Source organism: Psittacula echo (genome assembly GCF_963264785.1).
Source record: "Psittacula echo genome assembly, chromosome: 1".
NCBI lineage: Eukaryota > Metazoa > Chordata > Aves > Psittaciformes > Psittacidae > Psittacula > Psittacula echo.
Window position 1 is genome coordinate 46,652,604 of NC_137735.1, and position 144,179 is coordinate 46,796,782.

General features: G+C 38.6%; 6 protein-coding genes across 6 annotated transcripts in view; 3 read left to right on the forward strand and 3 right to left on the reverse strand.

Annotated features, from left to right (window-relative positions):
* The window catches only part of CTSO (cathepsin O), a gene marked incomplete at its 5' end in the record, with an annotated part of 7,598 nt that extends 1,060 nt beyond the window's left edge, over positions 1-6,538 (forward strand). The window contains 7 exon segments of the mRNA XM_080633652.1: positions 16-121; positions 1,122-1,255; positions 2,081-2,248; positions 2,518-2,639; positions 3,842-4,005; positions 4,459-4,551; positions 6,270-6,538. Coding sequence (XP_080489778.1) covers positions 16-121; positions 1,122-1,255; positions 2,081-2,248; positions 2,518-2,639; positions 3,842-4,005; positions 4,459-4,551; positions 6,270-6,304 — 822 coding nt within the window. The 3' untranslated portion in view covers positions 6,305-6,538.
* A 2,560-nt stretch (positions 6,539-9,098) lies between these two features.
* TDO2 (tryptophan 2,3-dioxygenase) lies at positions 9,099-20,169 on the reverse strand (the record flags this gene model as incomplete). Its single annotated transcript, XM_080626400.1, has 12 exons — positions 9,099-9,252; positions 10,393-10,483; positions 11,210-11,289; positions 11,799-11,856; positions 11,972-12,083; positions 12,961-13,068; positions 14,308-14,494; positions 15,380-15,507; positions 17,246-17,316; positions 18,090-18,180; positions 19,665-19,770; positions 20,135-20,169. 12 exons carry the CDS (start codon positions 20,167-20,169, stop codon positions 9,099-9,101), a joined length of 1,221 nt encoding a protein of 406 aa, XP_080482526.1.
* Positions 20,170-30,671: 10,502 nt separating this feature from the next.
* On the forward strand, positions 30,672-48,503 carry ASIC5 (acid sensing ion channel subunit family member 5; the record flags this gene model as incomplete). Its single annotated transcript, XM_080631761.1, has 10 exons — positions 30,672-30,711; positions 34,126-34,432; positions 35,785-36,016; positions 37,114-37,233; positions 38,225-38,374; positions 38,940-39,087; positions 40,118-40,174; positions 44,940-45,108; positions 47,610-47,701; positions 48,304-48,503. The coding sequence occupies 10 exons, from the start codon at positions 30,672-30,674 to the stop codon at positions 48,501-48,503; spliced, it is 1,515 nt and encodes a 504-aa protein (XP_080487887.1).
* A 10,734-nt stretch (positions 48,504-59,237) lies between these two features.
* Positions 59,238-64,443, forward strand: LOC308229631 (uncharacterized protein; the record flags this gene model as incomplete). The annotated part of the gene is made up of 3 exons (XM_080633779.1): positions 59,238-59,733; positions 61,231-61,374; positions 64,394-64,443. The coding sequence occupies 3 exons, from the start codon at positions 59,238-59,240 to the stop codon at positions 64,441-64,443; spliced, it is 690 nt and encodes a 229-aa protein (XP_080489905.1).
* A 5,383-nt stretch (positions 64,444-69,826) lies between these two features.
* GUCY1B1 (guanylate cyclase 1 soluble subunit beta 1) lies at positions 69,827-92,091 on the reverse strand (the record flags this gene model as incomplete). Its single annotated transcript, XM_080634522.1, has 10 exons — positions 69,827-70,398; positions 70,705-70,859; positions 72,011-72,151; positions 72,933-73,170; positions 74,985-75,182; positions 75,984-76,117; positions 76,946-77,062; positions 79,867-80,097; positions 86,968-87,165; positions 91,999-92,091. The coding sequence occupies 10 exons, from the start codon at positions 92,089-92,091 to the stop codon at positions 70,266-70,268; spliced, it is 1,638 nt and encodes a 545-aa protein (XP_080490648.1). The 3' UTR covers positions 69,827-70,265.
* A 31,431-nt stretch (positions 92,092-123,522) lies between these two features.
* Positions 123,523-137,573, reverse strand: GUCY1A1 (guanylate cyclase 1 soluble subunit alpha 1; the record flags this gene model as incomplete). The annotated part of the gene is made up of 8 exons (XM_080632506.1): positions 123,523-123,724; positions 125,585-125,739; positions 127,881-128,024; positions 128,507-128,992; positions 130,486-131,195; positions 132,261-132,319; positions 133,938-133,999; positions 137,325-137,573. The coding sequence occupies 8 exons, from the start codon at positions 137,571-137,573 to the stop codon at positions 123,523-123,525; spliced, it is 2,067 nt and encodes a 688-aa protein (XP_080488632.1).
* Between the last annotated feature and the right edge of the window lie 6,606 nt (positions 137,574-144,179).

A 144,179-nucleotide genomic window follows, 5' to 3' on the forward strand; every position in this document is an offset into this window, starting at 1 on the left:
TTTGTTTTCCTTCAGGAAAGCGCTAAAAGAATTAGCTTACTGAACTCGTCATCAAAAGATAATACGACCGCTTTCTATGGAATAAACCAGTTTTCTCACCTGTTTCCTGAAGAGTTCAAAGGTACATTTCCTGATTGCTGCTAATGCCTTTTCTGTTATTTTTCTTATTTTTTCCCAGAACCTTGTGTCTTTCATATTTACAGATTCTTCCAGTGCTGGTAGTCAGCTAGTTTACAATGTCTGATACCAAACTGTAAGTACTTCTGAAGGATACAGTGATCCTCTTCATGTTTCACTAGTTTTGCAAGGTTGAATTGCCCAGAGCCTGAATATGATTTAGTCTATAGACTGTCCCTTCTTCCCACTGGGCCTTAAAGCCTTCTTTGATTGCAGCAGTTTTAAAATTGGAACATACACAAGGTTCTTAAGTTCCTATTTCCTACCCCGAAACAAAATTGACTATAATCCAGACAATGCTTGGAAGTCCAAGGCTCTACAATGATAGCTGTGACTTTCAGGAACAATGACACATTTGATTATTGATTATTTTTAAGGGGTTTTTTTACTAAGAAAATTTGTTTCATACATAACCTAATCTCCCCTTCTTGCTGTTCATGTCAGCTGCTATATGTTCTATTCATCAGGGGGTTTCACACCTTTTTTAATCTTTCATAATTAAGGATTTTTTTTTTTTTTTAAGTTAAAAACTAGCAATCTACATGTGTTTCAGAATCTTTACATTATTCTCCTCTTATTTTTCGCCTTCTACCTGGCTAAAATAAAGTAATATTTTCCCAATAAGTGTTGTGAAAATTTTCAAACAAAACTTGGTTTATGGAATGATTATTCATCCGCTTCAGTAAATCTTCACGCATTCTACCCACATTCCCTCATGAAATATTTCTGTTCTTTCCAGAACTAAAGGATTATTTACATTTATTCTGCAATTAAATGAGTATTCTAAAATCTATGAATTTTCTATGGATTTGAAATAGGATATAGTCTCACAATTGTAGCTACAGATCAAAGTTACTTCTTTGCTTGTAGTAAAACATTATTTGTGGTTTGTTTGGGGTCTTTTTTTGTTAGTAAATTGATAGATGTTTGTATTCTGTGTTTAGCTATTTACTTAAGAAGCATACCTCACAAACTTCCCAGATACATAAAAGTGCCAAAGGGAAAGGAAAAGCCTTTGCCAAAGAAGTTTGACTGGAGGGACAAGAAAGTCATTGCAGAAGTGAGAAATCAGCAAACAGTAAGTCCTGGTGTTTTCTTTTCGTGGTTCTCGAGCACTGTTCAGAGACAGCTCCAGCAGGTACGTGATAGAGCACAGTGAAGACTTTGGAAGAGACCAGCACTGCCTTAAGACTCCTTGGAGCGCTGGCTGGTTGAACATATACAAAGTCATGTAGCATTTTATGCAAAGTGGGATTAGATTTAAAAGAGGTGTAAAAGTTGTGCATTTTTTAAATTGCGCAATTATAAACTGTAAAACATTTTTTTAAATCTGTTTAACTAAATCTGCAAGTATTTGCAACATGGTTTTTTGTATTTTTCTGAAGAGACTGAGGTAAGTTCAGCACCTGACCCCGTTCCTCCGTTTCACCTGGATATGAGGATAGATCCTCTTCTGTTGTTTTCTTTCATGAATGAATGCCATCAACTAGTCAATACCCATATCTTTACCATTGAACACCTTAGGGGATGATAGGAAAATAACCAGACCCTACATGATTACAGTTTATCCCAGTGTGGTTATGGTCACTGGTAAGAAACAAACAAGCTGTTACAACCCCAGTGTCTGTTCTTTCTGTGCTTCACACGGTGTAACCTGACCTTGGCTAGGAATAAATTCTGCTTTCTGTTTTAAATGCCACAGCCTACAACTGTAGTTTAGATTCTGTTACTGTCTAAGGAATTTTTCTGTTCTGTTTAATTTCAGTTTATTGCTTCTTAAACTATAATATATTTCTATAATGTTCTTCAGACTGCAGAAAGTTGTAGACTGTCTCCTTGAATGCATTCTTTTAAAAAACACTAACCTTTTCTTTCTTTCCTGTTTCCCTTCTGTTTATACCAGTGTGGAGGCTGCTGGGCTTTCAGCGTGGTGGGTGGTATCGAGTCTGCCTATGCAATTAAAGGAAATAATCTGGAAGAACTCAGCGTACAGCAGGTTATTGACTGTTCATACAATAATTACGGCTGCAGCGGGGGATCCACTGTTAGTGCTTTGAACTGGCTGAACCAGGTTTGAAACTCCTTATAAATCTCAAACCCTTCCTTAGCTTCCATATTAACATTCTTTCAGTGGGAAAAAGTGAGGGGGAAGGTGGAGCTTACAGCTCAACTGATTTTTTTTAATGTGTGCATGTATATGTATGTATATATGCGTGTGCATACATGTGCGTATATATTCTTGCATATTTCTTTAATCTGGAACCAAAAGAGACTTTGTTCAAGCAGAACAGAAACTAGATTGGAATTTTATGGTCTATATATTCATTTTTCTTTTTGCAGACAAAAGTAAAACTCGTGAGAGATTCAGAATACACTTTTAAAGCTCAGACAGGACTCTGCCATTATTTTGGTCACTCAGATTTTGGAGTTTCAATAGCAGGATTTGCTGCATATGACTTCAGGTAGCTACTATTGATTCTTCTTATTTGCTGTACTTTCCGTTCTGCATTCAGTAACTGTGGAGTAAGCGAGAGCCAATAGTGCATTGACCAGCCAAAGGTTATGAGGTCGATTGCATCAGTTCTGTAGCTGTGTAGTGGATAAGAATTAATACATAACATTTTTGAGAGTTAAGGCTTGTGCGATGAATCCACTCAACTTTGCCATCACTAGGCCTGCTCAAATTATAAAGCTATGTCTGTGTCTTGAAATTAGGTCTTTCAAATTGGCTGTGTTTAAACTGGAACTTTGAGTTAGTTTCAATTTTTAATATATGGTAAGTGAATGTTAACAGTGCTTGAGTATCAGGAACAGTAAATCCTAGCAGTAGTAGTTGGAATTTGTTGAAAAAAAATTAGGAAATACTCAGTTACTTCAGTATTCATCCATTTGCATACCCACCCGCATCCTTCTCCAGTCCATGACTTTACAAACTGTGTTGTCAGCTGAATTTTGTAAAGACAACTGGTAGCTTTTTAGGTTTCTGTATTAAGAAAGTTTGTTTGTAATCTTTATCAGTACAATACAGCTGCGTATTGAATTTAAAGACAAGAAATTCAGTTTTGACTAGGAATTGAATTGCTGCCACGTATGAGTAAGTAAAATTTATTATAGCTTTGCCAGTCTGTATTTGCCAAATTTAGTTATTGCACATATCACCCAGTGATAAAGATTTCCTGTTCCAGTACATTACATAAGTAAAACTGCATGAGAATGTCTGTTAGTAGTAATGTCCTGTGTTTTGATGTGTTTGAGATACATATTTGAGTCTATTATTATGTGTGATAGAAGAGGTACTTCTGTATGTTTGAAAAACTAATGGAAAATAATAATATAGGTAAACATTTTGTCCCAAGCAGGGTTTAATTGAGAAGAGTGATAGATGAAAGTTACATAGTGCCCACCGACTTGACCCAGGAACCTGCTGCTATTTAATAGCATTATGTCCTTGGATCTGCACCTTTCCCATAGTCAGTGTGCCCTATATTTGTATTATTGTATTCTATGAAATACATAATAACTGATTTGTTATGCAGTGTGTAGAACTCACAGGAAACAATTTAATTTTTTGACTTTTAAATCATACTTAACAAGTAGATTACCACCTCTCAGATTGCTTTAGTGTGCTAATGTAAGTAACTTGGCATTATCACTTCTTTCACAGTGATCAAGAAGAAGAAATGATGAGGATGCTTGTGAACTGGGGCCCTTTGGCAGTAACAGTAGATGCGGTTAGCTGGCAGGATTATCTTGGTGGGATCATACAATATCACTGCTCCAGTGGAAGAGCAAATCATGCTGTTCTTATCACTGGTTTTGACAGAACAGGTGCGTTGCCATCAACTGAACTTTAACTCAGTAGGTTTTGTGTTTTTCTCTTATTTGCAACTTGCCTGCTGCAGGGTAAGTGATTAAAATCCAGAACTGGGTGTTCTGCTGGGAGCTGTTTCGCTTGGTGTCACACCAGTTCTGTGCAGCCTGATCCCAGGAGAAAAACTTCCTGTCTGTGCTCCATTAGTTCTGTGGGATTTCATGTCCTTGTAAAGTCAATAAAACACTTGTATGCGTCTTTACGCCAGCAGAGGATATAACCAGTCTGTTCAACACTGGCATATTAGCTCTGTCGTCCATGTGAACTGCATTAGGTTTTACTGTACTGTATCATGAAACCATCAGAAACCACAAGATATTAAAATGGTAATTAACTCTGTAGAATGTTAGAAGTTTTTTATGCTTCCCAAATCTCATGTTGTTTCTTGTTTATAAAAATGTCTCTTCCAGGTAGTATCCCTTACTGGATTGTACAGAACTCTTGGGGACCCACATGGGGAATAGACGGCTATGTTCGTGTTAAGATAGGCAGCAATGTCTGTGGTAAGTCTGACAAAAAATAATTAGTGGTAAAGGCCACCTGCTGGGATATGTTTTTTTCTATGTAAGTAAAGCAATATAATGGGATCCTCGGAGAGCAAATGCAAGTCATTACTACGTTTTAGAAAAGGTTAGATGAATTCAGATGGAAAAATAAATGAAGCAGTTGCTAGTTCAACCAAACCATCTACCTGAATGATTGAAAAACACCATGGAAGGGTAATGCTATATAAGGCCTTACCATGTAGAAGTAATGTATACGTTACAATGAATACATTACATAATGTATACATTACAAGGCAAAGTGTACAGTTACGTGTCATTGTTCTATCTACACTCAGTGTAGATAAATCAGCTGCTTCCCTTGCCTGGTGGGTGGAATTGTCTCTGGGCTCAGCTTAGCAAACAAGTATGAAAAGTGGATCTGCCAGTAATTGGGAGTTGTGTACCCTGCTTGTGGCTTTTCTTGTTAAGATAGAGGTAACATGCTCTCAGTGCTACTTCCATCTCCTAGCTCTTACTGTTTGCATGTGGTATTTCCTGGTGCTTGAGGGGGGTTTTATCATGTTAAATATCCAGTTTCTTCTGAATTGCTGAGTAAGTGCTGAAGGTAAGGCAGATGGAGCTCCTGTTTACCAGCAAAGACTGTTGAGCCAAATTGTTAGGATTGGACTATTAGTAAGTGTTGTGTATCCATTGATTTTTTTTTTTTATTTCTGTTATCTAAGGGCTGGAGGTCTTCCATTGGCTTTCACTTCCATGTATGTTTCACAGTAGTTCTCAGTCATTGTAAAAGGTGTTAAGAGGATGCAAATTACCTGCAAATAAGAACAGATGATCTTCAGTTTGCCTGCACCCAGTAAAGATCAGGACAGTGTATCCCATCAGAGCTTTTCTATGTTGCTGAAACCTTTGTTCTTGTATAAACAAACTATTTGGAAAGAGAAACTTAGAAGTAGTGGTAATTAAAACAAGTGAATTGTAGGGCTGGTCAAGAAGAACAGATGTGTTGTTTTCAAATTCTGTTCTCTCAAAAAGCAGGATCTTTCGTGTTTTCGGTAGTTTCTCACACAAGAACAATCCAGCAAAAGCCAGTAGTTGCTCTCTTCCCCCCACAGATATTGTCTTCTGATTTAGAGGTGCTCTGACACAACTTTTGAGGGTACAAGGGCTGTCAACCTTTGCTACCTTTCACAGGCTGTAGTTAGACTTTGCTTTTAGTACTTGGAAGGAGTACAGCAATACAAAAAGAACTGAGCATAAAGAAAAGCCTGGTTCTGTTTGTATGGATCTGAGTGTTCAAAAGTGTGTCTAGTAATGGAATTTGTGATCTCTATTCTCTTGGTGAGCTTTCAAAGCTGCACAGCTTTATATTGTCTATACATTGCTAATGCATATGATTAAAAGGGAAGAGGATATCAAAGTTTAGGTTGCTTATCGACACCCAAATCGGACCAATGTTGAATCCTTAGAAAGGATCTAAAGTTTTGACTGTGAAAGCAGAGGAGGGATGAAAGTAGATCACAACTATAAACAGTGTCAGGCAAGGAAGAAATATAAAGGTTGCAGCTGGTTTCCTGCCTTCTCTTGCCCCTCAGCAGTTCATCTGCTGTTCTGGTGCAGAGAGAGGGCATTATATGAATATGAATTCTGGTAACTTCTTTCTGGCAAGTCTCCACTTTCAGTATTTATTAAAAAATAATATTTTGTTTCATTTGTAGGTATAGCAGATACAGTTTCAGCAGTATTTGTTTGACACTTACTGGCAAAAGACCCCACGTATCATTTGGACACACACTGTACATGAAGATTTACTTCAAAACAACAGTTTCTAAAATAAGAAATCGCTGTAAGGGCAACTCCTGCTTTTAAGCAATACAGGAATGGGTTGGCTGGAGTTTTTAAAAATGTTTTTATTTGGAATGTCATGTATGTCGAATCTCTCATGGAATAAGAAAACTTGGAATCATCTGCAGAGTATACAAAAAGAAATTACACTGATGGACTGAAACTGCGAGTGTGATCTCTATCCAGGTGTTGAATACTACTCCATAAAAAATCTTACAGGGAGAGAAGTGATGATGAATGGTGAGGAATTTAGTCAATATTTAGTCAATATTATGACAAGGTATAATTGAAATGCTTTGAATATAAGAACTACCGTGATCAGGTCTACTTTTATTGTGCAGGGAAGAAAGGCAGTTGGAAGAATATATTCTGTTTGATACTTGGCTTTTCTAGCACCTCTGACAGACACATACATTTCATCTTCCTCCTTTCTGTGAAATCTTCCTCCTTTCTGTGAAATCTTCCTCCTTTCTGTGAAATCTTCCTCCTTTCTGTGAAATCTTCCTCCTTTCTGTGAAATCTTCCTCCTTTCTGTGAAATCTTCCTCCTTTCTGTGAAATCTTCCTCCTTTCTGTGAAATCTTCCTCCTTTCTGTGAAATCTTACTCCTTTCTGTGAAGTTGGAAGAATACAGGAGAATAACAGATACTCAGCCTTGTTGCCTGAGCATCCAGCGTCTCTGAAGTGCTGCAGTCCATCTTCAGTCTTCAGACCTTTATTGAGTCAAACTTCAATGCTATTCAGAGCAGGGAATGTGTTTTGGAAAGTGCCTAGAATATCAGTCTTCTGCATTCATTTGTTAAGTGGATAGAAAAGTAATAAGTAAGTGTATTTAGACAAAGAGAGGCAGTTCTAGTGGTTTAACATCCTATGTCCTGGCAGGTTGTTATGTGTTTGCAAATCAGCCTTTCTGTGCTTCAAGAGCTGTATCAGTGTCATGCCTTTTTTCTTCTCTACATCATGAGTTACAGTGAAGCCAGCTGCAAAGTACAAATTAAAAAATTTGCTTCTTGTAGAAAAAATTCTGAGGGTGGAGTTTGTTAATACACCTTTAGAAAGTCAGTAATTACAGGATACTCCAAATAGAGTGGAGTTTAGATTTCTCTGCATTGATTAATTGAATTCATAGATGAGACTTGGTGGGTAAGTTTAAAATGCTCTGAACCTTTCATCTGGAATCTGTATATTTTATGAAGCACCACTGTGAAAAATACTGAAGCAATTCTGTAGTTTTTGCATTCAATTACTGTACCATGTTACTAGATCAGTGTATTTATAACCTTACGACAAATGCAATGAGCATTCATAATTTTCTATTGTAAGTATTGCCATTTTAGTAATCTACTTCTAAGTGTTAATATTTTACCAGTTTACAAACAACAAATCAGAATCAGAATTACCAGGTTGGAAGGGACCTTCAAGATCATCGAGTCCAACCCATGCCTTATACCTCGACTAAACCATATCACCAAGTATCACATCCAGTCTCTTTTTAAACACATCCAGGGATGGAGACTCCACCACCACCCTAGGCAGACCGTTCCAATATTTTATTATTCTTTCTGTGAAAAATTTCTTCCTAATATCCAACCTGTACCTTCCTTGGCGCAGTTTGAGACTGTGTCCTCTCGTTCTATCAGTTGTTGCCTGATAAAAGAGACCAACCCCCACAAATAGTACACTTACTTCCATAACTGGAAAACAATAGCCAAAGTTCCCAGTTGGCATTGATAAGAGTAATGCTGTTATAGCAGTATCAGACACAGATTATTCCACTAGTGTTTGTGAGGTGTATAAGTACCTAAGGCACAGAGCAACTCAGCAGAAGTTAGGCTAAAGTGTACGTGTATTTCCAAGGGAAGTGATTAAGAAGAGGAGCCTCCACCCAACACGAAGACTACACAGCTTTATCAATATTCTATTGCCAATTTGTCTTGATTTTATTATGTATCAATTTTATCCTTCCTTCAGTGATATTTGAATAAACCCCACTTTAAATGGCTATCATACTGGTTTTTGAACTTTACTTTTGCTTTAGAAGAAGCATTAACAGAAGGTGAGCTTTAATACCACTTTATTTGAAATGCAAAATAAGTATCTGCTAATCTTACCAGTGTTTCTACATTCACTTGTAACAGGTAGGAAAGTGATTCGTGATGTATGTAAAACGTCAAGACGCTTGGGTTTCTATGGATTCAGGAATTATTTTCTTAAATCTAGCTTTTGAAACTCTTAACACAAAATTCCTTTTGAAATTCCACAAGAGCTCAGAAACGAATACTTTTCTGAAGGTGATGAGACTAATCATTAATTTACTAGAAGTAAATTAATAACAACCATTAGGCAAACAAATACAAAAAATATGTACAAATAAGACATGATCGTCGTAATTCTGTATAATTTGCTGTAGGTTTTAAAAACATCCAGCCATAGGTTTTAAGAAGCCAATGAAGAAGTAAGTTGGTCATTGAGTTGAATTGGGGTATCTTTTTAGTCTTAATATGGGTTAACTCAATATGGGTTATTTTTTGTACAAAAATTAAGATTTTTCCACAAGCCAATCATACTATTCACATAGCTGTCATACATAAATACATATTTACACACTCACACTCCGTGAGAGTAGCTGTTACATTTGAGGGACAGCACCACTGGAGATGAAGGCCCTGAAGTTCTTTACAGCAACCAGTTTGAAGAGGCAGGCTAGTCAGAGTCATCACTGCTAAAATAGGAGCTGTCGCAGTATTCTGCAGTATAAAGGAATTTATGAATGTTTGGGTTCATCTTTGGTATCCAGTGTCTTGGCACTAGAAATGTTGAAAGATTGAACAAATCCACAAACACCTTGTATCTGTCACTGAAAAAGATAATAGGAACAATTAATGCTGTGGTATTAGCAAGGAAGGTCATAATATCAAAATTGTCAGGAATCATTCCATCTCTATTATTTAATGAGATTTCTGCACTTCTCTTCCTCTTCAGTATTCCAGAGTAGAAATACAACCCTAACTGCTTATAAGGCATATCAGATCAGACTTAAAAAGGAAACATGGTTGCATTAGTCACATTCTTCTAAAAATGCAGTGTGTAGGCTATAATCTCCAGACCTCCACTGTCATAGTTGATACAAAGTAGAATGTACCTAGGAAGAAGGTTAACCTGAAAGCAACAAAGAGAGAGAAAGCTTGCTGAAAAAGACAGTGAACTTATAATCTTCAAATTCAATGTAACCATCTGACTTCATTCCACCCTCTGTTACAATGGTTGTGATGGGAACTGTTGCCCACAGACAGACATAGCAGTCACAGTCTACATGCAATTTCTCTTTGAAATCAAACCTCAAAGAAGGTGCTATTAGAAGATGTTCTAAAGATGCTTGTGCTTTTTGACATAATGCTGTTCAGGACTATCAGGACATAGTTGCAGCTAAAAGGACTGAATGATCTAATTAGCTTAATCCTCTAATTTGTGTAAAAAAGTCAACCCATTCAGAGAGTTCTGTGCTCAGGCTCCGAACATCCCTTCTAAGTCCCTTTTCTGCTTCAGCAAAAGGAATCATACTTCTGATTGTTGCCTGCACAGCTTGGGAGTGTTAGTTACTCTCAGCTTTCAGATTATATTAAATCCTAAAGTACCTTATGTTGTACAGTTAGAGGTCATGCTAAGAAAGGAAGTTATGCATCAATAGTTGCACACAAAATGAAAAATGCAGGGTTAGTTATTGCTGCTGTGACAGTAATGCCTAGATCCCTTGACTGAGAATTGTACATAGCACTTTGCATGTGCAAAAAGGAGTTCTTTTTGCCCCAAAAGGCTTGAAATTTATATATGTCAACCTGAAAAACGACATTACAACCACCAGGAGGAAATGCTAGAGTCCGAAAAGAGAAATGACAGTTCTCCATCCTCTAGTGAGCTACCTGAAATCTGTCTCCTGGCATTAGAGTATGTCCGAACTGCATTTTTGCAGCTGATGGGGGAATCACATTATTCTTACCTCACTGTTGAGCGCAAATACTGGTAGCCTGATGAGCCACCAGTGCCAGCCTTGCTGCCAATCATTCTGTGCACCATGCAGACATGGTTATCTAAGTAACATAAAAGAAAGTCAGGCTGAATGTTCACTGTTAAGATATAACCAAAGGGTCACATCAAGGTGCGTCACTGAAATATTAAAGATTCTACAGAGATCTTTACATAGACATAACACTACTAGATATTCAGCAATGCAGGAGTTAATTCTGCCACGCTTCAGTCAGCTAAAATAAAATTATTGTTAATATAGAAAGAATACACTAATTATTATACATTATTATGCCCTGTTAATACAGAATTAATTCATTTCTGGATGTCTAGATAGATAAGAAGCAAAAAGAATGTTTGCATATGAGGTCTGCATGAGTTCGGATAGGGCTTTGAGCAACCTGGTCTAGTGAAAGGTGTCCCTGATCATGGTAGGGAGATTGGAACTAGATGACCTTTAACATCTCTTCCAACCCAAACCATTCTATGATTCTATGATGAAATGACATGGTCACATTTTGGGAGAACTTACAAAATATATACCTGCCACTTAAATAGAATTGTTCATTGAATATGTCATAGAAGTGACAGCTGTACCTATGTATCTAATGATCACAGAAGAAGCTGTTCATCTTTCCTCTTGGATGAAGTATAAAAAAACCCTAGTCATTCCTAAAGGATGAACTCAGTTCAGTTCTAAAACTCTGGGCATAACTTGTCTAAAAGAGGGTAAAACAGCAGTTTACTTTCATCTAAAAGAGGGTGTGTCATAGTCAGACAGTGGAACTTACATCTCCATTTGGTCATGAGCACATCGATATCCATAAGGGAAGTAAGAAGCTGAAAGGGAACCTGAAAACGAGGCTCTTCCCTTGGAAAATGAAAGAGAAGACAGCAGGACCTCTTACGATACGCTGTATTTTTCAAAGTAGCTCTTCACCAGTGTATAATAATGACAAAACATACACATTTTTCCTAAATTCGTATTGAAATGTCACTAGATATTCTAAGGAATGCTTCTGCCACAGCAGCCCGAATCTGCTTTTTCCCTCATACTTGGAAAATTACTCTAATTCTTCCTAGGATGCTTTGTAGAATGGTCTGAACAAGACATTTGCCAGTTACAGTCTGAGGAGCAGCAGCTGGACAGACAAGAACCAGCCGCCCAAAGAGGCCAACCTACATCCTTGAAAAGATACTCAAAACTCAACTGGACTCAGCCTTGAGCAGCCCAAACTGACCTTCAAGCTGGGTTTTGTGGAGGGTTGTACAAGCTTACTTTCCAAGGCCTTTTCCAACCTAAGTAAATCTGTGCTGCTGTCCTTAACCTTCACCTCCCCTCCTGTCAGTAAGTATTAATGATACGTCTTCTAACTTTACCTGTAGAAGTAGATCATTAGGGCGCCCTTCAGTGCTTTATAAGACAGTCGTCTTTCTCCTGCAAAATACGAGCATCCTTAGTCTGTTACTGATTCTCCTGCAAATTTAATGCTGTTATGTGTTTATATAGATCATGTATAAAAAACCTGAAAGTGCACATTAATGAAATCTACCTTTACTAAGCAGGTGTTCATGGCGTTTTTCATCAAATAACGAAAGTAATACATCTTTCTGTTTTTGGAATTCAGATAATTCATCATCTTTTTCTTCTGATTCTGGTTTGGCCTTTGGTATTTAAAACAAAAACTGGTTTTAGAATTCAATATGGAAAATTAAGTGCTTGAATGACCCATAACATAACTGCTGTTTTCATCATAAATACTCTGTAAGTTCACATCAAAAAAGTAAGAGCTGTATTTTCAAACAAGATAGATGAATCGCTGAGTCACTGTCCTTTAAGAAACACAATTACCACAAAACGTACTATTAAATATCCATCAGCACAATTCAGATGAATGAATGTTCAAACTGGCAGCTTATCACTTTTATTTGGGTCTAGAGGCCTTAAAACCACTTAATCTTCGAGGCAAAAAGAAGACAACCTTGATCAGCTATGAGTAAGAAAATTGTAAATTAAAAGGTTTAGATAACAGAAATTTGTAGAAAATTGATTAATTCTTATGTTATGCTTTTTTTTTTTTTTTTTCACCATTAAAAATCTACTTAAAGCTACAGGTCTTACAGTATTTTGGGGATTTTCTTTTGCTAATTTGCTAGTGTAATTCAAACAATCACATAGCAGCACTGTTTATAGTGACACTCCATACTCACAACTCAGGGCCTCAAACTTCATGTTTACCCTGAACTGTCAATGCAAGTACTAACTAAAGGTGAAGTTGTAGTTTCAGCAAAATCAATTTCAATCCTTCTATTGATAGTATCCTTTTCCTTTTGCAATCAAAATCATACATGTATCACATACTTTAAACTGTCTTAGATGTCAAATTACAAACTCATTGAGATTTCCTGGAAAAAAAAAAATGCAATTTTTTGCACTTCTTGCAGATTAAGTGAAGCAAATGAGCACAAAGTCAAAATTTTGTCAGGATGTCATTTTGCCCGCTGCCTTTGCTTACAGCTAGATCAAGAGTATACTGCATACCTGCAACAGGTTAAATTCCTCTTCTAGACCTTTTAAAACATTCACTTCAAATTGTCCCCAGAAATCAAATCCTTCAGCATGGAGTCCTGGAGTTCTTTCCAGCCATGCCTTTAATAATAACAACAATAATAATAATAATGTGCACAAACATTAATAATGCAAGTACATTACCTTACAATCACAAGTTGGAGCAGCATAAATCATACTGCTGCAGTTGTTCTGGTTTAATATCCCATTGATGTGCTTATTGCTTCAGTTAGCATATCCACATAGATGATTTATACCTACAGAATGGTGCCATGCAAACACACTGATGGATTCCAGGTGAAGTGACTCGTGTTGGAAGACAAAAGCTGTCTCACTATCTTTAAAACCAGCTCCCTCGTAGATACAAAATAACAACCTTATTCCCCATATATAGGATAATTGTAAAAATAAATCTCAGAAGGAAGGTGCAGAACTATCTATACAACCAGTTTTTATCATGTCAGACAAGCTGAATATTGATCAAGCAGTCTTGTCATTAACTTCCACCATAATATGTGATGATACAAGACAGAAATTTACTTGGCAATTAACAAAGCTTTCTCTTTGATTTCTTTTAATAATGGGAATGAAATTCGGAGGGGAAAAATTAGGAACCTGTAAGGTCAAACTTTCTTTAGAGATCACTTTTCATCTCAAAGATACAAGAACATGAAGTCTTGACAAATGAAAAGAAAGCTAGAGAAATTTCTTATGTATTCTGGATTAGGTGCCATTAGTCAAAGGGTGGGGCTAATAAGATTGGATGCTTTTATTGAGGTTTATATTGCATTGTTCTTTATAAAGTTATGTAAGTTTGTGTATGAAAATGACAAGGAGAGAAATTACTGAGTCATTGATAGCTCTGAGACAATGTCATTAAAACAAGGCAAGTGATAATGAAACATTTGTTAAATGTCTTTTCTTATTTCCATTCTGAGTTTTTATTTTTGCTTTTCTTGTTCTAACCTCTCTAATAGCCATTCCTAATAGTGGAGATATTTTTAAAGCTTTTCTCTAAAAAGGGTTTATGGTGTGAATGAAACAGTACATTTATATTCTTAGCTCGTACTTCCACAAAGCAATTTACTAGTTTAAGAATCAGACTTTTCAGGCAAGAGGAAATGCTGTGAAAAAATCAGTTGGTTTACTAACGACTAACTCTCTTTCATATAAAATTTAGTGAGAATCCAAAAAACTGACTGGGAAATTGCCAGCATGCTTGCTTCTCTCAAGAAAGAAGAAATTGTCACTGGCACCAATGAAGGACATTCTTGGGAGATGGGGATAAAAAAAAGGAAGGTCTAAGACAGATGTTGTTACCTCCACAAGTTGCAGTAGTGTTGGTTCTTGCTCTGATTGAAGCAGTAGCTCATAATCCTGTCCCTTGAAGTTATCACGATAATGCCTTCTGTTATAGGGGACTCTAAGACTTTGGGGAACACCAATTTTGTTCTCTAGCAAGCGGAACTGCAGGCTCTGAAAACCTGAGGCTGGGCTTAGGTAGTATCTTGGGGAACAGAAGAAAAGAAGATATAAAAAGACAGGATATTATTTAAAAATGATGGTGTTCTCTGGTTCTCAACAAAATAAAAAAGCATACCTCACATTTGAAGAATACTGAATAGGTATCTGAGCATTTTTATATGATTTCAATTAAGTGAAAACCAGCCTATTTTATAATGCAACTACAATGCATGTATAACATATTCTAATTTTCTAGATATATATTGTTTATGCATACACAGATATATAGACACACTTATGTTTGTACTGTGTTTTAAATTGGCAGCTTTGTATGTGTGATGTACAGGAGAAAATGTTAGTGAATATAATTTCTTTTCCAGACAGAATAAGTAGCTTCACAGCAAATGACTACTACAGAAATTTTCACATCATTAAAGTGCCAATGAATGCATTTTAAATAGGCTTGTTATACAGAATAATTGCTATGTACACAACAGACTAACGTTCAGAAGAACATTTACTGCATTTTGTTTCACTAACAGGATTCTTTCAGAGTTAAATTGTGTGACCATGCTGAAATAACAATTAATAAAAGTAATCTGAAACCCCATTGTGCTAGGTTGTAACATACTTTGCATTGCAAGTACAAGATCTGGCAGAAACAGATCATTGATTTGATCTTATGTTTGCTTATCAAATTACAGTATGTGGTTGAAAAGCAGAAGCAAGACTGCATCAAACAGACCATTAGCCCATGGATTGCCCCTGCTGTAGTGTGCTGGATGATACAGCTGGTTTATACTTCCAAGAAAAGCAAAATTGTAGTTTTGTGTGCTTTTTAGCTAAGGAGCATTAAAAATTTACCATGAGCTCTAAGGATGGGAATTATCAGTTCATGGATTACTATGGAGGAATACTAAGTATTTACCTGAAATCGAAGAAGTCCAATGCAGTCATAGTTTCCAAAACTGAGAACTGTTCCACAAGTAATTTCAGAATCATTGAAATTCTATTTATTCTAGTAATAACCTTCAGCATGTTCCTCTCATCTCTTACCTGTAGAAAACATAAATATCATAATCAGACAGAGTGGTATTCTCTTTATATCCTACCTATTTATTTCAGGTCTTTTCACTGTGGTACGGCACTATAGTTTCCAAGTCTTTTCTATGTGAAATCGATAGCAGCAGGATTTCATCTTGAATAGAGAGCCCTGTTTTTAACTGAAACCTGAAACTATAATTTTCAAAGATTGAAATGTTTTTCTCAGACTGATGTTACAACTATGCCAAACATATAGTTTGTTTTTTTTTCTTTTCTGCCTTTTTGATAAAAGCCACCACAAGAAATTAAACTGTAGACTGAAATAATTTATATCATGATCATTTCCAATTACTAAAATCCAATTTGAATTGTACATGATAAAATATAATCATGCTTTCTATTATCATCATTTCTACAACCATTTCTATTATTGTGAAGGAACAAATCGTAAGGCAGATGTGGAAAGTACTTTAAAGTTGAGAAGCAGAATAATCTCAGAGGTACATCAGGAGAGCACATCTAAAAAGATATTCATTAGAGACGTGCATTAGCAAGCAGAGGAAAACAGAGATGACTGCATCTGGTGGGAAATATAAAATATTAAATGAAAAACACAGAAGCTCTCTTCTGGCTAGGTTGAACACTTTGCCTGAAGGAGAGTCTGCTAAAATTCCTATTAGTTTCAATGGGATTAAACTTCTCTCTATACCCTGGGCATGCAACCAGAAAATATCAAGCTACAAAAATGAAAGATGATAAGCATTTCCTTAATCGCCTGGCTGTGTACTTAACCTTAGCATTGACATTTCAAATTATGATTATAAACAAAGTTTTGTTTTTAAAACAAATAAATAATGAAAAATTATTCTGCTTAAGAACTGAGTTTTATCAGTTAGAATTTGATACAACATTTAACTAAAAAGCCAACAAAATTATGAACGTGGAGGACAACAGAGAACACTTACATTGGACATTATGATAAAAATGCTCCTTCTTTCAGTCATGTCTAGTTTCAAATTTTCTTCGTATACACATGCTTATGATATTATTTAAGGTATTTCTCAAATTACATGCAGTCAGCCTTTTTATGTGGATGTAATACCAGGCAAGACTTTTCCTTTGTTATCTATTATTATGAGGTGTGTGTAGCTTTGGAAATATGTTTAGAAATGTTCAAAATATTCCTGTTATATTTGTAATTTTCAGAAATTCTCATAAAATTGTACGCTGTAATGTTTATTATTGCTTTTCTGATAGAATTAAAATATACAACTACCGAAAAGAGTTTTCCTTTTGTATAGCATATATTGGATGGAAGGATATAGTGCGTAGACATCAAAAAGCTGAACAAAGGCAGAAATGACTTTTCAGAATAAAAATACCTGGAAGCCCTCTGGTTTTCAGTTTTGCCTCTGAGCATGCCTTTTCTGAGGTAGAATATTCTCAAGCTGTTTCTGCTGTTATCCAGTACTAGTAGGAGAGTATAACAGCATTCTGGCCAATGAAATTGGTCTTGAAGAGTGATCTGGGCAAAAGGCAGACTCCAGGAGGAAATAAGGTTTTGCTGATCAAACACCTGTTCTATCAGGATCTAAGAGCCACTCTGCTAAATTTCATTAGGGTGTCTGTGATGCTGTTTTTAAAAAGAGCACATGTTGCTTCAGTAAACCCAAATCTCAGACTGAAAGGCAGGAGGCAAGAGAAAGAGAGGGCTGCCTTTTCCCAAAATTAATATTAGCCTTTAACTTACATGGCCATTTTGAAAGATAACCCGCACGGAGTCCATTTCCCACAGAATCTGCTTAAACCAAAGTTCATAAGCTGCAAAAAGAAAGGCATCATTAGCAGCAACTTCAACATTATTTTGCTTCTTCTTCATACACTTTGATTTGAAATGAATAGCCTACATTTACACTGCTGATGTACAAAAAGATGCTGATACATAAATGTATTACCTGTTACAGTATGCTGTCCTTTACCTAAACTATTACAGGAAACAAACTAGCTTTGAAAATGTCGACAGAATTTCTAAAGTGTCTTTTACACTTTAGATATTTGATGTACAGGATGTCCATTACAAAAGAAGGAAAGAGAAAATCTAGATCTGATCCAATAAAAGTGAACTCCAGAGCTGCTTACAATCTTTATGTCGTCTACATGTTTTCTGTTACTAACAGAATAGCATTAAGTGAGTGCCTGCAAAACACATGGATATTAACAGTTAGGGAGCACCTAACCAGCGTGCTGGCTTCTAAACAGACTCCAGATGGTTAGAACTGAAGTTTCACAGAAGATATAAGCCAACACACAAATTTGCCTACAATAAACTCCACAGAAGCCTATTACTCAGATGGTGAATGATTTTTGCTACCTTAATTTCTCTAGAAACGGAATCATCCAAATTGTGGTTTACCCAATCTAAAGATTATACTTATGGCTTCATAAGCATAGGGCTGATTGCAGCCTTACAAATTATACAGGGACATATACAAATATAAATACAGAGCAATTGTATTGATTGTGTCTCAAATGAAAACAAACCATGTATTCCATGTTGGTCAACCACCAGCAATGAAATCCTTCCAACCACTTACCTTGATGTGTTACAATGAAAAGATGCTCATCATGGATTTGCTTTCCCTTCTTCTCACTCTGAAGTTCTTGAGCATTCAATATTTTGTTCAGCTTAAAAATAAAGAAAGATGAGACTTTTCTGTAAAGCTCTCAATGCTGCTATTAGCAATGGCAATTCTACTGTGTAGAGCTAATATTTAAGGATATCAAATATATATCAGACTCATAGAATCATAGAATAGTTAGGGTTGGAAATGACCTTAAGATCATCTAGTTCCAACCCCCCTGCCATGGGCAGGAATGCCTCACACTAAACCATGTCACCCAAGACTCTGTCCAGCCTGGCCTTGAATGCTGCCAGGGATGGAGCATTCACAACTTCCTTGGGCAAACCTGTTCCAGTGCCTCGCCACCCTCACAGTAAAGAACTTCTTCCTTGTATCTAACCTGAACTTCCTCTAAGTTTGGATCCATTAACTCTTGTCCTATCACTACAATCTCTGATGGAGAGTCCTTCTCTAGCATCCTTGTAGGCCCCCTTCAGATACTGGAAAACTGCTATGAGGTATGAGAAGTCTAACTAAATGGTCTCAGGTGGCACTTTTACTTTTTTAAAAAATCTTGCCTAAAACAGAACATTTAGGTACATCAAGTAATAAAGTTTGAAAAATCATTTTAAGGATATATTTAATTATGAAAAAAGATAAAACAAAATATCCATCTTGTTTTCCAAACCTTACCATCTATGCTGTCATGTTCTGTCAAAACAGAGTTCCTATACTAAAATTCTGTGTAATCATGCAATAATCTGCACAAGAGCTCTGATCTGAGGCTCTACTAGTTGTTTCATTTCTGGCATTACTGATTTTTTTACTGAGCCAAGTTTACAATCTAATCATAGTTGTTTTAAAAGAAATCTCTGCAAGATTCCATATCATATGTCAACAAATCAATCTTCTGTTCACAAGCACAGAGTAATTCCACTTAGTTTGCACTGTCACTAAAAAAAAACCCACTCCATATTCTTTTATTACTTACAGCATTTCATTTTTACTTATTTCTTAATTACTTCTAGTTGTGGCAATTTTTTTTATTTGGTTGTTTGGTTGGGTTTTGGGTTTTTTTTTATTTTGGTTGGTTGGGGATTTTTTTTTGTGTGTGTGTCCCAGTCATCATCCTACTCCCTTGATTTCTGCAAAAATTTTTCCAGCCAAATGTTCTGGGCTTTCATGCAATAATTCAGGAAAGATGCGCACAGCCTGCTGACATGGAGAAATTGCCAAGTGGTAGTTGTCAGATCAAAGAAAGACTTTTGTGGTTCACAGTTTAGGTTCACCAATGTAAATAATTCCCTACACCACTCCCTTCACCCTGGCAAAAAATATCCAGCTTCCCTGCAGTTTGAGAAGCCATACCCATTCCTCTGGCCCCATCCCAGTTGAGAAAGGCACCTGTGCCTGTGACTGCAGATAGAGACAGGCAGATGAAGGGCACTTGTAGACCTGTCATAGTGTCTGACTGGTGGGAGAAGCATCAGTCACACATCCTGGCTCAAGTCTTAATAGTGCCCAGGGCAGTAAACATGAAAAACTTACTTGTAGGTATTCTCCATATACAAGTCCACCTTTGCTGGCTTTATTTATTCCTTCTTGTGATTTGTCATCTTTTTCATCTTTCAAAGACAGTTTGTTTAAATTAAATCTAAGAAGAAAATTAAGTAAATATGTAAACTATTTAATTAAAGAACTATGAATATACCTGCCTTTTTATTAACAGATGTATCTACAATTCAAATGCTTTGTTTCAAGAAACTGAACCACTAAAGCCAGCAAAAACCAGTACACCTCAAATACCTCTTGTCACGCTAACAGCTGGTAGCATTATATCTACTTCATCAAATAACAAGTGTTCGGACAACCTTGTGCAATCTCTTTTCCTCTAGCAATAGCTACAGTTGTCTATTTGTTGACAGCCATGAATTTCTCTCTGAGTTTTCATATTTTACATCAACATTGTACTGTTTAAACTGATGTTATGAAGCAAAACAGAGGGACGAGGGACTCACAGGTAACTGTTCCCTGCGAAGGGGCACCCACTCATGATTCCAGGATCCAAACTTGCTGAGCTTCGCACCGGTGAATGTACTCCGTTAGTGTTCCCAAATCACTGCAGCTACCTTATATGTAACCTTACCTCACTGCCTAAGCCAACCCCCAAACTCTCCTCCTCAGCCTATCCCCGCTATTCAGTAATTCCAGAAACTATCACAACACAAAGGTCAGTAAGTTCACATGTTGTTGGCTCTCCAGGTTTGGTTTGGAATTTTTTCAATCAGTCAAACCAGGAATGCCTGGTATACTTGCTTTGTCCTGTGGCACATGCTTTACGAGCTTTTTACTGCACATTTTCCACCAGTTGCTTCTTTGAAGATTAAGGCTGGTGTTTGGGGTAAGTCAATGAGAGGTGCGTATGTGAGAAAAAGGCAATATTTAATAAATGCAGGAATAGTTAAAGTAAGTTTTTAATTGCAGACCCTTGTATCAAGATATCAATGTACTTTTAAGTTTAAAAAGTGAAACATGGAAAAGGGAAGGGGAAGTAGAATATTAGACTGAATAATGATTGTAATAATGATTTTACAAGGGTATGTAAGGACAAGATAAGGTGTAATGGCTTTAAACTGACAGAAGGGAGATTTAGTTTGGACATTGGCAAGAAATTCTTCCCTATGAGGGTGGTGAGACATTGGCACAGGTTGCCCGGAGAAGCTCTGGATGCCCCATCCCTGGCAGTTTTCATTGGCAGGCTGGATGCTGCTTTGAGCAACCTGGTCTAGTGTGAGGTGCCCCTGAACATGGCAAGGGGGTTGGAACTGGATGATCTTCAGGTCCTTTCTAACCCAAACCATTCTGTGATTCTGTAAGAGATTTCAAGTGATACATATACTTTAAAAAAATGCACACAGATTAAGTAAAAGCACTAAAAATAATCATGTACATCTCATGCTGGTTTTCCAGTTGTTTAACTCATGGCAATTTCTTGATTTCATTTCCTCATGCAAAAGTTTCACTTATTGACAAATGTTACTCAATTCTATTTATTCATTAGCTTAACACACAATGAGGTAACATATAACCAGTGTGCACATCTTTCTTGCCTGCCACCCTTCTCTGAAAAAAAGTTAATGCTCAGTTTTACTGCAAACAAAGCTGCAGGGCCCCCATGACCGGAGACCGTTTGCTCTCTGCAAGACTTATTCTGCTTAGTGGTGACTGTGGCAGTTTCAGTAGTTCTAGTCACTTCAGAGAAGTTGGCTCATTAAAAGAGTCATATGCAGTATGTGGGTGATGGAATGTGTACCCTGCTCAGCCAGATGCTGTACGTCAGGCTGTACAAATATTAGCTTAAAACTAAGCTGAGCCACAAGTAGGACTCCACTGAGGCAATCCATCAGGCAAGGTCAAGGTGATCTTCCTTCATGATATAAAACTTGTCAGAGGAAAATAATCCTGTCACCACACACATCTACACATCTGTTCAGGATGCAGGTGAGTGGAGATAAAAATGAAGACTGTGCACTGGCACATACATCAGAAATAAATGTTGAAAACAGTGCGCTTTTCACCATCCCATTTGCACTCAAGAAGCTTGATGTACATGCTGGTACCTCTCACATGCACAGACATCAAAGACACGGACAAGTAATGTTTACCTTGTCATTTCTATACATCTTCACCTGAAACATCCAATCTGAGCCTCCACAGTGAAATCAGAATTTTTGTTACTTTTTCTGATGACACACGCAAAGAAAGAGTGTGAACCTAATAAAAATAAGAGCAGTTGAAGAACATCGAACTCTTAACCTCTCCAAAGAAGTTATCATCCATTTTCTTGTGGAGTTTTAGTTTCTTTTGTGGGACACAGAGAATAATAAACTTCCAGAGCAATGGTCTCTGAAATGCAACCTTTACATTGTCTACCCAGCAGGCAAAGGACTTTGAAATATCAGAGACCTTTTAAACTCTGTGTTTAACAAAACATTAACTCCCTATTTGGGAAGTAATACCACCCTCAACTGGTTCAGTGTTACCAAATTCCCTTAAAATCTAGCTGAGGATACTGTCTGCACCAAGCACTATAATCCTCCCTCTGATTCAGCGGCAGATGAGCTTCAGTCAATCAAATCAGCCAGACTACAACAATTTAGAAAGTTATTTCCAGTATTTCCAACATGTTCAAACTCTGGTTAGGTGTGTGATAGCTGATTGGTCCCAGAGCGCCTCCATCCTAAAAACCACCAACCTAGAAACTCTTGTGAAACTCAACAATCCAAACCTATCCACATTCATATCTCATCACTCTTGCTCGATGATCATGTTCACTTTCACCAGTTCAACCCTCTTGAGCTGGTGCAGTTAGAAAGCCTTGCTATCCCCAGGATCCTCCTGCAGAGAAAACATTTCCAAGTGTGTTCGAGTCCTTACCAACATCTGTTTTCCATCAGTTTCTCTTCTAATTCACTAGCAACCAAGAACCTTAAGGTATACAGGAGAGGATTAAAAAATACGATTCTCCAAATCATCAGAAAACTGCAAAGACATTGGGGAAAGAAACATGAACAGTTTGTTTCAAGCCCACACTTGGGCCATAAATACATTCCTCTAACCATGTTTGTACAACATCATGCTTTGATTTAAAATAAGAAACAAAAATATTTTTTGCAGTGCTGTCAATACATGAAACACTTATCAAAATATTCGCTCAGGTCCTAGAAAAGCTCCAACAATTTAATAATTCCTTTTTATGGCAGAGATAATTAAAAGTAAGCAAGCTGTTACTTTCATATGCAATTCAGAACGAAGACGGTAAGCTCAAGCTCTGGGTTTTTATGGAAAGCAAAACCCAAATATGTGTTTAAGAAAAAAGACTGCCTAGTTAATTTGTTTAAAAATGTTTTTAGCTTCTAAAATATATACTCTATACTTTGTATATATTCGTATAATGAATATCAGACTATATTCTGTGCATTAAATGCAAATCTATGTTTACCAGGCAAGGTACACAAACTCTCCGATTTTGCACACAAACCAGAAATAATTTGCTCTTTTCTCTCTCATATGTAACCTCAACTGAAATAAATGTTCAATCTAAAATGTGCATTAGTTCAATCAGTATGGTCTGATACTGAACTGCAGAATTTAACAGTAATTTAACAGTCCATGTTTCCCTTTGAAAACTAGAAATGTTGGGAGTGGCTTCATGTTAATCTGTTGAACAAAAGCCTGCCTCACCTCAAAACCAAGCAAACCAAATGAGACCACCAGATTCATATCTTACAGACAGAAGCAAAAACAAGTATGGGACTTAAAGCTTATAACTCCTACCTGAATCACATATCTAGCCAGAGCAAACTCTGTAGACTGACCATTTCCTGGAGAGCTGGGTGATATTATGGATAATCATCCTCGAGACCATTCAGAGAAATTTAATCTCACACTAGCTGAGTTCTGCTCTCTAACTATTCCCCAGCTACAACAGATCTCAAACTATCCAAGATCAGTGGAAGAAAAGGTCTTAGTGAGGACTTGAAAACCCCGAAGTAAAACCACAGACAATACAGAACTATCATTCATTCATCTTACTGGCAGCCTTCACCTGATCACAGTAAGGCTTCACAAATCTGTAATGAACTTGGTATTAAAAAAAATGTTTAAAAAGTGACTTGAACTTTAAAATCATGAAACTGTCTGTTAGTGGTGTAGACGACAGTGCAGATTAAAAGAGCCTTCAGGTTTGGGTCAGCTCAGAGCCTTAAACTCTGGCATGGCTGCGACACCCTTAGAAATGAGCTTGCTTCTGCCATGCTGCTCAAATCTGGGACTCAGTGTAGGGACCTGATTTTTGAGAGAAGCCTTTATGCCCTGACAGAGATTTTACAGCTGCTTTGCCATCTCTTTATACTAGCGTTACCATAAATGAGTCTTGATGAAAAAAGCTCTTCCGTGTGAATACATCTGAAAGCAAAACATAACCTTCATTTTAATTGACAGTATTAGTTTTTTTTTTTCAGAATGCACCATCATTTCCCTTCCTCATGCTGAACACTCAGAATCACATAGAAGCAGGTGTGATTCTGACTGTTCAGCATGAACACGCACACAACTTGCTGTTCGTGCTGTGAATGGCTAAGCAAAGCCATGAAGACCAGGAGTATGTGTATGTGGCTTTGAGCTTTTATTTAGTTATTTGTTTATTTACTTTTAAAGCATGAAAGTCAGACAGAAAGACTTCTGCTCATCCTCAAAACCTATCAGAGGACTCCAATCTTCAGCAGACAGTGAGAATGCTCTGTTTCATGACTGGGCTGAATACAAGACAAACAAACACAGCAGAAAAAAACCCCACGGCTTTGCAGAACTGCACTGTGTGGCCTTCAGATGAACTGTCATGGCCTTCATGACCAGCATGGGAATTGTTAAGCTCTCTTCTTAATCCTCCCTCCTTCCCTTTCTGTTTACCTCCCCTTAACCAGGTGGACATGGGATGGCTGAGCCAGCTTTGTCATCTCAGCAGCGACAGGGTTGCAGTGTGGAGACAAACTGAACTTACATAGAGAGAAGTGATTCATTCATACATGCAAAAATGGAGCCTCCTTCTAGCCTGGCCAGGGCAAGGTTTGATGAAAGGTGGAGGCGGCCAGTAGCGTATTTTGTAGATGCAGGTGGCATCAAGAGTCTGCCTGTTCTTATTGTGTGGGGCTTTACGTCTAAAACGTTAGTCTGATGAGGACAGGTAAGTAAGAATGACCTCCTATGTATTGTCATGAATCCAACAAGTGTTAGATTAGAAGTGACTAAATTAGAAGTGACTTGTTCACCCAAGCCAAATCTCAAGTTATCCCATATGAAATCACTTATGGAGACAAAAAAAACCAAACCAAGGCACACACAGATGGTTTGGATGGTGTCACCAATTCTTCTGCTCAAAATCTCATTCTGATTACAAAATCATCACAGATCAATGTGTTTTTCCAGTGTTCATTAACTCGAACAAATGGCTTGGAGACCTTCTGGCTACAAACAAGTGATGCTTGGAGCCTCCCAATGCTTGTCCCAGAATTACAGACGAGGAGTTATCCAGCACAGGTGGCTTCTACCTACAAAACAGTGGCTTCAGTGAGTTAGATAAAAGACCTAGTAGAGGTCATGCCATGCTGTGGAGTTTCTACTAGAAAGTAGCAGATTTCTTGGAAGAGGTATTAGAACAAAACAAACAATCAAACATTTAAAAGCAAACAAAAAAAACCAACAAACCAAACCAGACCGAAAAAGCAAGCTTACAATGAGATAATTTCCCCTGTATATCCATCTAACTTTCCAATATTGATAGCCCAGGACTTCCTAAGATACCCAGGTCCTTGCAGTTAATAACCTTTCTGTGAATCCACAGCCTGCAGCAATGACTTCCATAACTGAAGTGCATATCAGATGAAAGAGTATTTCCCTGTGCTAGTTTCAAACTTTCTGCCAAGTAATCAAGTAATTTTCATTTCTGCTTGGTAGAAAGTCATGGCTTATGAGCTTATGACAAATAACTATGCTATACCTTTATAGTCCCAGTCACCCTCTTCTGCACTTGTGAAGATTCTGTTGTGACATTTTTGAGATTAAGCATTCAAAAGGCAAATATCTTTTCAATGTATAGATGTGAGCATTGTTAGTTCGTAAAATCATGGCAATTAAAAAAGTTTGGACACCAAACCCACAACTATAATAGTGAAATGCAGTACAGAAGCTACTGGTACGTTTTGGTTGAAAAGGCAGAACTCAAATTGCACAGCATAAGTCAGACCCTCACTGCATAGGCTGCTGTACAAGCACTGAACCAAAATTACTTCCCCAGCCAGTGTAATAAAATAACAAGAGATAGACGGGTGAATAAAGACACATAAAAAGAAGAGAGGAAGATAAATTTGGCACCAAAACAGGTCCTCTGCTCAAGTGAGTGCTTTGTGATTTTCAAAACTGGACTTGCTGTTTAACAAGCATTTGAAATTAACAGTCAGTTTTGAAAAAACTAAAACTTGGTGACTCAAGGCTAAAACAAACAAGCTTGAAGTTGATGCAATATTAATAATCCAATCAGACATTTGTACATGGGGGAGGAACAGAGCTCAAGGTCTTGCAAGCTACAAAGAGAAGAGATAGCGCTGCAAGGATCTTAACCTTTTTTTTTATTTTAATTATATTTTTTCTACTTAAACACAAAGAAATCTGTCATCACTTCCCACCATACCTTTAACTTCCATTTATGTTTCACACATCCCAGCACAATACCCTCACCCCACTGTCTATCATTTGTGGCTCAGTGGAATGCGGCAGGATTTCTTTCACATTGCACAGTAGCTCATCCTGTTCATGCTGGTACAAAATCTCCCACCCCAAGATGTGCTCAAAAAGGAACTCTTCCTAGATTACCACCAGGTCATCCTACACCTGTATTTTCTAAATATAACAAACCAGTACTCATGCTGACTGTGCTTTCATGGGTTGCCCCCAAGCTGTGCTCTGGCAATGAAGCAGCCTGCTCTCTAAATTGTCCTAGAGGAACAATTCATCTTTCTCATGTTCTGACTGGTAATTATTTCCCAAGTATGCAGAAAATGTTCTTTCACTGTTATTGCCAAAACTGCCTCCTTTCATGTATGAAATGTGTTAATATCAGCCAAAACTATAAACTTAGGAAAAAACACATCTTGAATACATGCCACAGAGTTGTTCTAAGGCAAACCTATCCTCTTTTAATGCCTTGCAGCCACACATTACAAGGTACAATTCTTTAGTACAGGCAAGCTGTTGTTTTTCCTCTCCTAAACTGAATCCTGGTTATGTCAGGTACAGTGAAGTCAAAATCTGGAGCCATAAGCTACACCCTCACCTCCAGGGCTCAACTTGTACTACTATCTGCTCCATGGTACAGCTGGCTAGGGAGTTCAGAGGGCTGGTTCAGGGCAAATGCTAATAAAAATTTGCTAATCTCATCCTATCCAGCATTATCATTGACTTGTGTGATGGAACAGGTTGTACACTACTTCCATTGACAAATAAACAGCCTGGAAGCTGAATAGCATGATGTTAGATGGGGGCTGGAATTCAGAACTATCTTAATGCACTGAAATAAATAATGTGCGGCTTCAGTAATGCAACAAGTAGCACTTTTGAACGTTGGCTGTGATAACCAAACTAGCAAATAAGAAATTCTTTAGAAATCACCTGGATTTTTCAATTATTCAAAAATAACAGGTTTAAGCAACAACAGGCAAAACTGTGAAAAGGGCAAATTTTACACTGGAAATTTTAAATGGAAACTTTCTATATGGCATGGAATCCTTACATTCCATATAATCCATTGTATTATGCACTGGGTACCACTCTTCAAGAAGCATGAAGAACACTTGGAACTGCCTCAGGAAATGATAGCAAGAACAACAAATTAACATAGAAAATATGGCCCATTAAGAGAAATGGAAAGAATTATACATGACCTGTATAACTAAGAGAAGATTGTGGGGCAAAAGTGATAAATACCTTTCCTTCAAAGGGAAGAGTAATAAAAATTTTACATATACAAGGGAATGAGAAAAGGAGTAACCAGTTTAAATTCTGGCAACACAGACATCAGAAAACAAAATATAAAGACATTTCTTGTAACTGTAGAGCGCTACAAAAAATTGAGGAGAGCTTATAATTTCTCCAGTCATAGCTGATTCTGCCTTGATGCAGAGACAGACCAAATGAGTCCCTACCTCCAACTATCTATGAGGCCCTTTTCTACATCCCCTTTCCCCCATTTCTGAATCCACTGGCATACCTGCTTTGAAGGAAGGAGCAAGACAGATTCTTGCATGTACAATTAGTTACCATGTTTCACATATGCCAGCTTTTAATATGCCATGAAATAGCAATGACAATACATTAAAAGAGTCCAGATAGTGGTCACTTTTCCCCCCTGCTTTTTTCCTTTTATTGCCAGTATATTTTGTATAAATTGAGTATAAGCATTTGCTGTCTGCTATATTAGCAGATGCATTCCTTGATCTCACTTAAAAGAAGGTAATAATTGAGATGCTTCTATTAAGAAAAAGAGCTAAGCAAAACATTATAAGAAGCATTAATATTGCTAAAGCACTTGCAGAGCCTCATGCAATGAAACATAAATTGGAAGGAAACACTTTAATATTCTGGGGAAAAAAATGTCCAATAAAAGTTCAATATGCACTGAACACATATTTGTGCTTGTATGTATGTAATTTCTCTCAGCAGCCCACAATAATTCCTATGAGACATTTTGCTGCAACTAGGCTATAAAGAAATAACTTTATCAGAAACACATTATCTCTTTGTCTCAGCAAACAGCTGTGTAGTTATGCCAGCTGCAGCATTTTGTTTAAATTTAGCACCTCAGGAGAACTGAACAGCACTGAGGAATGACATTTTGAGTACAAAATTTACAATATGGATGGACAAAATCCATCATGACCACCTCTTCATTGGTTGTTTTTCCTAACCTTTGCTGCATTAAATATTAGGGAATGTGCTATTCAGACAACCCGACACACACTGCAAGAACTGAGTGGACAAACCAAACTGGCTGCAACCAATTTATAATCTGAAAGCTGTTTGTGCAGGCCATTTGGGAAAGATGAACAAATACAAGGTTGGCCTTCGCCCCCTAGTGTTTGCTTCAGAATTACTGTAAAACAACTATAAAATAAAGAAGTCTTTTAAAATCACTTTCTTTTGTAAAACACAACCAGACAACACAAGCCATGTCTGTCTAAAATATTACATAAAGGTTCTTTGTAAGACAACGACTCACAGATTTTTTACCACAAACACCAGTAGGATGAATCATATTTGCTGCATAGAGAGCAACTTACAGTTTGTACTCCTTAATTCATAGAATCACAGAATAGTTAGGGTTAGAAAGGACCTTAAGATCATCCAGTTCCAACCCCCCTGCCATGGGCAGGACACCTCACACTAAACCATGTCACTCAAGGCCTCATCCAACCTGGCCTTGAACACTGCCAGGGATGGAGCATTCACAACTTCCCTGGGCAACCCATTCCAGTGCCTCACCACCCTAACAGTAAAGAATTTCTTCCTTAGATCCAATCTAAACTTCCCCTGTTTAAGTTTGAACCCATTACCCCTTGTCCTGTCACTACAGTCCCTGATGAATAGTCCATCCCCAGCATCCTTGTAATTGTATGCACATAGTGGTATAAAGACCAACATAATTTGCTCTGAAAAGTCAAGCAACTCAAGCAAGAGACATCATCTGGGTACTGTGAATTACAGTGGTTTGCATTAATAGGACTCAACAGATCTGCAAATCACTGCTCAGCAGAGCACTAGATGTGGTTTAGTTACATACAGATGCTGAAAAACAGTTTATTGTTAAGCACTTCACTGCTTGAGTGAATGCAAGTGCTGTGCAAAGCTTGTCCCAGCAAAGAGCCTCACTGATGAGGCAAAAGTGGCAAACGGAGCTAGGATTTCCAAGAAGCCAAGCACAAAAATCTTCTGCTTGTCACACAGGAACGACTAAATGGAGTTCAGTGCTTTAGCTTGCTGCTTGTAGTTTTAACAACATGGCAGAAAACAACTGTCAAGTTGTTGGCAAACAACTAGACAGTGAGGCACTGAGGGACCAAGTTAATATCCCTGATAACCCAAGAACACTATGGACAGTCAAATGGACCATTACTAAGAGAGCGAAAGCAAGAACTGGATCAGAGAGGGAATGTGTGTGTGGGGGGGGAGGGGTTGTATTATTATTTTCTAAAGCATTAATCAGACACAGCCCAGGTCTAAAATTACTTGCATTTTTAATTGCCTTCTATTAGATGCTTAGTTTTTAAGTTGAAACAAACTTCAAACAAGATCATACCACACATCTAAGACAAAAGCAGTCTCTGTCTTTCATCTTAAGGGGTTACTGGAATGATTGACTCTGCATGCGTTTTCATCCTCACCCACAGGGTCAGTTCTCAGGAATAACAGCTCATTTTTGCTAAAGCCCACACGAACATGAAATCTTGAGCAGGTTGTGAAGACAGCTATTCAAAGTGTGGATGAACTGAATTCTGCTGCTAGTGGGAACCTAGTGGCAGACATCCATTGACCTCCAGAGCAGGAAGGGCTCCTTATCTAATTAAAGAGAATCTATTCAGTTCTGAACAGCACAGTATTTTAGTTTAGATAACTGGTCTTTCTAAAATAACAGGCAAAAATACAGAAAAAATTTGCAAGGTGATGCAATACACCAGTCAAGCCTGCACTTGTGCTATTATTAGTAAAATACTTACTTGAAATGTATATAAATATGATCCTGTCATAAAAATAATCTCTTTTACGTTGCAAAGCACTTTACTTAAAGGCAAAACATAGCAACCCTGGCAGGTAAATTGCCCAGTGTTATGTGTCATTGAGCATCACCTCCCATTTAGTTTTCTATAAAAGCCATTACCTAGCAATGATCACAGTGATAGGGCAACTTGTTATCCATTCCTTCCTTACTGAAATAAGCAAAGCCTCATGGACCAGCTTCGGAGATTCATTCAATCAGATGCTAAAGGTATGTGACTAGACATATTAGAGTGCTTTACCAAGAGTTTTGTTACATTTTGATAGGGTTTTTTCAGGACTGACAACCAAAATGAGAAAATCTGCCTCATTTCTCTTTTAACCTTGTCCAAAAATAGCAGTAGTGTACATTTTCAAGATATAAAGAGAGAGATGAAAAAAGCTTGTAGAAAAAAAAAAATCGCACAGTTACTTAAGAGGTGAGGAAAACTCTTTAGCTATTTGTCCTTTGTGCATTTAGAATAAAGACAATACAGTTTTAACTAGGCAAGTACTATTCTGAACGATATAACTCCTTCCAGGCAAGAGCTCCTGCTGCTGATGAGCTATATTTTAAAAGGTCATTCTTTTTTATATGTTCATTAATGAAAATCCAATCACACTTAAACACTAGGAATATAAAAATGAAAATTTTGTACCATATTTCTGCTATGCAAAAGCTTAGCTTCCAGTTCTTCCCACGAGGTCCTGCTACATTTTTTTACTCACTAGATCAAAGACCCTATTACTGTTATCTATCGGCTCCCTATGCAAACAGTTATAGACTGTGACCAATTAATTGCTGAGTGAAATTAAAAACCCTTTTTAATTCAATTATTCAATTTACAGTGTTAACATTAAAGATACTGTGAATTTCTGAGGTTTTTGTATAAGCTGACAAATGTATGTCCCTGGCCATGTGTCCCTGGTACAGGGAACTCATTTCTTCTTTAACAACACTGACTGGAAAATCAGGTTTCTCTTACTAACCATGATGGTTCTTGGGGCTTCTCCAGTAATCAGTGTTTCCTGAGGCAAAGCATCTGTAGCCCATCCTGAACATATGAGCTACCTTATAGTTCTTACATTTATGTTCTATATTTGGCTCCAAATATGTGATTTGCTCCTAGATCTGGATTCCTCTCATTTAGTTACCTCCTTGCTTTTTTACTTATCCATGCTCTACCCTTTGGATCTTCTATAAATATTGGGTTTATTCACATCTTTGACAAATTTATTTTTTTTTTAGCTTAATGCCTACATTAAATGTACTTTTTATTGGTACTAAGAGAACACAGCGCTCTCAAGACCTTACTAACAGTCTGAGGTCTTGCAAGACCTTACTGTCTCTCTAGCAGCAACTTGGATACTCAACTTAAAGCTAGTTCATCTGTGTTGGTTACACAACCTTAGTCCAGATACACAGAGCCCAGGTTTTGCATAGGATGAAGGGTTAATAATTTATAATCTCACAACCACCCATTATTGTGGTGCATTATTTTATTATTTATTAAATGAGATCTGGAATAACCATTCTATCATTAATTATATATCACTGGAATGTACTTGTTCCTCAAATAGACCAAATACCAGAGCAAATGGCTACTCCTAATTCACATATTTCATACTGGTTTCCAATCCACCACATGTGAGAAATTTCACACCAGAAATCTACCATGTGACCCTTTGTAGTTAAAAATCTTTTTTCTATTTTTTTTTTTTAAATTATAGCATTTTCTAATGAAATCTGAAAGTAGAGTAAGGATTCTTAAATACACTCACCTAGTAGTGCTAATTCCTCTGGGGAAAGACAGCAATGAAAGCAGCAATATGATATTAGATAACCTTGTGCACTAACAGCAAAAATTTCACAATCAGATAAAACCATGTATATTTACTGTAGTAGCTATGCACAACAGCTGAAATACAACTTAGTTACATATTTGTATAGATTCTAAGTTACACTTCTGCTGATTACTCTAAGTAGTTGGTTTTGATGGCAGTGCACACTTATATAGGGATATGCTATCACTCTCTTACCTAGCACAGTGTATATAGGAGGAATGAACATACACAGCACTTTTCCTGAGAGAATAGGGTCTGACTGCTTGTGATCTCTTGCTAGAGCCTGTGGACAGCAGATGCAGACGCATGGTAGGAATGTAATTTGCTCTGCTGTTACTCAGGGAACATGGAAAGTGCTTGTCCCACTGCACACGCACTGGTGAGAGGGAAGCCTAAAGCAAGACAAAAGCACACGTGGGTGAACAGCTTTGCAATGGGATCCAATAGTCACTAGAGCTAGGAGAGAAACTTTTGAACAGTTTTCCAGCAGAAAACTGATGATAAAAACGGTTCACAGTAAACTCAACCAATACTGATCAAAGTTCGTACGTCTTTAAAGAGAAACAGAGAGAAAATTCTTTCCCTTCAGAAACATTTTGAAATCTAGCATCATCTGAGATTTCATTATCACAGTCCACAGACTGTGCAGAGACCAAAGCAGCATCCCAGGTTGCTGATGTGGTCAAGATAGCTTTGGCAGATGACCCTTTTACATCCCTTTGATCCTTTGACCAACTGTAATAGCCTCAAGTAAATCAGTCTTATAAAGGGTATATTATCTTCCTCCCATGTATGCCACACTATTAAATCTATTTTATGGTTAAAAAAATGGAATTAGGGAAGCATTTAATTGTTGTTAAATGCTAATCTAAACATATTTTCAAGTCCTAATCATTATTGTCTCACAAATTTTCTTTAATTTATGGCTCCTATGGACTTTCTTAATGACAAAATAAAGTAGCAGATAGCAATCTGAAATTGAAGCACTTTGTAAAGAGGCTGGTCCAATTATAACTAGATACAGGAAAGGCCTTATTAAGTTTCCCTCATCTGGATGTTTTGAGAGAATGTTTTGTTCAAATCCATGCCCAAAGATCATTCAGCAACAAGCATAAAAAAATGACTACATTTCCAGGTACTGATAATATTCATTACTGTTACTATTTTTAAACTTAGATCTAAAAATATTTTTTTAACATCACTTTGCAGAAAAGTGGGATAAATGAAAACTAAACATTCCTTTTTCAAAGTTAAGGGATCAGACATGTATAAGCCTAAAAACCAAGACAGTAGCTTTCCTTTTGAACCTGTAACTTGAAGTTTTATCCAAAAACTTCTAATAGAAAGAGTAAAATTTCCTTTTATATGATTCCATATCTTTCCCTTTTTACCTAATTTCTCAGAGCAAGTATGAAGGACCAGGCCTTTAATGGGATGTTACCGTAAAAATCACATGCTTAGCTTTTTACAGTAGGTTCTCAGCAACCTCTGGTCTTATATCATTGAGGTATATCAAAATCCAATCTTTTCGACAGAAGCAGAACTACCCCTTTATATTAATGTGCTTAAAAAATTGTGTGCTTGAAATATTGTGAGATATGGTCTGCTCCCAGACAGCACTGAGCTCATCTCACAGCACACAATTCTTCCACTCTCAGAAGCAAGTTCACGACTTAAAGAGAGAATTTACAGTTAAAGAAAAATTTTACAGCTGCTTCCAATATCAAAATTATGTGGTTTCCTTTAAGTGTCATTTAAATGCTAATTTTACAAATGTGTTTTCACTTTGTTCCATATTAAGGAATATTGAAAAAGATACAATTGTACTTAATAAAGAAACTGGTGCCACATTTGGATGACAGAAGGAATTATCATCACGAGTTTGCCTCATCCACTTCATTTCACGGAGTGCATAATATTGTTCAAACTCAGAGCAAGGTTCGCAAAGTGCTGTGGCTGTTTGTAGTCATGGCCTGTTTTGTCATTGTTATATGGCAAATCTGCAGTCGCTTCATCTACTACTTCACCTGGCCAACCACAACTACAGTGGTAATTCAATATGTGGAAAATGTCCAATTCCCTGCTGTGACTTTCTGCAACTTGAACAGGTAAAAGTTATGTTTGTTATTTGCTCTTTAGAGGCAATACATTTATATCTGCAAACAGTTGGCTTCCACAACATGCCTTAACAAATCACATAAAATAAATATGGCTCTAAGGGGCATGTCTTCCACACCACCACATGAGATTTAAATGAAGAGGAAGGTGCAAGAATCAAGTAGAGGGTTGCTTTTTTAATCTTCCCCTTCCTTCAGATGAACAATTGCACTACAGATTTTTAAATTTCAAAACATAAGTTGGAATAGAAACACCTCTCTGGTGGTGCTCTTTGATGTACAAGTGCTGCTTCTAAAGTACAACTAAGGGACAGTCATCAGTTACACCCAAGTTAAAAATAGAATACAAGATTTGCAAACACAGATATTCAAACAGAAACCTCATACAAATGTAGAAATTTTGGACAAAGCAGATGCTGTTTTTCAGAGATGCTCAACCTTTATTGTTCTAGCTGGTGTCAGTGGGATTTTCAGGACGGAAACATTTGGTCTGTTTGGAAGTTCACTACAGATTCCTACATCTGAAGATAATGGCCAACATTCAGATGCAGCCACTTTGAAAATAATTTTACAAACCTATGGCCTGAATTTTAGAGCAAATATGTAATTTAGGAACAGTTTTAGAAATACAGAAAGTTTACCCACATTGTTTCCTCAATCGTCTGCCTTTCCCTGGCAGAATCAGCTAGAAGTCTCAGTCTCAAACATCTGGAACTGTTTGCCTCTCTCACATTGCCCCGTGTAAAGCCATCCTGGGCTATATTGCACAACATTCACTGCAGATGGAACCGCAGAGCTTAGAGGAAGGTAGACGATCTCTACACTGGGGTGTAGTGCCTTAGTAAAGCGGGTATATGAGAGCACTGCAAATGAGCTTACAAATCAATTTCATAAATGATAGAAGACAGCTTTTTTGAAAGGAATGGCTTCTCCCAGCTATTTTCCCACATGTAAATATAACTGTTCAGTTTCTCATCAGTTCTGCAAATCTGGTTGTTGTCTTACACAGGTGGCGAATCTACAGAAATGTGTTCAATGACTGACCAGAATAGCCATGGGAAGGTGCCCATTTTCTATTTTCAGATATGGAAAATAGCTTCCTAGAAATTGAGACTATATTTTTTATTCTACTTATATAATATTATATATATCTATAATATATAATACATAATTATAATATAGAATATAGAATTTATAATATATATTTATATTGTAGAGACCAAAGTGCATTGCGGTGGGCAAGAATCACATTTTGCAAGCAGACAACAAATTGCGTCACAGATTTGGCAAGAGCAGCTTTGAGATGCGCAGAACTAAGCAATTTTTTCTCCTTCCCTTGACAGGTTCCAAGCTCATGCAGTAAGCAACCTCAAGATAATTTTTTTCATTTGGAACATTGTGTCTGGAGTACTCCACAATTTTTCTATGGAAAATAAATATTCTCAAGAGCTCAATGATTTTCTTCTTGGGAACCAGAACTTCAGCATCAAAGAGTTTACAAAGAAAAATGGGTTTTATCTGAACAGCAGCACATTGCTAGAATGTTACTTTTTTGGAAAGCCATGTTACCCACAGGTAAAGATGTTTATTTTACTAAAACAGTAGTGTGGAGGAGAAGGGGGTATATTCTTACCACTCCCCACTTGAGATACCTATCTTTGTCAGCTACTCCCCCCTATTGTCCCTTTACAGTCACCCAATGGAGAAAGTTCTGCTCTAAACTACCCTGAGGACCCCAGTTCTCCCACTGACTGTGGAGACAGCCTGCAGGACTCCCTGAGCTGTAAAATGGGATTTCGGTCTAAATTGCTCTCAGTCCAGTGTCACTTCTGCACTGGAGACAGCAGCTTTTGGAAACTGTCAAACCTTCAGACTATATCTAACAACCTTGTCCATAAATGGCCTGTAACGAAGGTCGGTTTGAACAGTTTTTTGCAATACATGATTGCATACTTTTGTTCTTGAGGTCAAGAATACAGACAGCCAGGGTAACTACATGCAGACTCCACAGGAATTTTAAATAACGAGGTGAAAATAGTCCAGCTTTGGGAATTTTGGACAACAACCAAAGAATATGATCATTGGGTTTTTATGTCAATTCTTCCATAGAGCAATTCCCAACTTAAATAGAAAACGTGAACAGAAAAGTCAGGACCTTGTTCTTTCAGATATAACCTTTAGATATGCTATAACTTATAAAATTAGGCATTGGAGAGCCCTCTTGACTGAAAAATACTAGTGTTAATAACTAAAACTAAAGCAAATACTATACTTTTATGTGTAACATGACATTTAGATTTGAAACAGTCTTCACTAAACATGTACTGAAAAAATTAAACAAGTTGGTTTTGAATATGTCTATTGAATAATAATATATATTTCTATATAATGTAACTATATAATTTCTATAAGATATAGAAAAACAGTACTTCATTAAATCATTCTGAGCAGCTGACAGGTACTAATAAACAACGCGAAATTTCTCCTTTAAACTTCACTTCCTACAGAAAGGGTGAAATCTTTCTGAATATTTCCATCAATTAGCACTTTTCTGATTGAAATATTTAGCATTGCCTTTAGGAAAAACAAACAAACATTCCAGTAGTCCATCTCTTGCATTGTAATTCACTAAGGAAACTCCTTTTACTCTTCCTTATTTTCCTTTATTGAAGGATTTTGAACATGTTTTCACTGAATATGGAAACTGCTTTACTTTTAATCAAAATGATCTTGCAGCGAGAAGAGTGAGTTTGTCCGGAAGAGGCTTACATTTGCTTTTTGATGTCCAACAGGTACAACTATCCTAATGATTATAAATCACAAATCATGTAATAACTTACAGCTGAATGGAGTTGGTTTGGTTTGGATTTGTGTTTTTGTTTGGCTGGTTTTACACAGACCTTCAGAATTTCATGCACAAATTTCTATATGAAGACCATTTCTGAGTGAGAGGGTAATTTCAAGGGAAGATCTAACAGATTTTAAAAGTCAGAATTATTGACTCTGTCCCCAGCTAAATGGTTCTGAAAGTTGCAAGTGAATGTGTATGTACATATGCATAGTTCACCTACAGTTAAAACATGTCATCAGAGCAGTAATCTCGTTTTATACAAGCACTTTGGGGTGACATAAATTCATTTTAATAAAAGGCCCAGTAAAGAAGGTCATATGGTGCCAGCTTCTAAAGCATTACTGAATTTTAGTTGCAGCAGCTGTATTTTAGTTGCAGCAGCTGTAAGTGCTCAATGACAGCTAAGATCTGGTCTTTGCACTATAGCCTCTGGCCTTATTAGAATAATCTTTGAGCAACAAAACCCACAAAATTAATATCACCTTGTGAGGTCAGCGATGAAAACTAATATTTCGAGTGATAAATGACTTAGACATTCACTTTTATTCTCTAGGAATTACGAGACAGGAGTGACAGGTTCTGGAGAGAGTAATGGAAAGTTTGCTGTAATGTGATGGGTAGTTGAAAGTAAAAGGAGAGAATATCCAAGTTATGAGTAAATGCTTATCTATGTCTTCTTGCTTTTGAAACTGAGAGATGACAGAAGGAATAAAAAAAAAACCCTGAATTTTATAGTAACTGGAAGAAAAACCACAGAGGCCATTAACAAAGAAAATTCAAGTCAGTTTGCTTCTATACTTATCTGTAAATTGCCAAAAATTTAACTAGAGATACAAGACCAAATCAAAAAACACAGCACCATTTTAAATATAGCTAAAGCTTCAGATGGTAAGCAGAGCCAAAACTGGTTTAAATAATTCTTTTTGTATCAGGAACAATTCACCGATGAACCTTCTCTTGGTTATACTGATGCTGGTGTAACTTTTGATATCCATTCACCCAGAGAGCTTCCACACTTTGATGGTTTAGGTTTACTAACACCAGTTGGAACGCATGCACAGGTTGCAATCCGCCAGCTGAAGGTAAGGATTTTGTCCATCAAGGGGAAATATTGATCTTCGCTGTCTCTACTTCTCTTCTGAAGTATGACCATGAGTTAGACATTTTGGAAGTTAAGTATTTTATCATGCCAAAGTGACTCCTAAAAATAACATTTCCTTCAGACACAAACAAAATTACTGCAATTTTGGGGCGGCAGAGGAGGGTGTCACTGGTCATCATAATCAGTATCAATTCAAATCAGCCTTTCTTTCCTAACATCTTACAGTCTTGCTGACATATAATGATACAAGGACACAAAATAATATTCTGTTAGCATTAAGGCTGTCTCAGATTCCTAGGGGAATCCAAGTGGAGTGGACTACCCTTCTGCACTAGGCTTTCTGATCAGGTCCTACTTTTGCTGTGAGAGGAGTTGATTTTATAATCCCAAAAGCACAACATGTAATTGCCTCCAATTAAATCACAATGTTACTGCTTATGTCTTCAACAGGCTTCCTTAGCACTTTAAATTGTGAGAAAATAACATCTAAATTTAAAACTGAGACAATATATATATATATATCTTCTGTTATTATTATCCTACAGTCAGTAATCCAAGAATACCCATGGGGAGAGTGCAAGCCTGATAAAAAGCTTCGCTACCACAGGATTTATAGTACTAATGGATGTTTGCAGGAATGCAAAGCCCGGTACATACAGGACTGGTGTGGCTGCTTGCCATTCATTCTTCCAGGTATTTCTCAGGAATATCATACCATACTCTGATCATCTTGCTAGGAGTCCTCACCTGTTATTGAACAGCAAAGGAGATAGGGAAAGTCTCCTCTTTCACACCTTTTCAGCATTAAAAGTAATGATAATAATGTCACCTCTCTCTAAAGCAAGAGCTGGAACGCAAATCTCTGCTCTCACAGCTCTTTTTTCACAATTAGGGGGTAAGAAAGCACTGTCACACCTACATTTTCTGACTCGATATATTTTTAAATATTCCCAGGCAAAGTAGAATGTTTTCACTAAGGGAGATCCATTCATGAGTGATCTGCAGTCCATTTGTCTGGCAGCCTCTTGGAAAGGAGGTTGGCAATCGCCTGGAAACTCTCATGGAAAGGGGTTTGAGAAGGATATTAAATCTAGGTCTCCCTACCCAGGGTGAGAGCTTTATACAGTAGCAGTTAGATAAAGGAGGGCAATGCCTTCTTTAACTGTGTGCCAAACTGCAAGGCAGTATTTCCATGCAAGGGAAAAAATGGGTGAAACTGAGGTCATCTGAAATCAGAAAAGTTTACTGTTAGCTCAGGGTGCCATCTCACCCCTTATGCCTCCAATTAACTCTTGCATGAAGTTCAAAACTTTTGCTGAAACACATGGGGGGTAATCATACATGGGTGTAATCATAGATGGGTGTAATCCCATCTACCCTACTTTGTTTTCTCATTTCCACTCAGAAAACCAGAAATTCCTTGCTTCAGCAAGCTAACACAAAAAGTGCACCACAAGGTAAAAGGTAGTTCTGGCTAGTATACATAATAAAGATGTTTGCTCCAACAGCAAGCTTTCTGGTTTGGTCTGTTGTCTTTTGTCACTATGTGCCCCTTTTGGTGTTGATAACTGCATCATGCCCAAATGAATTGATTTCTCAGTTGTATAATGATAAACATGAAGTGCTAAGCAGGCTTCAATGACATTATATTTCAGTTGGGTACAAATAGAGCTAAGGCTTAGGCTCTAATTGAAGTTCCTAAAGTTTGTTGCTTATTTTTCAGGAAATGGCACAGAATGTGATTTGCTGAAGTATTACAATTGTGTTTATCCGGCAATCTGTAAGTAATAACTTCATATCTTCTAAGCCAATTCCAAATAGTAGACATTACCCATCAATTAAAAAAATACCAGAAATAGTACTGAAACTGAGTACATCTGTCGTGGTTTAAGCCCAGGCCGTTGTCCTGGGTTCAGTAGCAGTAGTCAGTTTTTCTCCTTCTTAGTAGCTTTTGCAGCACTGTGTTTTTGACTTTCAGCCTGGGAACAGAGCTGATAACAGTGATGTTTAGACTGACCAAGGACTTTGTGAGTCTCATGCTCTGCCAGGGAGGAGGAGAAGCTGGGAGGAAGCAGGGACAGGACACCTGACCCAAACTAGCCAAAGAGGTATTCCATACCACAGCACGTCATTGCCCAGGATGTAGAACTGAGGGTCCCCCGAAGGGCTGGACCATGGCAGGGTGGGGTTGAGGTACCGGTTGGTGAGCGGTTGTATTCTCTTCCTTGTTATTTCCTTTATCATTATTATTATTGGTGGTAGCAGTAGTGATTTGTGTTATACCTTAGTTATTAAACTGTTCTTATCTCAACCCGTGGGAGCTGCATTCTTTCGATTCTCCTCCCCGTCCCTCCAGAAGCGGAGGGAAGAAAGGTGGGGGGGGAAGTAGACTGCGTGGTTCTGATTTACGGCCTGGGCTTAAACCACGACAGTTCTTTTTGGCGCCCAACGTGGGGCGGGAAGGGTTGAGATAACGACAGAACTGACCGAGGCACAATGCTGATTTGTTGGCTCTCAAAGTTGTTTCTCTTGATGTCACAGTTTCAGTATGCTGCAGCTTACTTAGAGCCGGTATTTGCTGTGTTAGTGTTTATCAAGTGTGGGCCTTGGGCTAAGGTTCTTGTTTCATTGTACTTTATGGTAATGGCTTGTAATACGGGCGGGCTCCGGCAGCAGGGCGGAATGGACGTGGCCGTGGACTTGTACCTGGCCGTCCCGCTGCTCTTCACCGTCCTGGCCCTCGTCCTCGCCTCCGTCTTTGTGAGGCTGCGGGGAGCTGAGGGGGAGCGGCCCCGGGAGCCGGCGGCGGCCGAAGCGGCCCGGGAGAGCGGCCCCGGGGACCAAGCGGCGGCGGGAGCAGGGCCGGAGGCTGGGAAGGAGGCGGCTGCCGAGCAGCGGGAGGAGGCGGCGGAGGAGCCGAGCCCCACGGCCGAGCCCAGCCCCGCGGCGGCCGAGAGCATTCCCCAGCAGCCGTCTGCCGAGCTCCGTGAGCCTGAGCCACAGGAGGATGCAGGAGACCCCGCAGCATTTCCCAGCAAGGCAGAGGAGGAAGATCTGGACTCAGAAAAAGCGAAGCTGGTGGTGAGAGAGCCGGCAAGCACAACAGCATCATTTGAGAGTTCTGAAGGTTTTGAATGGCCTTTGGGTATCCTTGGAACCTGCCTGCTGATTGTGATGGGGATCACCCATGTTGGCACACACACAGAGTGTGTTCTACCAACGGCCATTTTGTCTGATCCCAAGAGTTAAGCAGAGTCAGGTTTGGGTCTTGTCTGGGTTTAGACAATACAGGGGGACCGAGAGGTTTTCCCCAAGGCTGGACAGCCATGAGTGTCATGGTGTGTGGGACAGTATGGGCGAGTATCTAATCCACTGGGGCCCTCCAGTGCTTTGGAAGCGTCGGAGATGGAAGGCAGCTGTGTGGAGTCCCCGACGACAAGTTGCAGAGACTGCTGCAGGGGAGGGTGAATTATTTTGAGCCTAATGGGCCCATCCATCAGGGCGGAGATGCAACACAGAGATGGACTCATGATTGAGGGGTGGACTTTGCAATGGGCCTCTCCTGCTCTGAAAGACTGTTACAAGAGATGGAGCCCACCATCATGGACCGAATGGACTCAGCAGCTTTATAGGGATTGGTCCATGCACTAAGATAAGAGTGCACTGAGATGAAAGTGATGGTATATTGAAAATGTGGGATCTGAGCATGACGTGGATGGTATGGAATAAGGGGTGGATACAAGATTTCCATACAAGGACGATGTTACAAGTCGTTCGGCCAAGTGGACTACTTTAGACAAAGGCATCCAGTCTCTGAGGGAATCAGCCATCGTAAAGATGATTTATCACATCAAACCGAATAACGGAGATATACCCATAGACCCAGATGAAGTCGAATGTACACGACCCATGTGGCGAAAACTTACACGGAATGCACCGTCATCATATGCCCATTCATTGGCAACAGTAACCTGGGGTGACATAGTAACACCAACAGTGGATGAAATGATTCATAAACTCCGAGAGTTCGAAGACAATCTCAACCCTTCGTGCCCCACGTTGGGAGCCAAAAAGAACTGTCGTGGTTTAAGCCCAGGCCGTAAATCAGAACCACGAAGTCCACTTCCCCCCCCACCTTTCTTCCCTCCGCTTCTGGAGGGACGGGGAGGAGAATCAAAAGAATGCAACTCCCACGGGTTGAGATAAGAACAGTTTAATAACTAAGGTATAACACAAATCACTACTGCTACCACCAATAATAATAATGATAAAGGAAATAACAAGGGAAGAGAATACAACCGCTCACCAACTGGTACCTCGCCCCCACCCCGCAGTGATCCAGCCCTTCCAGGAACTCTCAGTTCTACATCCTGGGCATGACGTGCTGTGGTATGGAATACCTCTTTGGCTAGTTTGGGTCAGGTGTCCTGTCCCTGCTTCCTCCCAGCTTCTCCTCTTCCCTGGCAGAGCATGAGACTCACAAAGTCCTTGGTCAGTCTAAACATCACTGTTATCAGCTCCATTCTCAGGCCGAAAGTCAAAAACACAGTGCTGCAAAAGCTACTAAGAAGGAGAAAAACTGACTACTGCTACTGAACCCAGGACAACATAACTGTTCATTAAATATTCTGCAAATAGAGACCAGAATAGAGATTTAAATAGATGCCAATTAGAAACAACAAAAACAAAACCAAAAAACCTCAACAAACCACAAAATCAAACATAAGAATTAATTTTACAAATCAGAAATGGTGTAAAATAGAAGAGTGTTCAATTAATCTGTTTTGCATTAGCAAGCCTCTGTCTTGTTTTTTTGGATCTTCAAAGTACCATCATTCTAGCTCCAATGTTGTATTCTTTGTGTTTGTGACAGAAAAGTGAACAGCACAGTAATAACAGGTTTGCCAGCTGATAGAAAATATAATTGAAAATCACCGTACTTCAAACTTTTACCTTTTCAATAGTAAAATGAATTATAGATTTCCAAAGTGCTCCAAACACAAGTAATTTCTGTAATTAATTAATGTGCACACAAAAGATATAGAATCTGTAAACCACTACAGCAGATTTTCTGGAGAATACTGCAACTGGTAGTCTGAGAAGTAACTTCTCGTGAACTCTAGGAGGCCTCTTTTTTAGTTGTGTTGGATTCTTGACTCTCCCAAAGGAATGGGCGATTAAGATAACAGGTAGATTAGTAAAGGTTTGGTGGGCCTGTGCAGGGTTTTTTTTCTGTTTTGATTAGGTGTGTGCAATATTCATGCAAGATCTACTACTAGGAACAATGATAATTTCTCCTGTGGCTCTCTTGAAATAGATTCCACTAAGTTCACATCCTTATATAATCACAATCTTTGATAGCCTGTCATGGTGGAAATACGTATATTGTTTTCTTAGTGAATATTCTGTAACTAAGTTTCAATGAAACCAGTGAGCAATATAAGAAAATAACCCCAAAAAGTCTTATCAAGGATTGCACCCCACAAGGAAATGGCATCACAGTACTGTACATGGGGAGCCTGGCTTGTAGGCGTCTGGTCCCCAGATCCCCAAGTTAGGTGTTAAGTCTCCTTTTAAAGTGCAGGAGAGGTTAGACATCTGATAAGAAAATCTCAAATGGCAGCACTAGTTGCAGGACCTACCATTGGTGAGAGCATATATTTTAGGAACCCTGAAGGCTGGCTATCAATAAAATCCACACCACCAGCATCCCTGGAGAGCACCTCAAATCATCAACTAGCAGACTGAGATATCTCCTCCCCTGCAGGTTGCAAAAGCCCAAAAACACAACAGGCACCACCACACCAGGACAAACACAGCATCACAAGCAGGAGGCTATGGTACTCATCTCAGAGTACCAGATACCTTTGGGTATGCTATGGTTTATGCTTTAGGAAACATTTATGCCTTACCATTTTTCTTCTACATTAATTTTCTCCAGGTTTCATGGATTTCTAAAACGATTTCTTTCTGTTAGAGCCTCATTAGAGGAATAGCTCTTCAACTTCATGAGCAGCCAGACCTGCAGAATCTTGTGGCTTCTCTTTGGTATTTGAAGAAAAAAGCTGTCCCTAAACCCGCGTAGTTGTCTTAAGCCCAATTATCAAATTGCAGGCAGGGGTTAAGGTAAAGTGAATTAGCTTACCAAGATTTTTATGTAGTTATCAGATAAAAGTAAACTGCAACTGGCATTGCTCTGGAAGCTGTTTCTGTGCACTAAAACGAGCTAGGCAGACATTAAGGCACCAAGACCAAGGATTATATACCTAAGTACGTAATCAGAAAGCTAGCATAGAACATGGAGAGTCTTCTGTTGTCGTGCTGTTTAACTGAATGAGAAATAATAAGCAGATAAATCCATAATGAGGAGGAAACACTTCTGGGTGCTCAATTTCTTTGGGAAAAAGGGACACAAAAATTTCACTGTGCATCAGTTTCCCAAATGCCAGTTACAGATACTTATTTTGTAAGTTTTAAAAGACGGTTTTAAGCTGTATGGGGTTTTTTTAGAAATTCTATATAGATTCTTTATCCTGAAATTTCAGATGATATAGAGATGAAAGGATTATGTACAGTAGGAACCCACAACTCCACTTGCCCTGCCCCATGTGAAGAAATGGATTATCCTACTACTGTCACCTATTCAAGTTTTGGAGGAGAAAACGCTATAAAATACTATTCTGCAAAACTGAAGAAAACCCCAGAATACATCAGGTAATCTTGCTTAACCTCTTGTCTTATAAAGAAATTATCAATTACTTTTAAGCGTATTAACAGAGAATATGATTTAAATATGACCTTTAAAAAATACATTCTTACGTGAGATGTTAATAATGCTGTCTCTGAGATAAAACAATCTCTTAGACAAAATTGGCTAAGATTTATACATATTCATATATATTAAAATACTTAGATGTATCTAAGTCTTGTGGGTAACGTAAAATAGACACTGCAATTAAAAAGTAATGTTTTCAATTACTTACTCTGTCACTGATCTTTTATAACAAAGTGGGTTTTTCTGATCACTTTTGTAAATAAAAATAAAGGGCAAGGTTATCAAATGTATCCACAGTCCACATGAACAATCCATCCAATAGAGAAGATAAATCTTCACCCTTCCACAACTGAAGTCAATGAACCACCTATTTAGATACTGTATTAAGTTGCTTTCCTTTCTCTCAAGCCATTCTCAAAGGAAACTCTATAAGCACTGACAAGTTAGGTTTTAGTGTAGCAATAATGTCACAAGTTTATTATTCTTCTCTATTGTTAGTAGAATCCACTAATACCATTTATATTATAGAAGTTATTTAGAAAATATTTGGTATAATATTAATTCTTATGAGATAGAAGAGTGAAATAGCACAGTTCTGTGTGACTGAAAAGACTACACAGCAAAAGAAGTAGGCCTATACACAAAAGAAGGGACCTTCTAGCATGAAAACACGTCTCAACAGTATTGACTACACCTTTTATCCTGGAAATGGTGTTAGAACTTGTTATGCATAGTGCTGTGTCACTCAGTAGTAGCATTGAGTTGACAATCTACATACTTTTAATTTCATAGAAGAGATATCATATACGTTTATGCTTTAATAGAGCATACATGTCTTACGGTTACCATATAATAAATTGATGCCAGAGTTCCTTGCAAACAAGTATTATATCTCCAGAAATAGAATGATTTTGAGTTTGAAAGATCCAATCTAGTGGTCAAAGAGCATTTAATACAGTTTTATAGACTGAAGTACCTCTTGCTCACAGATGTAGATGTTAACAGTGCAAGTAAATATTAAGACATGCTACATGAATTTATAGTGTCCACACTTCCAGGATGGGGCATCTGCTAACTCTCTGGCCAACCTGTTCCAGTGTTTCACCACACTCATTGTAAAAACTTTCTTCCTTATATCTAGTCTGAGAATATCCTCATTTAGTTTAAACCCATTACCACTTGTCCTGTCGCTACAGGCGCTATTAAGAAGTCTGTCTCCAAGGAAGATTATGAAAATCAAACCTGTTGTTATATGCAAAAGTATTAATCCTTATTATCTTTGTTGATTATTTTATTGTCTGTAAACATCATGCATGACTCAGTAATTATTCAATTAAGCAAGTGAAAATAAAGAGCATTCCCCTGTTACCAAGCCTTAACCAATAGGATTCCTGCCCATGTATTAATGAGTACCTATTCCAAACTATAAAACATTGAAAGCTACTTCTTTCTGAAAATGTAAGGAGGGAAAAGTTAAATATTTATTTGGATAATTCTGCTGGCAACTCCATGACAATGGTAGGAAATCTTATTAATAGAAGTTACGAAAATTAGATTATTTTTATTATTCAGCGCTACCTGAGTTTTAGAATTATCATCTAAAGAGACAGAAGTGATTATTTTGTACAGCAAGTATTTCATTACCATGAATATTGTTAATGAGCTCATTATCACTGTCAAGCCAAAAATCTGTAGCTGTTCACACTTCTGAAGAATAATCAGTACTTTTATTCTTAAAGGTCACATCATTATGTTTGCAATCAGTTTTTTTGTCTGGTTTATTCCACAACCGTTATGTTTATATTCTGTTCAGGAGTTAGGCAGATTCTTTCGATAGACATGATATCAAAGATGAGCTCTTTATTCACACTGAATAATTTCGCAGGTCTTGCTCCAACTCAGATTTAACTACTCTTCCACTTTTGCAACAGGCAAGAATATAATCTACACATGAGGTAACTAGGTAATAATTAGGTAAATGAGGCTATTAGCACAGGATAGAACTAAACATCTGCGTATAGGACAAAGCCCTTTCTGCACAAACACGCTCATTGAAATAAGCACAATTAAACAGCAGTTGCACACAGGAGCAATAGACTACGCTTTCAAGCGCTGTATCCGCTGTAGTTCAGGATGCTTGACACTTCCACTAAAGCTTATTTCTGTGCCCCTTAAAAAGTACAAGTCTATCTCACAGTACAGATCTAGAGTTACTTTCTCAACACAGCCTGAAGATCTAGTCCTCTGATAAGTTTGTTCTAACTGTTGTTATTAGAACACTTTTTCCTTCAGTCATTTAACTCATTTTGGTAACACTCATCTAACTGTTCTTTAAAAGACACCATAACACCTCCCTGCCTCTGTTCATGCTGATAAATGTTGCTGAAAGTGAATAGCAGTCCTGAATGTCTCTAGTAAGACTGTATGTATTTGTCATTAGGCAGAACCTTGTGAGTATTGACATTAAATATAGTGATCTGAGCTACAAAATAACTCAGCAGCAGAAGGCCTTGACTATATCTGAGTTGCTTGGTAAGTGAATGTTTAACATTTATTTAGTGCTGATTAATAATTAAACTAAAGTAAGCCACACAAGCAAACCTGGTTTTTATTCTCTCCGCTCCCAAGTCATAGCCTACGTGGGTTTCTAAACAGAAAGCAATACTGTTTATGTTACAATGGTAATAATCATGTCTGCCACATGGTCATTTTTGATACTCTCTCCTGTCATCCCATTAAAAGAACCCACAGTATGGACAGCAGCTGAGAGTAAGAATTAAGTTTGGCACTGGTTTACAGCTATATCACACACAGGACTGTAGGAACACTGATGTTTATGGGATTCAGAGAGGAGAGTGAGAACATGGGGAGGAGATGCAAGAAAACAGTTTAAAAGACATAGAAATGGGAAATATTTTAAGTATCTGTTTCACAGTGGATGTGTTCTGTTTACCTTCTTTATTTAGAATTTTAAGAAACATAGTCTTATAAACATTCTTAAGAATATTAATTCTGTTTTCTTAAAGCAATGGATTATTTATATTGAATTTATTTAGCACTTGAACCTTGCAAGGTTTTGTTTCCTTGTTAGACTAAACCAAAATGCTTAGGGTGTTTATTTCCTTCTCTTACAGCTGATGTAGGTGGCCAGCTTGGATTGTTTTGTGGTGCCAGTATGATTACAGTCATAGAACTGCTTGAGTACATTTTTACTAACTTCTGCTGGATGTGCATCTTTCTTCTATTGAAAGCTCCTGAAATGCCTCAATGGAACAATCCATCCCACAACCAACCAACACACAAGGAAAAAAAGAAAGGAATACAAGAATGTTAGTGTCTTGTAGAAACACAGAATTGTTTCTGCCACTTCTCTTCCTGTCTAAGACACAAACGAGACAGTAATATTTTGCATTGCTCCCTTCCCTGCACTTCTTTTTCTTCCTACTTTTTTTTTTTTTACCTAGAACTATTTAAGTGTGCTAAGTTAACAGTGAACTTTGGAAAGTCTCGCTTTCTTTCTCATGTAAAGAAAAACAGAATTTTTACCTAAAATTTTAAAGAATTACCAATTTTTTAAAATAACATAGCAAGTGGTACTGACATACAATGCAATTTAACATTTCTGACCCTGTTCTTCTCTATTTTGTATATAATACACACACCAAATTAATACACACAAGCTTCTTAACCGCCATAAAGGGGCATTGCTATGCTGAAAAAGCATTTTCCTTATTAACAATGAAATCTTTGCTAGCTGCTTACAGCTGTTACACATTCCAGTGAGGAATACCCTAGCTTTGCCTATCAGAGTTAGGAGTGTGCCTTAATAATAAGAACTTCTACACTGTTTTATCCATTTGTCTGAAATGCATTAAAAAAATAAATCTAATAGTCTGCAGCTACCATGGGGAACCACAGGGCACCTGAGTAGATGGCAAGTGGGCATAGGTCAAGTTCAGAGTTTAATCACAGAATCACAGGAAAGACTTTACCTGTGTCTGATTAAAAATCAGTGAGGGTAAGAATTTTGTGGGTTTGATGCTGAAACAGGCTTCCTGAATGTTTATTCCTCTGGAAGTGTTCAGAAAAGCTTTTGTGCTTTCCTATTTCTGTGTGGGCCTATGGAGCAGTAGTGGATTTAGAGTCTAATGTTTTTTAAAGAAGACTTCTGTAATTAAATAGAATTCCAAATATGTGGAATAGTGTAGTGTAGATAGACACTCTTTCCACTGCCCCCAACACTAAAGCTCATAGAATAAGTTTGCACTGGAGGGGGGTCTTGTGTTCTTTTTAAGTACATCTTAGTAAACAGCATGATAATTTTTAAATGTGAAAGTCAATAGGATAATTTCAATTTATAAAATGAAATTATACAGTGTATCTTTAATGCATGTCTTTCTCTAGAATAGGTCTCTAGAGTTCTGCACAAATTCATGTTTCTTGACATAATCTATCAATCAGAGCCTCTGATGCACTTGGACGTGCCTAACAGACTGGATGGAAACCCTTAAGGAGAGGCTGACACAAAACAGTCTTGTAAAAGATGCACCCAAGACTAATTTTAAGACAACATAATAAAGGATTATCCTGATTTGAAGCATTGGCTTCTTCTCAATTAACCATACATAATAGTAATAGGTAACTGTTCATTTGAAAACTTAGTTTTCTAGACTTCAGACTAGCATGATCTAGACTGCTAATCAAAACATTTTTACATTGGAAAGCTCACAAAGGCTACAGCATCATACCTTTTGAATGATGGTTCTCCAGTTGGTCCCTGGGCTCTACAACCCTCAGACTACCCAGAAGCATGCCTCTGTGCTCTCATGTCAATGCAGCGCCAGAAAGGCCAGGCCAGCAGTCATGCCATTCTCTGTAATTCACACTATTATTCCATACTGTCTGCTCAGATTCAGCCACTATTAATGAATACTTTTCTACACAGAAAGTAGTAAGTGTACTTACTAAGCAGCCAAATCTTTAAGGTTAGATTTGAAATAATGAAAATGCTACTATTTGGCCGTCATTGGCAACAGCTTCTCTTCAACAAAAGCCTTAGGATTCAGGAAATGCAGGAAATGGTTTTGCTTCCTAGAAAGAGATGCCTTGATTTTACTCCTCAGTAACTGCAGGCTTGAAAGGTCTTAAGGTTAACGTAGAGATATTTTTGCTCCATTCTTTTTTATTAGTCATTTTTGCTGGGACTTTTCCCCCCCATCACTATTACCAAACACACACACACTTGGAACAGCAGCTGTACAAAAAGGTCTGTCTAACCCACTGTCATCCAAGGCGCATTTTTGCAATGCAAAATAAGAATGGATAGAACACAGCAAACATACTGCAATATTTCTCTAAAGATTTCTCCCAGCTTCAAATAGTTTATAGCCCTGGATTTCTTAAACCAGAAGAAATTACGGGTTTGGAAGTTGGAATCGGGTATTATCTGGCCTGTGGATAATAAGAAAAGCAGAGGAAAGATCAAACACAGTGATCCAGCATCCTTTGTATTTTAGAGATCAAAGTGTTTTGTGGCTATCAATCACAACAAGTTTTTTTTTTCTTTCCTTCTACTAATAAAGACTACAAAAAAGAAAATTAGTATTGTAAGGATTAAACCAAAGAAAACTGGCGTCTCTTCTGCTGTGTCAAAAGTTCAAGTGAAATGAAGTACAGAACATGCTAAAGAATGAGCAAAGACCCCAACAAACCAGCAGTTCTCAGAAAGGGAAAGTACTTGCATCTTTGCTTAGTTTAACAAGACTAAAATTACTTTTGCTTACTCCACTGACTTTAGACAAGGACAGCTGAAATCGCTGCTTGGTTATAGATTCTTCTAACATACATGACAAAAGTAGCTCTGAAGAAAGCAGAACAAAGGCTGGTGTTCCCCAAGGTCAACTGACAGACTCAGAAGGTTTTTTTGCAACAATGGCTTGTGATGAGATTATATAAAGCAATTGATTCCCCAGCACAGCTAAATTTAGAAGTGTGCTGCGCAGCAGAACAGAAGTAAGGGTGCTTTTGTACTTTGATGCATGACTACTGTTCTATTAAGGCAACAGGATTTCTTAAAGTTTTAGGAGAATATTCGGCTTTACTGTCTATGCAAAGATGACATACCTATTAGGGCAGCAGAAGCAAGGTATTTTAACAGTTCGATCAGATCATCTCCCAGTTTAGCATTACTTTGCTGTTTATTTGTTCCCTTTTCCTTTTTACAAGTGCATGCCCATGCTTCAAGTAGAGATATCAGCAAGCTTTTCCCATGCTTATTGTTTAATTCTAAAATGTTAGTCCCAACAATGAAATTAGTGACATGATTGGGAAAGCCCCCCTGGGCTCCTTCCAAATCTTTGTCTGATGCGCACAAACAGAAGCAACACAGAATTCTGTAGCTAGAAACATGCCAGCCTGACAATGACACCCTCCAACTGGTCCAAAGTAGTGTTGCACAATAAAAAATAAAACTGGGACATTTTAAAATGCATTCTGCAGAAGTCATTAAACTTTATTTAATACTGTACAGAATACCATGCTGTTGCACACAACATTTTCTGAAGAACAGAGGAAGGTATTTTTAGGTTGTGTGGATAATGACCTGTGTTTGGTTGTTCTGTATTTTATGATTGTATTGTTGCACTCTTTTATGCATTGCATTCATTTCCACATCCTTGGGCAGCACATCAGAATATCACAAGTAGCTCCCGGTACAAGGAAGACAGTTTGATGATCTACCAGACAGAAAACTTGTCCTGATAGATTGGGATTGAGGGAAGTTTGAAATTGTTAAAGACTTGCATCACATTTTTTGACAAATTTCTTTAGCTCATTTCCTTTCTTCTTCTAACTAAGATATTTCACAAGTCTACTATTGCAATTTATGCGTCAGACATCTCTAAAGGAGTGCCAAAAAGTACGGATTTATTCAAGGAGAAATTCATATTTTGGCCAAAGAGCTCAGGAAACAGGCCTGGCACTTGCTTATTTGGCAAAACAAAATGAACACAGAACAGCCTGTACAGGAGAAGTATTTGGATCAGACTTTTATGCAGTAGATTAATTCATTGCAGCAAATCGCCAGTAGATGCCCCACTAACTTTAGACTTCTGTTCCCAACCCTTCTCATGGGTGGAGTTAATTTCTCAACATCTTTTACGGAATTACTCAGTATAACTTGAAACCTTCTGATTAATGGTGTATGAGTGAGGGAAATATTTCAAAAGGAGTGCTGGCAAACCTGACATTATTTAGCTTGAAATGACAGCATCTTTGCTGCACAATGTTTAGATTCGTGTCCAAGGTAAAAGAGCAAAAATACACAGCCACCCCCATTCTGCATCAAAATAAGACGATCAAAGTATCTCTCAAGGAGCTTATACAAACAAGCTGATCTACTGTCGCTTAAGCAAACACTGTTTAAGTTAAAATAAGAATTTCCGCAAAATAAGAATCACCAATTCTTTAAGCTGAAACTATACAGTAAAACAGGAATTTCCCTATACACTCACTCAAGTTTGAAGGTAGCTAGCTGTGTCTACCCTCTCACCCTGATACAAGTGGTCACATGGTGTGTGAATCTGTGCTAGTGAAACTTCAGGAAAGCAGTCTTCCTCAGCAGAGTAATACCCCATGGCAGCATGATATAAGCCCTTGGTTTCTTACGGCTCCTTTCCAGTTTAGCACTTCTCTGGGGTTTCTCTGTATTTTGGAAATCCAAGGATCATCATGCGATTCTAAAAAATCCCAGACCAAGATAAACCATAACAGATCACTCATAATTCATGTCAAAATAGAGTGGTTTAGAAGTGCATATCCCTTATTACGCTATAAACATTAGTACATCTAGTCACTGTAACTGTATCCCAAGCTGAACACATTCTCAGGCTGAGACTTGATGAGCTATTAAACTCTGGGTACAGGAAATATTGCCAAGCTCATATTGTAATAATTGCTTACTGCAATGCTGAAACATGACTGGGTTATTAACAATAAGCTCTGTATGAATGGGGTAGAATAGGATACTGCTGTAGATCCATGGCTAGTATCACATCTTGCTGATGCTGCTTATGACCATCCTTGCCCTGTCAACCCTCTGGCACTATAAGTCCTTTTATACATCAGAAGCAGCTCACCTCTGCTGACTCCTCACTAGAAACAAAGCGCCCACAAGAAGGGAAGCCTCTTTAGAAGATAAAAACTCCCAAATGCCCTTTCCACTACACACACAACCAGTGGCCAAACAGGGGCTCTCCTCCCTACCCAGCTCCTATCCCAGGACAGATACACTCAAGGCAAGGTCCTACACCTGGGTCGGAGCAATCCCAGGCACAGGTACAGGTAGGTCAGAGAGGAGATTCAGAGCAGCCCTGCGGAGAAAGACTTGAGGGTGTTGGTTGATGAAAAAATGAACATGATCCAGCAGTGTGAGCTCGCAGCCCAGAAAGCCAACTGTATCCTGGGCTGCATCAAGAGGAGTGTGACCAGCAGGTCGAAGGAGGTGATCCTGCCCCTCTACTCTGCTCTCGTGAGACCTCACTTGCAGTATTGTGTGCAGTTCTGGTGTCCTCAACATAAGAAGGACATGGAACTGTTGGAACAAGTCCAGAGGAGGGCCACGAGGATGATCAGGGGACTGGAGCACCTCCCGTATGAAGACAGGCTGAGAAAGTTGGGGCTGTTCAGCCTGGAGAAGAGAAGGCTGCATGGAGACCTCATAGCAGCCTTCCAGGATCTGAAGGGGGCTATAGGGATGGTGGGAATGGACTATGCATTAGGAACTGTAGTGATAGGACAAGGGGTAACGGGTTCAAACTTAAACAGGGGAAGTTTAGATTGGATATAAGGAAGAAATTCTTTACTGAGAGGGTGGTGAGGCACTGGAATGGGTTGCCCAGGGAAGTTGTGAATGCTCCATCCCTGGAGCGCTCAAGGCCAGGTTGGACAGAGCCTTGGGTGACATGGTTTATTGTGGGGTGTCCCTGCCCATGGCAGGGGGGTTGGAACTAGATGATCTTAAGGTCCTTTCCAACCCTAACTATTCTATGATTCTATAAGGTAATGATTTTTTTGTTTGGCATTTTTTAAATCTTTTTTGGGATCAGGAGTGCTTCTACAAAACCGCAGAAGACTGATAGAGAGATCTACACATGTACCTTTTCTTTCCAAACTCAAATACCAAAACCCTTCTACCTCTAGAAAAGCATGTAATTTTGCTTCACGAAGCCTGATTAAGTGCATATCTTGCTTTTGCCTTCAGAATTGTGGGATTTTGAATTCGAAAAATGACCCTGAGCCTAGAAAATTTAGTAATACTTCCAGTACACTGCAGGGTCCTTAATGAAAAGAAGGTTTGTAGTCCACATTATAATTGTTAGGATTTCTGCTTACTTTGCAACTCTTTCAAAGCCGCTCTCAACTACCCAGTTGTTTCGAGTTAAAGTGACAAACACCTAGATTAACACAGGTTGTGTCCTTCATGGGTCTCAATCTAAGCACAGCATTGGGTTTCTTTACCTACTTCTACCTGTTCAAGACTTGGCAAGTAGGCATTCAAGGCAGGATTCATGAGTACATATTTGACCATTGTGATGTATCCGTTACATACTTAAAGGCTTCATTTTAGACTGTGAATGAACTGAAGATCAGAAATAAGAAGAGTTACAAGAAGGAAGACTTTTGTACACAAGCTGTGAAAAATGTGGGCTTCAGAGCTGCTCATGTGCCATGGAATATGCAAAACCTGTTTGTTAAAAAACAAAATTTGCTTCTGGTGTTGTTCAACTCAACCCATGCCTCCCACAACAATGACTCGATTGTTAGTGCAGTTTCTGTAACTGATACTCCCAACAACTTTAGCTAAGAATTTTAATATAGCCTCTTTTCCTGGGGTAACCAACAGGTCTTTGTATACAGTAGTTGCCAAAGAAAACATATTTAGAAAGACTATGACTCCTGGCTAATAGGATTAGCCCTGGTGCCCTGGAGTATTTTCCTGTTGGTCACCTGGCCTGCTACATTTGTAAGCCTGAATAAATCCTTAATGCTTCTAGCCACCATCTGCAGGAACAGTATTATTTGTTACGGACTTGATCCAGACTTCAATGGAAATTTTTCAGTCCAAAACTGTCAAACAACTCCAGCCCATGCCCCTGTAAACTCACAGGTCACTTACAGCTTGTGCTCTAGTCTGGAAGTGTTACATCACATCTTGATCTTTTCCTGCAGTCGGAATAGATGGAATTTTTTTGAGCTGTTTTAGTTCAAACTTCTGAGCAATGTACGAATAAAAAAGGCAAATAATGCCCCACATGAAACAAACCAGATATGAGAAAAAAAACCAACCATTTAACTGGAGAAACACCACAAAAAGAAGAGAAAGGGTTAGTTTTCAAAAGAACAGAGTATTTCTTGTGACACTTCCGATGAGAGGTATGGTTTGTATTTCTGAGGAAAATGAGAAGGGCTGAAAGTCCAAACAGTTTCTGTGCTAAGGAAAACCCTACACATTTGCCTTCTTTCTTAACCTCTGTGTCTTTTGTAACATCAAATAGGAAATATGCCTTCTACACACAGAACCTGCTACTGAGTTTGCACTCAGCAATGGAGTTACGCTCCGCTAGTTACCCTTACAGGAGCTTTCATCACACTCTCACAGTTTAAAGTCAACAAATATATTTCAGAACTCAACTGCATAATTCTGACATTGGTCCTTTCAACAGAGGAAAGAACATAAACACATCCACAAACTGATCAGTTGTTTATATGATTTTAAGACCAGCTAGAGGGTGCCCTGTAAGGAAAACCTGCAACATTCACTTATCAATATGGATTTCATTTGCAACAAAATCCTATGCAACAGTGGCTAGAGCTAGCCAAATTCTGGAGGGTTACATCAAGGACAAAATTTGGCTACTATTTTTCAGTCTCCCTGTCTGCATTTATAAACACTAGGTTACCCAAAGGCTCTCTACCTTCTAACAATCAGCTGAAAAAGGTTGGGAGTTTTTGAGACTGGTCAGCAATTAGCAATCAGGATGGCTGTCCTGCTGAGAAAGCTACAAAAGGAATGGATTTATATCATGTATTCTGACTGCATGACTTTGGCTGTGTATTACTAACCACAGATTAATGAAATAAAGCATATACAGGACTTGTTAATTAAAATAAATGAATAGTTTACATGCATCAACAGCTGAACTTTTGCCTAAGAGCGTGAAGGATAACAGAACAGACACCAGATACCAGGCAGTACCCAACTTCATAAAAACAATTCTTTTAGCCATACTTACAGAATCAGTGCCCAACCTCTGACCCTCTTTTCTTGTTAAAAGTGAAAAAGCAGCAACATTGCTTTACATTGCTTCTTCAAGTGCTGATGGGAAGAAAGTCCTCAGTAGGGACCAGTACCTCCAGCACCTTGCATACCAGTCTTCCTTCCCCAGCCCCTTGCAGCCACAGAGCCATAACTTCTGCTGCTACAGTCCAAGGCAGGTGCTGCTCATGCAAATACTCAGAAAATGAGAGGGGCCCAAATGTGGTCTAATGCTCAGAAAACATCAGTTCTCCTTTGTCCTACAGATTTCTGATTATCTATTCCACCTACCTCTGTAGGGTCAAAACGGGCATCAATGAAAAAGCCACGTAGTGGTTAAAGCTATTCCCTGATGCAGCTGTGTGCTGGTGGGTAGGGGTTGTTCCTTTCATCACCTGATTTCCTGCTTAAGTCCCTATTCTCTGATTACTGAATTTTTTTCATCAAGCCATGCACTGGCAGAATTCATCCATATTCTTGCATATGAGGCAGAAGAAAGCTGGTTTTGTTCTTCCACAGGCAGGGAGTTTCCCAGGACGTGTTCTTTTGGAAGCAGGAGATGTTCCAGCCTGACCCAGCTACTGTGGTTAGTAGCACTAGTGGCTTACGGATGTTTGCAAGTACACTGAGCAAGTAGAACAATTCTGATAAATGCAACCCAAAGTTTCTATCTCCACTGTTGAGACACATGGAAGGGAAAAGGGATTGTTACAGAAACAGCTGAGGAAAGGAAGCAAAGATTCTAGAATCAGTCCCTCCGGTTTATCCAGATCCTCATAAATGAAGATTGTCCAGTAGTTTGAAGATGGTAGAACTGTAGAACAAAAGCATCAGACTTAGGGGCTTTTGGCATACTCCAGTGTCAGCAACAGCCTGGAAATAATATACCTTTTTTTCTTGCAAGTGTTTTCAATCCTGTCTCCAATTCAGTAACACTTAATTAAACTTTTTTTTGAATATTCACCAGAGGGCTGTGGTTAAAATGAACATAAGACACAAGAAATCAATGTGCAAAATGGACTACCCTGCATTGAGAGTAACACTGTTGGTCAGTAGAAATTGGAAACTCCTAGCAGAGAAGTGAGGACTCCACAAAAGAAGACACTGCTGAAGTGCTGACAAGCTCTTTCAAACAACTAATTAAATTGACAGACCAGTTAAATGCATCACGGTAATGCCCTAATATATGTTGTCTTGCAGCAATGTTGCAGTTGCTACAAGTCTCCAGGTTGAAAAGACAAAGGGGGCAATAAAATTGACTGTTATGCAAGCAGAAATAACACAAAAAATCTTTGAGGAACTATCCATGAAATATGAAATGGAAAGTTTAGAAAGATGTGGTATGATGGTATCTTTGGCTTGGAAGTCTTAATTTAAACAAACAATTGCCTCTTCAAAAAGGATCTGTTTTGTAACAAGTTTTTGTTGCTTTTAGGACACTGCTAAAAGCTTCCTGTAAAGGGAGCTCTGGGAATGTTGTGTGCCGCCTGGGAAAAGTTTAACTCATTTATCTTGAATTGGGGTTGTTATGTAGCACTGCTGTTACATAATCCTTGCCAAAAAAGTTACCAAAAATGAATGCAATTTTAACCATCTCTTATGCAAATACTGGAATATTTTATCTTCATTCAGAACAGTAGATTATACATCCTTTTACGCGTGACAGCTGTTACAATGCAAAGTACCAATACATCAGAAGCAAAACATCTGGTTTGTATATTCCTGAAATCAAATGTAATGAACCACATGATGTATGTTTTTTAAATATCATTAATACCACCAGCATTAGATGAACAAACCACAAACATTAAACTGATGTCTGAAGTCCAAAGCAGTTAGAAGTCAGTTAGAACTCAAGAAGGGAAAGGCTTGTCATTTTCTTGGGGGTGGTGGGGGCCAGTGAACCAAAAGGATGGACAATGTTCCTCGATAAGTGTACAGCATGGTTTGGGGGCCATTCCCCCAGGTGTCCTGGTTTAGCAGTAGCAGTCATTTTTTCTGCTGGTGCAGCACTGTGGTTTTGACTTTCGGCCTGGGAAAAATATTGATAAAGGCGATGTTTTCAGTTGCTGGTCAGAATGTTTACCCTGACCAAGGACTTTGTGAGTCTCATGCTCTGCCAGGGAGGAGGAGAAGCCGGGAGGAAGCAGGGACAGGACACCTGACCCAAACTAACCAAAGAGGTATTCCATACCACAGCACGTCATGCCTAGGATGTAACTGAAAGTACCCGGAACAGCTGGAACACTGCGGGGTGGGGCGAGGTACCGGTTGGTGAGCGGTTGTATTCTCTTCCTTGTTATTTCCTGTATCATTATTACTATTAGTGGTAGCAGTAGTGATTTGTGTTATACCTTAGTTATTAAACTGTTCTTATCTCAACCCGTGGGAGCTGCATTCTTTTGATTCTCCTCCCCGTCCCTCCAGAAGCGGAGGGAAGAAAGGTGGGGGGGGGAAGTGGACTTCGTGGTTCTGATTTACGGCCTGGGCTTAAACCACGACAGTTCTTTTTGGCGCCCAACGTGGGGCGGGAAGGGTTGAGATAACGACAGATCTGACCAAGGCACAATGCTGATTTATGGGCTCTCAAAGTTGTTCTTTTTGATACCACAGTTTCTGTATGTCGTAGCTTGCTTGGAGCCGGTATTTGCTGTGTTAGTGTTTATCAAGTGTGGGCCTTGGGCTAAGGTTCTTGTTTCATTGTACTTTATGGTAATGGCTTGCGATAGGGGGGGGCTCCGGCAGCAGGGCGGAATGGACGTGGCCGTGGACTTGTACCTGGCCGTCCCGCTGCTCTTCACCGTCCTGGCCCTCGTCCTCGCCTCCGTCTTTGTGAGGCTGCGGGGAGCTGAGGGGGAGCGGCCCCGGGAGCCGGCGGCGGCCGAAGCGGCCCGGGAGAGCGGCCCCGGGGACCAAGCGGCGGCGGGAGCGGGGCCAGAGGCCGGGAAGGAGGCGGCTGCCGAGGAAGGGAAGGAGGCAGCTGCCGAGCAGCGGGAGGAGGCGGCGGAGGAGCCGAGCCCCACAGTCGAGCCCAGCCCCGCGGCGGCCGAGAGCATTCCCCAGCAGCAGCCTGCCGAGCCCCGTGAGCCCGAGCCCCAGGAGGACACAGGAGACCACGCAGCACTTTCCAGCAAGGCAGAGGAGGAAGATCTGGACTCAGAAAAAGAGAAGCTGGTGGTGAGAAAGCCTTCAAGCACAGGAGCTACATCCCCAGTGACAAGCACAGCAGCAGCATTTGAGAGTTCTGAAGGTTTTGAATGGCTTTTGGGTACCCTTGGGACCTGCCTGCTGATCGTGATGGGGATCACCATGTTGGCACACACACAGAGTGTGTTCTACCCACGGCCATTTTGTCTGATCCCAAGAGTTAAGCAGAGTCAGGTTTGGGTCTTGTCTGGGTTTAGACAATACAGGGGGACCGAGAGGTTTTCCCCAGGGCTGGACAGTCATGAGTGGCACGGTGTGTGGGACAGTATGGGCGAGTATCTAATCCACTGGGCCCCTCCAGTGCTTTGGAAGCATCGGAGATGGAAGGCAGCTGTGTGGAGTCCCCGACGACAAGTTGCAGAAACTGCTGCAGGGGAGGGTGAATTATTTTGAGCCTGATGGGCCCATGACACTTCAGGCCATCAGGGCAGAGATGCAACATAGAGATGGACTCATGATCGAGGGGTGGACTTTGCAATGGGCCTCTCCTGCTCTGAAAGACTGTTACAAGTGATGGTATATTGAAAATGCGGGATCTGAGCATGACGTGAATGGTATGGAATAAGGGGTGGATACTGTCCTGGTTTAGCAGTAGCAGTCATTTTTTCTGCTGGTGCAGCACTGTGGTTTTGACTTTCGGCCTGGGAAAAATATTGATAAAGGCGATGTTTTCAGTTGCTGGTCAGAATGTTTACCCTGACCAAGGACTTTGTGAGTCTCATGCTCTGCCAGGGAGGAGGAGAAGCCGGGAGGAAGCAGGGACAGGACACCTGACCCAAACTAACCAAAGAGGTATTCCATACCACAGCACGTCATGCCTAGGATGTAACTGAAAGTACCCGGAACAGCTGGAACACTGCGGGGTGGGGCGAGGTACCGGTTGGTGAGCGGTTGTATTCTCTTCCTTGTTATTTCCTGTATCATTATTACTATTAGTGGTAGCAGTAGTGATTTGTGTTATACCTTAGTTATTAAACTGTTCTTATCTCAACCCGTGGGAGTTGCATTCTTTTGATTCTCCTCCCCGTCCCTCCAGAAGCGGAGGGAAGAAAGGTGGGGGGGGAAGTGGACTTCGTGGTTCTGATTTACGGCCTGGGCTTAAACCACAACACCAGGAAATAAGGTTGAAGTGAAAACTGAGGTTGAGCCTATCGCAGAGGTGGAGATCTGATTCTTAAGCCAGCACTTTTGTCCAGATAGCCTCTCTTTCACGCCTTATAAAAGGAACAATGGAAATGAATATAACAAATTTGACAAATCTTTATGTGTTGGAGGAAGCAATTGCTTTCAAAATTAAATATTTTCCTGCATAACAAAATTGACCTTTTCTCCTAGCAATCAAAGCAAAGCAGCTGTTATTTCCATGGTCTTCCTTAGGAGAAATGACTACCTCCAAGAAGCTAGGTCTTCCAACAGCTGCTGACTTCGGATTTTGCAGTCTGTATGCAACTCTTACTATGAGCAAGGGTGTACAGGACACAAATAGGTGCAGTTCAAGGTGCCTATTTGGTCAGTGATTAATTCCTCATCTTTTAAACAGGAATACTGCAGGCACAGCAAAGAGCTAACTCCCTGCTAGTCAGGAGAAAGCCAACAACCAGGAAAGTGGCCCTCTGCCGCTTTCCTAACATATACCTGCAAGATCCTGCTTGCTCTAACCAAAAGCAAGCCTCCAGCAGCCAAGGTAAGCACATTGCCTCCAGGCTACGGGGCCAGCCGCTTCTCTGTCCCCTTTTGCCAAGATGGCCATAGCAGGGGAGGTTAACAAGAACCTGAAGGTGCAGAGTCCTACAGACACAGTGGGCTCTTTGCCCCTTCCCTGTCTGGCAGCAGGCTTGTGATTGCTCATCAGACTTCTGGGTGTCCTTTCTGGGTATCTTACACAGTGCTGGGACAAAAACATTCACGAGCACCAGGTCACCTCTTGAGGCCTTACTCAATATCTGCTCATGAATCCACATCTCCAGAGGCACTGTCCTCATTCAGAAAGAGATGTAGTGTGCCATCTGTGCCCGTCACCGATCCCACAGAGATCAACATATTTAAGTTGTGCACATAGTAAGTAAGTACAATCTCCTGCACCTTCTTTCTCCTTTTTCCAAGTGAGGGTATATCAAGGTTAGGCCATTTGGAGAGTGTGAGGAAGGGTAATCGACTATTTGCAGCCAAAGCTACACTGTGTGCAGGTTCTCTGATTAATTTTGCCTTTTCTTCCTCCTCATTCCTGCAAAACATCTGCAGTCTTATGAATTATCTCCAGCCATGATCCATCTGTGAAAGTGAATTATTCCTGCAGTCTGTGTGTTTGTTTAATCCAGAATTTACTGGCTGCCTTCAGTAAGAGTTTTGTATTAGTTGCAAACTCTTTCATCCTGTAACACAGCTAATGAGGCTACAATCCCCTCTCTTGGCAGATGTGACGGCCCAACACAACGGCAACCAGCCAGGACATAGAAAGACAACCTCCACCCTACAAGAACATGGTGCAATGTTTGTACTCATGTCATAGCATAACAAACATAAAGTAACTCAGCACCAAACACACAGCTCATCAATTAGCTGCTTGTTTACAGGAAAAGCTTTATCTTCTAATCGTGTATAAACAGATAATAAACATAAAACATGACAGGGTAAAACTATCCAGTTCACAGTAGCTTCTCCTACAGACTTCAATTAAAAAAAACCAAACCCACAAACAAAAGATACATTTCTTCTTCAGGCAGCTCCTGTTCCATCCTTGTATGACCTGTTGGACAGTGTTGTCTTTTCTGTTGTGCTTTCAATGTTTTTAGAGTATGTGATACTTTCCCTTTAGCCAGTTTTGAGTTGCTGCCCCAGAAAAACGACTCTTCCCTGCTCTAACAAAGCACCTCTACCAACTTCACTGCCACTACCTCAGGATGGCGCTGAAAGTCAGGTCTGAATCTGAGAGCTATAGGCAGGATCACACACAAAACAATCATTATGGCTTTATTTTGTCAGCCCTGCAGAGCTTTCAAAACCTGATACCAGTGTCTGTGACATCCTTTTTCTTGCCTTCAAGACTGTTGTAACATTCTACACAGATTGTCTGGTATTATGGTAGTAACAGGGAAGAAAATACTAGCACCCTGCAGCATTTAATTAGAAAACATGACATCATCTGACACAGACCAGGCTCCTCCATTAGACAAGAAGTAACATAAAACTGGGACTGGCAGCTGTTCCAGTGGAGAGCTACCCAGTCAGATTTATTGTTTGGCTACTGCGCGATCTCCCATGTTCCAGCAGCTCTTACTTTGTTCTGAACAATTTATTGGAGAGTTTTTTAGCCTGTTGGGGCCAGAAATGAAGAAAAGATAATGAAAAAAGGAATTAGTGGCTTTTTGAAGTGTTGCCTGAAGTGAAGGTTCACTTTGGGTTTTTTTAATAGTCTATGGCACTCAGTCAGAAAGCAGTGTTTCCTACTGCTGCAGGGCCATAGTGCCAGAAATATGTGGTCCTAAGATAAGTTAGTTCCACAGTTAAAATGTGACATACATGGGAATGCAAGAGACAATGGAGGTTGTCTCCAGCTGTAGTACTGTTTTCCAACATTTACCAAAGATAACACACCTGGAAAATGAATCATGCCCAGTAAGGAGACTAAGCAAAAAACCCAGGACAAGTATTTCTTAAACAGATGTTGAATTTTTCTTGCCATCTGTATGATAAAACAACAATTAATTACAGCTTAAGAAAATATTGACATCTCCAGTTTAACAATGTATGCACACCAAATCTTAAATTTACACTGTATGAGGTGCAGATGAGAAAACAATGTTTGTTTGCAATCTGAGACACTTTCTGGTCACTGTAGTTGCAGCTCAGGTGTTCCCCTCCTGTGCCTAGCTGAACCCTTCCCTGCCAATAATTGTGCAATAAAACATGTTTTATGTTAAACAAAAGAAGGACTGCAAGGACAGGGACCTTGAAAGTAATTATAAGGTGGTTTGATTTTCCACACAATGCATTACAACACTATGCTCATACTGGTGTATGATCCGAAGCCGGCAATACTGAACTCAAGAGTTTTATTTCTCATCTGAAAACCATGGCCATGTAGTTTTTGTGTGCGGGTGTTCGTTGTTTTTTAAACAAAGGTCCAAGAACTATTGACCTAATTGGTCTCCACTTCTGGATTATGATTAGCACCAGCTAGGAATTATGAACACTTTGTCTGCACTCAGCTAAGTTGTGTCATTTTAATCACAAGTCAGTTGTTTCAGCACTGGACAGGTTACCACACTTATCAAAGTGTAAAATCAATTTTGGAAGGCTAAAACGATCCTGGGAACCTGCAATAGAAATAAACCACACAGGCTTCAAGCAAAAGGTGTCCAGCATATGAACAGGTGAAAAAAATGTGTGCTACCACCAGCTGACTGCTGTGAGTTCATGGACCCCCATCACATAAAATCGCTTTCCTTGAAAGTACAACTGTACTGTAGCATAAAATTTGCATTGGGTGCTTTATATGTAGCGAAATACCCATGATCATCTCTGCAAAAAAAAAAAAAACAACACATTAACAAAGGCACAATAACAAAGGCAATGCTAACTTGACTGTTGGGTATTTGGAATAGTCTGGAACAAAACCTTTATAACAGAGAACACACATCTTCATCTCAGAATAACAGTCACAAAATTGTTCTTACATTCTCTGATTGTTATCTCCAAAACAGTCACATTGGCAGAAAGACCCATTGACCATTATGATGAAAACGAACATTAGCCTTTTCCTGCTCATAACAAACAAAGAGTGAATTGGTGGAGACAGCACGTATTGTTACTGTTTTTCCACAACTGTCTCCCAAAACCAGCCAGAAGACTCAGGAACAGTAGAGACAAAAAAGAAAATAAATAATACCTTGTACATGCTGCTCTGGATTGGGGAATGGAACCAATTGGTTTTTAATTTATAGTTAAATTAGCACAGCTCTGCGTACCAGCATATTATTTGCTTCCCCCTCCTTGCCAAATAGGTGCATAAAATGACACCATTTTCAGACCCTCCCCCAAAAACAAAGGATCTTGTTAAATGAAAAATAGTAACACAGACCCTCTGTGTGTCCCTGGCAGTCAAATAAAACAGGACTGTAAGTCCAGTAACATCACTTTACTTGGAGATGATATGCCAACACAGTAACTGACAGAATTCATATACAGTGGCCTATAAGCTCCTATTTGTATCACTACAATGACTGCCTGCTGACTGTCTGGAGAAGATGAGTACCAAATTCTCTTCAAGTTCTCATGCTGCTAGAACACGATGACCCAACTTTTTTCTTCTTTTAGCTCTGTAAATGCACTGAATAACCATTTTACAGTTTGTGACAATATACATGTAGTATTGACCTATCTACATAATGAATGAGAACCATATTAAGATACAGATGACTCAGGCCTTCCTCTGGCTCCATGGAGATAGGTGTTACTGACACAGCTATCAAAGCTTCAGAGTACAAGTGTGTCTGTTGCACTACACAGCTTGGCTGCAACAGTCAAATATTTATTAGCTTTAGATTTTATTGGAGTTTTCTTCGAAGAAAAGATTCAGAGCCTCAAGTTCCACCCAGCTCTTATTCATATCAGATGCCAGCATATCATTTCCTATCTCATTCTTGTGCGTGTGATTGTTTTTCAAATGTGAGCTTATAACCATTATTAAGAAGGTAAAAATATAAAGTCAGAGCAGTATTTGAGTGTTCTTCCACAGCTGGAAGTATTATTATACAGAAACTTCAGTTACTTCACATCCATTTGCATGAATTATGTCAATGCACAACCACAGCTGACACAAATCCTGTGTCTTTAGCAGTCACCATTAATGTTTTGGCAGGCTTGATTAAGTGCAAATTGCTGTTGTGTATCTATTAGAGCGAGGGCAATATCTCACGGAGTGCGCGGATGCCTTGTTGACAGTGAGATGATGGAAAGGAATGTATGTGGCTTCCTCTTTTCATTTCCCATTCCTAAAGCTTTGGTTGGTAACGTACATCCTGCTCAAAGTGGACAGCTAATAACTTCTGCTTGTTAAACATTGTCCAAGTTTCAAAGGAGTGTATGCATTTTTGTGACCTCATCTACTATTTTTGGAGCATTAATCTGCACATTTTGAACACTAATCTGAGGACGTGGACCATTAACCTGAATGTGGGAGAATTTTGGACATTTGCAAACATTGGAACAATGAGTTGATAAATTATTTACACTTGGACTTCAAATTATGGAATGGAGATCATACTTCTTTTGTACGATCAACAAATCATCAACAAATGATCAACAACAATGAAATACAGCTTTCATCAAAAAGAAAGTCCCCAGATTTCTGTAAGTCAGTGGAAAAAATAATTTATTGCAATTTCTTTTGCACATTAACATGAAACATTTATACATATATATTCTGTGCTGATAAGGTATACTAGATATAGACAAATTTATACACAAAATAATTGCACTATCCTATTTTATAATGCAAATATTCAGAAATTATCAGTCAGATAAGAACAGGTATTATTCACATAAAAATGCACTGTATGTTGAAGTTATGGAAGGTTCACACATCTGAAACTGTCCACTTTTACTAACTATATCAGCTGATAAAAGACACTATGTCCCCTTAGAAGATTTGCATCCTTTGATTATCCATGACGCCTAGAATATTATCAGGTCCTCCCAAGGTATAAAATAAGATCACTTCTAAAAATCAGAGAGACCAAACCAAAGGGCAATCATGACTACCACGACTGGACAGCACACCTTCTGATTCTGAGGGCTCCATCAGAAAAGAATGAAAGCACTACAGGTGGTCTAAAATAGTCCAGCAATCTATTATTAACATGACAACTTAATTTAGTTAATAAAAATCAATGACAAATACATTGCAAGTGAACAGCATTTCAGTAGAAGTACATTGGCACATGCTTCAAACAGCAATATCAGACAAATAACTGCCCCCTTTCAATACAGAAAATGTTTACATAGTGTAGACAAAGGGAAAATATGCAGGATGATATTGAAAGAGGAACCTTTTTCTAACCAGGAATTTAGAGTGCATCAAGTGTTACTCACAAAATGAATGGGAGGCATGGTAATAATAGAACTAAATCTGATAAACAATATTTATACAATAATTTTCATAATGCTGCCTTAGGTATTAATCTTTAAAATAGTTCTTCAAGTTCATTGTTCTGCCCAACAACTGAAATACCTATCTTTCCAGAAATGTCACTGATTGATATAACCACAATACTTTAGAGATGAAGATGAAGATGTAAGCATCACACTGAAGTGGTTAGTTGTGGCGTGCATACTACAAAATTGTATTCAATATTACTTGGCAGTAGGAAGGGCCACAAGACTGGCGTGCAAAAATGCATATCAAAAAAAGAAAAGCTTGAAATACATGCTCATAGCAGAGATATAACAATACCAAACATCAAGGGAAAAAAAAATCCATAGCAAGCGAGCCTGGAGAAAAATGGTGAGCATGATTCAGGAGCAGGGAAAAGACAATGGTACTGCACATAGCAATGGGAGATATGATGTGAAATTAACATCCACAACAATCTTACTGCCTGGCACCCTATCTGGAGACAGTATTGTACCCTATCCAGCGTCCTCTTCCTCTTCCCTCAGCTTAGACAGCATCTTGATTTGTTTCCTTGAATGCATGCAAGTAGAATTTGAGAAGTAAGGGATTTTTTTTCAAGCAATAACACGGTGGGTCAGTGCAGTGACAAAACATAGTTTACAACTTGCAACTAGTAACAGTAAATAATAAAAATAATAAAACACAGAACAGATAATACACATTTCTGTTGTATGTGTGGTATGTTGGAATGTAATTATTTCCTACGTTGCTTGATGAATTACCAGCTTTGACTGAGATACTTTAACTTGTTTCCATTAGTAATGTGGGGACAGAGCAGAAGAGAGATATTTGAAAGTGGGGAATGATGGAAACTGCAGTCAAAAAAATGAAGCTTTCTGCAAGCTTTATTTTTCACAACAAATCTGTTTCTCAAGACAGAAGCTGCAGCTGAACTTCTGTTAAAATAATAATGATAGCAATAATCTTATAACATGCAAACAAGTGGATGAAAAATTAACTATTGGTCACAGTACTTTTGTTCTATGTGTATTTCTGATGCAATCCTAATTTTTGCTGTAACGGTATCATGGAAGAGATAAGTGGAAAAAAGTAAAGCAGCAGTCCAAATCGACACTGATTCTTGTAAATTAGGTGTTTCTCAGAAGTAACTACTGCTCATGGTGACTGATATTAGAGATGTCAATTTAGCAACCAAGTTTGAGTTATGCTGCGCTGCTCCAACCTTATTGTTTTCTACAGGTTTAGCAGAAAGACACAACATGGTTAAGCCTTGGTTTCACATCTCTATGCCAGCTTTAAGTATTTTATCCCCTTTCCTCACCATGTGTTAATTAGTAGGCTTAAGGGTAAAACATTACGCTGATAGATCTGCAAATGCTGAGGTAATTACTTTCTAAGGGATATAATGGAGAATATATCACTAATGTGAATCTATTGTAGATTTAAAGATATTGGAGGTAGGAAATGTCACAGTAAAAGAATGATTAGCAGAAATATCTTCAGGATGATAAAAGAAATATTTTCATGTTTACTTCTATAAGCCACTTCTTGCAATACTCTGGAGTGACTTTTCACGAAATTTACCATATGGTTTCTGAATGTATGTTAGCAGGCCATATTTGTTGTTATGAACAGTTCCCCTGAAATTAACAGCACTGCACATCATAATACATTAGCATGTGCATGTATTTGAAAAGTCAGAGAGAATAAGATTCTGAAAAGAAAACCAAGACTAGACCCTTGCCCAAATAAAAGCAATTACTCTAAGGTAATCAAATATAAAAAATTGGTTGTCTGATTTCTGGTTTTGGATTACAGCTATCATGTACAGCCTATAAAGTGCCAGAAATAACAGGCAGAGTACCTTCACAAGACAAAGAGAAACTGCAAACAGTTCAGAAAAACTTAAAGGATAAAATTCAGTGCATCTTTTTGTGTATGGACAGATGAAGTCGTGCAAGTGAAAAAGAATTAAAAGATTATAGAGTATTATATTCTTTCACTTTTCAAACATGCATGAGGCTTAAACTAGGAAAACACCCATCTGACTCAGTATCCCTCTGAAAGTTTACATTTATAATTACAATATGCCCTGCTACAAATGATACAACATAATTTATAATGCAGAAAAAGTGAAAGGTATTTAATTAAAATATATTTTAAGCATAACTACAGATTTGAAAGAACAGTAGCCATGTGAAATTATAGTTAATCTTGATTTAGAATAAAAAATGGAAAGTATTATCAAAAGCGGCACCCAGAGTATTATTGTAAGCAATATACACTAAAATCCAGACTTCAGCAGCGTTAAAGCAAAGGCTCTCCCCTGAAGTATAATACTGGTATTTACCTTTAAAAGTCAGTATTCAAATACTTGGGTACCAGTGATAGTGATTAGATCTACTGAAGAGCCCAAACACTTTAACAGCCTAAATTTCATTTTCAGAAGCACATCAGTATTCAGATAATGTAACTGATTCCCATGACTTCAAGAATTATTTCAGCCAAGGTAACTGATGACTTTCATTATTTTAGTAAAGTGTATTTTTAAGATTAAATACATTAGCTTACAACTCTTTGCATTAATTTAGGGCAAAATTCAAGCTATGTAAATAACTTTTACCTTTTGTCTCCCTGCTGCAATGGGTAGGAATGCATTCACCTGCTCAGCTATGGCAAATCAGCTGGCATACTGTAACCTGATTAAATGTCTAAGTTTGTAGCACACTTATGAGTCTAGATCTCATTGGCTTTCTTTGAGATTTTGGTTAATACATGCCCAGACTTCTGAAATTGAGGGATAAGCTTAAAGACCATTCAGTGCTTGAAGGGCTTTATCTTACATCATTTTGAGAAGATTTAGGCTCATATGTAATTTAGAAGAAATAGTTTTCACCCTGTATACTTCTAAAGCAAGACCTCTATTATGCAACAGTCTGAACAAGCAGATCCATCTGGGGTTAAATGACCACCACACTCATTAGGTGTGAATCTGCCTGCAAGCAGTTGCTGGACTATTGGCTAAGTATTTGAAGGCACGTTTATTCACTCACTGTAAGAAAGCAAATGGTGAATTTTGAACTGCTGATAACCAGACATGTCAGCTAAACAGAAATCGACATTATACTGCAAAATCTAGTACAGTGAAGAAATAGGTAAGAAAATGGAGATATAAATATTTGAAAACTCGGCATTCTCTCAAGGAGTTTTTAAAGTACAAGAATATTTTTTCAGGGACTGCATAAACTGCAAAGACAAATAATGAATTACTTTATGTGCTGTCAAGATAGTAAACACATTAATGATACAGTGTTGTACAAAATTCACTTTTTCTAGGGAACATTTAGTTTTGTGAATGCAAATAGATCTCAGTGGTTTAGATTAAATTTGTCATGTTTATGCCTTCTTTAAAAAAAAAAAAAAAATTACATGGTGGTTAGTCATACCTCTGTCTCTGTACTCTTTCTGGACAAAAACCAAACCTGCATTGGTTCTTTTTTACCCTTCATAGAAACTGGACCCCTGTACTCCAGGTGGAACTGAGGATCTGAATTTTCTGGTGCCATAAGACACCTGAAATTAAGAGAAAACACGTAAATGTACGTACGCTGCATGCATGCCACATACTATATAAAATATTAAACGATACAGGTATGTGAGCAACAAGAGTCAAAGCTATCTCCAGATTATTATTATATTTGCGTACCAATAAAGATATATCATAATGCAGTCTGCCATACAGTTTCATGATAACTGATATGTTTAAATAACACGTTGTAGGACTCCTATCACTTTCAACTTCAGAGACACTTTGATGTTATGCTGTCAAAGTGATTTCTTTTAAGATGTCAACACCAATAAAAATACTGCATTACTCACCTGTAAGTATATTCAGAGACATTGATCTTTCCCCTTTCTCCAGTAGTTTCTGTTCTGCTTGTTAGATTCACTGTATTTCCAAAGAGACAGTAACGTGGCATCCTTTGGCCTATGACACCTGTGACTACCTCACCAGTATGGATACCTATTGTTATCTTTAGAGAGAAAAAAATAAAGTTTGAATATTCAAAATCAAAGCACCTAATCTGATACTTTTTACTAAATACAGGTATTATGTTATTTCTATCTACTACAGGTTTTTTTCCAAAGTCCTCCTCCTGCTTCTTCAAAGCCTTGTATTCTGTGTTTTGTGTCACTTCTTTTTACTGGTGCAGTGTCATGGCTCTGCCTCCCACATGAAAGAACAAACTGTATTTTTCCAGCATGCAACAGGCCATGCTGCAATTATGTACTGTGAAAGTTAAAAAAATGGAAAAGAGACATACTCTGCAGGTCTGTGTTTAATGAGTACCCAGAAGGTGCAGAAATGGATGGTTTAGGCCAAGAAAAGAAGATGTTTCTCAGATGAAAACATCATAATACTTTTTCAGTTAAAAGCTCAGGAGAAAGAAGAGGGGTTTGGAGAAACTCATTCTTATAGCACATTACAGTTATTGTAAAGCCCCAAATCAAACCTTCTTGCTTCTTTGCACAGTGACAAAGTGAAGTACACAGATCTAAGCTAGGTGTTAAACCAGTAACATTCATGGAACTAGAAATAGGCATCACACTTATTATTTTGCTCTCACAGCCTTCTGATGAGGAGAGGTCAATGCAGCCTTCCCACTTCTGTATTAATGCCACAATATCTCCATACAATCCCACAAGGAGTGAAATTCCACTAATATACATTGTTGCCATTAATCAGTGCTATAACTGCCTATGGAACTGTATTTTCCTTGTTAATGCAGTATATTCTCATACTGATATGAGGATCCGAAGCATAATCAAAAATATCACTGAAAGAATACTATTGTTCTGTTCATTGAGATGAAGAAGACTCAATGAATTGCACTTGATGCACAGCGGGAATTTCCTGATTAGATTGAAATGATTGGAAAACAGACACAAATCATGCAAAACCAATTTAGTCCTTTAAAAGTTTAAGCACAAGAATTAGATTTTAAGGTCTGGGAAATGAACATGTCACATCTATGTGTGACTCTTCATATTATTTGTAGATATGGGTCTCAAATTTTAACAATATCAAAGTTTGCATGAACTGGGACTTGAGCATTATCATATTTCAAAGCATTACCATCATATCAAAGAATGGGCTCTCATTCAAGCCCTCACATTTACTAACCTGTACAGGCTCACCATCTACTTGAACTTGGCCTGCTATTTCCATCATATCCAATGCAAGGTGGCAGATAGATCGAGCATGATGAATGCAAGGCTCTGGCAAACCACTCACTGTCATATACTTGTCTCCAACTGTTTCCACCTATCAAGATACATATTTTTCAATTACTTTATAATCATGAGCTTTAGAGTATTAGAATGGAAGTAGGGCTTCCTACAAGACTGCTCGTTCTTTCAAAAAGCTTCCCTTCACTTTCATTCAAATCACCCTAATCCCTGTCATCTCTACTTGTTATTGAAGAGAATGTACTGTCTGCCCACAGTATAACCAATTAAAATGACACTGTGATTGTGACTTGAGCCTCTCTTGGTTCACTTGGTACAGGACAAAAAACTGATTTCTAGTAAAAGCTAGGAATGAAACTTACATGTATAAACACACAAGCATACACACGTACATATACGATGCATGTATCTCTTCCTCTACCTATCTACCTGCTACCAGCTGCATCTGCAACTACACCTCATTCCTGATGAAATTCACATTATGAATAGCTGAATAATAAGTTATAATTTACAACCAGGAGGCTCAGGTATATGACTGAAAAATTTAAAAGCACAAGGTCAGCAGAACCACAAATTGCTTGTTCACATCTGCTAAATGTGGAAGTAGATTTGCATATCCACCTACTGTGTGACTGTCCAGAAATCCTGCTGGGAACTAAGCCTTTAATGTTCCTTCACACATTCAAACAACATACTCTTCTTTAGCTATGTAATAGCACTTTACACAGTTCAAAGATTGCAAACACAACTTTTTTTTTCTTTTTTTAAAGCCTAAAATCCAAAGGATGGAAAAGAGTAGCATAATCGTAAATTATTGAAAAGTCACAGATTAAAGACTTTGAAAATCTTCTGCTTACCTTATAAACAAATGGATTCCTTCGTGAGTCAGTCAGAATATCAAATCTCGTGTAAAGATCATTTAAAAGGTTAACAATCTTCATGGCTCCCTCTCCAGAGGCATGTTTACTACAGAAGGCATTGAATCCAACAATGCCACTGAACAGAATAGTCACATTGTCATACCGCTTAGCTGGAACAGGACGCTTGTGTCTCAGCTCATTTGCCACTGATGGTGGTAGAACAGAGTACAGTAATCTAAATGTATAAGAAAAGAAAGGCACAAGTAAAACAGAAAGAATATAAAGAAAGGTCTTTACATCAGCATTCTTCAAATATTAACTTAGTGCCTTCCATAGGGTTTATAAGATACTCACATCATCAAAGAGCAATATAAAAGATGCTCATCAAATATGTTATTTGGGAAACAGAAACTGATATACATCAGCATACCTAAAGCCATGCATTTCAAACGCAAATTAATACATCTAAATTACCAACAAAATGAGGCACATATTACTAATTCTGACATTATCTATTAATAGTGTCTTGGATCATTTCTGCTTATTGCTTAAGCATTTCTCCTGTATCCTCAGCTCATGTAATCTGGTTTTGCTTTCAGAACCACAAAAATGGCAAAAAAAGGCCATGAAGAGATCAGTTTTCCACCTTTGATCAATTTCTGTATTGCTAAATGCTTCCTCTTCTGTTGAGAAAGCTGCGTTTAGGGTTTATTTCATATTTTCTTTTTAATTAATAGTCTACATGACCTATTAACACTTGTTTCAATTTACAAATTATGCAAATAAAATCCAAATCATACACAAAGAGCTTCACCCTACTCTCGTGTATTTCTTCAACTTTCTAACTGCCAAATGAAGGTGTATTTCCCTCCTTACACAGCTAAGTGGACAAGCTAAAGATCTCTGACTGTTTCACACTGCTTTGTACACAGCCTCCTGCACAAAACCTCATCAGAATTTTTGGCAAGTTACTACTAGTTACTACTGCATGCGTCATAGGTAGTGAATACTTTTGACACTGTCTGTTTCAGCAGCTGCCCATGAAGGCTAGAATTCCTTAAGATAAAATTCATAAATCAAAGCAACACGAATGAATCTAAAAAGTATTTTTTAGGCTTCTTTTCTGACTCTTCTGTCCATCCTTTTCAGATCTTTTTACAATAATTTCCATTACTACAGAGAAAAAAAAATCTGTCCCTAGAATTCACAGCACAATGAATGTTAATTCTACTACTAAGCAAGTATAATCCACAAGAAATTCTTCTATTACAGAGATGGGAACTATGTTTTAAAAACAAGAGTTAACCATCAACCCCACACTGCTTGTAACACAAACTTTCAGTTTACCTGCCAGTAGTCCTTAAAATGAGCTGCCACAGACTAATGCTATGAATTTGATTTTACAGTTACCTGTAGAAATGGATTTAGGGCCAAATGCATAAACTTTATTATTGTTATGTACTTATATCTAGACAGTTGTATTATCTAGATAGCCCCAAACTCACTTTTACAGGTAACTATAAAATAAAATTCATAGCATTAACCTACTGCAAAACTTCACCTTTACACAGACTATTTTTAAGGCTTCCAAAATGTGTTTTCCTCCTCTATTAACCTGTAAGCATGGCAGTTTAGATAGTCAAAGTGGTCTACAGCAGATTTACTCTGTCAAATAGTAGCATATGGCCACTCACCAAATTCATTTTGGCTACGAGGACGGCATGTACATAAGTTTGTAAAACTACTGGTTTAGGTAACTCACAAAGCAAAAAGGATTGTCAGTTCACTTCTCCTAGCTTTCCTTATCAGGGAGGGAGCAATCAAAGCACCTATGCATGTAACAGCCTAGACTGCAGATGACATTTGACAATCTAAATGAAGAAATACCTTATGAAGCGTTAAAGTAAAATGTTCTTTCTTGACTCCAAAATTAACAGCACTGAGTATCTCTCATACTCCTTCCAAGATTCTGTTATTTTTTTAAGAAGACAGCTATAAATAATATATTGCTGTGACAGTTTCAGCTCAGAATCAGGATTTGGTTCTTACGTGTCTGTCTTTTTCTTTTCATCTTCCAGTGCACGCAGTGTGTGCTGCAGTCTGTCAGTGAGGATCTCAAGTTCTTGAGTCAGTTTATATTCCTCTCTGAACTGCTCTCCCAAAAGTACCAGATCACGGGTAGCATCATGCAATGGAATATCACTCAGATATAAACCTCTCCTGGTTAAATCATCCAAGTTCATCACACTGCAATGTGAAGAAACATATAATAGTATGGGTATAATTTAACTTGCCAAAGGTGCATTTAAAAACCAAATGAACAGCAGAGGCTCCTGAATAATAGAAGAAAGGTGATGCTTCTGAACTTGTGATGAGGTGTGCAACATGCCTTTTCTACGAAATACCTTATTTATGTTAATCCATGTTAACAGATGGCTCCTGATTGGTCGATTTAAATACAGAATTCTCATGGATGAGTTTCACAAATGTATCAAATGTACATACTTCAGTTGACAAATAAAACCAAGATTACACCAAAGTAGCCTCTTCCTCTTCTGTCTTCATCCACCCTCTCCCTTTCATACAGGAGATTAACATATCATAACTGCAATCTGACGTGTTAGCTCAAGATGCTCTTAACTAAAGATGCCCTTTTCAACCACTTCTTTATAATTATCAATGATCTATTACACTAGAACTACTGCAAAAATATATGAATCCACATAGGAAACCAAATCATTGTGACATTTCTTAGCACTTTCAGAGTAAGAACCAGAGGACAAAACTTACCAAAAATCTTGGAATCATAAGAAATTCACATTTGTACAAACTGGACCAGGGCATCCCAATGTTTATACTGAATTATTTAATAATCAGTCAAGTTCTAATATTTAAATGCTCCTCCCTCTTTTAGTATAAACACATTGAAATCAATTAAATCAATACCTGAAGCAACTAATCTCCGTACTACTACTCTCGTAAGTGTTCTTAAAATTAGTAACTGTAAAATGAAAATCAATATTGTAGAACTCTTAAGGTTTAAAGTACCTTGGCGAACAAAGAAAGAGAATGCTGTCTGCTTCAGGCAAGTAGATCATTTGCCCTTTCAGACGTAAGCAGCTGATTTCTGTGCCAGTTAGTTCATCTTCACACTCCAGCTTTTCCACATCCAACAGCCCCTCCTGGTGATGAAAAGTCACAATTATATAAGGGCAATGGTACATATGTTACACACCAGGCCACATATGCAAGTGCCTTCACTATGAAGGCAGTCAGAATGTTTGGAATGTTTGAGTTACACCCTACATTAAAACCCAGTTAATTTCTCATTTGAACACCATACACTACCTGTATTTCAATACTATGATTTGCTACCTCAAAGATATAAACCATGGTATCTTTCTTTACGTTCATGTTTGCAGCTTCTTTTCTTCTCTGTCATGTCTTCACAACAGTTTGACAAAAGTATTGTCTATTCTATGAAGTTCTATCTGTGCCTGGGAGCAACTCTAAGAAATCTTGTGTTTCTCTCAGGTACATTTTTCTATAAATAAACAAGCTCCTTGACATAGTATACGCTACACTACAAGCTTTAAATCAGCCACTTGCTCTCTAGCCCTCTCTATAGAGAAAAGGACATGTAACTGCATATGAACATATGTACCCCCGCAAGAACACATTTCATATTTGTCTCCCATATTGTTATGATGCAAAAGTAAATGTAATTAGCTTTTTACATATACTTCAGTACAATGCCATATTATGGGTTGGCCCCTTGCAAAAAGAAAGCATCAGACATGAAGTATATGTACTCCACCATGCCCATAAAGTGCTCTACTTGACATCCACACATGAATTCAGACCTGTGACTTTTTCTTGGCTTCCAACTCAAAAGGGATTACTACTGCGCAAAGAATTTGCTCTGAAGACCTCTGATCTTTCAGCACTTTTCTGTATCTTTCCAAAGCATATTTACTTAAAAAAAAGCCAGATGAATATTCTCTAGTTACCTTGGTCCTCAGTACAAAGACTGTATTGATATGTGAGAGGATCCCATGGAAACTAATATCAATATGAGGCCGGACCAAGGAGAAAACGGACAACAAACTGCAATTTCCTGGCTGCAACTACAATTGGGAAAAAAAAAAAAAAAAAAAGAAAGTTGTTATGTTTTATGATAAAACCAAACATGAAGTAATTATATTCAATTTGCTTAGATGACAATACTGAATGGAAGAGAATATATTCTTTATGCATTTCTCCATTAAAATACAAGGGTTTTGAACTAAGGATTTTACATCAGAAGTACATCAATTTCAGAGCACAATTCCAGTCAGCAAGATGGCTTTGTAAAATTGTGTTAGACTATCACATTCATTATCTGTCAAAATGTTTCCACTCTACAGTAAAAAAACTTTACAGTGTTTTATTCCTAACTGATCTCCTTCAAACTGCCTTTTCAATAAGCCATGCTCCCTAAAGCATCACTTCTGATAATGATACTGATAGCTATCCTCAGTAGTCTGAATAGCTGTTCTGTGAATGACCGTGGGCAGAATCTGGCAAAGCTACTTTTAAAGCTCTTCTTTAAAATTTTTCTGCACAATTCAGAGAGAAATTATCAAAAACAAATTGCAGGAAAAAGCTAATAACATAAAATCACATTTAAAAGTATGTGCAACATTAGCCCACATAATTGTAAAGATCATTTGCCATTTTCATTATCCTACCGTTTGCTTTTCTCATATTATTCCTTTCACCTGTTACTTACATTCTGAAACCTTGTCAGCTCTTTCAGGCAAGAACTGAGGTATCCTATCATATACAGAATACATAATATTAAACGGATGTAAATGTACCTCTGAGTACTCTTTTACTGTAAATAACCATAGGAAATTGCAGTAGCTGCATTCAGTTCAGAACACACACACATATATATGTGTGCATATATATACATACACACATATACACACCTCACAAATACAGTTTGGCTCATCTTAGTTAATACTGATGCACAAGCTAAGAAAGCATGCTAGAATTTAGAATCATAGAATCATAGAATAGTTAGGGTTGGAAAGGACCTTGAGATCATCTAGCTCCAACCCCCCTGCCATGGGCAGGGACACCCCACAATAAACCATGTCACCCAAGGCTCTGTCCAACCTGGCCTTGAACACCGCCAAGGATGGAGCATTCACAACTTCCCTGGGCAACCCATTCCAGTGCCTCACCACCCTAACAGTAAAGAATTTCTTCCTTATATCCAATCTAAACTTCCCCTGTTTAAGTTTGAACCCGTTACCCATTGTCCTGTCACTACAGTCCCTGATGAAGAGTCCATCCCCAGCATCCTTGTAGGCCCCCTTCAGATACTGGAAGGCTGCTAGGAGGTCTCCATGCAGCCTTCTCTTCTCCAGGCTGAACAGCCCCAACTTTCTCAGCCTGTCTCCATACAGGAGGTGCTCCAGTCCCCTGATCATCCTCGTGGCCCTCCTCTGGACTTGTTCCAACACTTCCATGTCCTTTTTATGTTGAGGACACCAGAACTGCACACAATACTCCAAGTGAGGTCTCACGAGAGCAGAGTAGAGGGGCAGGATCACCTCCTTCGACCTGCTGGTCACGCTCCACTTGATGCAGCCCAGGATACAGTTGGCTTTCTGGGCTGTGAGTGCACACTGAAGCCGGCTCATGTTCATTTTTTCATCGACCAACACCCCCAAGTCCTTCTCTGCAGGGCTGCTCTGAATCTCTTCTTTGCCCAACCTATAGCTGTGCCTGGGATTGCTCTGACCCAGGTGTAGGACCTTGCACTTGGCATGGTTAAACTTCATAAGGTTGGCATCAGCCCACCTCACAAGCGTTTCAAGGTCCCTCTGGATGGCATCCCTTCCCTCTGGCATATCAACCGAACCGCACAGCTTGGTGTCATCCGCAAACTTGCTGAGGGCGCACTCAATCCCACTGTCCATGTCACCGACAAAGATGTTGAACAAGACCGGTCCCAACACCGATCCCTGAGGGACACCACTCGTTACCAGTCTTCAGCCAGACATCGAGCCATTGACCACAACTCTTTGCGTGCAGCCATCCAGCCAGTTCTTTATCCACCGAGTGGTCCACTCATCAAATTGATGTCTCTCCGATTTAGAGACAAGGATGTCGTGTGGGACAGTGTCAAAGGCTTTGCACAAGTCCAGATAGATGACGTCAACTGCTCTGCCCCTGTCCATCAGTTTCGTAGCCCCATCATAGAAGGCCACCAAATTGGTCAGGCAGGATTTGCCCTTAGTGAAGCCATGCTGGCTGTCACCAACCACCTCCTTGTTTTTCATGTGCCTTAGCATGTCTTCCAGGAGAATCTGCTCCAAGAGTTTGCCAGGAACAGAGGTGAGACTGACTGGTCTGTTATTCTGCTCTGCAGTTATTGTGCACCTGACAGTTTAAGTATTTAAAATCATTACTATCAAGCAGCATATACAGACTATGCTATCTGCTGCTACACTATGCAGTAGCATGGGCAAGACCATGTCCTGAACCCCAGGCCAAGTTGCACTGACTGTATCACATCCACTTTAAGGAATTATCTACCACTTTCATAGTAAATGTATCTTGGAGTGAGCTACAAGAAAGAACAGGGTATCAAGCTAACATTTGACTTGTGGGGGTGATCAAATTTTCTCTGCTCAAGCTTATTCTCTTACTGCACATGGACATGATCATAAGAGACAAGAGCTGTTGCAGAATTAGGGCTATTTTCACAGTCCTTTTTCGAACAAGAGGAACACAATGTAGTAAATATTATACACTTACAAAGGAATGCAATTTAGACAGATAATCCTAAATCTATTTTATTAATCTTTAAAATAAACCCATGAAGCATCTACTATTAAGAATTTCTGTAACTATTCATGCATGAGAATCATCTAACCTGGGGAAGGACTCTGTATATAGCATTGCCACACTGCGTGACCACCAGATCTCTGTCAAATATTATGTGGAAAGGGAAGGCTTTGCAGAAAGTATAGGGACTGATGCGAGATTCTTGGGTACCATTTTCTTCAAATCTATCAAGGTCTTCATAGTAGTCCTCTTCTTTAGACTCTTTCTCTTCAATTAAAAATTGAATGTGGTCACATTCCTCATTTCTCTGTTGAATAACCTAGAAAATGAAGGAGAAAAAAAGAAAAACTGAAAACTGCTACTCATTAATAGTTGGATTGCTATTTTAAAGACAAGAACACATTTAGAGCAAAAAAAATTAATTCAAGAATGATATTTGCATCTTGGAAAATATTGTTTTCCAGGAAGCATTTCTGACTTTAGAAAGTCTTTATAATTTCAGGTGAATAATTATGTCTTTGTTTAGTCTAGTTGCTCTTTGCATGAACAATATATTGAATAGTACCCAAATGCACATCCTGAAATCAGGGGTCAAGGCTAAGGTTATGCTTGCTTTAACTGGCTCTTGCTGGAAAACAGGACTCTCCCATCCTGTTGAATGAACCCGTGGCAAATCTTGAATTACACAGGCCACTTGAATCCTTATGTTGATGAAATCTGTTTGCAAGGATCTATGACACAACAGCAAGTACTGCTGACCAGAGGATGAGCATGTCACAGTCAGCCAGAAGAAAGGTGGATGGAGTAGATATTTGAAGATACAGTCCCTACACATTCAAGCAGATTGTTAGATGAAGATCAACAGATAAAACTGAAAGCAATGACAATCTTCTCCAAGCTGCATTCCATATTAAATGAAATGACAGCAAAGCCTTAGTCATCTCCATCAGTAGAAGCTCAAGTAAGTGTCTTGAATATAGCTTCTCACACTTTAGTAATTTTACTCAAAGTTAGTAAAAAACAGGAAATTAAAAGGGATTATTTTGTCTGCAGTGAGAGTCATGTATTGCAGTATAATTACAGCTATTAACTAATAGAATAACATAATTTACCTTGAGAGGCCAAATTCTCCTCTTCTCAAGCTTAATTAGATTTAATGACTGGAACAGAACAATTCTATTTACACAGTATTGTTTAGTGGCAACTTTCTGGAACATGTTGCACCTGATTCTACTTTCATGTAGAGTTTGATCCTGAAGCCATTGAAGCAAAATAGACTTCTTAAAAGCACAAATACTGCACTGATCCCTCAGATGTTTAGTGTATTAAATATTTCTCCTCCACAACTGTCATCCATGCCACTGATGGGCTGGGGAATGATGATACCTTTCTTTGTTCCTATAGAAATGGAGGAGTGGAAAACAACAAAACTGTAATTTTTTGCTAAATGATGCTTAATTAAGAAGGCAGTGTTCCCTGATCTCCTATTTGACCATTTAAAGGAAAGAATTGTTTTTATGGAAAACAGAGCAGGAGCCTTGTTTAGGTACTCTATACCATGTGCTCCATTAGCCTTCCCTTTCTATTGCATACGTAACTAAAAGAGAAAGATTGGGCTACTAAATTTACAGGCCCATGTAGGTACCTAAGGCTGGATGTACGAACAAGTTCAAATGCTGATGTTGATTAAACCTAACTTTCTCAAGAAACTGTGCTGGTAATCCATATGGCAGTGCATGGCAAAGACAATTGGGAAATTATAGTTAATAAAAGGTAAACCTTGGAAAAATTATGTGGTGGTCATTTGAGGAAAACGAGTTATGTGGTTTTGTCTAGGAAAATGGAACATAGTAGATGGAGACCTAGTTTTCCTCTGAATTTAGAGTTTAAAGGTTCTCCATGTCTTTCCTCTTCTTTTAAATCATTATCCCTGAAAGTGACTGCGGCCATACTGAGGATTGACGGAACACACTTAAGAGTCTCAGTTCTTACTTTCTATCACTTGTGAACACTCCCGCAGATTTTATTCTATTCCTAATATTATTGTGGCCAAGGATAGCTGAGACACAGTAACCTTTCTCAAATTGTGTAGAATTCTCACTAGAATTGATCTATGCTTCCAGATCATTTCCAGTCTTGTATCTTACTTCAAAGAGCTGCTCTTGCCATAGCTGAAAAAAACCAAATGCTTATTTTGAATGAAAAGGTTCTTAATTCAGCAAAGCAGTCCTAAAATTAATTTTTTAATATCTAATAATTATTATGGAAATGTTCATATTAACAGCACATCACCTTCCAGAGACAGTAATATTATAACCTCCTGACCAAATAGTCACTGCTGCAAATTTCTCAGGCATCTTCAAGTTCATTTGCAACACTATTTTTGACCAGACTCCAGGGCATCAAGAAATGCCTGCTGTACTAGTGTATTAGTGCAGCAAATGAGCAACAGGCCAAACACATGAAATGTGTCAGATCTACAAGATAGCCACATTGCCAGGTGCATACTCCTGGTAAACCTGATATGCTGCGGACATGGCTGCTTTACTGAATTTGATTCTGGTCATCCATGCACAGACCCTTCTTAATAATTATACCCCTCTCCAGGCTAAGAAAACTACTGATTCATAACTTCCCATTGGATATATAATTTCATGATGCTTTTTCTGCTCACATCATTTATGCACTATCTAATCTTAGACAGAATCTATCTCACCATGTTATCCACCTTATCAGCTAATTTAAAATGAGCATTTCTTGACATTAACAGAGTATGTTAAATTCTGTCCTTTCACCCTTGTACCTAAAGATCCAATCTAATTCGTCAAAGACCTGCCCTACATACTCTGCAGTAAGCTTAACTAGGATAGAACTTCCCCATTGTTTCATTCTCCAAGCAAAGTTTGTAAGCCACAGAATTTCACTGTCATTTAAATACTGTTGAAGAAGCCTCTGTTAAATGCTTGACAAATGAAAGTTCAGTGACAGAAGCAACAAAGCCAGGAATCAAATCTAATTCTTCCTCCTCTGTGGTCTTAGGTCGTGAAGTGACATCAGTTCACCATGTCTAAGAGCTCAATCACCATAGTAACTGCAGTTAAAAACTGAAGCGGAAAATCACTCTCCTGGTTTCAAAGAGAACATATAACAACTGCTAACATGCCTGTGCTTTCCGGAGGGTGTATCTTCAGAGTTCGTCCTTTCTTAGCCAAGTGAAAAGTCAAACCAACATTTCAGAGAAGGACAATTAAAAGAACAGTTATTTTAAAACGATATTGTGGTTCAATATACTTGGTGAGCTACACACAAGACATTAAATCCAGCAGTATCACTGTGATACAGCAGGTATAATGAACACGTGCTATCTGTTAAACTTCCACTGACGTACCTACACGATAAAACTCAATTCTATAGATACGAGCATGTCCCTGAGATACACTCATATCTTGGGACAGACAGAGGGGGAAGGACAGATTGTCCTTCAACAGGGTCTTTTTCCATCAGATTGTGAAGATTAATATGAAGTCAGGAGTTTGCCATTTAAAGGTCGGTAGAGGATGAAATTCCTGATGTTGTCTGATCAAAACCAAGTGCACAATGCTACTTGACAAATTTCACTGCAGCTGATTTGGGGTGATCCTGAGGCAAAGCAGTTCACTGTGTAAATGGTACCACCTTAACTTTGTACACCCAACATTAAAACGGTGCGAATGACTCTAGTTTCCAGCTGCACTTGTGTCAGAACTAGAGGCTGATCATGCTCCATGACTGACATCTTCATGCACAGCTAGCATTTTAACATGTGGTCAGTACTGCTTACTCTCCATAATTACCAAAGTAGTTTTTAGTCAGCTCTCCAGCTGGTCATATCTTGGGTTCGATTTTTATATTGCCATTAGTAATGGGACAGACTGAAATTACCATCTTGTCAAGGATTTCCCCTGATCTATTTTCATTTTATATTGTAAACAATCTTCCCTGTCTAAAAGAAAGACATTGATAGTCTGCTCTCAGATAACAACAGAACTGCAAAAGTCTGTCTTTCCAACAGAATTCTAGGCTTTGTGGGATTGTACAACATTCTTCGTTGACTCATCCCATTTGTAGCCTTGAGGGAATCCCTGTCCTGACTTCACCTTCCCAGGTTACCCTCATTTATACACAAACAACCAAGTGAAGCAAGAGAAGACATAGCCAGAAGGCTTCTAACAGATTTCATGCCAAAGCTGGTCACCAGCACCATGAAGATTTTTAGCTCTCATACTGATACTGGTGGAACTTAAATATTTTTAGCATGTTCTCAAAGTCAGTAACAATTCTTGGGACAATACCTGCTGCAAACATTACATAGTCTTAGCTCGACTTAGCTAAAACTTAATTACCCTGTCAGGAAAGATAAAGCAAATTCGATTCGAACTAATTAACCAATACATGTCAACCTGGGCTTTCGTGAACTATACAACTGCAATTGTGAATCCAAGTGCAAATCAAATGGCCTTCCTTCCAGTGCTAACAGCATTTAACAGAGACAAACTGAGACCTTTTACCTTTTTTTCTTTTTCCTTGCCTTCAGCACACACATTCCCTAGGTGTTAAAAGAAAGGGCACACTTCCTGAGGGACACCATTCTGGAAAAGGAAGCCCTTTTATATTTTAGAAGAACATGTATGTGTGCATATATATATATATATATATCTGTATGTATGCTCCTTCCAACTTCTGCCATTCCGTGATTCTGTGTAACCCATGAAACAAAATCTAATCACTTAATGAAATAAAAGCAGAATTACTGTAAACAATTAAGATCTGCTACCACTTGCACAGAAGCTGGTAAGAAAAAACTAAGAGAATTCAAGCAGAATTGTATGAAAATAGAGACTTAGAAGCATGCACTCTCTCAAACGGATTTATGTAAGCATTTGTTCTAAATAGCCAAAAAAGAAAAGTGATTAATAAAGTACTAAACAACAAAGTGTAGATATCAACTTCACACTAATTAATATAAAGAGAACTGCAGAACTTACTAAACCAGTCCAGTGTTGGATTGTTATGTAAATGCTTTGGATAGAGATCTGGAAGGACAACTTGTGAATCTCATCTCTGTTCTTGCACATTGGTAGGCAACTCCCATAATAACATGAAAAACTTAGGGCTAGGCATTGAGGCTATTACAAGTTAAAAAAAATTCTTCCTTAAGCAAAATTCTAACTAAAGACCAAACCAAAAATTTTACAGAAGAGGCATTGACTGGTCCACAAAAACAGGGAATGAAAATCAACTCCGCTGTTTTTCTGTGCTGCGCTATTTCAAACAAAGCATTACAAACAGGCTGAAACATGAAAGCATTAATTGAATTATGAGGCAAGGGACTGAAATGAGAGAAGTCAGCCAATTTTTTTCTCCTGTTCTCATTTTTTTGAACAGTGTAAAATTAGCCAGGTACCACAATGGCAGGCTTACTCTGCTCTAGTATCACCACTATGTACCATTAATGATTAATAGTTGACCTGTCGAGTAATGGAGAGAGACTTTCATTGTCTGTGGGGATAAGCTGCAAATTCTGGCACTCTGACCTTGCAGAAACAAGTAACTGATTATTCTCTGCATAGCTACCACTGTAGCTTGTGAGCAGATGTGGAGTTAAGCACTTGTCCTGGGTTCAGCAGCAGCAGTCAGTTTTTCTCCTTCTTAGTAGCTGGTGCAGTGCTGTGGTTTTGACTTTCGGCCTGGGGATAATACTGATAAAGCCGACGTTTTCAGCTGCTGGTCAGAATGTTTACTCTGACCAAGGACTTTGTGAGTCTCATGCTCTGCCAGGGAGGAGGAGAAGCCGTGAGGAAGCAGGGACAGGACACCTGACCCAAACTAGCCAAAGAGGTATTCCATACCACAGCACATCATGCCCGGGGATGCAACTGGGAGTTTCCCGGAAGGGCACGCTCTCTGCTCTGTCGGGCTCGTTTTTGGCAGGTAGTATTGTATTCTCTTCCCTTGTTATTTCCCTTATCATTATTATTATTGGTGGTAGCAGTAGTGATTTGTGTTATACCTTAGTTACGGGACTGTTTTTATCTCAACCTGTGGGAGTTACATTCTTTCGACTCTCCTTCCCATCCCTCGGGGCGGGGGGTGGGGAGCAGAAACTGCATGGCTGACTTGCCAACTGGCTTAAACCACGACAGCACTATTTAATGTCATTACAGGTGTCAAAAGCTAGGATTATTAACTAGCAGAGACAACAAAAGTTCAGGGTTGAGGGCACTTGACTTTCTAGCAGAGACAAGGGAAAGACCAGGGTAACAGACAAAATAAAATACAGACAATATACACTTTCTTCAGTTTAGAGGTAACACTAATTTTTAGGCACCTATGTGCTCTTAGCCCAGAAAGTCGCTAAGTATAGTTTGGATTTAAATTGAACTTTGTGCTCGCTGTTTTACCAACAGTATTAAATTTTTTTTTAATTACAGAACAACAATAAAATTTCCAGAAAAGCCTAAGAAAGTCACATGAAAATGAGAAGTAAATTTGTAATTAATATTTAAGCCTCCTCAGAACATATATTATTTCTCCGCTGCCTTGTTGACCACTTTTGTCTTTGCATGACCCCTTGACTATGCTGGCAGAACTGTCTCTGACAGAAAGAACACCAGACCACATAAAGCAATAGGTGTAATAAACCCAGAAAAAAAAATCTTATTTTAATAACCCAGAAAAAAGAAAAATGTTATTTTGAACCCAGTTTACTTCCTCAGTCTAGCTTATTTTATGGCTCTACAACAGCTGGAGGGACACAGCTGAAGAAGCTGCCATAGAACAAGCTTGAGCAGTAAGAGAAGGAGGACTGAATAAGTTGCCTGTGCTACCAGAAGAAATGCTTGTCAATCAACAGCTTCAACACTCTTCCAGCCAACTTTCCAACATGGCCCTCCTTGTCTGTCTCAACACTTTGAATAAACAGGGACCTAAGAAGAGGACTGTTTTGATTCTGTTGCATCCTTCCGTATTTGAGTACTAACACCTGCTGTAAATGTTTGAACTATGGATTTCTACAAAGTAGAATCTAAGAAAGGACATCAAGTATATCAACATCACTATACATAACTAGCCATTCAATCTGAGCTAATTTCACTCCTGATTTTCTTCATTTGACAGAAGCTTTTGATGTGCACATCTCTTCAGACATTACCTTCATATCTATTTCTGTACCATGGATCTGTTGAGCTACTGTTTTGATGATGCCAATGACAATATCCTGGAGACCTTCCCTTTCCGAATAGTAATGCAGAATGAGTCCCTTCCCCTTCTCTGCATCTGTACATCTGAAGGAAGGGGCTCGCATGCCCGGGTAAATAGTAGCAAGGTGGTCATGCAAAGCATCCAGGTTCTGGAAGAAGAAATTAAAAACATGATTATAAGGCATTCACTTACTAGTTCTGAAGAAAGTGTGTACATATCCTGTCTAACTTGAACATCTGCTTTCTCCTGCTGCCCACATTCCCTGTGCATTTGCCATATGATTTGTAGAATTGTCATCATAGCAAGCTTTTCAGGTAGCTTGTGATGTTCTTCCCATCTACTGTGGCAATCAAAATTAACACTATTTAAAAATTACTCCCATTAGTATGAATTTATGCTTGACTATGCTGTATTTGGAAACACTCTGACGATTAAAGACTCTGTGTGTGTTTCCCAAACCTGTACCTTATCCATTTTTATCCCTTCTCATTATAGTCCCTATAATTTCCTCTTCAGATGTGAATTTAGGTGTCAAATACAAATAAGCATGTCTGAATAAACATGACTCTTTTTCCTTATTTTCAATGAAAAGGCCTAGTTCTGTCATTTGTAACAGTCAACCCAAGTTTACAGGACCTGACAAAGTTTTAAATTTTAATATAAAGACAAAAATGACTGAAAGACCAACCTCAAATACATATTTTCTCTGAGAATAATTGAAAAAAAGCCCCACAGAATACATAGCACATATCACAGCTGCTGTAATCATGTTTCAGAAAAGATTATTCAGGAAAGGGAAAAAGTCTTCTATTTTTCTGGTTAATGTCCTGGACATCTTATGTGTTGAACCTTAAATCTTGACCAGAAAGAGGAGACCTAAATGATAAATTGATAGGCACATCTAATAAGGACATTAAAAAGAACAATGAGATCAACATCACACTTAGAACACAAGACTTGCCCTGACTTTGTGAAGCAATTTTCAAGGCTCCAGGCTGCTATTTACCATATATCTAACACAGTAAGAGCAACTTAGATGGCTGGATAGTGTTGCAAGCCACATAATTATTTACCTATATTGCAAAATTCATACAACTCCTTAACATCTTATGTCCAGAACATTACTGCATATTTTAGATGTTGTTCTCTTACCCTCCCAAGTAAGCGCTAGAACCAGGCTCTGCATATTGTTTTCTGCCAGCACAAGAACAGAGGTGAAAATATTTTCAATGTGCTATCTGGGACATTCTCCACCTTTCATGACCATCTGTCGATCATCAAATTTGTGGAAGCATACTGAACCTGATTTAATGTGAGCTGTGAAGTGCCTGGACAGCTGCCTCTTCTGGGAGGCCTCCAGAGGAAATGAGATGCTTAGAAATGAATTCCGTAGGATGTACTCAGCCTGGAACTTCCTCCTTCAGTTTTTTGGTTTGTTTCAGATCTGTGTTTTTGTTGCTATATCAACACCTCCAAATTAAAACTTGAAGAGGCAACAATCTGGGAGTCAATTCATTCCAGCTGTTAGTGGGCATTAAACTGCAATTGCCTGAAGGCAAATTCTGCAAGATCTTTGCAGGGTTCAAGACAATGAAATGGGAAGAGACCGATTTGGAAGTGTGGATGAGAAAAGACCAAGAGATCTAACTGGCTCTGAGGGAGTGCCCTGCAACCTCCTTAATCGGGTACAGAAATGCTCTTTCAGTACATATGTCTCAGAAACAGCTGGGATATATTGACCTTCTGGAAAAAAACTGCTGAAGAGATACATGGGAAAAGACAACAATCTTTCAGTTACAGTCATCAACACCTGAAGAATTTCAAAAGGAGTTTGTTATGGGAAATGGCCAATATCAAGGCCAGAATTTTATTAAGATGGTTGCGTAATTATTAATATTTAAGTCTGACACAAGTATTGCTAACATCTGGCACTAGCCTCATTCTGCAAGACCGCTCTGCCAGCCTCCTACCCCACTTCTGCTGACTTTGTCCAAGAAGTGTCACAGGTGAGCCCATGTGATATGCCCTTTAGTCTTTAATTATCCAGAGTGTGGACTTGCTCAGGATGTATTTCAGATGCTTTCTAGTCTCCCATGTGTCTTTTTTCCCTGTGCAAACAGATTATGGGTTGAGCAAAGAGCTTACTGTATTCAGAACCTTGCTCCAACACAAGAAGCTGTAAAGATGTGCTTCCAGATCAAGGAGCTGAAATCACTCCCAGACCCTGCCATTTAGACATTGTAATTGTGTCATTGTCATTATTGTCACTCCCACTTTTTTTTTGTGTGTGCATGTTTCATCCATTCTAAATTGATATTGCAGCTTCTGGAAGAACAAATGTGTGTGTTTTTCTAGTTTGTTTCTGCTGTGAGCCAGAAGTATGATCATGTACAGATAATAGGTTAAGCTCTCTGCCTGAATTCTTGGCTCCTAGATGGCTTAGATATATGCTAGAGCTTGTGCTGGGACCAGAGACGCTAATTCTAGAGCTCTGGAGAGCAGTGATCAGCTCCATGGTGAAACACTAAGGGATCTCCAAGCAAGAACAAGCAGTGATACTAAATCAGGCAGATCCTGGCCTGTCTAAAAGCAAAAGAGTTGTCACTGGCACCTGAAATTCAAAGATGCGCTGTTCAGTTCTGTGTGGTACAGAGCATCTGGAAACTTTTCTAAAAGGAATTAGTCTACTGAAATTTATTGCACTGCCATTATGAACAATTAAACAGCCATGTAAATGATTCCCTAAATGAGAGAACTAACCACTACTCCAGGGTTTGATTTTATTCAGTAGAAAGCTACACACTGCGTTTCTTAGGAGGTACCTCTTTTCACACTGCTTCTCTTGGGCACATATTTCAATATGATTTGCAATTCTTCCAGGCCTGTGTTTTTCATAGAAAGTATAAATATTAGGTTTAGTTGCATCTTTTTTTATTTTTTCCTCTTTCATGAAGTTTGAAGTACTTGTGTTTCATCTACAAATAAACTCAATTTTCTCTGAGATGTCAACATATGAACAGAATGTAAAGATAAGATTTATTTTCCCATGCTTTAAAAAGCTGCAGCCCTCAATTATTTCATATACCCTGACTCAGTACAGATTTCAAGAAGCACCTTTTGGAACTCTATTATGTATTTTAAGAATCTGACTCAAGTTCAGCACACTGAACCCAATCTGCACCTATTTTTGTAACAGGTATATAAATCAGTTTCCTGACCTAATCTGACTGCTGGAAGATGCACAAATAATAGATCACAGATAGCGCTGATTTTTCATCATAACAAAAAGCTAAAAAGTACACTTTTGGCAGAGCTACTAGTGCATTAGTCCTGTTAAAATTTACAGAGGTATATAATAGGCAATAACATCTGTTAACACTGAAATTCAAACAAAGCAGCTTAAAATACTATCATTAGAAGAAAATAAATTTAAGCTGTTCACACTTTTATAAATGTTTGCTGTGCACTACAAACATGTCCAGTCTTTTCATCATCACACATGATTAAGGAATGGAAGGAAGTATGCTGTATGGAAAAGGGCATGAGGAAAGGAATAGAGAAGGATTGTCCCTTCCATGTATACCCACAGTGATGAAGCAATAGGCCAGATATACCCTTTTTTTCCTCCTCCCCTGTTCTTGCTCAACCCTAACTGCAACCAATACATGAGTAATGTTTAGAAATCACATTTATCTTGCTTTGAGGGCGGCCTGTGAATGAAGCCATGAAATATAAAGGATGTCACATCCCACGGACAGACAATAGTACACAGATCACACATGGTATGCACATGTTAGAGGGTACACATAAACTATCTACCCAGCAATTACAGTCCACGGAATCGGTACATGAAGTCTGGGTTGACTACATCTAGGATGCTCTGTAATAATCCAAATTTTGGGGTAGGTAGTGAGACACAGAAGTAAATATTCTGGTAATCCAGCAACCTGTGCACTCTGCTCTTTTCACTTAATATTGCTGGAGACATTTTAAGGGAATGGATTACAAAAGGCTGCCAAATTTCCAGTGAAAATCAACAGAGATTTGACACTCAGCTTTTGTGCAATGTCCTGTGAAATCTTAATGAGTGCTTTTAAACTCATTATAACACACAGTTCTCTCAAAAAGTGAAATATATGACAAATCTTAAATCCAAAGTGTTTTTCTGAAGTTAGCAATTTTCAAGTGACAAAAAAAGGAAGACCGTTTTTTTCTACACTTAGAAATCACACTTCAGAGAAGCAACTGCTTTTCTTTCACGCCACTGAAAAACTGTTTTCATTTTGTTTTGGTTTACAGTGCCGTATCACGCTGTTCTGCAGTTAGGAAAGCATAAAAATTTACTTCAACGTTGCTGCTCTATCCCACTCTTACTTCCAGGATGACGGATAATGTCTTTGAGACGAGCTGTGTATGGCCTCTAGCTCTGTGCATAATGTACAATTAGAAATAACCAGTAGCTATAGTTAGTCCAAGACAAATTACAAGAAGAAATACCCTACAAATCTGAAGACCACATTTTCTGTTAGTATAAATAAAGTCTTTTTATTTAATACACACAGACTGGTGTTTTTTTCCATGTTTCTTCTACTCCATACTTCTGGTTATATATGATAACTCTCGTTCAAAACTTTTCTTTGGAATTTCAAATAAAATTTCAGATTTACGAATGCCTCTGCAACCCCAGGTTACAGGCCGTCTCACTCATTTATAAAACTGAACAGTCAAAGATGCTATGGGAAAATTACTACTCTATCAGGTAACTGAATTATCTGAGAGGGAAAGAGAACCACCACTAAAACTGCTGAGCAGTGGAAAACTTTATAAAATACAAATATGAAGCCAGAAGGCTTCCAGACACTTCTTCACAAATAACTGGGAGATTACAGATTGCAACCTATATTTCCAAATCTCAATCTAATCTGCTGACTAGACCATACTTCTGTCTGCTATCTGAAATAATTTGTCACAAAATTCTTACCTGCAAAAACTCTCTGACATTCGAGCCCAAGACACGTAGAATTGTATCATAACCAGATTCTTGGCAAAACACAAAAAACATCTTCCCAAACATTTGAAGAATTTCCCCAGCATTTAGATCTAGTTAAAACAGGAAAATACAATTAAATCCAAACACTGTATTTCATGTGCTTTGCTTACCCCTTCAGTTTCATATTCATAAACAAGAAAGACAGTACCTAAACTTTACCCAGATCCAGTACGTCAAGAATATGAGAAAAACAAAATTCATAGTCCACATGGCACATAATAAGTATTAAATACAGGAATTTCATTAGGATTTACCAATTACCATTATGACTTCACTGCATTGTGCATTTCATGCATTTATAGCATTTTAGATTTTGATTCAGTTTAGTAATCACTACTTGAAAATAAAGGAACTCAGTTAGTAGGAATCACTATGACCAACTGCCTGTAACACTGACCATGTTCTGTGGATGAGGTATATTACTACAGTTTAAGGTGTTCCTATGGCTTGGAATACTTTGGAAGTAATAAAAATCACTTTAAGGAATAAATGGAATAAAAATATCTCAAACAGAATAAGTAAACTCCTTTCTTCTGAGATTAAAAAAAATGTATCTCTTTGACCACTACCCACTTTAATTTCCCCTGTGCTAAATCCCATTGCTCTCTGCTACATTGGTTTTTTGGTTTTGGGGGGTTTTTTTGGGGGTGTATCTTTTTTTCTGTGATGAATGGGTAAAGAAGATATCCTTATTACTTACTAAGGACCTTGCTTGCAGCTGCAACCAGATCGTAGGTTTTGGAATCATCATAAATGATTCTGACCAGAAACTGTCCTTCTTCATCCAGCTGTGCCTCTTTCCTAAAAAGAAAATAGCATAAAATCTTTTTGGCTGAGGGAGAAGCACCATATTGATAAACCAATTGTATATTGTTTGGTACTAGCCTTTTAAATAAATAAGTTTGTAGGTTCTACCTTTAAGAAGTTACTTGAGACAGAAAATTACAAATAAATCTGTTCCATATCTCAGAGTCATTAAGGTACAACACAAATATTTCAGACCATGCATGTTCTAAAACAATAATTAGCTGTGGGCAAATAAACACGATTTTTCAGTACAGAGCCTCACAACAACAACAGAATTTGCATTTTAAAGCAGGGGACTATCCAATAGTCCAGACCAAGATGGGCTCTTCAAACACTTTTTAAACAAGTGTTTTCTTTCCTTCCGATTTTGATTCTACTTTATTTACAAAAGGCACAGGATGTTTTTAACAACCATTTGCACGTCTTCAAAGAGGAATCTAAAATGAAGATGTAGGTACCTAATCAAATACTTTTTGTACATTCACAGTGGACAGGGGAAAAAAAAAAAGCATGAAGCATGCTAGGATTTTGTAAGAGCTTGTTCTTGCATTGCATGCTACTTTCATGAGTGAAAGCAAATAAAAATATGCATTTCTTCACTAAAGGAAACAATTCTCAACCCCAGGTTTAAGACAAGCCTCATGCATATATCACATGCACTCTTACTACTGTTGCCAAGTAAAAAAATGAAATTACTCCGTTTTTCAGGATCATTTCTTATTCCTTTCAGTTTGAACATTGGGTCAGCAGCTTGTTCAAAAGGCAGCACAACTCTGTAAGGTTTTTTTTCTTTTTGCCTGAGGTAAACAAGTTGCTATCCCTAGGAAATTAACTGTTGTGCCTTCCAAGCCTTGCATTTGACAGAAGTGAGTTACTAGGGAGGGTCCACACGTGCCTTCATCCCTGTTTTACCCCCACAGCCCTAACAGAGGAACCAGGCCTCTGGTGCTGCAGTGGTGGCTGAGTCCCAGCTCTCAGGAGGAGGACAAGGACACCTTCATGGGGAGGCAGACTCCAGGACACAGCTGTCCTAAATCCATGCATGGACTTGACAATGTGCATGACAATGGACATAGCCCCAACTCTTGCAGGTCATACTCTGTATTTGCTCCTCATCCTGTCACATTCTCCTTCAGCAGAGAAATGTGACGTGCTGGGGGGCACACTGTGGTGTGTGATGAAGCCATGCTGTTTGTTAAAGCCCTCATCTGACCAAGGAGCACAGACTCCTTTCTCAGTAAATTTTTTTGTAACAGTTGTTCCCCTTTTGTGGCCCACCTACAATGATTCTCTGTAGAGACAATGCTCTTTGCACAATAATAACAAAAGAGGAGACATTTGTAGGTACTCATGCTCTTATTTATGCACTTAGAATGTATTTTGGCTGAGTAAAACTAATATGATCATTGCATTAATAGTAGCTTTTCAGGTGCAGGGTAACAGCAACCTCATTAAAAGAAAAGATACCCTTTCATCTAAGCAGCTTTATGCTGCAGAACACTTCAGAAAGACGAAAGAAAGGCAAACAAGTAAGAAAGCCTAGAAGAGAATGACTGAATCATACCTCCTTATGTCACACCAACAAAACAAATAGTATAGGAAGCTACAATTCAGAAAAAGCCTCAGAATTACAAAAATTGTCAAAAAGGCAGACAATGAGGTAGTTTTTATAAAAAAACTAAGCACATGTCATGCAAACCAAGACATTCATCAACTCAGGACCGGAATAATTATTTTTCTAAAGTACAAATGAAAGAGATTAATCAATAAAGAACATATTTACTAGTACCAGAAATGCTCCTTGATATAATGCTCAAACATACAGTTTAAGAGCCAACATTTCTACCTGCTCTAGATTTCTAACAGTCATCAGAGGAATTACAAACCTATAAAAAAGTACATTCTAAATCTACTATGTAAAATTCTACAACCACTTATACATCAAAATCTTTGTCTGTAATCATACCACGATCGACCATCAGATGAAACAAAAGTCTCTGACTGAAACTCAGTTTCTAATTTTCTAGAGCAGGCATAATTTATTTTAAAAGTAAAATACAAAATAATAATGCCTGCACAACCATTCAAGCATTTACAGCTGTAGAGAGTTATCCAGCCATACAAACAGAAACATCTTTTGTGTTACTCAAAGAGGAGAGAGGTCTGAAAATTAAATACTCTTGTTAATCTTAAAACTGCTAGATGGCAAATGATACCGCTGATAAGGTCTGAATCCAATCTCATACAGTAGTATTCTACTGATTTAAATGAAATTCCTTGTCATTTAACTCTCCAGTTAGTAATCATCAGTCTTTAATAATCTGTTCACTTGTCAGTGGAAGTCTAGAACTCACTTTTCATTTTCCTTTAATCTTGCTCATCATATTCTTACTGCTGACCAAAAATTATACTACATTGTTTTTATATCTAAAAAATGTATCTACTTTTTTTTAACAAATTAATGTCTTGTAACTGCTACTTAAAATACATTATTATACTCACTCTATGAATGGGCATGAACTAAAAACAAGCTAAACAATTTTCCTAAATACAGCAAGGTGAGACTACATAGTTCTATATAAAAGGAACATCATTCTCTAGTCAATGGCATGAAAAACATTAATAAACATAATGGGAGTGTTTATTTTCATACTCCAAAGTATTTTCACATCCACAATAGTACTTCTGGTCCTCTTCCCAAGCCATTCTCTGAAAACTTAGATCAGCTTGCAGGATATCAAGTCTCACTGATTTTCGAAAACAGCTCCCACACCACATATTCCTTCTTTTCCTAAGTACGAGGACAGCTGGAGTTATTAGTAGAAAACATCATATTGAAGTGTATGAGATCAGTCAGGGACAAGAAAGTAGTGTTTACATATCCTAAGAACTGAATCAAAATTAATGTGAGAAGAAAACCATCTTGATTCTTTGATACTCATAACAGGAGATGTAACTAGAAATCAGATACAGTTTGGAAGGAAGTTTGCAAAGGGTGAACAAACTTTCCCACATCTCTGATACATACTGTGCTTTCTTTTAGTCTTTCTGATCTCAGCCAAACCACAAAGGATAACACACACATCTGGAAAAGCAACGAACATCCTCGAAAATTATGCATACTTGACCAATCCAGTAGACACAGTTTTTGTGTGTGAGAATTTTCTCTCTTAAAAATTGACCCAGTTTTACGACGCTGGTATCTCCTTCAAAACTTCTTACATTTCTTTCCAATTACATTGACTGGAATTTTTCCTGTTTCTTTCTCTGTGCCAGGCCATGCTTCCTTTTTTCTTATTTTGTCTTTAGTTTACTTTCTCAGAGCTTTCCTTCAATGCCTGCAGTTTTTCAGAGCCACCACTTCTTAAAATAATCAGTGGTTATTTCAATGCCTATTCCAGTATTTTAACTATTTTGTTTTTCTTCAGTTTTTTCTAGGTCCTTCAGATCACTCAGGAGCTATCTTCTCTGCAGCCTTAATGCTGTATTTCCCACTAAAACAACTTTATTGATAAAGTTAAACAAAAAATAGTTCAATCAGCAATCACATCTGCATTCCTTGGATATAATCTTCTGCAGTGAAACTCACTGCTCTAAGGCTTCATTATCTCCACTATTAGGAGCCTTGCTAGGCATTCCTGCAGTACAGGAAAAGGACCCAGTGCTTGTACAGCAGGCCAATACGCCAAAACAACAACAAAAATATCCTGCTTTTTATTTTTATTTTAAAAAGACACAGAAAAATGTATTTTTTAAAAAAATGTAATCCAACAAAAGCTAATTAATTTTGTGATTTTTTTTCTACAAAATTTGTCCAATTAAATATTTACTGCTGCAGGGGATTATGCTCCTCACTCACAATCATGTGGGCAAAAATCTCTTCCTTGTCCTACAAAGATGGTAAATCCCATGACTGTGTCTGATCTAAATCTGTGTCAAAAGATAAACTGCCTTTTTAAAGCCTGCACTTGAAAATTATTAAATTTTTTTCTTCCTTTCCAGGACAATTCCTTCTCCGTACCTCCATACCTCCGTACCTCCTGTGCTGCTACATCCCAATCACTTAGATGCTGAGCTGAAATGTAATTCAGTTATTCCTGGGTTATTCTTCTGCTGGATGGACTTCCCTGTCTGCTTCATCACCTGGTCACAGAAGATGCTGTGCATACAGAACAATATGTAGCCAGATGAACTGGCTGAGGACAGAACAGGAGGTTCACTGAAGTCAGCTGAAACCTTTTATATTAAATAAAAAATAAAAGTCAGCTGAAACCTTCACTGAAATCAGTCTGCCCTACCTCCAGTGAGCTAGGTCTGTGGTTTGTGAGGCCTTTCTGCCTCCCTATGTAATCTGACAGCAGTGAGAACTTCTGAAAGTCTTTCTCTCTGAAGCATTTGATTAGCTTTAAGACTGCATGTGATGGGGAAATGCTGCTGTAAGCTCATCCAAAATGGTCAATGCAATGTGAAAACACTCCTGTCTTTACAGAGGTGCTTGTCCTTCAGCAAGTCCACAAAACTGGTACCTGATGTATCAAAGCTGCCTGTACTTACACTAAGGAACTGGCTCTACAACAAGGGTGATATGAAGAAACACATGATAGCGTTGTTAAAAGTGTTATAACCAATGCTAAAAGTGAGTATGCTTTGTCAGGTTTGCGGAGCTGCTGTGGTTAGCTGTCTATCAACAGCATTCCTCCAGTGGGAGACAGATGTTTTTATCTCCATAATCTATGAGTACCACATATGAAAACAAACCTGCCTGTGTGGAACAACAAGGTATGGCTACAGACCTGAGTATGTGAACTTTAAAAGACCACAAGACTGTAACTGTTCTCACCCGAACGCTTCCCTCTCCTGGCTGACAGATGGCTCATGAGCTGCGATTACAACTGCATTATACAGAATCCTTAGATGCAGAGAATTTACATTTGGCTGACCATATTTCAGAAAACCTTCATAATCCGTAGTTTTATGAGAAACTGTGGCATTTCCCCTGAAATGTTTTGCTGGAATTCCAGTTTTTTACCAGATAAAATTATGGGAATACATTAGCATTGCTCTAATGTTTTTTGCAGACCGCAGTGTTTGATCACAAAGGCATTAACAGCAACAACATGTTAGTGGCTTTCTTAAAGGCTTGACTGGAGCCAAAAGCAACAAGCTCTGGCAAATTCCCAAGCCCTGGTTAATTCTTTAGTGAAGTAGCAGCACTACAGTAGCAAACTTTTAACTTCTATAAGCCTTTCTTTCAAAGTAAATTCTAATTCAAATAGAACAGAATTTACAATTAATGTCTCATTTACATTTCTAGAGACAAAAGAAGGGTGTGCTTTTCTTCTAAAAAATCCATGATTTTAACACTCTTGCCCAAACTGACTCCTGTTATCAGGACATGGGACGTGATATTTCATGGTTCAAAACTTACATCCTATGTTAGGCCTGTCCTAACTGCTGTGGTCTGGCAGCCCTTTTTATTTACTTTAGACTAATTCTGAATGATTACACAGAGCTACTCGAATTGTGGGAAACAAAGATTCCAGCCCAGACTTTTCTAAAATGCCCTTTGTTTTCTTCCAGAATGTTTATATTATCCAGGTTAATGTGAGGAAGTTTACTTGGGGAAAAAAGAACCTTAACCATTGCACCATGGAAAATAACACAGCTATAGAGAGGCACTTTTCATGTACAAGTTTGACCTTGAAATCAATGGAAAAATTCCTATTGAGTAGGTCAAAGCAGGATCAAGTCTTAAAGCAGCCTTTCCTCCATCAGTCATGCTTACACCTCCCAAAACTGCTGTTGGTCTAACAGCACAGAATAGTGTAACAGGTGATACTACGTGAGTCCAATGGGCTCTTTGAAAATCCTTCCCATTGTGAAACCAATTTAGTATTTGAAAACACACTACTAATGTCTAAAGGTAATTTTAATAATGCTGATTTTTAAGCCACAGATTGCACACATTTTTATTTCACATAGAGGAAGTATCTTCTCTATTTTAATGTAGCAAGGATATCTTTTGTCATCTTTAGAAATTTTATAGACAACACAGTTGAACAAGATGCCATGCCAGGCTGGTCTTACTTACGTAGTCCATTGTGTACAAAGTGTTTTTTAATGTAGTTTTGTAGTTGGATTGGAGCATTCAAAGGGAATTTGAATAAACCATAATCAAAATGAAGGTTGCTGCTGTCAGAACTTTTTTATTCCTGTGAAGTAGCACTCACTATTGTGTCTCTGTAGTCAGTCATAAGCTGGAATTAAACAATCTTACAGAAAAAGAACCCTTCCTGTTAGAGAGCTTTGCATTCACTAAACATTCAGAAAATGTAAAGGATACAAACAGAAAAAAAAAAAAAAGATTAAAAAAAAAAGATGGTACAAGAATCATAGAATCATAGAATAGTTAGGGTTGGAAAGGACCTTAAGATCATCTAGTTCCAACCCCCGTGCCATGGGCAAGGACACCCCACGCTAAACCATGCCACCCAAGGCCTCATCCAACCTGGCCTTGAACACCGCCAAGGATGGAGCATTCACAAGCTCCCTGGGCAACCCATTCCAGTGCCTCACCACCCTTACAGTAAAGAATTTCTTCCTTATATCCAATCTAAACTTCCCCTGTTTAAGTTTGAACCCGTTACCCCTTGTCCTGTCACTACAGTCCCTGATGAATAGTCCATGCTAAAGATGCACAGGCTTCTCTGTGATGTAACAGCACTATTATTTAGAAGCTGTTGGTGTCACTTTAACAGATCATCTCTGCCCCAAAAGCACACTGTATCTCTTCCTATGAAAACTCCAGTCCAAAGTGCATGCCCTGGGTGTGTCACCTTGAACACACCACACCACCAGCTAGTTCCAAGACCACCTTTATGACTTCTTCCATGATAGGTATTGTTTCTGTTGGGACTTTTGCCACCATTGTGCTTAACTATTCTTGGTGTACCAAGGATGGAAAAAGTGCTCATTAAATTGAACAGACCAGTCAAAACAATCCTAATGACAAAATAACACTACTGCACTTACTTAGAAACCCAGCATGGTTCTGATTTCACTGACAGGAGCATGTCAAGTTTAATTCCGTTCCAAGAGTAACACTATTAAACAGAATTACATGTGTCAGAACTGAAGATGGTATCAGTGAAATCAGAATTGTCATCTTTGCATCTCTTTTACATTAAAATAGCAAACTCATTGCTCATTCTATTATTTCACAGATGGTTTGTGTTTTCAAAATGGTTCTCATATTTTTTTCATGTATTTCACAAAGATGCTTTGTTAAAAATTATTAAAAATATTTAACCACTCTTCTCACTCCTCTCAAAAGGAAAAAAAGAAAATAGACATGTACGAGTTGTGGATGGTCCAGAGATATTTTAAAACACCCAGCTGGGAAAAACATAAATTATATTAAGTTACAAGATTAAATAAAAATGGGAATCTGTCCAGGAAAATTATGTTCTGGGTAAAGTAAATAGGTGTATTTATAGACTTCAGAGTTCTGAGTTATTTCCCAGTTTTACATGCTGGATATGAAAGTGTTTAATGTAGGTTTTCAAAACAAGATAATCCTAAAAGATACAGTTAACAAGCGTAGAAGCTTTTTGCTACTATTCCAAAACCTGAAAATATAAAGCTAGTATTATTTTGCTTCCTTTTAAAAGGAATGGTATTTACAAAATACTCTTTTAAGCATTTCATTTATATGAGTGAGTGACATGTTTATAAAACCTACTATCCTGACAGGTCTAAAAGCACTTCCCAATTCTGGGAGAACTGCAAAGTACCTGAGAGATGCTACAAGAACACTCACCATGATCTACAACATGCCACTATTTCCTTTTAGCCAAATCTTTCCCAGATAAATTAAAGAATTTGGCATCCATGCTGAACTCTTGACCTCCAAGCAGGTCCTTCCCCTGTGAGGAACTGAAGGGGCAGGAAGTGTAGTGCCCTGACTCTATGAATCTTGTGAGTATTAATCGCCAGACCCATGAAGAATCATCTATTCAGCATCAGTTTTAAGAAAACTTAAAATATACTGCTTAGAACTTCAGAATAGTATGTAAGAAGGACTTAGAAACATGAACAACAATAAATGTTCCTACTTAATGCCACTTTCTTGATAAACACTCATTAATGTTAAGAGGTATATGGATTAAAAAAATTAATCTTGAATTGTCCTTTCACTATTTGTTTTCCAAAGTCTCTTTTTGACATCTGTTTATAAGATATCTTTATTGTTATGAGACTGATTGAACATAACACTCCATCCTCAGCAATGAGTAAACCCACATGCTACTAAGGAGCAGTGAAAAGTTAATTTTAATGCTTTTTCATAGACCACTGCAATTCATTATAACTGAGTCCTAGATGAGCTAAAATAAGTATGAGCTTCTGGTCTAAAACTCTAGTGAAGAGTCTATTTTTTCATCAGCGTTCATGGTGAGCAGGTAATTAACACAGTATCTTTGGAATGTTTTTGAGCACGAAAGAATCAGTAACTTTAGGCAAACTGTAAAGCAAGCATTCTTTATAATAAATGAGTTGTGGGCTGGGAATGGTAAATACTGAGCAAGCTCAACAGCAGTTCAACAAAGCAGGAGAGATTATGCATTTGGGACTTACCACCACCACTGCAATATACAGTTATTCATGCCTATTTGGTAAAATCCATAACTCGTTACCCACCTGGATTTCTTCTACAGTCCAGGAAGAGAAGTCCATAAAAAAAGGAATAGGGAAGCCAGCAATTTCATGGGAGAAATGCCAAAGGCATTAATAGGATCAAAAAAAACCTGGAAATCCTCAGCACACCCAAACCTATGTGTTTTGATGTTGAAAAGCAGTTTGACACCAAGGTTCTCTTGCAAATCAGCCCTTGCTGAGAAATATTACAAATAACTGGAAGGCTTTTTGCTCATTTCAGCTATCCACAATAACTAACTGAAATGCCATATCTCTTATTTTGTACAGATTTTTGATTCTTATCTCCTGTTTAGTTTGCATTTTTATTGCCCAGGCCACACTGTGGTTATGTAGACATACTATGCACACATACATATACAAACACATATATATTTATATACATATGTATCTACATATACAAGTATAGTTTATCAAAAACTTTTACATTCTAAGCTGATAATTTCTCCTAGCAGAAATTATGCTGTTAACACTGCAGAGAGATTGGTATAGACTGTGGTACTCTTTTACATGCTTTTTAAAGGGTTGCCCTATATAGAGAGATTACGGTCAGCTGAAAACTTAGAAAACACGTAATTTTCCAGAATGATTATGAAGAAATAAAACAACTGTCTCATAAAGAGCTATAAGGGGAGGGGGGCATTGTTTCATCCCAACACACCCAGTCAGTTGCCAGCACCTACAATAAATGCTCGGAGCGATGCAGAGATATTCCAGCCGCTCCAGCCAATGAGCCGGCTTCACTTGGAGCTCGGCTCAGATGCCTCTATACAAGTGCCCGTAGCATGGGAAACAAACAAGAGGAATTAGAGATGTGTGCACAACTACGGGAGTATGATATAGTAGGCATCACAGAAACATGGTGGGATGGCTCCTACGACTGGAGCGTTGGAATGGAAGGTTACAGGCTCTTTAGAAAAGACAGGCCTGGCAGGCAGGGAGGGGAAGTTGCTATTTATGTTAGGGATAGGCTGGAGAGTATGGAACTCTGTCTGGGGATGGGTGAGCAGTTGACAGAGAGTTTGTGGGTCAAGGTTAAAGGGAGAGCAGCGATGGGGGACATTACTGTGGGGATCTGTTACAGACCACCTGATCAAGAGGAATCTGTGGATGAAGTGCTCTATAGGCAGATAGGAACAGCCTCACGCTCACAGGCCCTTGTTCTCATGGGAGACTTCAACCACCCTGACATCTGTTGGAGTGAAGGTACGGCCCGGCACAAGCAATCCAGGAGGTTCCTCGATTGTGTGGAAGACAACTTCCTTCTGCAACTAATAGAGGAGCTGACAAGGAGAGATGCCATGCTTGACCTCGTGTTCACCAACAGGGAAGGGCTGGTTGGAAATGTGATGCTCCAGGGCAGCCTTGGTTGCAGTGACCATGAGATGGTCAAATTCGAGATCCTCGGGACAGTGAGAAGAGCGTGCAGCAAGCTCACTGCCCTGGACTTCGAGAGAGCAGACTTTGGCCTCTTCAGGAACCTGCTTAGTAAGGTTCCATGGGATACAGCCCTAGAGGGCAGGGGGGGCCAAGACTCTTGGTTGTTATTCAAGGATCACCTGCTCCAAGCTCAGGAGTGTTGCATCCCAACTAGAAGGAAGGGCAGCAGGAAGGCCAGGAGACCTCCTTGGATGGATAAGGAGCTGCTCAGGAAAATTCAAAGGAAAAAAGAGGCTTATAGAAGGTGGAAGCAGGGACAGGCGGCCTGGGAAGAATACAAGGATGTTGTCCAGGAAGCTAGGGACCAGGTGAGGAAGGCTAAGGCCCAGTTAGAATTGAACTTGGCTAGGGATGTTAAGGATAGCAGGAAGGGATTCTATAGGTACGTAGTGAGTAAAAGACAGACTAGGGACAACGTAGGCCCCCTTCGGAAGATCTCAAGAGAACTGGCTACCCGGGATTTGGAGAAAGCTGAGGTTCTTAATGACTTCTTTGCCTCGGTCTTCACTGGCAAAGGCTCTGACCGCACCACCCAAGTCTTGGAAGGCGAACGCAGGGACTGTGAGAATGAAGACCCTAGGCCCACTGTGGGAGAGGATCTGGTTCGAGACCATCTTAGAAACCTAAACGTACGCAAGCCCATGGGACCTGATGACATCCATCCGCGGGTCCTGAAGGAGCTGGCAAATGAAGTTGCTAAGCCACTAGCCATCATATTTGAAAAATCATGGCAGTCAGGTGAAGTTCCTGATGACTGGAAGATGGGAAATATAACCCCCATTTTCAAGAAGGGGAAAATGGATGACCCGGGGTATTACAGACCAGTCAGTCTCACCTCTGTGCCTGGCAAACTCTTGGAGCAGATTCTCCTGGAAGACATGCTAAGGCACATGAAAAACAAGGAGGTGGTTGGTGACAGCCAGCATGGCTTCACTAAGGGCAAATCCTGCCTGACCAATTTGGTGGCCTTCTATGATGGGGCTACGAAACTGATGGACAGGGGCAGAGCAGTTGACGTCATCTATCTGGACTTGTGCAAAGCCTTTGACACTGTCCCACACGACATCCTTGTCTCTAAATTGGAGAGACATCAATTTGATGGTGTGGACCACACAGTGGATAAAGAACTGGCGGGATGGCTGCAAGCAAAGAGTTGTGGTCAATGGCTCGATGTCCGGCTGGAGACCGGTAGCGAGTGGTGTCCCTCAGGGATCGGTGTTGGGACCGGTCTTGTTCAACATCTTTGTCGGTGACATGGACAGTGGGATTGAGTGCGCCCTCAGCAAGTTTGCGGATGACACCAAGCTGTGCGGTTCGGTTGATACACCGGAGGGAAGGGATGCCATCCAGAGGGACCTCGACACACTTGTGAGGTGGGCTGATGCCAACCTTATGAAGTATAACCACGCCAAGTGCAAGGTCCTACACCTGGGTCGGAGCAATCCCAGGCACAGCTACAGGTTGGGCAAAGAAGAGATTCAGAGCAGCCCTGCAGAGAAGGACTTGGGGGTGCTGGTCGATGAAAAAATGAACATGAGCCGGCTTCAGTGTCCGCTCGCAGCCCAGAAAGCCAACTGTAACCTGGGCTGCATCAAAAGGAGTATGACCAGCAGGTCAAAGGAGGTGATCCTGCCCCTCTACTCTGCTCTCGTGAGACCTCGCTTGGAGTATTGTGTGCAGTTCTGGTGTCCTCAACGTAAAAAGGACATGGAACTGTGGGAACAAGTCCAAAGGAGGGCCACGAGGATGATCAGGGGACTGGAGCACCTCCCGTATGAAGACAGGCTGAGAAAGTTGGGGCTGTTCAGCCTGGAGAAGAGAAGGCTGCGTGGAGACCTCATAGCAGCCTTCCAGTATCTGAAGGGGGCCTACAAGGATGCTGGGGATGGACTCTTCATCAGGGACTGTAGTGACAGGACAATGGGTAACGGGTTCAAACTTAAACAGGGGAAGTTTAGATTGGATATACGGAAGAAATTCTTTACTGTAAGGGTGGTGAGGCACTGGAATGGGTTGCCCAGGGAGGCTGTAAATGCTCCATCCTTGGCAGTGTTCAAGGCCAGGTTGGATGAGGCCTTGGGTGGCATGGTTTAGTGTGGGGTGTCCCTGCCCATGGCAGGGGGGTTGGAACTAAACTGTGTTTTGAGTATAAAAATAAGTACCTTGAAAAAACAGGTCCACCTGTCTCAAACTGGACACCCGATATTAATGAAACTTTCTGTGTGTGGTAGTCTTGCCCATTTAAAATGGAAATGGTGCAATTTGCCTCACAAGAGCTAGTTAATATTTGTGTGTGCAAATAGCATAGGAATCATTTCCACAGGAAGGGTTTAGGAATAGGAAATAGGAATGGTTTTGTCTTCAGAGCTGGATTTGAAAGCTATGCTGTAAATCAAGCCTGATGTTACATATCAATGAATGGGGTAACACAAAATACGGAATACTTGTATGCCAACTGAGTAGGATCTACCCTCAGTACTGAAACAGCCAGCAGCCTGGAGGAAAAGGGACAGGTTGGGTGTGACTGGTAGGTTGTGTCATGCAGGCTCAGGGAGAGACAGGGAAATACGGCTTGGAGTAAACTTCTCGAATGTTGCTGCAACCAGTACTTGAGTGCATTTCTCCTGGTTTCACAACAGAAAAAGTTCATCAAATGCTTATAGAATCATAGAATAGTTAGGGTTGGAAAGGACCTTAAGACCATCTAGTTCAACCCCTCTGCCATGGGCAGGGACACCTCACACTAAACCATGTCACCCAAGGCTCTGTCCAACCTGGCCTTGAACACCGCCAAGGACGGAACACTCACAACCTCCCTGGGCAACCCATTCCAGTGCCTCACCACCCTAACAGTAAAGAACTTCTTCCTTATATCCAGTCTAAACTTCCCCTGTTTAAGTTTGAACCCGTTACCCCTTGTCCTATCACTACAGTCCCTGATGAAGAGTCCCTCTCCAGCATCCTTGTAGGCCCCCTTCAGATACTGGAAGGCTGCTAGGAGGTCTCCACGCAGCCTTCTCTTCTCCAGGCTGAACAGCCCCAACTTTCCCAGCCTATCTTCATACGGGAGGTGCTCCAGTCCCCTGATCATCCTCGTGGCCCTCCTTTGGACTTGTTCCCACAGTTCCATGTCCTTTTTATGTTGAGGACACCAGAACTGCACACAATACTCCAAGTGAGGTCTCACGACAGCAGAGTAGAGGGGCAGGATCACCTCCTTCGACCTGCTGGTCACGCTCCTTTTGATAATAGGCCAAGACCTTGATTTTTACAGGATTTGTCAACAAAAGTAAATAGTGTTTTGCCATATTAGCAAGCAGGAAAAAAAAAACATCTTTGACAAGGTGACATTCTGAACTCTGCATACAGACACAATAAGTCAAGCGAGTGCCATTATTCTGCAGCTACAAAAGGTTTTTTATTATGTGCTTTGTTTAATATGCATAAAAATGGGCAGGTTTTGCTCTTTGAAAAATTCCAAGGTAACAATGACAGTTTAAAAAGAGATCCAATTCTGTCCTCTGTAAAAAAAAAATCTGTAACATACATGCTTAAAGGCAGAGTTGAGTAGACTTTCCATTTAATCTTTTATTTTATATTATTTACTATTTTGGAATATAACTGCAAATAAAATTAATGAGAATATCAGATCCTGTCAATGAGTTCATAAATATCTAAATTCTTGTGAAAGTCAGTGGAGGACATTTTTAAATGTCTAAATGAATAAAAGCATCTACCTCTCCTAACCTAACTAGCCAACCTGCAATAACACTAATGTACCTAACTGCTAGGAATGTCTTTTAAAATTTACCCAATAAAAATGTATTCTTAAATCACATTTTACTGCAAAAGCCACAGTGAGCACCTAAGTCTGACCTTGTTAACCTTTACCTATATGACGCATAAGTTTCTCTGCCTGTTCAGTTTTCTACAGGCAATTGCTAGCTCTGCAGTTCGCTCCCCCTAATTCTACAGTTTTCTACCACTTCAGCTGAACCCAATTTGAAACTGAGAAGAGAAGCTTTACACTTCTATTGCACAAGGATAATTTCTCAACCATCAATTTTCCACTGTTTTAAGCATAACAGGACAGTAACAGAAAATAAATTCTGTAAAGTAAACTAGCCTGGAGCATTGGTAAGTGATAATGTGTGAAGTCTTGCGGGAGAACAACAAAAATTTCCTTTCTCACAGCACAAGTGATTAACTTTTGCTCTTTCTTTGTGTGCACTTCCAGACCACCAGGTCCATGTAATGTCTGTGCTACACAGCAGGCTACCCTTATCTGGAGTCTTGGAATTTACAAGCATGTGTAGACAGCACACATCAGCCTAACCCACAAAAGGAGGGCAAGAAAGGGCAAAGGCAGGATGATGCCTTAATTCTACATTCAGCATTGAGCACCAAGAAAATAAGACCATTACTTGCTTTTTGCATCCCACACTAAGGTACAGCCAGCAAAGGATACATGGCTCTTGGGGCAGAAAACACCTGTTTTGCTACTGTGCAAATTTCAACACAGATATTATTTTCTAGAATCAATTAAAAAGTGGTTTGACCTTTAGGTGGTTACTTTCTGCAAACACTGGGTTTTCAGCTTCAGTTCTAGTTTTTATGTGCCGATTAGGCTATGCATGCATTTGTGGGGACAGCAGTTGACTAGTTGCGCCGTTTGATTTCCCAAAACCAGATTTTTCATGTACCTCTGTGGAAAAAATACTTATTTATTCTACAGCCTTGTGATGAAGCATTTTCATGCATTTCTTAATAAGATATTTGAGTTCTTATTCCTTTTCTTGGCACTGTATTTGAAAGTGTCACAGTTGAACATCTAACCTGGCCTAAATTCAGAGCCTGTAAGAAAATCCTCTATTCATTTAATCAAACACAGAGGGATACTGTTGGGAAACACAAGATAAATGACTATGTACATATTCCCTGCTGACAGCACTGCTCTAGTTCTCACATACTGTCCTGGAGCTGTTTCAGGAAGACATCTCTCTTAGTGCTTGTTAAACAATTAAAACTTTATAGCTGCTGAATGGAGCGCTCAGAATTTTACACATATTGGCTGTTCAGCTCAGCCAAATGTGAAACCTGTTGCAGAAGAACTCAGATTTTATCATGACAGAATCCCCTTTTAAAAATACATAACCACACGTGTTTAAATATCAGAGAAGACAAAATTTCACAAGCTTTGGATTTTTCTTTTGTTTGGTTGGTTTTTTTTAATGAAGTAATATCTGTTTTGTTTTGGGCAGGCACATAGACAGTAATTCCATGCATACGACTTACTATCACATTCACACACCATATCACCCAGCAGTATAAATTTGGCTTTGATCAGACATGAGCACACAACTGCATGTATGTGAGAATACTTAGGCCTGACAATTTTTAATTTATGCTAGTGTCATGGTTTAAGCCCTGCTGGTAACTCAGAACCATGCAGCCATTCGCTCATGCCCCCATTTTATCTCCCCCTCTAGCTCTGGGCGGGATGGGGAGGAGGATCGAAAGAATGTAAACCCCACAGGTTGACATAAGAGCAGTTTAAACTAAAGTATTATATTAAACTACTACTACTACTGTAATAATAATGATAAGGGAAATAACAAGGGGAGAGAATATAAAACTAAAAAGGGAAGGGGAAAAAAAACAATAAACACAAGTGATGCACAATACAATTGCTCTCCACCCACCAACCGATACCCAGCCCAACCTGAGCAGTGATCTGGGCCTTCCAGGTAACTCCCCCAGTTTATATACTAGGCATGATGTGCTGTGGGATGGAATACCCCTTTGGCTAGTCTGGGTCAGGTGTCCTGTCTCTCCTTCCTCTCAGCTTCTTGTGCCCCTCCTCACTGACAGAGCATGAGAGACTGAAAAGTCCTTGATTAAGAGTAAGCATTAGCTAGCAACAACTAAAACACTGGTGTATTATCAGAACTGTTCTCAAACTGAAACATAGCACTGTATAGCTGCTAAGAAGGAGAAAATTAACTGTCACCACTGAACCCAGGACAGTACTGGTGTGTTGGCCGGGAATTGAATCCGGGTCAACTGCTTGGAAGGCAGCTATGCTCACCACTATACCACCAATGCAGGTTTTTTATTTATGTTGGCTAGCATTTATGTTGGCTGCAGAGGAACTGAAGATATCTAATGCCAAAAGAATCTTCGGCACCATTTTCCAAGCCATTACAATTGTGGCCACACAATCTGAAATAGCCCTGAAATGACAAAGTAAGGGATTTGAGAGAGCTTTTCTCTTAGCCAGGGAAGGGACAAATCAAAAGTATCTTCTTAGCAAAAATTTGATTAACAGCTCTAAGTAAAAGTTTATTTACTAATAACTCTTTGCACAGCTAGTAGAGTGCTGATCAAAGCAGCATATCTCCATGTATTCCAGGTCCTAAGTCCTCTTTTCCAAAGACTAAAGGAGTGAACTACAATGACGAGTGTATATGCAGCTTACAACTGCCAGTAAGCAAAAGAAATTATGATGCTGGATCATCTTCACTTCCCAATAAGACAAATTTGCTACTGCAGAATTCAGCAACCGCAGAAGAATTCTTTCCAAGCAGCTCTCACTCCCCCTCTCATCCAGCTTTGCTAAATCCCTCTAATCCTTCCAGGGCTTCATCATGAAAAAACTGTCCACAAGCCCAGATTCTCAGTTCTATGAGTGGCAGCCAAAGAAAAACTTAAGGAGAAATTAATTTTTGAGACTTTGCAGTTCAGAAAAGGAATAAAGGCTCCATAAATGAAGATTACCTCTCATCGCTCATATACTGGCTTTCTTCATCTTGTTTTGAATTCATCCTATTCAGGATCAACAGTGTTGGTTCAGAAATAGATGGCTTTAAGTTGTTTGGGGTTTAAAGCTTTCTAGTTCTAGTTCTTTAGGAAAACCAAGCCATATTTCCATTGAGCTGACAAAATTGATATTCAGTTGTTTAGTTATGCTCTGTTTTAAAAGTGGATTAAAAAAACATGGAGTCTAACATTCCCAAGAATATCACTCTGAGTTATTTAAAAACAGAATCAATATGTATGTTTTTTAGATAGACTGTGGTTTGACAAGAATGTTGAAAAATGAGTGAAATAGCAGAAGCAGAGCCTTGAAATCATCATTCTGACTCAGTTAACACTAAGTCATGTCAATGAAAACATCACTCTCCCAAAAGCATCAAATTCAACTATTTGGTCTCCCAAATTCTATATGTAAGAACTTCATTCAATGGCGCTTTTGACTGAAGAAGCCACAGGAGACAAAAGTTTTCATGCTTCAGATGGAGCATACCCTTTAAATTCAATATTTAACTTTTCTGAATGTACTTTTTTGAAAAATGAATTGTTTCCAATACTTCAGTTTATTCCGTTCTATGTTTTCTTTTCACTTCTATCAATATTAAGTACAAATTCACACACTGGCATTTGAGAATCTCTAAGCAATCACAACCCACCACTCTGCACTGCTGATTCACAGCTTCTGCAGTGACTTCAGGGAGAACAAAATAGCAGCATGTGATTAGCTCAACACAAAAAATAAAGCTCAGATGTCAAATTTTGCACCGAACTACCCAGAGGCCTTTCTGTTTGACAGGAATGCTTAAATTGTTGCAAATGTAGCAAGTTCAACCACACTAGCAGTGCGAAGCTCCTCTCATTTTTTAAAAACAGCCACAACACAGCCAAAGATTGTTAACTTCAACAATTACTCCTCCAATTCAATCACCACTGACTCAGCCGATTCAACCCAGCATGCCACAGCACTGGTCTGTATCTTCCCATTGTTTTCTACATGATTTACACTTCTAACAAAGCCTCTGCAATAAATCTGTATTTACTTACATAAGCTAAAACACCTAACCTCTTCCACATCTCCTCTGCAAGTGCACCACAGGAACCTGCAGCACCTAAATCAACAAGCATTTAGTGGCTATCAGTTGAACCTGTATCACCCCCTAAATAAGCACCACTATAATTTGTTCCAGTGATATATATACACAGGGGTTTGTTTGCTAATTTCTAATCTCTAGGATACACTACTTGTTAAGATAAATCCTGCTGAGTAACTACCCTGTTGCAAACACCTTTGGCATCAGGAGGTATGGCAGCTGTTGCATATATGTTGGCTCTTTCTTGGAGATCAGGTTCCATTCTTCTGTTTGGATGGTGGTGTGGTACAGTTTCCTTCCAGAAAGCCATTTCTCTGTGAGCTAATAGCAGGGCCTAGCTGTTGGGCTGCTACAAGACAGAAAAGTTTCTCAGCTGAAAACCAGAAACAGGATGTAGGAGCTTCCTGAATTTCCACAACTGATCTTAGCAAAGTATTTCATATCTTTCTACTAATTTTTTTCAAAACATTAAATAAGTAGTATTCCTCATAGGCTTTAGTTATCTTCAGTAATCTATTAGGTGTGTATAAAATCTTAAAAGACAGGATGCATCAGGAATCATGACTACATTCTGACAGACTGCAGCACAACCTCGTACTGAAAGATGAAATGTTGTATCTTTTCAGATAGATTAGTCTTAAATACAAACTCAATTCTGGTTGAAGGTGGACCGTAACACTGACGGGCATCTTGGTAAGTGATGGCACGCCAGGAAACAACGAATATGATTTTATTTTATACATTTTTTGTTATCATTTTCATGGAAATGATGTATGTATTGCTATTTTTTTAATTAAGTTTCTTAATTAAAAAAATCAATGCATCATATAAAACCAGTATCAAGAATTCAAAATAGAGCAGTGTGTTTAGATAAGGTATGTAAGAAAAATAAACTTATATAGTTCACATAACCTACAACACAAAACTGTTGACATTCACTGAATACTCATCTATGCAATCCATAGAACTGTATTTGCCAGGAGTAACTTATGGACTGTCAGGGATCACTGGAACAGTGAATGTCTGCCAAACCAGAACTGGGACTCTCCATTTCTGGTGATTTTAAAGACTCAGCTAGACAAAAGTCATAGCTAGGCACTGATCTAGTGCCGGTAACAGTCCTGGTTGGAACAGATAGACTAAATGACCTTCAGAGGTCCCTTCCAACCAACATTTCTGATTCCCTGATTTCATGGTACTGTGTCAGTTTACTACATTCTTAATGAATGGATTAATGAAAAAAAAGTGTCATGGTCACAAAAATCTCAGAATCAAGAACAGTCCTTTAACTCCAAAAACTGTATTACAACAATGGCAAAACTGTTACATCGACATATTGCAATTGGCCCAAAATAAATGGGGAAGAGGAGTATAGAAGAAGGTGTCCAGTTGAAAGAAGACCACTTTCTCCAAGTTGGTTAATCTATTTCTCCTTTAAAACACGATACCAAGAAATCACATGGAACCCTTTCTTCAAAGTACAGTTACCTGATGCCTTACAAAGTAAGCTTAAAACTCTATGAGCATTTATGTCTTCCTAAAAAATATTTCTTGGCTGAAGAATCAGTACCACCATATTTATGGTAAATATAATTTTGGTTGCATTACCCATTTCAAACTTTCTGTGCAATCTCACTATTCATCAAAAGTTGAAAGACAGTCATTTCCTTGGAAAAATGCTATGCTGCCAGACTAGCAAGGGTGGGACACAAGAAATCAGAGAGTTCAAGAGCAGAAAACCAAAAATCATTCTTATACATACATTCTTATACATATTTCTATATTGCAGTGACTTTTTCTAATTTCAAGCTAATCAAATTACCAAAATTTCACACTCATTTTAGATGAGAGTTTACTAGCTAAACACTGCGGTTTCAGTTCCTTCAGGAATGCAGAGATGCAACTGTTGCATGGTTCATCTGGTAGTCTGACTCAGGGAAGGGCTTCCATGGTTTTCGGGACATTTTGCTCACACATTATTTCTGCCATATACTTTGTATAACGAAAGGAACCACAGGGATCAATCAATGCCATCTCCTCTGCAGCTCCTGGACAGCAGTAACGACGATGGGACAAGGCGGTTCTCTGTGGCGTGAAGAAAGGCCCAGAGCAGGACCAAACGCAGCAAGAACCGTGTTGGTCTTGTGATGGACGATAGCCACCTCCTGGGGTCCACTGACACACAACAGACGTTTATACAGACCTGCCAGTGCCGGTTGCAAATGGGGCACCGCTGAGCGGCGGCCACCCAGCCTGGTACCGCCTTTCGTGGACGACCCGGAACCCCGGCCTCGCCCGCCAGGGGCGGAGGGACACGCACACAGAAACACGCACACAGACACAAGCACAGACACACGCACACTTACTTGATGTCCTCCCAGACAGCAGGCCCGTAGTTGCGGATGACGAGCAGCTCCAGGGCGTGATTGACGAAGCCGTACTGCGGGGCAGATAAAGACAGCGGCACGGTCAGGCGCCGGGCGGGGGAACCCCTTCCACCGCCCGCAGCATCCCACCCCGGTGCCGGTCACCCCGGCGGGAACCAACCACCCCAATCTGCCCCCGCCCCTCAGAAGACAAAGGGCTAGGGCCCGGCTCCCCTCACAGTTCCCAAGCAGATTTAGCCTCTTCCCTCCCACCGGCCAGACCAAACATCCTTCGCCATTGCCGGTCTCCCGGCGGAGCTCACCATGGTGCCGTCGCCGGTGCCGCCACCCCGCCGCCGCCGCCACGGAGCACAAGACCGGTCCCAGTTGCCTCACAACCTCCCCCGGCCACTACCGCCCCGAGTGGCATCCTCCGAGAGCCAATGGCGAGCGCGGCAGCCGTGCTGTCCTCCAATCAGAGGTGGAGGCGGGACTGAGGGTGGCTTGGGCTTGAGGATGCGGCGGCGCGGGGGGGTGGGCGCGGGGCAGCGGGAGCGGCAGGCATGAGGGGCCGGGGCCGGGGCCGTTGCTGTTGCGGCCTGGCAGGATTAGCCCTCAGGTGCTGAGGGCGGCAGGCTAACGGCGTTAGCTGTCGTCTGGGCCTGGCGTGTGTGGGAGAGAGAAGGAGGGACTGGCCTAGGGAGTACGCACATCCCTCTCGGCTATTTTTTCCCGATGCTCGCCTCAGAGGGGAACCCTTTGAACATCCGACTTAGAGTTTTCTACGCATCAAAAGAATTTCCCAGATGCTTTTCTCCAGCTGGAGTCGTTGGGACTCGGCTGACACTGAAGCAGAAAATTGATCAAAATGCAGGTTCATAGTGGTTAGGTAGGCATGTGTAGGGCAACGTGTGCTCTGGTGCCAGTGCCCTTTGCAGAGGTTGCCTTTGCAGGAACAGATATTCTTCCTCAGTTGTTCATAGCCCAGTGCAACCGCTTAGCTTTTGGGGAAATAAATTCACCCTAAAAAGTGAAGAATCTGAGGGGCAAAATATTGGCTGAACAGGGTGCTGGGCCACCTAGACTAGGTAATGATTTGCCTAGAAAAGTTAGACCAAATGTTCCTTGGGGTCCCTTCCAACCTGGTATTCTGTGAATCAGTGAAAATTATTTCAGGCATTCTGTTTCTGTGCATTCATTTCTTCAAATGCGAATGAAGTTAAAAGCATAATAACAAATGCTCATTAATATTTGGTGGGTGGGGTTGCATTGTTGACTCCTTGTCAGTAGCCATTGTGAATAAACACTGCATTATCAATAACTCGCTGTGTACGGATTCTGAAAGGGTTCTCCAAGTAAGGTTTGACCCTTACAACAGAGTCTGAGGCGAAGTCTAGTTGGAGGCCAGTATCTAGTGGAGTGCCTCAAGGGTCAGTGCTGGGGCCAGCATTATTTAATATATTCATCAATGATTTAGATGAGGGAATTGAGTGTACTGTCAGCAAGTTTGCTGATGACACTAAGCTGGGAGGAGTGGCTGACACGCCAGAAGGCTGTGCTGCCATCCAGCGGGACCTGGACAGGCTGGAGAGTTGGGCAGGGAGTAACTTGATGAAATATAACAAGGGGAAGTGTAGAGTCCAGCATCTGGGCAGGAACAACCCCAGGTTCCAGTACAGGTTGGGGAACGACCTATTAGAGAGAAGTGTAGGGGAAAGGGACCTGGGGGTCCTGGTGGACAGCAGGATGACCATGAGCCAGCACTGTGCCCGTGTGGCCAGGAAGGCCAATGGCATCCTGGGGTGTATTAGAAGGGGGGTGGTCAGTAGGTCAAGAGAGGTCCTCCTTCCCCTCTACTCTGCCCTGGTGAGACCGCATCTGGAATATTGTGTCCAGTTCTGGGCCCCTCAGTTCAAGAAGGATAGGGACCTGCTGAAGAGAGTCCAGCGCAGGGCAACTAAGATGATTAAGGGAGTGGAGCATCTCCCTTATGAGGAAAGGCTGAGGGAGCTGGGTCTCTTTAGTTTGGAAAAGAGGAGACTGCGGGGGGACCTTATTAGTGTATATAAATATATAAAGGGGGAGTGTCACGAGGATGGAGCCAGGCTCTTCTCAGTGACAACCAATGGTAAGACAAGGGGTAGTGGGCTCAAACTGGAACACAAGAGGTTCCACTTAAATTTGAGAAGAAACTTCTCAGTGAGGGTAACGGAACACTGGAACAGGCTGCTCAGGGGGGTTGTGGAGTCTCCTTCTCTGGAGACATTCAAAACCCGCCTGGACACCTTCCTGTGTAACCTCATCTAGGTGTTCCTGCTCTGGCAGGGGGATTGGACTAGATGATCTTTTGAGGTCCCTTCCAATTCCTGATATTCTGTGATTGTGACAGGAGATTTTGAGCAGAGGATCGCTGACAACATGCCAAAGACAGTTCAGAAATAACCCACTGTCATCATATGTTATCATATACATGAAACAAAAAAGATAATGCAGCACTTGAAGAACCCATTTAGTTTAGAACCCTTTGTACCATCTAAAGACCTGACCTCAGTGCATGAAATAAAAATACTGTGGAGGCTACCAATTTTTTTTTTTTCTTATTTAAAAAGAATCAAAATATGTTCAAGAGATAATGACATTATCTAGAAGGATCATAGGATGAATATGTGATGTGCTACTACTGCAGTAGCTCTTGGGCAGAGACCTTGGAACATCAAGTCAGTAGAGGCATAGGTGCTAATCAATCCAGATTGATTCTAGATATAAGTAAAAGTGCAAAAGTTCGGACTTTACTAAGATAGTGCAAAATAATTTTAAAATTTGAACTGTTGACATAGTTCATGAAAAAAAAAAACCAGCAAAAATGTGAAGATGGAGTATGTGTGCTGGAACTTCTCTGTAAATAAGTTAACAATTGACAGTATTTAAAATCTTTTGAAATCTCATGTATTGCTTGGTGAACTTTCAAATCTGTGTCAAGATCTGTTAAAACTGCTCATAAGTGAGGAGACAAATTATGGGTGGATAACCATTAGAAATTTGGCAAACATCATCTCCAAGAACAGTAGCGGGAAAGCCTGCTTTTGGGTCACATAGGTATAATAATCAGTTCTACTGAGTTTAACACATTCCCAATCTACTGGGAAAACCAATTCAACATTTTTTAAAGAATGACCCAGAACAAAAGTTTCAATGTAACCAGTTAAAACCATACAAATAGTATGCTAATTTTGAAAGGAGGAAAGAAATTTTTTATGAAAGTATAACCAAACCACTGGTTGAAGATGCCTGTGTAGAAAACCAAAGAAAAGCTAAGAGATGAAATCTCTAAGAATCTCTTAAATCTCCAAGAAATTGGCAACAGAGATGATATAATAAATCATGTTGCTGTAACCAGACAAAAGGCTATGTTTCCCCATAGCTGAGAAGAGGTCAGCTAGTGACCAATTAACTAGGGTTCAAGAACATCAGGTCTCCATCTGCTTTTCTGATTTGGTAGCAAGGAAGTTTTGGAAAAATGGGAAAACATATCCTATAATACAAATGTTGTAGTTATATGTGCTTTGTAATCTTTGTGTGCCTACTGGTGGTAGTGAATCTACACTACTGGAAAATCTAAGACAACACCTGGGAGTTTTGCCCTCTGATGTTGTGTAGTTTTCCTCTTCACATATCTATAAAACAGTTTTGAGAACACAAATTGTCAAGGAAGTCCTGACAGCACATCCCGGGCAGGAAACAAGAAGACTGGATTGAGAATCAGTGTTAACATTTCCATTCTTCATAAGTTTCAAGGGGATCCACTTGTTTAGTCTGTATATGGGGTAGATCCTCATGCTCATAATATAATACTAGAGAGATTACATAAAATAATTTTGGGGTACAGTTTTCAGAAAGTGGATTATCCTGACAATTTTGTGTTACTGAGTGACACTTTGAAAAAGTGCTGATATCTGCAAAGATTAATTGTGAAATTCCCTTTCTTCCTCTGTTTTGGTTCAGGCTTGGTAGGTTGCTTTTGCAGGTTGCTCTTGCCATTAAACCATTGTAATACAAGTGGAAGTTCTATCATCCCAGGTGAGATTTGTAAAATGTGAACTAAAACCAGCCTGGGCAGAATTAACGCAGACAATGATTATTTGTTTTCTAAAACAGGGATCCCCTTTAAACATTTGGAAGATGTGATTTGCTGAGAGGGACTTGCCTCCATTCCAGATGCCTGTGAATCAAGACTATCTGGTAGGTCTTAGGCAAGATTCTGTTTCAGCTGAAGGAAAGGATCTAAGTCAACAAGATAAACTACATATGGGTTATGTTTTTCAAGGCCTAACCCTATCATTATCAGTACTGTTAGGTCACATGCATCATGTGCATAATGCAACCATGTGGACTCTATCTGATGCACTTCCATAAAGCATGCAGCTTGTTCATTATAGCACACAGTCTCATTTCCATTTGGGGGCCCTCATACACTAGGTACGTACAGCTTCTGATCTTGCTGCTCAGATTCTTTTTGGTATTCAGGAGTGGGAGGGTAGCTGTGGCAGTAGCCACAACTGGGATGTGTATGAGATGGAAAGGAGCCTTTTAGAAAGTGGGTTTTGTAACTGAAATCCTACCAGGCAGCTTCGCCACTTTGTGTCTTCCTGAACATGTTTCTCATGAGGAGTTTCCTGCACTGGCCATCAGCCAAAAGAGTTGCATTCACTGATTACAGGAAGAAAACAACTGCTATACTTTTAAAGTGGTGGTATACATGTTTTTTCCTGATTTGAGATGCTAACTTCATCTGGAAATTCTTGGTGAGATCCGTGAAAACAAAAAGTAGCAAAAGATCCTTTTATTCTGTATGAAAGGGCAGTCACTGAGACAATGACTTTGGGAGAACAACTAGCTGGCCAAGAACATCTACATTCAGTTTAATATAGTTTGCATTAATACACGAGCACTATAAAACAAAGTATTGTAATAAGTTGCATTTTTTACTTTGGACTTTGCTTTTACAGTTTATATTGCTACTGTGATCCTGAATAAAAATGCTGCCTCATATGGTATTGCTACATTTCATTTACTGAAGATGGAGTTACTTTACTGACATCAAACTGAACTATGGGTATTTTCTAGTTATCTGTTTCAAATCATAATGGTCTGAGACTTGACATTTGGTATTGTAATAATAATACTTCTCAGGTACAGAGAAATTCTCTTAAGATCACTTCAGCAAGATTCATTATTTCTACTGTACCACTATACATTATTTCACTATGCTGTTACATTCATCTTCCAATACTGATATTGACAAGCTTTGACTGAAACAGTCCTCAATATGGCAGTGCTGTTCTGTAATGCCATAACCTGTGCAGACTTGAGAAACTCTGTGGGCTCTGCCCATTCCTGTAAGGTGAATGTAATCTTAGCAATGTAGAGCCAACTAATCATATATCTAAATCTTCCCTAATACCTTCTGCAATCAGTGAAAAGACTTCTGTTGATTTTTCTAGGCTTGTACTACAAAGCTCCTGTGAATGTTACTGTCCTTGATATTTTCTTTGGCAGGTTTTGTTCAGGCTGAAAAATTCATAAGAGTGAAAGTGTATCTATGACTTAATCTGCCTCCTTTTCACATCCTTGGGATGTTACAGCATGTGTTCCTCTAGGTTATTTCCTATTACATGCTTTCAGGACAATCATATAAACATGACAGTTCTTGGTGTAGGGGCACAAGAATTTGTAACTTTTTACTGCTCAGAAGATGGGAAATAATTTCAGCACAGATCTTTGAAGGAGGCTTATAATGGTGCTACAAAGCACTGTGGTCATTTCCATTTATATTAGGAAACCACTGGCTAAACTTGACTTCACTTTAACCACGAAAGCAGATGAGACACAAAACTTTATAAGGTTCTTTACTTCGTCTGAGATTCTTTCATGGTTTATTATTTCTTCGACTGGATCTGCAGTTTCATGTTCTAGCCTAACTGCATGTTTAACATTCAGATCCTACTTTTTGTTTTCAGGAGAGTACGTATCTTTAAACCACTGCATTTCAATGTAGCAGAAGTTCCGGAACTGCTATCTTCCATCTTATATTTGTGCTTCATAATCAGAACAATGCTGAGTAATGTAAGACAGTGAGTTTTACACTCTGCCTTTGCTTGGCAGAAAAGAACTGTGACTGAACTCATATGAATGGATTAGGAAATTAAAAAAAGTTTATATCTGATTATTTCCTTTGTATGTATTTGTGAGCAGCCATACCATGGGGACGGTTTTAGAGGTCTCTAAAGACTGTTGTCACACACATCTTGCAGACTTCTTTAAGAGGTAGAAAAGAAAGTCCTAGCTTTCACTTCAGAAACAGCCTCAAAGTTAAGTTTGGTTCCTGCCAAGTTGACTTCTGATAAACTGGAGCAGGGCTTTGACAGCAACATGGTTCCTTGCTATAGGGCAAATAGCCACGAAAATTATTGCTGTAGCAGGAAACAAAAACTTCCCTTCCACTGCTTTTGCAGAACAATGAGCAGGCATAAAAACTGGTAGGAGCTACGGCCTGCTAGGTTATAGGATGGGTGGGGTTTGAAAAATGGTCCTCTTGCCAAGATTCAAGAGAAATTCCCCTTAATTATGGTGGCCTTCAGCTGGAAATACTGATTCTGCCTCCTGTACTATCTGTTGCAGCCATTTCTGCAGAGAATGCAGAAGAAAATGATGGGAGAAATAAACTGGATTTGGAGGGAGGTCTGAATTCTTCCTTTGTAAGATTTCACAGGAAAACGTAGATCTGTCATGGGTCTCTATTATCTGTGCACTTCACTGTTCTATCAGTTTCTGTGACTTCGTTTCCTTTGGTTTTACACAGTAGTTCAGAAAGAAACCATCAGCTCCACACTAATTGCACTTCCTCAGACACCAGCAATGAGAGTTTCTCTTCAACGTCTCCCTGAAATCCTATCAGGGCTTGCGTTCTAAAATAAATATAAATGAAATAAATTTATTTGAATTCTTTTGCTACAGCTTTTACTTTCACTATGTCACTGTTAAGATTCAAAGGTCCCCCTTTGTTATTTCTTTCAAGGGCCATGAACACCTTTGGCAAAGAAATTGCACTATGATAAAATCTATTTTCCATCACATAGTGATGGAATCAGCCCCCCAGAATCTTCATGAACTAATAAAATAAAGGTAAAATAAAAATTCATATAGTAACAAAACTGCTTCTGGACATAATACTAAGGTAATTGTATACTTATATAAACAGCATTGCATCTGAAGACTTTCACAATACTGTACAACATACTACTATACATCAGTTGAAAAACAACTGGTTTATTTCCTTGCAAAATCTCCCAGTATAGCAGAAGTTAAATTGCTTTCCTTTTCTTTATCTCAGAGATTTTCTTACTGGCTTTCTTTTTTTCCACTGACTTTAATTTAAGGGAAAAGATTAGTTAAAAAGTGAAAGGACTATTGAAGATCTAAGTGAAAAGATTATTTGAAAATAATTTTCCCTTATTAGATACATATTCATTCAGCAAAACACACAGAGGAACAGCTTCAATATTGGAGACCTACATTCTAAAGTTATGCTTAAAGCTAAACATAGACTTGTGGGGGTTTTTTTCAGAATGAGTCTGAACACAAGTACATTTTAAAGCACTTCCTTGAATCATTCTCTTAAATCCGTGCCTAAATCCTACTTGCTTCATTGAGATTCAAGTAAGTTGCTTTATGTGTATACGTAAGTGCTTTATCCAGTCTCTTCTCTGAACTAAGGCTGAAGTAGACAACATGGGAATATTCTGAACTTTTCAGAAAAAAAGAAAGAAGTAAAATGAAAAGGATTTCTACAGCAATTCTATCCCAGCTGGTAATGTAGCCTAGTATGTATTAAAAAATAGATATAAAAACAAATGTTGGAAGATGAATTTGATCTGTAATCAGATCAGTTATCTGCATTACTGCACAATTATTAATTCAGCCCCTTTGGCCTAGGGAACATTTAATTTAACTGAGATATACTTAGGAAGGTGTCATGGACATCCTACTGAATGACAAAGGAACATCATCCAGTCCAGCAATATTCTTTCCTAGGGACAGAAGGAAATTCACTCCTCAGAGTCCCTCCCATTCAGTAGATATGAAGAAAGAAATGTTTTTTTTATTTAAAAGCCTATTTGGTTTTTAACATTCAACAGTTGATGGGGATGGATAAATTCCTACTGACTTCAGTCATTACTGGCTTAATATCATGAGCCTATTGAAGAGTCAGTACTCAAATACTCTGACATTTTAAAATCCACGAGTAGGCCCATGGGACTGCTACTAGCCTCTGGGTATTTATGTCAATAGAACAGAATTTTCCAACCAAAATAGTATTGCAAAGATCAGTTGCCAAGATTTGCATAGTTCTTGTTTCCTTGAAACACTGCTGTCAAAAATGTTACATCTGCTTGTAATGTGCATGTATATATATGGTGTGTGCAAGAGAGAGATGGGTATATATATGATATATAGATTTTCAGGTTCCATTTTTGTGTCACAGAATTATTTCTAAGTGTGTTGGATGGATATAGGAGACCTCAAGCAATAGCAGGATGCAATGTTTCAAGTTTTGTTCAAATGGTGATTACAGGAAATCTGAATTAAAATATTCTTTTAAAATGTTCTTTGTGCTAGTTCATTATCAGAATTTTTCCCAAGGCTCTCATGGTACCTGTCCTGTATGACATGGTACATGTTCTGCATGAGTTTCTACTCAGATAAACACTTAAATAAGAAACTGACATAAAACAGTATACTGAGCTTCAGAATGAACCAGACAAGTTCAGAAAATGAACAGAACGGCACCTTAGTCTAATGTAATTGCTCCCTGTAAATACACAGACAGCAAAATCTGATTAAGCGGCAACTAGCTTGAAGAAAGACTTTTATGGCTTGATATGCCTGAACCCAAGAGTTTAAGAGGTTAGAATAATAACTAATAATATTTGAAATTACTGGAAATATTTGTATGTATGTAAGCAGTGCAGTTCCTCACCCTGCAGCTGGAATCTGAGAAATTTCTGTGCAGATGGATCTGCTAGTCTGAGAGGCAGAATCCTAAACTCAGAACTTGTAACTAACTCTACTCTGCCTGTTCTTGAGGCAGACCCTTGAGAGTTCTCCACTCACGTTCCGTGCTTGCAATACGTGTTCGTATGTTTTAAAGCATTTCTGTTTACCTGTAGATTTCCCTGGCATCTTTAAAGTAAGTATACCATAAGCATTTCAATAACATGTCATACCCACATTGCTGTCCTTGAATAAGGCTCATAGCTTTAAACTAGTGTGCTTCTGTTCCATTTTATACAGACCCACTAGAATTTCCTTTCGAAGTAAACACTCCAAAGCATGTTTTATTACATTTTTTTTAAGCATTTCAAATTTAAATTACAACAAAAAGAAACCATTTATTGCTCTAATACATAATAGCAAGTGGATATTATTTTTTTAAGTATTTTAAAAACCCCAAGAACTAAAATATTGTTTGATGATTACAGAAACTTTAGTATGATTATACAGTGGTTTAATCTATATTCATTTTATACACAAAGTTCATGAAACAGTAAGCAGCAACTCTGCTGTGTGTGTATATATATGTATTAGCTACAATTAGCAGCCTGATCCAGAAGATGCTGAGCACCCTCAACATATTGACTCTGATCAGTGTTAGATGTCAGCAGCTTCTAGGATGGGGCCCAAAAGATGCACTGGAAGGAGTATGTAATAGCAATGACAATATTTTAATGGATATTTTCTTATGGAATCACTAAGAAAATACATTTGAATAGTCACTGATAAGCACCAGCTCACAACACTGCATGTGGCTGCATCACTTGCACATTACATTTCCTGACACACTGCATGTACAATACATCTAGAATCCTCAGCACAGAGAAAACCAATAGAGTTGTTACACAGCACTTACAAATTACCACAGGGAAAAATGTAGTTTTTAGTAGCACTTTCAACAGTGAAGTTGCAATATTATTATAGTGACTATCTTCCTTATGCAAAGGAAAAATAAAAAGTAGTCAGTGACATACTTCCTGAAATTTTAATACTGGCTTTCAGGTGTTAACAACCTAAAGTGCTTTCATGTTTCATACATTTTTAAAAATTTTCAATTTATTAAAAAAAAATCAAAATATTTATACATTTATTTTATACACTTGCGAATATACAATTTAGTCTATTCCTGTTTCCTCACCCAAAAAATTGGCATTGCCATCTCCCATATCTCTTTTTGGAAACCAAGTCTGTGAGCTTGCTTCTTGAATGTAAGCATCCAGAAAATAGCAAATTCCAGGGATATCACTGGGAAAATTAGGTGGAAGCTCTTCTCTTGAGCGAGGTGTGAACACAAAACCTGGATATTCCTTTAACAACCTAGAATAAAGACAAATCCTCTTGATTAAAAATGAATCAGTCACTAACTGTTACTACAAGTACAGACATTCAGTAAATCCTTCATGAAAGTCAGGGCAGAATCTAATTTAATATTTATATGTTATTTACTGAAAATATAACCACCACCACCTCACCACCCCCCACCCCCCCATTTACTTGGTAACCTTGATAGCCTATTAACTTATGTACCAGCACAAACAGGAATATTGCCTCTTCTTTTTGTCTTGTCAATGCTTTCCACATAGGTGCTGTTTGTTGTAAATATTTTCAAAAATTATTTGATACAGAAAGCTAGCTCACATTTGCACATAAACTGGCACCATAATTAATGTTTCAACTAAAGAAATACTGAAAAGCTTTTTAACTAAACTATTCAGATCCTCTTGCCAGTTCTAATAATTCTGCTTTTAAACACATACATCCAGTAAACCCAGTGGTATTCTATATCTGAAACACAAATTGTTAATCTGTAGGGATAAATACCCATGACTGGTGTCTAAGTTACCCATAACTTATGTAACATACCCACAACATAAGATGCCCGTATCTGGTATCTAAGTTTCCAAACAGTTACTGCAATATACAGGAACTGTGCAAGGTGTCATAATGCTTTCAATATGTGTTTAGAACTGGTGAAGGAATCAAAATGAAAAAAACCCCACTAAACAAGGAAGTTAACACAGCATTTGTTCAGGGAAAAACACAAAACATACCACAATAATAATAGTGTAATAGTATAATAATAGTATAATAATAATTTTCTATTTTCTAGGGACTCAAGAGAATGAATTTCAACAGTACACTAATTTCAACTGTTCTCTTGAGATTAATATGCAGACATGCAGAAACCTACTTATGCCACAAGTTATAGGCATGTGATGTGTGGACAAAGTGTCTAAAGGAAAGATGCTGTATTTCCCATGGGAGAGCCTGCTAGCTGTCTGCATAATTACATAGTACACATTACTAAAAATTTCTGATCTCAGTGGGCATGTAGTGACAGGACAAGGGAGAATGGCTTTAAACTGAAAGGTTTAGATAAGATATTAGGAAGAAGTTCTTCACTGTGAGCGTGGTGACCCACTGGAGTAGTTGTGTCTGCCACAGCTGGCAGAAGCTGTTGCTGCCCCATCCCTGGAAGTGTTCAAGAACACACTGGATGGGGCTGTGAGCAACCTGGTTTAGTGGAGGGTGCCCTTGCTCACGGCAGCGTGTTTGGAACTAGATGATCTTTAAGGTCCCTTTCAATCCAAACCATTCTATGATTCTATGAAAAACAGTACAGCTGAAGGTCCATACTAAAAAGTTTAAACTCAGTTGAGATCAAGACCCTTATAAACTAAGCCATTAGTTTGATTGATTCATTGCAACCTATTAATTCATCTTCCCTGACTAAAAGAGAATGAAAATGTGTAGGGTTATATTTAACAGTTCTTCAGCTAGGTTGTTTTCTCAAGGGCACCTGCAGCTAGTTTGGCATTCAGTTCACACTGAAAGCTACAGAGCTCAAAAAGGAGCCAACTATTATGAGAGGGGAAAAAAGCAAGGCAAGAGGTATGCAGCTGCAGCATAAGAAGAAAAGTGGCCCAGACAGTCCATTTACTTTAAATATAATGTCAAAAAATAAAAAAGTATCAGCTTTTGTTTCACCTTTTTTCTTGGTGCTGCTGGTTGCATTCTGACTAAAAATAACCATGGTGCATTCATGAGCAATCAGAGAAAAAGAGAAAAAGGAAAACAAACAGCAGTACTTCGGGGTGGGGGGAGAAGAGCAGGAAGATAATGAACTATTACAGTAACAACTTCAGATGGTCATTTTACAGATATGGAGCACTGTACCTGTAAGTTGTTGGGCTGACATTAATTTTTCTAGGTATACTGCAAGATTCAAACTTATTGGCAAGGGTTACATTGTTTCCAAAAAGGCAATAACGGGGCATTTTAACTCCAACAACTCCAGCAAAGACAGATCCGGAATGAAGGCCAATGCGCATCTTTAAATAAAAGACATAAAATAGCATTATTAAGCAAAATAAAATGGTTAAAGTCAGTTTTATAAATCCATCCTCTATTAAAAAATATAATGAGCTACTAACATACATTGAGCTAGTACAGTCTCCTTAAAATATCTGTATTCTGCCCACCACTGCTTGTGGAGAGGAAACAACTTGAAGTTTACCTTGCTTTTTGCATTTATATTATGTAATCCTTCACCTGATATGACTGTGATAATGCTGGTCTCTGTGGCAGTATATTGATCTGGAAACATCAGTAGGAATTACTATAATACTTGGATGCTTTCCTGGGAGAAATTACATGATACAATGTTGTTAAACCAGTGACAGCTAATGAATAGTACTTGCTTCACTGTTAAGGTCAGAAAGACAAATCTTAGGGAATAGTAAGGACAATATATATGTGCCGTAGTTCCAACTGAGCTCTATTGACAAGCTCACACAAATAGTGAATTCCAATCCCAGAGTACGGACTTTTGATAATTAATCAATTACACAGTAGTTGAAACATTTTGATACCTCTTCTTTGTAACTCATACTCAGATTTTTGAGTTTTGCTTAGCTGGTGCTACTTTCTGTGTTTTTAGGTTCCTTTTTTTGAGACGTGCTCCTTTTCTTATGTGCATTATAAAGATGTAGACATTTTCTTCAGAATAGCACTCTGACACAATAATGGCGAGATGTCAGGAAGCTTGCACATCTACTACGTGTGCTACATTTACATACCAAGAGACATATCATTATGAAGAATTCACAATTTCTAATTTTAAGTAGAAAAGCAAAAAAGGCTGGAACAAAAGCAAAATCCACCCACACAGCAAAGATAGCTGTAATAATGTACATCGATATACAAGTCTGATTTAAAGTAGTTTGCAGTCACGCCTTTTTCTTTGACAACTGATACATAAAATGACAGTAGACTCTGTGACATATTTTGTGCTTTGCAAAACAACTAATGCTTTCATAATGCATTTCATTAAAATAGATGCATGCTTTTGTTAAAACCAGAAAGATTCAGTTTTCTTTACGAAGCTTCTAGTAAGTACTTATACAATTTTTTTCTCCCTATTTTATTAAAAAATGTAATAGCATTCCTCATTCAAAATTATAGAGGTAGCATTTGCGTGGAAATTATAAACATATTATAATATTGTCAAGATGTTTCCAGATTTTTTAAGCTTAACTTAATTTGATATTGTGAAATACAGAAAGAACAACATTTATTTATAATATAATACTGCTGTTCTCTGTGATAGATGTAGAGTGTGTGATCCTCTTAATAATAATTTTCTTTGTCTCGGAACACAAATATTCCTCAACCTAAAATCAAAGAAGCCTGAAGTTTTCTAAATGAACAAATGAACAGATAAATGTTAAAAATGAGCAAATGAATGAAAGACATAATGAACTGAGACACCTGTATTAAAAATAATAGGACCCTATTGCAGGATGTTTTAACTTAGGAGAATGTCCACATCATTTATTATGCATATGGCCTTTCTCTTTCTCAGTGAGAGGCAAACCTACATCAAAAGTTCAGTAGATGTGTACGTCTTCATTGAAAGGAAGCCACAAATGTAACTACCACTGAAACTAACATTTGCTTTGACAGCATTAACACCATTACCTTGTACTAGTGGCTCAGTATCTGACTATAAAACAAGATCAGCAACAGAATCCTTTAAAGATGTGTGGATTAGTGCAATCAGAACAGGTCTTTGATGATTCATCTTTATACCTGTTATCTCAAGACTTAGATGTTCTCATTGGGTCTAATTCTGAGAGAGGATTAGTCTCCTTATTAGAAAATGTAACAGAATATTCCATGCCACTTGAAAACTTATTGCTAATGAGAGAAAAACTTCAGCATGTCAGTGTGCACCTGTTAATTTCACTTCATTCAAGTTTTTTGGATTGATTTTCAGATCTTTGTTTCATCTTTACCTTTTCACAAAACTTTAATTCATGTAACTGAAAACATCAGCTTCTCCAGTTGTACTGATTCCCAAATCTGAGTTAATGCAATGACAAAAAACTTCCTCAAGACAAAAACCCAAAAAGCAAATAAACGAACAAAAATGCCCACTTTAACCATATAAAATAAGAGTAAAATATATGACCTTGATAGGCTCTCCATGGGGAGACACCACCTCATCTGACAGCTCCATCATCTTCAGGGCCATCAGTGCTATTTGAACAGCATGTGTTTCACTTTCTTTGTGTAAACCTCCAGCGACACAGTAGGCATCTCCAATAGTCTCAACCTAAAACAGGCATAGGATCATAGAGTCATAGAATAGTTAGGGTTGGAAAGGACCTTAAGATCATCTAGTTCCAACCCTCCTGCCATGGGCAGGGACACCTCCCACTAAACTGTGTCACCCAAGGCTCTGTCTTTGTTCCTTACTGTTACACTGTGACATGTAACGGAATAGTTTGTAGCTTGAGTAAGAATTGTACCTACATATTGACTGAGTCTTATTTGTTCTGCTGATTTAAGCCCTGCCCAAATCCTGCAATATCATTCAAAAGGAAAAATTGCACAATTTGTATTTATTGTTTGCTAAAATACTTTCCTTTAACGGCTGATTCTGTTGATTATTTTTTTTTATTATAACTAGTAATATTTTTTTTATAATGAAGGTTAGGGGAAATAATTTTTGGACTTCTATTGTCCTTTGTCCAGTTTAGTCTTCCATTTCCCTTTCTGCCCTAGAACCCCATAGAATTGAAACAAATTGTGTACCTTGTAGACATCTAGCTCTCCACATTGGTAATCAAAGCGAGTATACAGCTCATTAAGCATGGTGATAACCTGCATAGGTGAGCACTGGGAACAGATGGCAGTGAATCCCACAATGTCAGAGAAAAGCATTGTGACATTACTAAATTTCTTGGCTTGCACAACTTGTCCCTGCCACAGCTGCTGAGCAACTTCTCCAGGAAAAATTGAAAACAGAAGATCTACAGTCTTCTTCTTTTCTTCTTCAAGGGCTTGATGGGCCTGCTCAAGAGTTGCCTTTAGCTTTCCTAACCTCTTCTTCAGTCCATCCTGAGCTCTGGCCTGCTCCCCTATCAGAACAACATCTCTCAATGCATTGTGAATGGGAATATCTGAGAGGTACAATCCACGTCCTGTAAAATCTTCTAGTCTATCTACACAAGGAGATCCTAAGAATAGGATGGCACTGGATTCAAAAATATAGATCATCTGGCCTTTAAGATCCATTACCTGAAACAGTTAAAGAAACAAGAATTCACGCAAAACATGCATGGCAGTGGTTTAGAAGCAAGACGTTTTAGAAGAAATACATTTGTCTTAAACCTAGGAAAATGAGACTGGTCCATAGTCCTTATATTTTCAGTTAGTTGCTTAAGAGAAAACATAGGGTGCTAAATCATAGGGCTATCAAGTAAGTTTATTTTGCTTGAGCCTTCTGGTACAAAAGTTAAGACCACAACTTAAAGATAAACAGCTAATTGTGTTTGAGCATCAGTATCAGTTTTAGCTTAGGAAGGAAAGAAAAGCAAAAAGAATGTTGTGCATTTTCATCAGCTGATAAACTGTTAATGACTATAGTGGCCTCTCAATTTCTGCTAGTATCTCTAGTAGTTTCATATATGCACTACTTTCTTTGTAAGATACAGTGAGAAAATCTGCTTCAATTTTATCACAGGATGTTCAGTACTCACTGCAATTTAAAACTAAAGGCATAAATGGCAGAAATACCCCATTTTAATAATCTAAAAAAATCAAAATATTTTGTGTGAAGTGTTTATATGTCCCTTCTGTATTCAGTTGTGTAATGTGCAAGGTGCTGCAAAGCTCTGCTTAACATTGCTTGAAAGATCATTTTTTCAAGAAAACCTGTTACATGCTAATAGAGATTTGCAGATGTAAATACATGCAAAAGCAACTCAGAGTCTACTACCCCCTGTAATCATTAAACTGTTGCTTAGTGCAGAAATGGATCTGAGATGAAGTAGCTGTTCAGTGCTACATTTTTTTCCCACTTCAGTAATAACTGAGTGAAACCTTTATTACTGTTCTTCATTTAAATTCTTGGAGTGCTGAGGCTGAACAGCTAATTCATCCTGGAGTACCTCAGGTGTATATAAGCTGGAATACAGCTGAAAGACAGTGATGAATAAAAGCAGTCATTGAATATTCAATATTTTTACTGTCCCAGGTCATTTGCCACAGACCCAGCTTCAGCAGACCGCAAGTAATCCCATCAGCTGAAACTAAGTGGGACCTTTGGTGATTGCATCTGATGAAAACATCAAAATATCAAAGCTGCCAAAATACCAAAGGCTGAATGAGCACAAGAAATGTCTACATCTTTCCTCAGATCATAGAGTTGTTGTTTCCACATGATTGAGGGGCACTTTGGGAAAGCCTTCCCTGCTACTGCCTTTGTGTTGGAAATGCCCTTATTCTCAACAGCATAGCCTGTCATTTGCTTTCTCTGAATTTACTTAAATCTCTTTTTTTTTTTTAATATAAAATCAAGTTAACAGTCAGATTTTACTTGTCCTAAAGCAGAGGTTTGAGTGAATATTGGCTTCAGAAGCTGAATTACATTACGGCTCTCAATAAATCACTGTTCTTCAGCTGTATTGTATGTAAACAATGCAAAGTGCACCATGTATAGCGGCTATTTTCACTCTTACCTGAAGAAACCAAATTTCTCACAGAAGTAATGATTATAAAAAGTCTCTTACCATGGATGATTTCATATCAGTATTATCCCATCTTCTGACTCGTACAGTAAACTGCATATTTAGCATTGTCATTATCCCACTAAAAGTGCAGCTTACTTTCGGGGTAAGAATTTCAAAATACTCTTCAAAATTGGGCTTAGCTTGAAGTTCTCTCCTGGTCAAAAGTCTTTTTATCCCATTTCCAATCTGAAGAACTGACATATCCTTGTCGAACATAAAATGAAATGGGAAAGTCTTACAGAACATAGAGGCAGGAATCACAAGTGAAGACTGCGGTTTACATGGAGATAAGGAAGGTTTTGTACTTTTGACTTGTATAGAGTACAGCAAATAAGGCTGATTAGCAAACTCAGTGCAGTCATTATGGAAACAAGGAGGCATGAGCATCACTTCCACCTCAGTTTCATATAAAACATGAGCTGCCGCTTTAATAATACCAGATAGAATAAGACTTGTGATTTTCTTAGGAAAGAAATAATACACATTTAAGAAGTCCTGATCTTTCTCCAGGCATAATATGGAAGCATCTTCAAGTCTGTCCTTTCTTCCTGCTTCTTGGCTGTGGCCACTCTGCTTCAGCAGAGTGGTGAAACTGTTCAAGAAGTCCTTAAGGGTTCCTCCAATAACACCTAATATGTGTTCATCCTCTTCATAGCATATTTTGAATAGCTCTTCACCAAGAGATTCCCGTAGAGTCTCCACAGGAACACCTGCATGGAATCACATTTTAGTCAGAACTGCACTCATCACACTGAATTTCAGCCTAACTTCCACTAGACCAAATCAAATTAGCAATATCCTTCCTTGATCCAGCAAGGTCACCTGAGGGCCCTCTCATTTAGGAGTCCTGTTGTAACCAAAGACATACTCGTGGTGTCCGGACAACACGGAGACAATAGGCTGTAGTTTGGAAAGATCCAAGGCTCATGTTCTTTGTAGAGATGTAGACAGAATTAATGCACATTTTGGCACAGGATTTAACCCAGTTCCCTTAGCTCAATATAAAGAAGTAAAATAAGAATTTAAAAACTTAAAATAAGAACACAAAGGATGAATAAAATAGGATCTGTGCACCCACACAGATGTAAGTACTATGCCTGATCCCATAAATTAAATGACCCTAGGAATACTCCAGGACACTGAGACCAGTTGGCATAGCACAGCTCACATCTTTGCTAGAAAATTTGTTTTAACAGCACAGCTGCAAGCAGACTGATGGCTGGAAATGTTCCAACTCCTCAACTGTTACTGGGACTCATTTGGAAAAGTGTTATCTGTCACAGGCCAACTGCATGCCAGGACCAGCTTAACACTTCAAGTGTACAAAAAAACATGTTTCCGTTTCCTGGAAATGTTAATTTACTATTACAGATGTAGCCAGAGAGTTCCATATTGCAAATTACAGCAGTTCTCTTCCAACAGACTACAGTCCTGCAGAAGACAATGATCAGTGTAAGACTGTAACTTATTACTGAACATATGTTTCAACTCCCTCTAGGTGTTGGGTTTTAGGGGAAGATGATTCTATGACATTTCAAACTTGAGAAACTCATCTGTTTAGCTCAAATTTTGACACTCTGAACTGTTAGTTGCAGAGATCACAGTTTAGCCTCTGTGTTGCCAGCATCACTGCAGCCCTTACATGGAGGAAATTATTTCTTAGTAGCAACCCTAATTTATATATACGTATGTTATTTTACATACATAACAGCTGAAACCAGGACAATAACATATATATGTTTTTATATATATATTATTAAATGAGCTTATATTACCTGCTGCATTAGCGTGATCACTGATTATTTTTTCAAAATCTTCTCTATCCCCAGTTTTTCTGTAAAGATCATAAAAATATAAATAAATACTATGAAAAGTCAAGATGAACCTTGTAAAAAATAGGAAGTAATGGAAGTTACCTACCCTGTCTTTAATGTGTATCAACTAAGCCTTGCTGAACAAATAGGCAGTTATTCATTAATTCAAAATAGGGTCTTGGTAGGATCTTAGATTATCCTGCGTATTTGTGATAAGTTAAAGTCTTAGTGGTTTGAGCTCAGATACGGATTGAGGCCAAATGCTATGGCCCATCATTGATTAAAAACTCTTAGGTTGCAACAATCCTGTTTTTTCACTTGGTTAAGGTTTTTTGCTTGAAGCCATAACTAAATTTCATAACACATTTTATAATATAATTAGAATTTATATTCAAGCATTTATTTTAATTACATTGCATTCAATTCAAAAGAGATGAGAGGACATTTCTGTTTTGAGAGGAAATACCAGTAATATCTATAAACTTCAAAATTATTTGTTCATTGGTAGTAATTCAGATTCTGTGATACAAAACTGCAGCCTCTGAGGTCAATAAACATCTACCTGAATACCTAACCCACAATGATGAGAAGAACATGTAGCTTAGATTAACCTGCATATAAGCAATAAGCTTTTGGTATATGCTTTCCGGATTTCTTCATTTGAAATATCATTGATGTATTTATGTGCAAAAGCAATACAGATATTTCGATCTGTTTTACATCTGCATTATTACATCATTCAGAATAGCACAATACTTTTAGGTTTCAAACTAATATGCCAGGAAGCAACACATAATTAACAATTATTTATATAATATAATAATATAATTATTTATTAAGGGAAAACATTCATAACAATATGCCAGTCAGCAACTGCAATGCACATATGACCAGCTATCTTTGGTTCAGTATATGCATGTAAACTGCTTTGAAAATATCAAGTATAATTTAAAAGATACATTGCAATTCTCTATTCTTATCATGGGGAGCAATAGTGTAGTTTTCAACCTCGTTTTTTTCTCCATTTCTTATTTTTTTCCATTCAATAAATTGAATCCTCAGTGTGTAACAAGATGCTAAGAAGTTCTCACTCCCTATGAGGCTCAGATGATTAATACTGGGTTAGTACTAAGGAGTGCTGAAAATCAAGCTGAGTTCCTCAGAAACTGAAACAAGAAGCCAAGTGAGCCCAGTGAAAACATGTATGTCAGTATGTGTAGCACATCATTGTTCAGAAGCCAATATTTTTTTAATGTTAACTGTCTGCATTTAAAAATCTTTTTCTGGGATCTTAGAAGCATTGGGATAGATCTATATACAAGCACATCTACCTTTCCATTTATGCCTGAGTAGTCTCTGACTTCCTCCAAAACACTTGCTCATTTTTCAGTCGTTGCTTGTCTCCCTGCACAAATGGCTAAATTTGCTCATTAAGTCAACTTTACGAGTGATATGTTTGTATTTTTAAAATAAAATCATTATTAACTTACATTACATGAAATGTTACACACCAGCAGGACAGGATCATTGAAAACAGATTCCTGAATCCCGATTCCCAATTACCACTCCAGCCCTTATGAACTCTCTGCAAAACAATTTTGCAGTGAAGTGAATTGCAAACCCATTACACATACATACCTGGTTTCTTTTATTTTGTGTTTTGCAAGCGTCCTCTGAAGTGCAAGATTTAGTCTTTCAAACTGGGGAATAAAAAAAGGTATGTTGATTAAATGTAATTGCTGAAAATTTAATCATACCATTTTTATACAGAGAAGAATTACTTCACTGTCCTTGGGACTAATATCCCAAGTTCTTTACTGTGAGGGTTGTGAGGCACTAGAAGAGGTTGCCCAGAGAAGTTGTGAATGCTCTGTCCCTGGCAGTGTTCAAGGCCAGGTTGGACAGAGACTTAGGTGACATGGTTTAGTGTGTGGTGTCCCTGCCCATGGCAGGGGGGTTGGAACTTGATGACCTTAAGGTCCTTTCCAACCCTAACTATTCTATGATTCTAACAGAAAAGATGGTCATATTCTGCATTATGCCCAGAACAAAACAGTAAAAAGTAGGTCTTCTACATAGTAACTTTTCTTGGAATATTAAGAGTTAATTTATTTTTTCAGGACAATTTTCAGAAGTGCAAAGATTGAAACTGCAAAAGGTAACAGAGTTTCAAACGCAGCTATAAAAGATCAATACAGCATTCTCTGCTTCAGATTACCTCCTTTTCTTATTTCAAGACTACAGCATTTCAAAACAATATTAGAATAATTTATTTTGTATGTGTACAAAATAATAATTTTGTCTATGTATGCTGCAAAACTAAATATCCTCCAGATGAAAATCTAGTCACTGTAGATAACCTTTGTAAAAGGATTCCATAATAAAAGACCTTTTAGGGTATCATGGAGATTTATTTATCTTAAATTACCTCAATGCCATGGTTCCATATTCTTCCTGTAGTTCCTAATTGGAAGAGACAGAATACTGTCCAAATATGCATATTTCAAATTGCTGGGGCCAGTAAAGCTGTCTTCTGTATGTAGTTTCTGATCACTTGAAATTCAAGCTTCCCATAAAGACAGGGTCATAGACTAGTGCTATACTGCCATGACACAATTTGGCTGTGAGGCTTGTTGTGGTATGGTTTTTCTTTGGTTCTCATTTTCTGAAGAAACTAGCATTTTCTATTCCATTCTTTACTTACTGTAATTTCAAAAGGAAAGTTTGCACACTCAAAGAAAATATCATGTGAAAGAAAGGCAGTATATTTGGGAGACTTTTTCCAAGCAAAAATCTAAACTGAGTAACTGTTCTACCATGTATATGAACACAATGTACACTATGTCTGTGTATAAACTGGTACAGTAAGTGGAATACCTTCCAATTCATTACTTACCAATGTCATCTGTATTTCTGTAAACACCCAAAGAAGCAAATCAAACAATAACACATACTACACTATTGTCCTGGTTTAGCAGTAGCAGTCATTTTTTCTCCTTCTTAGTAGCTGGTGCAGTGCTGTGTTTTTGACTTTCGGCCTGGGAATAATACTGATAAAGCCAATGTTTTCAGTTGCTGGTCAGAATGTTTACCCTGACCAAGGACTTTGTGAGTCTCATGCTCTGCCAGGGAAGGGGGGAAGCCAGGAGGAAGCAGGGACAGGACACCTGACCCAAACTAGCCAAAGAGGTATTCCATACCACAGCATGTCATGCCCAGGATGTAGAACTGAGAGTTTCCCGGAAGTGGGGGAGTTATCGGTCGGCGGGTGGTGAGGTGTTGTATTCTCTTCCCTTGTTATCTCCTTTATCATCATTATTATTGGTGGTAGCAGTAGTGATTTGTGTTATACCTTAGTTACTGGACTGTTTTTATCTCAACCCGTGAGAGTTGCATTCTTTTGATTCTCCTCCTCGTCCCTCCAGGAGTGGGGGGAAGAAAGGTTGGGGGGAGGGGAGGAGAAACTGCATGGCTGACTTGCCGACTGGCTTAAACCATGACAACTATCTCAGATTTAACCAAAAGTTATTCTGGATGCACTATGTCCTTGACTTCCATGCATAACTCACTTTTTCATGGGGAGTTCCTGAACCAACTGGGGCCATAATGTGGTCCCCTGTTTTAAAGTTTCCAATTATAACGATTATGTTAATTACTGATGGTTAAGTAAGGCACTATAAATTATCTAAGCAATGAAAAGCATGTTCTGAAGCAAGCAAAACCCTTCTACGGAGAACTGGGACTGGCAAGATGATCAGGACTCCAAATCAGCATGAGGACAGATTACTATACTTGGATAAAGTTCCAATGAATATGACTTGAATAACTGGAAATAGTAGTGACAGTTATCTTGAACTTCAGTAGCTCCTGGGGTAAATGGTCATAACATTCTTGACTTTGCCAAGCTTTTGTCGCAGCTGATGAACTAGCTTATCGGATTATGTAATAAATAGCTGCATATATCTATACTACTCTTCAAATTAAAAAAAAACCCATGGTTATTTCATTAAGAAACCCAACAACTACTATATACTAAAGAAGCAATACAGCAACACCACAGAAAGGGTTCTTTGCCAGTTCATTCTTGAGTTAAAAGTCTTTTCCTTTATATATGGAAAGGTCAGTTTAAAGGGATGAATTTCTTCTGTAAATGCAGCAGAGGTGAAAAGGGGTCTATCAAAAAATGTATGTAGAGTTTTAGTGAAAGAGTAATAGACGAAGAGTTGTGAAAACAGATCTGAAAACAGATTTAACAAAACTCCAGCACTTTTGGTAAGGAACACTGAACGTACAAACAACAGAACTGTAATTAAATGAGTATACAGACTTGGCCATTTGCCATTTGTAGCCCCAATATATTACAGCCAGTTCCTTCATACTTTCAACAGAATTTGAGGCAAGCCCAAGTGTTGAATATTATGAAGCTGCATTTGTCATGTTCTCAGAGATAAACCATATTTATCTCCACTCAAGCAAATCACTGTGCGTGCACTGTATCTGTTTTCAGTTGAGTTGAGCAGAGACGTAAGAATACCTTCGTGGTAAACACAGAGGTTTTTAAAAATCGTATGGCAGGAGGTTAGAATCACAGCATATGAAAACAGCTATTTTAATTTTAATGTACTTAGCAGTATGGATTCACTTAGTTGAATTGATGAGGTGACCACATAATTTACATAATTAGGTAACAAGGCAGAGTTTCTCTAATTGCATCTCTAAAGCAAAATAAATTGCTACAGAAACACATGGATTTTAAAGGAACAATTAAAATGATGAATGGAATGCTGCCAATACAAGGCAAAGCTATAGGGAAATACAGTGGAAGGGATGGTGTGTAAAAAGATGATTGTGGCAAAATTATATCCAGAAGGAATGGAAGAGGATGAAATGAGGACTTAAACTATACAGAACTACGTAAGAACACAAATTCTGTAGTCAAAAGACTTCCTAAAAGCTGGCATAAAATGCTTATTTAGTATTCATAATTGCATGCTATTACAGTATTATTATGCCTTATCTGTTTACCTCAGGAAAGATTAGTTTGCAGATGCTTTCAGTTAATGTGTGCAGGTACACTCTACTTCTGCTTGTTTTCCTTTGTGGAAGGTTTCCATGAGCATCTTTTTCATGGACTTCTTTGCAGATGGGCAAAGCTGCTCTAGAGCTGTTTTCTGCACAATCCTTGTCATGCTCCTCAGTAATGTGACTTTGAGTCAGTAAGGAGAAAGGACATTCCCCTGTGATCTTCAAGTCTTTCAGTTTTGTACAAAACATACTGTACGAAGTCTGTCCTTTGAGATTGAGCACTTGGCTTTGTGTTTAATGGTTTTCTTCTGTTACCAACAAGAGCAGAAGATGCCAGAATAGTAGATAAGGCAACCACTGTGGAAGATTATTGGTAGCTATAAATCACCACAGGAACAAATGTATGCCCCTGCAAAACAAAAGGAAAGAAAAATTAAAAACATTTATTTTCTCTTTTAAATTCCCATGATATGCTAGTTTTACCCTATGTGCATTACAACAATGGCTTTTTCTAGGACCTTGCTCAGGGAAGCACTTAAGCTTATGTGGCATTTTAAGTATATAACCCCTACTGACTTCAGTGCTTCAGGTAATTAAAGTTGCATGCATGGATAAATTCTTGGCTGAGTTTGGGCTCTAGTGATTCAGGCAGAGAAGTTGTTTTATCTCATGTATCTTTCGTCGCATTGATGGATGAAGCTTCTGAAACAGTAGAGAACAAAATTCTAATGAGAAAACCTTTTTAATTCTTCATAAGCAGCTATTAAAAACCACGTGATATGGCACAATGAAAATGATTTGTTATGGATACTTAAATTTCAATTTACTTGATGCCCAAGACAGCCTTTTTGTATCAGAGAGATGTATAACTAAAGTTAGTACTTGTACTTCTGGAACAGAAAACCATCCAAGACCAAAGGTTAGCACATTGGGTAAAAGCCACTGACTGGTGTGACAACTACCCTAATGGGAATTTGACCACATAACTGAAGTGGCTTGGAAACATGAAAGGATTTTTGTGCTTTTGAAGGCAATACCTTTCAAACAACACATAAAAAAAAAAAAAAACAAACAAAAAGCTGAAATTCTCATTTTAATGATTTTAACAATAAATGTTTGTTACATGCATTTCAGGCTGAATACAAAAAATGTTCTTCCATTAAGGGCTTTATTTTCTATTAAGTGTATTTGATTGAATCAGATCCTCTCATCCTCATATAATACTCGAACAAGGTAATCCTTGAGAGCTTTTGGCAACTCTGGGAGCAGCTGATTTGTCTCTCTGGAGATACGGTACAATAACTCTTTCTTTCAGAGGCACTATGGCTTTAATCAGCCTGTGAACCACACTGCTTATTTCTGCCCCTGAGACACCCAAAGGGCTTTTAGGGTCACACAGCAACTGTACCAGGGTTAAAAATAACTAATTCCCTGATAAAGGTTATGAGCTGTTTCTTTTGAAACAGCTGGAATGAATGGCACAACAGAGGAGTGCTGTAGACCCAGCACAGGTGGCATGAATGCAAGGAGAAACAGGAAGAAGCTACTTTGACTGAACCTCATGCTGCAGAAAAATATTTGGCAGAAAATGCCCTTTTAAAGTATACTGTAATACTGATGGTGTCAGGCCAGATTCTAGTGGACATCTATCAGAATTATTAAAGTATTATTTTAAGAATCAATAAACACAATGTTAAGAACAAGAGCCTGAATGTTTACATAACATTCTAGACTTCTGATTTCAGTTTTTTCATAGAAACCAATTTGTTTCCATTGCATGGACATTAGTAATGCTTTATTTTTTATTACTGAATACTGTTGTGCAGCAAATAAGGCAGTGAAAAATTTCCAGCAAGAACCACACTTTCAATACATAAATATATGTAATACTTTTTCTTTATCACGTAAGCACATTATATACATGTAAAAGTACTTTTATTCAGGAGCCATTATATAACTTTGTATTACTTTACATTATTTAACCTTTGTATTACTAAACAAGAAAACTTTTTCTCTGTTTCTAGAAGACAATAACCTGGAATTATTTGAGGGTTCACTTCCATGATAGCATGTTGCATTTTAATTAAATTACATTTGATAAGGCAGGTACAATCTGAAGGAAGTGATGCCACTATTTTACACCTGAAGTCTTCACAAGCTGCCAACTAGGAAGGAGAGGTCCCAGAAAATGATTTTGTGCCAGGACTTATGTTCAGGGGCAAAATGGGCACCGATGTTCAGACAAAGCTGATGGACATGTATCTACTGTGTCTGCAGTTTCTTTTTGCCTGCCACCCTTTGTGCTGCAGGACACTTGCATTCAACCTCTTCCAGCCCTGGAGGGGGCTGGAATTTGTGCCCTTGCTCTGAACATGACCCTGCACCCCTTCCAATTGAGGTTTATGACAAAATCATCACTGATGTGCAAGAAAGTGGCAATCCCTCATGTTTCTAGTAATAATACTGTTGTACAAAACCAGTAGTATTAACATAACAGATCTTTAAATTCCAAATAATGATGACACAGTTCCTGAAGAAAGCTTCCTACAGAACCATTTTCCTAAGTACTCTGAAGTTCTTGTTTTTCCAGAAACAAATGGGATGGTCCTTTGTGAACAATTATCCCAGTTCAAAACCACTATCAGCAATTTTCAAGCAGCAAGCAATTCAAAAGTCTTGCTGACCTCTGCAATGGCAAGACCCCCTTAATCACATTTTTAAAGAAACAAACTGGAAAACCGAATTCCATGACCTTCAGAGGATTTAAATACTGAAAAAAAAAACCCAAACAAAAAAAAACTAAACCAAACCAAACCAAAACTCTCCTGCATGTACTAGGTTTTCCTTTATTAAAACATCAGGTTTGCATCTGGTATCCTAAGTGCATCTTGCCCTTAATATGTTAACTAAAATTCAGAAAAAAGTCTACTGTGTTATAGGGAAAGCTGTCTCACTCAAACAGTAATTAGACAGTGTTTTTTAAGGTCTGACAGGAGAAAGACAATGGATCACCAGTGTAGAGTCCACAGAAGGAATTCCAACAGTATAATGGACCTTAAAAAGACAGAAGAAAGATGGCACAAATCACAGGTTAAGTCTGACATTTGCAGATGTGTTTCAAGAACAAGGAACAGCAGCCCTCCTTTTGTTCACAGTGTTTAAAGACATTTTCTAATCATAACAAAAAATATTAGGAAACATGGGAAAAGTTTCTGGGTTTAATTCCTCTCCAAACATGCTTTGAGAGAGCTCATCTCAGGGGAGCAGCAGTGTTTCATGTGAATTCTCCATCACTGCCATATTAATTGATGTCATATTTACCTTGGGAAGCAAATTTAAAATTAAAATTAAATAATCTCCTGTGAGATCAAACTACAAGCAACCAATTTATTCAGTGCCTGGCTGAATGCTACATGGCATTGTGCCACTCAGAAAAATGAAGATGACTTTACACAGTATAGTCATAGCAGCAGAATAACTTGAGTGCTCAAAATGCTTTGTGCAAACATTTCATTGTATATTTCCATCTATACTTGTCATAAGGCCAAAATGCCTTCCTGTATGCTTATTTTTACTAGTTGCTTTTGAATATTTACCTCTGCTAGCACATTTTCTTGACAGGGCCATGAAATACAGTGCAATGAATCAACCGTACAATAAACCCCCCTAATATTAATACAGCTATTTATAAAAATTACCACTTGTTAACAGTTGCTAACGATGGTTTATAGTCTTAACTTATGGACATGGCACAAAAATCAGAAGCAATATTAAATACTTTTTACTTCAGAGTCCCTTGCTTGAGGGAACAGAATATGGTATGATGCGACAATGTCACTTCTTGGTTTTAATCACACATATCACCTTGGTAGTTAAACTGCTGCATGTTGAGCAAAAACCAAGAAAAAAAGTTTGTTTTGCAGCAGTCAGAAGATACCACTGACTGGATCTACCTTTCTTCAGCACAAGTGTGACTGCAGTGCTTGAAGGAGCTCAGTGTGGTCTGGGAGCCACTGCCTCAATAGACGCAGCTGTTAATTTCTGGCTTGCCCTTATGGAAGACAGTGTCTTGCAGTTCCCTCTCAGCTCCAATCATTATGGGATGCAGAAATCCCTGCCTTTTGCCCCTTGCTAGTCATTAGGCCTCTGCACAGAGCAAGGCAGGAACTTCTACTCCCAGGCAAAATACAATCAGCTTCTAGCAAGACAGGTTAGTACCCATCATCCTATCAGTAACAGCTCATCGTGGATTCAGTTGTTGTGCCTCTCAGCAGACAAATACAGGGAAAACAACTAAATCCTATAATTTTGTCTTATTAATCTAAAGTGCAATATCCACACTTTATTTTTTCTACTTCAAGTGCTGTGTGTAGCAACAGAATCAAAGCCCTTGTGATTTGTCTGTTTCCAAGGATTTTAAGGAGGCTTCTAAAATACTCAGAGACAACTGCTCAAGTCTGCATCAGTAAGTTAATATTTTAAGAAGTCAAAGTAAGTATTTCTTAGGCTTATTAAATTCTGTACAGATAAGAAGCTTTCGCTGGCTGCTTCATTGTTAAACACATTCAGAGGGCACACACCTTCAAAGCATTAATTTGTTTGGGTATTGCTGCTTTAAAGAGCACACGATGTAAGTAACTGGAGCAGATAGGCAAATCTGATTACAAATTTCCTAGTGGTAGCAGGTGATACCTAATAGAAAAGTGAAGTTATTGACTTAGGTTGAGGACATCTTGGAAAAAATGTGTCCTTGTGAAGAGGAGTGAAATGTTTTCCTGCATCTCCCCAGTCAGCAAATAACCCATCAACTGAAATGTGAGGATGCCTCATTTACCTCTTTCCAGTAATTTGGTCCTGTCATTAACACAGTAAATACATTTGCTAACCTACCACGGGATAACCGTGTCATTACACAAGAATAATTTAAAAACCGTATCGTGTATAACTTGCATATTAGGGAAAGTGCACAGTAGGGACAGGATTTCTAAATCTGCAGCAGCAATGTAAATGTAATTAAAATATTAATCAAACCATATCGCATAAAGAACATAACTATAGAAAGAAATTGCAAAGCAGAGGAGTTGAGCTCTAGGAGATCCCAAATACAGGTGACCATTCAATCCTAAATCATTACCACCCTTGTGTAGACACTGGCGTTACTTACACTACAAAGTGGTACTTTTCCCAGCCAGATTTAGCCTCTTTCATGGCACAGATTTTTGCTACTTGAGCAAAGGCAATAACTTAAGGAAAGGCTGTTATCCTCTCTATACATCAGGATGAGACATAATATTGGACAGTGGACTTCACAGTAACTTACTGGTACCCAAGAAATTGCTAGATTCAGCAAATTCCACTCTAGCTCTCAAAATACGTGTTATCAGGCATCAACTTTTCTGCTTGTTCCCCCAAACTTCCACCCTTCTTTTTGACAAGTCATCCCTAGTGCTGATCTGTCAATATCCCGGAGCCCTCTGGAGTAGTCTTACCATTTTTTCTCCAAATTACTAATTGCCATTGTGCGCTGTGCAAGCTCATTTCCAGTGTCCTTACAGCCAGACGTAGCTCTGTCTGGGGCTATTTCTAAGATAAGTATACTCAAAAGTTTTCTGTAAATCACAGCATACTTTTGATAGTAAGGAAATACCACAGGACACCACAGCACTTACTGAACTATCTAATGGAACTGCAGTGATAACTAAGCTAAGTACAAGGTAGTAAATCAGCTATGAGAAAATAATATGTCACAGCAATCAATTATTATTTTAATAAATTTAAATAATTTAGTAAATCCAAATTCAGTGCTGTAACTCATCCCAGTGACTGTCCTAAATGACCACTTAGGGCAAGCTAAAAATCTAGCCTTGCTTGCAAGAAAGACTTTCTCCCCACATAATGTGGAATTTCCTCACCTTTCCACCTTTTGTTTATCAAGTGTTTTAATAAACAGAGAAACACAATCAAATGTGTCCTCTGTGCTCCAGGTTGAATGGATTGTGACCTGTGTTGCTGCAACATTAGATAGCTACAAAGCCAGGAGATGAAGAAAATAATTACCTTTGTTTTCAGAGAAGAAAATAAGTTATCTCCTTTTCCATCTTATCCCTATCATAAACAGCAGAAAATAAGTTTCAAGGAATACGTAAGTGAACTTCAAAACTGCTAATATGTCTCATTTTAAGGTCATTATGAGACAGACATTTCTACTGCAAGTGACTGGACAAGGAAATGGCCGTAAGTTGTGCCAGGGGAGGGTTAGATTGGGTATTAGGAAACATTTCTTTACTGAAAGGGTTGTCAAGCACTGGAACAGGCAGTCCTGGGAAGTGGTTGAGAGACTTTCCCTAGAGGTATTTAAAAGATGTGTAGATGTGGCACTTAGGGATATGGTTTAGTGATGGACTTGGCAGTGGTAGCTAATGTTTGGACTGGATGTTCTTTGAGGTCTTTTCCAACCTATATGATTCTGTGATACTGTAATTCTACGATTTGTGTAATACGATCTGTAATAAGGTACCTTGATATTGAAAACTGCTCTTAAAGACAGCGAAAAATCCTGAAGTAGCACTGAATTTCTGATACTGATTTTGTGACTGACTCTCTCTAATGGTCTGAAGCAAATCCCTGGACCCAAATACATCCCTGCGAGAAGTCCAGACTCCAGATGTGAAAGTTATATTGCAGACACATCTCTGCTTTCAATTAAAGGCACAGGGGGAGTCCTAATTACTGCACCCATGTTTTGGCATGTAGCTAAAGGAAGGACTGATTCCCAAATGTTGTTTATAAAATATGTATTTGTCATTTTAAGTATCGTATGTACTTTCATAGGGTAAATATTTTTCCTACACCAGG